At 37.8% G+C, this 144,179-nt stretch overlaps 8 protein-coding genes and 2 non-coding genes across 15 annotated transcripts in view; 7 read left to right on the forward strand and 3 right to left on the reverse strand.

The window, feature by feature from the left end:
• The first annotated feature begins 4,575 nt into the window (after positions 1 to 4,575).
• wnt4b (wingless-type MMTV integration site family, member 4b) lies at positions 4,576 to 19,605 on the forward strand. Its single transcript, XM_062063821.1, has 9 exons — positions 4,576 to 4,632; positions 5,876 to 6,170; positions 6,490 to 6,643; positions 12,365 to 12,449; positions 12,527 to 12,658; positions 18,160 to 18,302; positions 18,367 to 18,507; positions 18,573 to 18,735; positions 18,813 to 19,605. Exons 2-9 carry the CDS (start codon positions 6,082 to 6,084, stop codon positions 18,980 to 18,982), a joined length of 1,077 nt encoding a protein of 358 aa, XP_061919805.1. The 5' UTR covers positions 4,576 to 4,632; positions 5,876 to 6,081; the 3' UTR covers positions 18,983 to 19,605.
• A 1,015-nt stretch (positions 19,606 to 20,620) lies between these two features.
• On the reverse strand, positions 20,621 to 31,017 carry cdc42l (cell division cycle 42, like). The gene is made up of 6 exons (XM_062063824.1): positions 30,874 to 31,017; positions 25,134 to 25,238; positions 24,269 to 24,341; positions 24,080 to 24,189; positions 22,614 to 22,811; positions 20,621 to 21,706 (listed from the first exon to the last, which is right to left on the reverse strand). Exons 2-6 carry the CDS (start codon positions 25,236 to 25,238, stop codon positions 21,617 to 21,619), a joined length of 576 nt encoding a protein of 191 aa, XP_061919808.1. The 5' UTR covers positions 30,874 to 31,017; the 3' UTR covers positions 20,621 to 21,616.
• A 5,016-nt stretch (positions 31,018 to 36,033) lies between these two features.
• mlf2 (myeloid leukemia factor 2) lies at positions 36,034 to 45,449 on the forward strand. The gene is made up of 8 exons (XM_062063823.1): positions 36,034 to 36,386; positions 40,065 to 40,176; positions 40,262 to 40,297; positions 40,402 to 40,455; positions 42,299 to 42,427; positions 42,595 to 42,754; positions 42,827 to 43,051; positions 45,004 to 45,449. Exons 1-7 carry the CDS (start codon positions 36,343 to 36,345, stop codon positions 43,039 to 43,041), a joined length of 750 nt encoding a protein of 249 aa, XP_061919807.1. The 5' UTR covers positions 36,034 to 36,342; the 3' UTR covers positions 43,042 to 43,051; positions 45,004 to 45,449.
• A 7,385-nt stretch (positions 45,450 to 52,834) lies between these two features.
• On the forward strand, positions 52,835 to 62,932 carry LOC133660373 (gamma-enolase-like). Its single transcript, XM_062063820.1, has 13 exons — positions 52,835 to 52,966; positions 53,161 to 53,246; positions 55,943 to 56,038; positions 57,517 to 57,575; positions 57,652 to 57,721; positions 57,789 to 57,922; positions 58,709 to 58,931; positions 59,006 to 59,203; positions 59,499 to 59,575; positions 59,653 to 59,777; positions 59,864 to 59,972; positions 62,180 to 62,238; positions 62,600 to 62,932. The coding sequence occupies exons 2-13, from the start codon at positions 53,162 to 53,164 to the stop codon at positions 62,667 to 62,669; spliced, it is 1,305 nt and encodes a 434-aa protein (XP_061919804.1). The 5' UTR covers positions 52,835 to 52,966; position 53,161; the 3' UTR covers positions 62,670 to 62,932.
• A 6,870-nt stretch (positions 62,933 to 69,802) lies between these two features.
• Positions 69,803 to 84,647, forward strand: atn1 (atrophin 1). 4 transcript variants are annotated; one of them, XM_062063825.1, is made up of 10 exons: positions 69,803 to 70,153; positions 71,187 to 71,309; positions 74,818 to 74,919; positions 75,120 to 75,239; positions 75,393 to 78,076; positions 78,188 to 78,404; positions 78,636 to 80,130; positions 80,256 to 80,423; positions 80,530 to 80,710; positions 83,911 to 84,647. In XM_062063825.1, exons 2-10 carry the CDS (start codon positions 71,283 to 71,285, stop codon positions 83,942 to 83,944), a joined length of 5,028 nt encoding a protein of 1,675 aa, XP_061919809.1. In that variant the 5' UTR covers positions 69,803 to 70,153; positions 71,187 to 71,282; the 3' UTR covers positions 83,945 to 84,647. The 4 variants fall into 4 exon arrangements, 3 of the variants coding, with proteins under 3 accessions (XP_061919809.1, XP_061919810.1, XP_061919811.1); XM_062063826.1 differs by having other exon boundaries at positions 80,256 to 80,399; positions 83,911 to 84,646; XR_009827812.1 differs by lacking the exon at positions 83,911 to 84,647 and having other exon boundaries at positions 80,243 to 80,423; positions 80,530 to 80,678.
• Positions 84,648 to 94,346: 9,699 nt separating this feature from the next.
• On the reverse strand, positions 94,347 to 97,672 carry LOC133660378 (zinc finger and SCAN domain-containing protein 2-like). The gene is made up of 2 exons (XM_062063828.1): positions 97,385 to 97,672; positions 94,347 to 97,292 (listed from the first exon to the last, which is right to left on the reverse strand). The coding sequence occupies exons 1-2, from the start codon at positions 97,545 to 97,547 to the stop codon at positions 96,667 to 96,669; spliced, it is 789 nt and encodes a 262-aa protein (XP_061919812.1). The 5' UTR covers positions 97,548 to 97,672; the 3' UTR covers positions 94,347 to 96,666.
• Positions 97,673 to 101,812: 4,140 nt separating this feature from the next.
• Positions 101,813 to 112,207, reverse strand: tpi1b (triosephosphate isomerase 1b). Its single transcript, XM_062063829.1, has 7 exons — positions 111,989 to 112,207; positions 108,341 to 108,464; positions 105,975 to 106,059; positions 105,758 to 105,890; positions 102,594 to 102,679; positions 102,425 to 102,512; positions 101,813 to 102,347 (listed from the first exon to the last, which is right to left on the reverse strand). Exons 1-7 carry the CDS (start codon positions 112,095 to 112,097, stop codon positions 102,229 to 102,231), a joined length of 744 nt encoding a protein of 247 aa, XP_061919813.1. The 5' UTR covers positions 112,098 to 112,207; the 3' UTR covers positions 101,813 to 102,228.
• Positions 112,208 to 113,544: 1,337 nt separating this feature from the next.
• Positions 113,545 to 113,599, forward strand: LOC133660800 (U7 small nuclear RNA). Its single transcript, XR_009827900.1, has one exon. It is a non-coding gene; the product is annotated as a U7 small nuclear RNA (small nuclear RNA).
• Positions 113,600 to 117,057: 3,458 nt separating this feature from the next.
• LOC133660799 (U7 small nuclear RNA) lies at positions 117,058 to 117,112 on the forward strand. The gene has a single exon (XR_009827899.1). It is a non-coding gene; the product is annotated as a U7 small nuclear RNA (small nuclear RNA).
• Positions 117,113 to 123,699: 6,587 nt separating this feature from the next.
• The window catches only part of lpcat3 (lysophosphatidylcholine acyltransferase 3), a 36,511-nt gene continuing 16,031 nt past the window's right edge, over positions 123,700 to 144,179 (forward strand). Inside the window, exons 1-8 of one of the 3 annotated variants that reach the window (XM_062064349.1) lie at positions 123,700 to 123,958; positions 128,778 to 128,885; positions 137,173 to 137,279; positions 140,509 to 140,602; positions 140,800 to 140,837; positions 142,105 to 142,283; positions 142,355 to 142,463; positions 142,541 to 142,627. In XM_062064349.1, the coding sequence (XP_061920333.1) occupies positions 123,874 to 123,958; positions 128,778 to 128,885; positions 137,173 to 137,279; positions 140,509 to 140,602; positions 140,800 to 140,837; positions 142,105 to 142,283; positions 142,355 to 142,463; positions 142,541 to 142,627 (807 nt within the window). In that variant the 5' untranslated portion in view covers positions 123,700 to 123,873. The remainder of the gene's footprint in view (positions 123,959 to 128,777; positions 128,886 to 137,172; positions 137,280 to 140,508; positions 140,603 to 140,799; positions 140,838 to 142,104; positions 142,284 to 142,354; positions 142,464 to 142,540; positions 142,628 to 144,179) is intronic. The other 2 variants (XM_062064351.1, XM_062064350.1) reach the window with 2 other exon arrangements.

Consider the following 144,179-nt stretch of genomic DNA (forward strand, 5'->3'; position numbering starts at 1 on the left):
ATGCAGTTTTACATTTCTTTTCGTTTCACTAAATAAGCGTTTATCAGTTGCAACTAGGGATGTCCGATAATGGCTTTTTGCCGATATCCGATATGCCGATATTGTCCAACTCTTTGATTACCGATACCGATATCAACCGATACCGATATCAACCGATACCGATATCAACCGATATATACAGTCGTGGAATTAACACATTATTATGCCTAATTTGGACAACCAGGTATGGTGAAGATAAGGTACTTTTTAAAAAAAATGAATCAAATAAAATAAGATAAATAAATTAAAAACATTTTCTTGAATAAAAAAGAAAGTAAAACAATATAAAAACAGTTACATAGAAACTAGTAATTAATGAACATTTGTAAAATTAACTGTTAAAGGTTAGTACTATTAGTGGACCAGCAGTACGCACAATCATGTGTGCTTACGGACTGTATCCCTTGCAGACTGTATTGATATATATTGATATATAATGTAGGAACCAGAATGTTAATAACAGAAAGAAACAACCCTTTTGTGTGAATGAGTGTAAATGGGGGAGGGAGGTTTTTTGGGTTGGTGCACTAATTGTAAGTGTATCTTGTGTTTTTTATGTGGATTTAATAAAAAAAATAAAAAAATAAAATAAAATAAAAAAAACGATACTGATAATAAAAAACCAATACCGATAATTTACGATATTACATTTTAACGCATTTATCGGCCGATAATATCGGCAGACCGATATTATCGGACATCTCTAGTTGCAACCTTAAAAACAGTGCATTTTTAATAAGGAATTCCCAGCTCATTTATTAAATGAATGGAAATGTGTGCAAAACTGGAACATAAGTGCACTATAATAAAGGAGCTAGTCGGATCTCTCGGGGAGGTCAGCCAAATTTTACAACTGTTTGCGTTACTTTATTTACAATAAATAAATCGATTATTGACGTTTACGAATCAATTTTATAATCTTCAATGTCCGAATTGCGATGCATCGAAAAATCGATTATTTACCCCACTCCTAGTTTGTTGTGATACAACAGATGACTATAACAGTATTTTACTGTGAAACAACAGATGACTATAACAGTATTTTACTGTGAAACAACAGATGACTATAACAGTATTTTACTGTGAAACAACAGATGACTATAACAGTATTTTACTGTGAAACAACAGATGACTATAACAGTATTTTACTGTGAAACAACAGATGACTATAACAGTATTTTACTGTGAAACAACAGATGACTATAACAGTATTTTACTGTGAAACAACAGATGACTATAACAGTATTTTACTGTGAAACAACAGATGACTATAACAGTATTTTACTGTGAAACAACAGATGACTATAACAGTATTTTACTGTGAAACAACAGATGACTATAACAGTATTTTACTGTGAAACAACAGATGACTATAACAGTATTTTACTGTGAAACAACAGATGACTATAACAGTATTTTACTGTGAAACAACAGATGACTATAACAGTATTTTACTGTGAAACAACAGATGACTATAACAGTATTTTACTGTGAAACAACAGTCCATTGATGTGAAATGTCACAGTCTTTGTTGTAATATTACAGTAAATTTTGATTTGAGTTTTACTGTGAAATCCTAGTATTTTTTACAGTCTATTTTAACATTAGATTGGTTTTAGCATTTTTTTTACAAAATGTATCATTTCTTTGAATGTGACCCTCTGTGGGGGTCAAAAAAGGATCCACCTAATCTAACTGCCCACTATTATACGTTGTTTTCGGTTGCATTAAATCACAGGTGTCAAACTCAAGGCCCAGGGGCCAGATGTGGCCCGCCACTTCATTTTATTTGGCCCTCAAAAGCCTGGAAATAATATGTATCAATAAAGTACTGTACATTTTCTTACTAAATGTATTCTTTCTTTCTATTTTGGGAGGGAAAAAATATATGTACTCCATGTAGTCACAAGTTATGTTAACTTAAATCATCAAACATTCAAACCATTTTTTAAATAGAAATAAATACTAATAATAATGATTTCAAAGCAGGTTATCCATCAAATTGTGCAATGTAAAAGTAGCAATAGATTTCATGGTCAAATTGTGAAATTTACTGTGGTTTTTCCAGCATTTTTCTCTAAATGAAAAAAACAGTACTTTTTTTAAACTTTAATAAACTATGCTGCCGTTTTGGTATTTACAGTAATACACCGAAAAATCTACAGTTGTTGATTTGCAGTAAAAAACAAAAAAACAACTGGCAGCTCAGGTGCCAAAATTTTACTGTAAAATTGCAGGTTTTTTTTAATTTTCAGTAAAAAAACTAATATTACAGTAAAATTCAGGCAACTGTAACCAACTGTTTTTCCATTTACAGTAATATACACGAAATTTTAGAGTGAAATTATTGCAATTTACCGTATTTTTTTTTACATTTCAGTTTTTTTTAAAAATATACTAATGAAATGCATAACAAATTGTGTAATAATAGTATTCACTGTTAGAATCGGCCCTTTGGGGCCAAACATAACTGCGATGTGGCCCTCAGTGAAAACAACTTTGACACCTCTGCATTAAATAGACGACAGGATGGGCAACCTATAGCGTAAGGGAAAGTCCCGGAATGCAATTCTAAAAACAAATAAAGCTTTTTTAAAAGCCACAAAACAATAAACCCACAAATGCTCAAAAATTTACTCTTATAAATATTTGATTAGTGTTGTGTTTTTTCTGGAGCTGTCACAAAAAGTGAGTTAACGCAATAAATTAATCCCCCCAAAATATTGTATTAATCATGTATGTACGCAGATAAATCACGCAATTGATTTTGACCGTACACGTTACTTTACTATAACTGCGGATGGTTACCTGAAAAAGGGATTATCAGATCAAAGCATTATATACTGTATATATATATATATATATATATATATATATATATATATATATATATATATATATATATATATATATATATATATATATATATATATATATATATATATATATATATATATATTTTATTTTTTTAAATAAATATAAACATAAATGTAATGCATTCAAGTAACAACATCATTCATCTATGACCTTCTGACAATAACATTGCATTCTGTTTCCAAATATTGGGCTTGTTAGTCAATTATTTTAACTCTAGTAGGGAAGGGATTCAATGGGTGGAGTTTGCGTGACAGGAAGGGAGCGGGGGGTCCTTTAATCATTTTGCAAAGCAGTCTCCTGAAAATGATTGAAAGCGCCACTCTACATAGCAACTGACGCTGTGGTCAAAATTGGAATTTCCACAAAACATCATTTAAGATAATCAACACTTTACTGCCGTCTGGCGGCAAAAGTGGATATTTTGTCACGTTTCATGTGTCAGGTAAACTGCGACAGATGGGGCCATATGAATCCCCTTACGAGCCAGTAATAATCCGCGATTAATCCAAATTCAAAAGTGTGATTAATCAGAATTTTTTGTATTATTATTTGACAGCACTGTTAATTTTTCATCAATTAAATGTACACCTCATGCTCTGTTGGAACAGGTCTGTGTATCTGAACAGTTTGTTACAATATTCTTGGGCCAGTTTTCTTGCCGGAAAGTCAGTGCATTTTTATATTTGAGCTGTTTGAACAGAAACAAAAGAAGGCCCAATAAATTCACAGACTTGATATTTTAGATAAATATATTGATAACATAATTGCAGCGTTCTCCCTCAGCGTTGTGTCGCCTTACAGCCGTTTTCCTGCCGCCAGTGTTAAATGGCCGCCATGTCCCATATAGGGGGCTCCTTTCCCTCTCCCCTAGCTTCGTGATTTATTTGCCTCCGTTCCAATATTTGTCGGCAGTGTGTTTTCTTCCCCTTGTCTAAATGTCACCCCTTCTTCTAAGACAATATGGGCGTGGGAGAGAGGGAGAGTCAGAGGGCAAATGTGGGATGGAAATGGGGGGCCGGGTGGGCAGTAGACGACCAGCGGGGAGAAGAAGTAGGGAAACTCGTAAAAAGAGCAACAAAGTTTGGGAAAATTAAACATTAGGTAAGGTGCTTTGTCACACGCACGGGGATGTAGAAGTGCTGTGTCATTGTTTTGGGTGGGATTTCTGCAAGACCCTCCTTTTGCATGAGTAAGGGCAGGGTTTGCAATTGCGTCGACACACATGGAAGGCGTATAGTATACTGTACTGTACACTCATGCCAATCAAACACAATAGAAAAGAGTTGATGCCTGTTTTAGTGCAGCATTACATCCCAAGCCCCCTCTTTGCACCCCTTCGTCGCGCGTCCCTCCACACCCTGGATCACACCCGTCCTCGCTCCCACCCTCACCCTTGTCCACGTCTTTATAACCGCCATCAGTGACCATCCACACCGCCTTCAACCCTCCCTGCTTCAACCTGGAATTTCTTCTCTCCTTTAATGGAACTTGCTGACAAGTTGCTACATAAGTGACTCCCCATTCCATGCTTCTGGATGTTCAATCTGGTTTTTCAGCAGATCTTTGGTGGACTTAGTTTTTTAGTGTGGCCGCATGCGGGTGGTGGGAAAAGCATGCTTTGCAGTCAACTAACTGGTGGTTAATTCAGAAGAACTTGGATTAAATTTGAATTTGATCTGCAAATATTACACAGGATACCACAGGACTACAAAACTGGTAAGATACCAAACAAAGATTATTCCAAAAAAATTGCTCAGATTTAAAAAAACATATACAAAAATGTATTGCTACAATATGGACTAGTTTACAAATAATAAAGACATTTATTTATGGCAATAAACATGGAAATTGGATCCTGCTTTCAAATAAATATAATAGTTAACCTCATTTGACTCTTGACAGTTGGTGACTCGTGACCCATTTTGGGTCCCAAAACGTACTTGAAAATAAAAAAAAATTTTAACTGGAAAAATTATTGAAAAATACAAAACACTCATCTAAATTGAGTGATATATGGTGTTTAGCTTTCTTTGAAGTCCAGAGTTATTTGAAATAAAAAATGTAAAAATCAAAGAAAAATCAGGAATAATTATAAACTAATAAATATATATTTTTTAAATTGTTAACAATTAAATTTGTCCAGTATTATTTTATTAAACTCAACTACACTGAATCATATATGTTGTTTTTTGGGTACCTACCCTGCGTTTGGGAATCCCTGGTTTAATTATTTAAAAAATACATTTTAAAAAACAAGGTATTTTTAAAATATTTTTTTTAATAGAAACAATGCAAAAACATATTATTTCTAAATTTTTACTCAACAAACCCTGGTTTAAAAAATTATAAAAAAGGGAATAATTAATTATAATATATATATATATATATATATATATATATATATATATATATATATATATATATATATATATATATATATATATATATATATATATATATATATATATATATATATATATATATATATAAACTGCTAAAAACGTAAAGGGAACACTAAAATAACACATACTAGATCTGAATGAATGACATTTTCTTATTAATTACTTTGTTCTTTAAAAATATTGAATGTGCAGACAACAATATATATATATATATATTTTTTTTTACAATCAAAAGAATCCAGTTTTTTATTACAAATTGCGTAATAGTTCTTCCTGCGGTTGCGTCACTTACTCCACAGTCCAGTTTACTTGTTGATTGGATGAAGAATTTTGCCACTAATTTAGAAGTTAATAAACACAAAGTGCAGTACTTTTCAATATTTTGTTGTATGCAATCAGATATAGGCCAATGGGAGTGTAGCGGTTCGCACAGCTAACTTTCCTATAGCGACTGTAGGGTGTATTTAGTAAGCAATATTGAGTATTACAATAACAATGTACCTTAAGTCTTAAGTGGAAAAGACAATTGAGAAGAGTGTATCTCGTCTATTCTGCAGTGAATTTGTCCTGAGAGCAGATATGAGGGGATCAACCCCAGGTTCTGGTGCAGGAACATAGACCACCGTCGTCATCGTATCCTGAGAGGTGGACGAGCGTGAAGGACAGAGGAACAAAACTAAGCATCTCTACAGCGGAGACGGGCACCGTGCTGTCCAAAGACCCAGCCTGACGCACGGAGACGGAAAGACGGACGGACAGTCCGATGCCAACGGTCTCCACTGTCAATCTCACGGCACCACTCCTCCTCCTGTTGCTATGGGCAACCCACCCCACCATGGCAACCAACTGGCTGTAAGTGTAGAAGGGGAGGGAGGGAGTTTGTTTGTCATGCAATAACATTTAAAAGATGCTGACATGTCCCCCAAATGCCTTTCAGTGGCTCCCCTTCTTTTTCTTTGTCTCCACGCTGGTGACCTTTCCTTTTTCTTTCTCACTGCCGTCACTGGGACCTTCTCCGTCTTCTTTGCTCGCTTGTTTCCGTACCCCCTCTAAAAGTCTGACAACTTGTTACCTCCTCGTTCTTTATTGACGCACTCGCTTAATTATGCCCCCTTAAACTCCCGCCATGCGTCACTGAACTATATGAACCGCCCCCCTCTCTCCTCCGCAGATCCCTGGCGAGGCTGCCTCGCTCCAGGCCTGTGTCCGGTGCCGCCCCGTGCGCACGACTGAGGGGGCTAACCCCGGGGCAGGTCGGGGTGTGCAGGGCACGGGGGGAGGTCATGGAGTCTGTACGCAAGGCAGCCGAGATGGTCATAGAGGAGGTAGGAGTAGTTTACTACAATGTGCATGGACACTTCTCACTATGCAACTTAACAGTGTTTCTCAAATAGTGGGTCAGTACCCCCCCTGGAGGTTTGCAAGCAGCTTGGGAGTTTCTTTTTTGTGTCTACACACTAGTATTCGTCTTAGAACCATACACAAGCCTGCACAATCAACGTTCTAGCCAGTAAGTAGTAAGTACACATGCAGGAACACGTGTACAGCGCTAATGGGGGAGAAAAGATGGACGTGTTTGTGACAGGAATGAAAAGAAAATAGGAGTCAGCGGCATGTACAAAGAATGTCACTCACTTGCGTTGGACAAATAAAGATGATCGAGTTCTCAATAGTCATGTAATTCATAGTGGAAAATGTCTCTCCTCTAGTAGGGTCGTGTAAAAAACTAAATTTGAGAAGCACTGCTCTAACATAACATTTCCAGCATGAATTTATTACAAACAGGGAAAGTGTTTCTGTTTAAGTAAGCAAAGGAACCCCCTGCTGTCAGCATGCAGTTTAAGAAACTCTGATGGAACTTTAAAATAACAAAACATTGGAACACATTTGCATGAATAGGAAATATAATTATTTTTTTATCAGATTACACTCAATAAGGATGTGAATCTCTAAAGTCAGCGCACGATGCTGCTGCAGGCAAAAATATTATGATATATATACAATTATAATTATATATATATACATATACACACACACACACACATATATATATATACACACATTTATATACATACATTTATTTACATATACACACACACACACTTATACAAATATATATATATATACACATACATATATTCATATATATACATACATTCATATATATATATACACATACATATATGTATACATATAATTGTATGTATACATACAAATACATTTACTTACATATATATACACATACATATATACACTTACATATATACATACATATACAGTATACATACATACATACTGTATATACATACATATACAGTATATATACATATACAGTATATATACATACATATATTCATATACATGTATATATACATACATATACACATGTATATATATATATATACGTACATATACACATGTATATACACATGTGTATATATATATATATATATATATATATATATATATATATATATATATATACATATACACATGTATATATATATATATATATATATATATATATATATATATATATATATATATACACACATGTGTATATATATATATATATAAATACACATATACATATGTATATACTGTACATATATACACATATATACACATATACATATACTGTACATATATACACATATATACACATATACATATGTATATACATAAATACACATAAACATATACATGTATATACATACCTGTATATATACACATATACGTATACCTCACTAGGGACTGTACTTAGAGGGGGGGCTACCCACACATGCGATCCTCCCCAAGGTTTCTCATAGTCATTCACATCGACGTCCCTTGTGTGGGCTCTGTGCTGAGGATATCGTTGTGGCTTGTGCAGCCCTTTGAGACTTTTGTGATTTAGGGCTATATAAATAAACATTGATTGATTGATATATACACATATATATATATATTCGTACACATATATACATATATATATATTCATACACATATATACACACATACACTACCGTTCAAAAGTTTGGGGTCACATTGAAATGTCCTTATTTTTCAATGAAGATAACTTTAAACTAGTCTTAACTTTAAAGAAATACACTCTATACATTGCTAATGTAGTAAATGACTATTCTAGCTGCAAATGTCTGGTTTTTGGTGCAATATCTACATAGGTGTATAGAGGCCCATTTCCAGCAACTATCACTCCAGTGTTCTAATGGTACAATGTGTTTGCTCATTGGCTCAGAAGGCTAATTGATGATTAGAAAACCCTTGTGCAATCATGTTCACACATCTGAACACAGTTTAGCTCGTTACAGAAGCTGCAAAACTCACCTTCCTTTCAGCAGATTGAGTTTCTGGAGCATCACGTGTGTGGGGTCAATTAAACGCTCAAAATGGCCAGAAAAAGAGAACTTTCATCTGAAACTCGACAGTCTATTCTTGTTCTTAGAAATGAAGGCTATTCCACAAAATTGTTTGGGTGACCCCAAACTTTTGAACGGTAGTGTATATATGCATATACATACATATATACATATATATATGCATATACATATATATACATATACATGCATATACAGTATATAAATATATATATATGCATACATGTATACATATATATGCATATACATATACAATATATATATATATATATATATATATATATATATATATATATATATATATATATATACATACATATACATGCATATATATACATATACATATGTATATGCATATATATATACATATATACACATACAGTATATACACACACATATATATGCATATACACACACATACATGTATATGTATATACATATATATACATATACTGTACATATACACACATATATATGCATATACATACATATATACATATACATATATATACACATATGCATATATATACATATATATATATATATATATATATACACACGTGCTGTACATATGCATATATATACATATACATATGCATACATATACATACATATGCATACATATACATACATATATACTGTATACATACACATATATATATACATATATATGCATATACATATATACACACATATATGCATATACATATATACACACATATATATGCCTATATATACATACACACATATGTATATACATACAGTATATATACATATACATATGCATATATATACACATATACAGTATATGCATACATATGTATACATATATATATACACATATACATGCATATATACACACATATAAATGCATATATATACATATATATATATATACACATATGCATATATATACATATACACATATATATATATATATATATATATATATATATATATATATATATATATATATATATATATATATACACATGTGCTGTACATATGCATATATATACATATACATATGCATACATATACATACATATACAGTGGGGCAAAAAAGTATTTAGTCAGCCACCCATTGATTGTCAATGGGTGGCTGACTAAATACTTTTTTGCCCCACTGTACATAGATATATACTGTATACATACACATATATATATATATATATATATATATATATATATATATATATATATATATATATATATATATATATATATATATATATATATATATATATATATATATATATATATACATATATATGCATATATACACACATATATATGCCTATATATACATACACACATATATGTATATACATACAGTATATATACATATACATATGCATATATATACACATATACTGTACATGCATATATATATATACATATACAGTATATACATACATATGTATACATATATATATATACACACATATATATACATAATGTATATATATATATATACACATATACATATATTCACATATATACATATACATATAGACATATATATATATAAACTGCTACAAACATAAAGGGAACACTAAAATAACACATACTAGATCTGAATGAATGACATTTTCTTATTAATTACTTTGTTCTGTAAAAATATTGAATGTGCAGACAACAAAATCCCACAAAAAACATCAATAGAAATCAAATTCATTAAACCATGGTACAAAAAAGCCAAAAAACTATTTGACCTGAACTGTGCTGACGAGAATCCCAACATGCTGAGTCAAAGGTGAATTGAACAGTTCTTTGAATAAAAGCTGTACTCACAGAAATACATGAGCAGCAAGGATTAACAAAAAACTATTATGCAAAGAGAAAATCAAAGGAGGCACTGCGGAAAAAGTGGCTAATAAAAGAAAAGGATGACAGGGCTCGGGCAGAGATGCACGACATGCAAGCATAGAAGTACCAAAAGTTGATGGCACTGGGAATAAAAACTAGTCCAACAAAGCATACAGAGATGAGCAAACAAGTGGCGCGGCGTGGATTTTCCACAATGTAAAATCAGAGTGCCATCCGGCTGCCAGGGAGCAGATAATTAGGCAAAAGCAAATTGGGCTCAGCTGTAGCACATCTTACAACTCTGCCCACCAGAGGAAAACCGGAACTAGGTAAGAAACACAAGAAGAAGCAGTACATATAACAGGCTACTACAAAATGGGAACTTGAAGTACAAATGTCACCGCAGAATGTGACAGACATATAGTTTCCTTTAGCACATCGTCATACTACGCTCTGGCCTTTTTGCATGCTGCTGTATTTTGTAGTTCAAAGTGACGAGTCACACCTGTTGCCACTTGGCAATTAGTTTCTTAAAGGGAAATTGCACCTTTTTTTTTTTTTACCATAATTCAGTTCAGTTCAGTTTCAGTGTATTTTGAACATGCATACGATACAATGTAATGCATCACATATTTCCAGCCAAAAATGTTTCAGTGCGTTCTAACTTGGGAAAATCTTGCTATGCACTCTGTGAAATAATTAACAACAACAGAGAGCAATTACCACCAATGGCACTTTGTAGCACTGTTGCTAAACATTTCTAATAAGAACATAAAATAGTGACTTACATTGTCCACTCTCACTGGGATGGTTGTATCTTTCAGCACTTGTGCTTTACTTGAGCTGGCCGATTCAAAACAATCCTCACATATCAAGATAAAAAAAATTGCGTTACATTTGTTGAGAGCTCTATAGTATCAAGTTGGTAGCATGTGCATTTTCAAATTTGACCAATTTCTCGCCACAACCTTCCATTATACAGGTGAGCTGCAAGGTTTATAATCTGGCATTCACTTTTACAATCTTAAAGTCAATACAGCAGCAGCATAAAGCACCTCAACCTTCTTTGTTTTATTCAAATGTTATTAGCAACTCAAGCTAGGTAGTAGCGGATACTTGCTCGTGATCGGAGGAACTATGTGTCACAAAGTCAGAAAAGTAGTTCCTCTGTGTTTGCTCTTATAATAACAATGCAAATGGAGAGCTGCTGAGGGTTTTGTTTGTTTAGTTTTTTATATAGTAGTCGGAATACAGTAGATGAACCCCATTACCTGCATTGTCAGCCGCCTCGTACTTGCATTTTTTCACTATTTAGAATGCACAGAAATAAAATGTGTGTTTTGTCCCTTGAGTGAAGTTCCCCTTTAAGATCTACCTTTCTGTACGTTTGCTTTTTGATTGATTGATTGAAACTTTTAATAGTAGATTGCACAGTGAAGTACATATTCCGTACAATTGACCACTAAATGGTAACACCCGAATAAGTTTTTCAATTTGTTTAAGTCGGGGTATGATACAGATATATACTATCAAATATATACTAACATCATAATACAGTCATCAAACAAGATAATCATCAGAGTATATACATTGAATTATTTACATTATTTACAATCCGGGGTGTGGGATATGGAACAATATTCAATTGTTTATGCTGCTGCGTCAAGGCGAACTCGATCTTCCCCCTCCAATCCCTCTTGCGTAACGTGACCTACACATCAATACAGTAGCGAAGCATAAACACACAGATGCATAAACCAGCTGGAGCCACAACAGAAGGATGAAGGTTGCAGAGCCCCCGGTGCGGGTGTACCTAATAAAGTGTCTGGTGATTTAAATGACTATTAATGTCCACTTCAGTGTCAACACCAGTTCCGGAATCGCCGCTGGAACTGTTCCACCACCCCCCGTGGGATCAATGTATTCGGCAGAGTCATGTACCAAGGTGAGCTCTCACAGTAGAAAATGCTCAAATTTGGAATGTATTTCTTCTCATTGCTGTTTTTTTTTTGTTTTAAACAGGCACTCGCGAGGCAGCCTTTGTGCATGCTTTGTCCTCGGCGGCCGTGGCAGTGGCGGTGACCCGAGCATGCACACGCGGAGAGCTGGAGAGGTGTGGCTGTGACAGGAAGGTCAGGGGGGTCAGCCCCGAGGGTGAGCCTGGTTTCTATTACATGAAAATGCAGTAGGGGTAAAGTCTGCAGTGGCTATGACGTGCTGCCACTCAAACCCAGTCCAACTGTTTCCATACAAAATGTTAAGATTATTTGCAATAACTTCATAAGGTGAGTCGAATTAAAATCTTCTTTATTTTGGACCAGAAATTAAGAAATTCCATAGAAATGTTGGAGTCATAGGTGTTAAACCTAAGGCTCGGGGGCCAGATCTGATTCGTTGTCAAATGTTAAGGTGGTATTATTAAACAAGTGTCGGTGTCTAGCAGGACCGATAATCAACATTTCCGTATTCTTAGCGTTAAGATGCAAAAAGTTGCTGGACATCCATTGTGTAATTAGGCTAAGACTAAGTCTGACATACCAATACGTGTTTTGATACGTGCTAACTAAAGATGTCCGATAATATCGGACTGCCGATATTATCGGCCGATAAATGCTTTAAAATGTAATATCGGAAATTATCGGTATCGCTTTCAAAAAGTAAAATTCATGACTTTTTAAAACGCCGCTGTACGGAGTGGTACACGGACGTAAGGGAGAAGTACAGAGCGCAAATAAACCTTAAAGGCACTGCCTTTGCATGCCGGCCCAATCACAAAATACCTACGGCTTTTTACACACACAAGTGAATGCAAACCATACTTGGTCAACAGCCATACAGGTCACACTGAGAGTGGCCATATAAACAACTTTAACACTGTTATAAATATGCGCTACACTGTGAACCCACACCAAACAAGAATGACAAACACATTTCGGGAGAACATCCGCATCGTAACACAACAGAACAAATACCCAGAACCCATTGCAGCACTAACTCTTCCGGGACGCTACAATATACACCCCCACCTCAACCCCGCCCCTCAAATTTAGTAAAGAATTGCATTAAGTCATCAGCCGAGTGGGTGGAGCTACTGGGAGAAGTCCCTTGTTGGGTTAGCGATGCTACTGTATTGACCAAATATTTAGGATCGTTTTTATGGAGGCAGATTACATTAGAGTAGTAATTAGTTTTAGCTAAGGTAAGCGTGTGTTTATAAGTTATTAAACTATCACTGCATGCTTGATGAAAACTTCCAAGTTTGGTCGCACACAATTTGCGTTCTAGCTTTCTACATGATAGTTTAAGACAGGCCTGGGCAATTATTTTGACTAGGGAGGCCACATTTAGAGAAAAAAATGTGTCTGGGGGCCGGTATGTCTATTTTTAGGAACACTAATACAAAACCTCACAATAATGTCTGATTGAATGCTAAAAACGTTATGACAGACCGCCTTAAAAAACGTAATGGAATTACATTGTTCTATGAATGATAAAACACTGAATATTGACAAAATATGAATGTCACACCCCCTTTCAACCGACATATTTTACATTAAAGTGAAACGCAACAAAAATGCAACAAACAGTGAAATATGAATGCGAAGGGTACCAAATAAAACCACCTACAATCTGATATATCTGATATTTGCTGAATTTCCCCCAGGGATCAATAAAGCACTTTCTACTCTATTATATTCTATATATCACTAAGCTTTAGAACTTTGTTGTGAAAATCTCCTTCCGCGTCTGTGGAAACGCTTCCCGCCCACACTGCTTAGTGCCTCGTCTGAGCTGCTGTGACGTAGATTACCATAGTAACTAATTAGATGACCATAGTAACTAATTAGGTTACCATAGTAACTCATTAGATTACCATAGTAACTGGTATATCATCCATAAATGCAGACTACAACCATTGAAATACTTTGTATAGTTGAAGACTTACGGTCATTTGAAAACATCACTGCACATCATAATGGCAGCTACAGTTTCCATCTTAAAGATCTAAAAAAATTATTTGGGAATGTCCGGCGGGCCAGATTGAGAAGCATGTGGCCCCCGGGCCTTAATTTGCCCAGGTCTAGTTTAAGAGCTCTGGTTTCTTCTGTGAACCAGAGGGTATGCCTTTTTTAACTTTAGATGTGCTATACTATCAATGGTGTCATTGTTAAAGTTGTTAGTGAGGTTATCAATAGAGCCCACATCATTTGGGAATGGTGCCATTCCTGAGGGCAGTAGGCTAGCAAGAGTCATAGTTGTGGCAGCATTAATGTTATGGCTGCTAAAGCATTGGTTATTAGTAGCTTGATGATAATGAGTCAGAACTTCAAATTTTCTAAGCTAGTGATCGGACATTATTTTAGTGTACGGGAGTGACACACCGGACAAGGACTAGATCTGTTACCGTTGCAATGCGTGGGTTAATTTATTATTTGTGTAAGACCACAGCTACCAATATAGTCTGGAGCGCCACGCACGGAGGGTCTGACGAGGTATTCATATGGATATTAAAATCCCCCATTATAATTATATTATCTGCGTGCGTCATTAGTTCATCAACAAACTCTGAAAATTCACTGATAAAGTCCGAATAGGGCCCAGGGGGCCGATAGATGACAGCCAGATGGCGAGGTAGCGGTGTGACAGACCTCATCGTAAGCACCTCAGATGATTTATATTCATTACATAGGTTGGGGCTAAGGTTTTAATTGGATATTAGTGCAACCCCTCAACTTCTTTTAAGAGGACAGGCAATATGTGCATCCATATAGGTAGAAGGAGATGCCTCGTTAAGCGGAAAAAATTCATCTGTTTTAGCCAAGTTTGACCGAAAGCAATGACGTTAATATTGTTGTCTCTAATGACCTCATTAACTAATAGCGCTTTGGGAGACAATGATCTGATGTTTAAAAAGCCCATATTATAGGTAGTGGGCTGTTTTGAGGCATTTTTGTTAGTGGTATCTGTAGTACTGATATTAATAACGTTACGTCTATTTTGCGTAGTGCGCCTTGAATAATTTTGATCACATCTAGGAATTGATGATGGGGATCTTGAGATTTGCTTGGTGCTGCGATAGATTTAACACGTCATAATTTGCCACCTCAGTAGAATGCATGTCCACCTCTGACAGTCACTAGAGAAAAAACATGTGAGTTATGTATTATTCTATGAGAAATGCTATGCTCCCTGCTTGGCACTCAGCAACAAAGGGTTGGAGTTGGGGGTTAAATCACCAAAATGATTCCCGGGCGCGGCGCCGCTGCTGCCCACTGCTCCCCAAGGGGATAGGACAAATGCAGAGGACAAATTTCGCCACATCTAGTGTGTGTGTGACAATCATTGGTACTTTAATCTTAATCTTAATATATGAGAATTATATAATATATATATTGTATACATTATTTACAAATATAACTTCATAAAGTGCAGCAAAATAGGAAAAATCTTTTTTGTACCACCTTAAGAAATTAACTTATATGAAAACTTTTAGGTATTACATCAATATTACAGTAGTAAAAAAAATGATAGACACATTTATTATATACCGATAATTTCACAAGATGGTAAAAAATTTAAATGTTCCTGTTTGGTACCACCTAAATTGTTTGTTATTGGGGGGAAAAAAGTTTAAACCAATAACTTCATGAAGTGCTGCAAAATCAAAATCAAAATCTATCTTCTCCCAACTTAAAATATGTACTTTTATGCAAACATTTTAAGTGCAGTATTACACCAATATTACGGTGGTTCAAAAATGTACAGACACATTTGAATGATTTATACTACTAATTTCACAAGGTGGTGGAAAATAAAATTGTTTCTATTTTGTACCACCTAAAGAAATTAACTTGGATGGAAACACTTCCATCCAACACTTCATAATACATGGTGGTTCAAAATCAACATGTTCCTTGTACCACCTTAAAAAATTATGTTTGAGAAACACATTCAAATTACTTATTTTACACCAATAACTTCACAAGGTGGTGCAAAATAAAGTTTACCTTAATTTGCACCACATTGGTAAACGTAGTTTTGATGACAGCGCTTAAATTTTCCACTACAGAGTGACCTAGGGCCCACTCAAATTTGTAGTGAATTATTCATCTTATTTTTTATTTTAATCATATTCAATCTAACCTTACGGTTCAACAGGATACACCTTGTCAAATAATATGGAACCATGTGACAATCACAAAGATTATTAAGATTCAGGCCAATGTGATTACAAAAATAAATACTAATCAAATATACTGCAAAAGGGACAATTAATGGAAAAAAATTAACATACAATTTCGAAGTGCTAAATAAAATACATTCTAACTACATCAATGATAAATATTATTATTATTATTATATATATATATGAGCTCAACACAAGATCAACATTAACACGCTTTTAATGACAGTAAAAATATTGCCTGCAGTGTGTTGGGTGTCTCGTCAGATTTTGTAGGAATACAGAATTTGTATTTTTGCTGTCAGAGCACTTGCATTCTGGAGAGGAGCTACACTTACATGTTTAGATACCAGTTTCACACATTAATAACACAAAATGTGGATTGTTACGATCACGGTTTGCTTGTCAAAGATGTTTGGTATTGTAATCTTTGATATTTCTACCTGAATAAATGCTTCTGATATTCGGTACATTACATGTTGTACAAGTTAATGGTATTCATATTGCTCCATGACAATGTCTTAACCTTCTCTATTGATAAAGTGTTACATTTAGCCCGCTAAACATTCTGTAATTGAGGACTATCAACCAGAACATGTTCCATCCATCCTTTTTCTACCATGTGTCTCTCGGGGTCGTGATATGAAATACACTATATTTCAGCTTGCCAGACGTCCCCCCATATTCCTCAACTGATGTACTAGCATTTTTTTAGGTAGAAATATCAGATTACATTACGAAACATCTTTGACGAAACATGATCGTAAAGACAATTTCATTTTGTTGGTGTAGTCATACCGAATGTGACGCGTACCGCTGTTGTAAAGCCGGAAGTGTGTAATTGGTTTGAGGTGCGACATGTTTTGACAATGTGAAAGTCTCTGATAAAGAAGTGACTCTTGATTTCCTGCTTACCACGTGCCCTTTGCTGAGCTATGTATTCCATCTTACTAAACCAGCTACAGTAACAATTTAAATTTTAAGTCATCAATGCAGTAAACTGTAATGTAAACACAGAAGTGAAGTTCCACCCCACTGAATGCAAGGGCGCCAGACATTTGCTGCAGTGATGATGGCTCATGGCAATGATGAATGAAAATAGTCTTATCTTGTTAGAATGACTTCCAATGGCTTTGGACCGGGGCTTTCCATAATGTTCCATTTTCTTTGTCCATTAATGCACACAATTTTTCTCCCTTTTGTGGCTCAACAGTAACTGAAAAGGTTGTTGCGCTACCTTTTCCTATGGTATGAACCGAGTGTCAAACAGGATGCATGCACGTTAATTGCGCGTCAAAAAAAAAAAAAGAGTGCCGTTAAAATACATTTTAGTTAAAGCGTTATCGCGTTCACTTTGACAGCCCGATTTGAAAGCAATTGTCCATTTCTGACAAGTATTTTATAGTCTCACCAGGCGTTGTGCCGCATCAATTTGTGTGAATATTTTTCCTCTTGTCCGTCTATTGTGCAGGTTTCCAGTGGTCCGGCTGCAGTGACAATTTGTCCTATGGCGTCGCCTTCTCCCAAACTTTTGTGGATGAACCGGAACGAGCTAAGGGCCTGTCGGCCGGACGACCACTGATGAATCTCCACAACAACGAGGCTGGTCGAAAGGTTTGTGTTCACTTCCCCCCACTTTGACACTTCATTGATAACTGTCTTGTCTTTCTGTCTTTAGGCCATACTTCACAACATGCAGGTGGAGTGTAAGTGTCATGGCGTCTCCGGCTCCTGTGAGTTGAGGACCTGCTGGAAAGTCATGCCGCCATTCCGGCGTGTTGGCATCGTGCTCAAGGAGCGCTTCGACGGAGCCACGGAGGTAACAAGGATTTGTTTGACATCATAACCCAAAAAGCTTCAAGAAATGCATTTGATTTTTGTTAGGTCCGCCTGACTCGTATCGGATCTAGGACCGCCCTGCTGCCTCGTGACTCGCAGGTCAAACCCCCTGCTGCCAGAGACCTTGTCTACCTTGCACCATCCCCAGACTTCTGTCACCTTGACCCTGACAACGGTATCCCTGGTACAGCAGGCAGAAGATGCAATGGTTAGAGGATCTGAATCATGGAGATCTTAAATTCAAATCGCTGAAATCTCTTTTAACAATCCCTTCAACCCACCCAGGAACTTCCCGGCTAGCCCCGGACGGATGCGAGTTGGTTTGCTGCGGTCCGGGTTACAGAGCGGGCCGAGCCGAAGTGGTGCAGCGGTGCTCATGCAAGTTCTCCTGGTGCTGCTCGGTCCGCTGCCAGCAGTGCAAGAACACGGTCACTATTCACACATGCCGAGTTTAAAACCCCCTATTAAAACAAAGCTAACACTTTAGTAGAGATCCCAAACAAACACCAGACAGACACTCCTGAAAGACAGGATTTAAAGTCATTTTTGCAATGCACCAGTGAGGCTGGTCCAATTCTAACATACAAGTTGGCTCACAAGCCTAATGAAACACTAAAATTCATCAAATATTCATTATGTCTTCTTACATAAAAAATCAGTAACCGCTAAGACACGGGAGAAGGGGTAGGATTCTATAAGCTCTGCTTCTTCCCACTCCTTCTCAGACATGTTGAGTTGTGCAACCATGTGCTACATTTCAATGAAACTTTTTTTAAAGCATGTTTGAAGTCAACTAAACCATTACCAGTCATAACCCTGACAAACTGACAAGTGATGTGCATGCACTCAAGTATACTTATCACTCGCTCAAGCATCTAATCATCCTGAACAGACAAAGCTTTCAAAGCGCAACGTAAGAAGAACTAACAGCGGAAACTTTGCGGCACTATATATATTTGTATTTTATTTCATGCATGATAGTTGCATCTACTGTCCTGTTTATTGCCGTTTATTTATTGCACACCGGAGTCTTTTCTACATTCCAGCCCCTGGCGGACATGTTAAAAAACAAATAGCTTCTACTGACATCAGTGTCTGTCTTGTGTTTTGTATCAACAGTGCTTTTAGCTTTGACTGTCATCTAATAAATAAAATAGTTTTCACTAGAATGTGAGTACAAGTATTTTTTTCCTCTGAATTTCAACCTATAAGGAGACAGAATGGTGCGGTTTCATTGCTAAAGAACTAGCTTGGTTTAGTTTTCTACATTTAGGACACTTCCTTGTGGTCTACATAACATGTAATGGTGGAGCTTTGGTCCAAATGTTGCATTGATCTGGTTTTACAGACAATTTTCAAGCCACTTTTTTACTGTCAATTGAGAATGCGCCGGTCTTATTTGCATGCCAAGGCCCTCTTCCAGGCCAAGCCCCCTTCGACTATCTTCTCTCCGTCAGCCATGTTGTAGTTTTTATATTGAGTCTACAGAAAGACGTTAGATCCATACGCTACTTTGTATTAAATATATGGCAAAAGGGTAGGATTCCGAACCAGTCTTCCTCACAACAAGAGGATAGAGAAAAGGAAGGAACTTAGTGACAACATTTGAACTACAACTGTATAAAAATGGCGGACTTGCGGCGGGGTCTTCAGGTAATCGTCTACCATACAAAGATATCTGCTGACATAACTAAGACTAATATGTAACTAAAGTCTCAAAAATCCAAACAATTTGTTTAATGAATGTTTGGAAAATGGCAAGACTGTTCAATAAAAATATCCACAATGCCTCCATGGTTTGATTTTAAATATTCGGGACTTATGTGGATTCAAAAATACAGAAAAACATGTACCAACAGGTAAAAAAAAAAAATGTTTTAGCATATTAAGACCCCTTTAAACTTAAAAGTAAAACTGTCAGCCATTATTGTTAGGAAATATGTGAAGTAAATGTGGTTTGCCAGAAACATTTTCAATTTAATTTTTGCCCCAGCTTTTACCTGTCTGGCCAGGAATCAAACCCATGCCTATATGTACCATTACAGCACCAAGGATATGATGTAGTATTAATGTGGTCAACAAAAAAAGGTTGCTTATGTCTGAGTCAGTTAAACCATTTTTATTACAAATATTATGCGATTACAAACTCCCACAAATTTTTACTAGCAAAGGTTAACATCTCAATCGCTCAGGATTAAGATCTATGCAAAATATTACAGCTTGAGGTTTTTTTTATTATTGATTTTGTATTTTTTTTCTAAATCAATCACCCTGTTGGTTGTCTAGTGATGAAAGTTTCAAAATGAAATTATTGCTAAGAAAAAGGGTCCCAAAACAAAGTCACATAGGCAATACAATATACACAAAAGGAAAAATAAAATACAAATTCTTAAGTCACCCAGAAAAGGGAAAAAGGGTCAAATGTCCTCCCAACTAATCACTGCGCGCTGGAAGGAAGTAGCAGACTGCTAGGTTTGTTTGGAGTGTAGCAGATCTAATGTGCTTCCATCATTCAAATCCGTCATTAAAAATGCTAGGTTTGTTTGGAGTGTAGCAGATCTAATGTGCTTCCATCATTCAAATCCGTCATTAATAAAGCAGAGTACCACTTATCATTTATGTTGCCCCTTTAAATGTACTAACCAAAGTTCACTGAAAATCTCATTTGTTTTCTATTTCTTACCATTACAATGAGGAAAAGCCCCAGTAGGACACATGAAATCAAGCCCAGGAGGAAAAAAGCTATTTAATAAAAAAAATATCTTTAAAAGGGAGAGGGGATGGATTAAAGGAGGCAGGGAGGGGGTCCTGCCCCATTGGAATATTTGCGGAGAACACTGCACTTTCTAAAAGCTTTCAGTGACGAGGAGATGGGTGATGCTACCCGTGTTTACTGCACACTGACCTTTTTGCTTTCTCAGCTTCTTTCTTTCAACTCTTATTTTGAAGGCACGATCGCCACAGTCACGTTGTTTTAAGTCTCTTTGCACCTTCCCCTTGTCTTAATTGGCCACTGAACTCACTTGATATTTTGATTTTGCCCCCCCACGCATTTCTTATACCGTTTGGTTTTTAACTGTTGCCGTCGTCTATAGAAGAACACACTTCCTCTTGGGTTTGGTCTCGGGAGGCTCCAAAGCAGCCAAGATGGCCTCGTCGAATACGTTCTTCAGTCCTCGCTGGTCCAAAAGAAAAAAGGAAGCAAACGTCATGTACAGTACAGTCACTAACGCTGTTTCAAAATCAGAATGTGGCTTCTGTCTTTGAGAAATAGCACTAAAAATATACACAATATTATTTTTTGTGTCATGCCATACAATGTACAGACACCAAGTCAATTCAGTTTATGTCAGAGGTTTTGAAAACCGATATACTATATTATTATTCCATTAAATAAAAAGCATGCATCTACAAATGTGGATTTAGAAGAAATAACTACCGGGTAAACAAAGAACACAACATTTTGATCTTTTTGCTTTTCATCGTATATCAAAAATGGTACGGTATGCATTACATTTTATAACTTAAAATAAAACGTCTTTAAACTGTAAAACCATTTTATTATATTTTATATATATCATTAAGTTTTTTTAAATCTATGTAAAGCATCTTAGATCACTCAAAGTAAAATGCATTATCATTAATATAAAACAATTACTGCACAAGTAATTTTTAAATAACAATTCAGCATAGGTAATTGTCATGTAGGTGTTAAAATAAGTATTTTTAACAGTTAAGCCTAAAAACAATGCAAACTTTACCTTTCATGACTTAAAACTTTTGACAATAAGTTAGTATACTGAGCTCATTACTACATTTCTTACCAAGAAAAAGCAGAAAAACACTTAAATAACAAAATTGCAAACTATTGATTGAGAATTGAAAAAAATCCCCTTAAATTATGTCAAGCAGCTTTGGCTATGATAATAATGAAATTATATTCATACAGCGCTTTTTCACAACTATCTCAAAGCGCTTTACAATGAAAAGATTTGTGTAGTGTAAGTATGTCTCGCCACTTTTTCAATTGTCAATTTCGGGATATTTTTAGGTTTTATTCAAGTTGTATTATGTGACGCATCATACCTGCGTGAGGGCAGAGCACTCCACATATTTAACTGCCCTGAGCTCACGAGCCAGCTTCTCGGCGGTCTCGGGGTACAGGGGGCGCTGTTTATTCTTGGCCAGCTTCTCGATGGTGTTGCTGTCCTCCCGCAGGTCCACTTGAGTGCCCACCAACAGGAAAGGCGTACGTGGGCAGTGGTGAGAAATTTCAGGAACCCACTGAAGAGGGGGAAGAATACAAAGTATAAGAATAAAACTGATGTGTAAAACCTTTTTTAAACTTTGCGAAACTTAATGAATGGATGGACTAATGTCATTACTTTGCTACATGAACATTTAAACTACATTTAACATTAAAAAACATAGAAAGCAGGGGTATATGTGCTGATGGTGTCATATAGCCAGTAATCACACTGTTTTTAAATGATCCTACAAATGTTACTTGGGTCTATTTCAGCTACATCAAATTAGGGTTGCGCAATATAGACGATATAATTCAGGGGCGCCCAACCTTTTTTGCACGTGGGACCGTTTTAATGTAGGCATTACTTTCACGGACAGGCCTTCCACACGTGGCAGATATATACAACAAAATAAGTGGACGAAATATACAACTCACCATACAGCTGAATAAATGGGAACCGTGGCCTTTTTCCCTTGGCAAAAAAGCTCTCCGAAAACTTTTGTTATTTACTCATTTTTCCTAGTTTGTGGACTTATTTTTTGGCTAACGTTCTGATGCGTTATACGTGATACATCATCAGTGAAGACAAAAGCATTGATCCATCCATCCATCCATTTCCTACCGCTTGTCCCTTTTGGGGTCGCGGAGGGTGCTGGAGCCTATCTCAGCTGCATTCGGGCGGAAGGCGGGGTACACCCTGGACAAGTCGCCACCTCATCACAAGGCCAACACAGATAGACAGACAACATTCCCACTCACATTCACACTCTAGGGCCAATTTTAGTGTTGCCAATCAACCTATCCCCAGGTGCATGTCTTTGGAGGTGGGAGGAAGCCGGAGTACCCGGAGGGAACCCACGCAGTCATGGGGAGAACATGCAAACTCCACACAGATTGAACCCAGGACTACTCAGGACCTTCCTATTGTGCGGCACATGCACAGGGGTATATAGTAAAATTGGATATACTCACCATAAGTTCCAATTGATTTATATGGATTTCTATTCTAAAAGCTATGCACAAGTAGATTAAAAATAGTTTTGAGAAATTGGAAATGACAACTTTACCTCATACGTCAGAAGCTATATTAGGAGCCTTTATAATCCATTTAAAAATGGATGTAATGTAATTTATATGTAAAATAACATATTGTGATGTATATTGTTATTGCAAAAGGCTGCAATATTCATCCCAATTTAGATTTTAGGCCATATCGCCCATCCTTACATGAAATGAAAGGGGTTTTTGTTATATTTTCGACACAACATCTCACCTGCTTTGAGACAACTTCAGCAAAACTGACCTTCTCTTTGACGTTCTCAAACGAAGATGGGGAGACCACAGAGAAGCAAACAAGGAACACGTCTGTCTGTGGATAGCTGAGAGGACGCAGCCTGTCGTAGTCCTCCTGACCTAAAGGCGCAGGGGAAATTAGATTTTCTTATAAGCTTTTAGTGGCGGAATCAATACTTTGACTTAAAGTTCATTTTACCTGCTGTGTCAAAAAGGCCCAGTGTGTAGGGCTCGCCTCCGATCATCACTGTCACGGCATAGTTGTCAAAAACCTGTAGAAACATTTTGGTCAGTTAATTATGTGGTTAAATTCCCTTAACACCATTAATATACATAGGAACAGGCATAATAATCTGTTCATTGGTCATTCATTTGGCAAGTATGAAGGTAAAAGACGGCGCACTACTTGGCTACAACAAGCAGAAGCACGGTCAATTCAGTCTCAACTAGTTGGCCGTCTAAAAAAAATAAAAGAAAATGACATCAGCTTTTCCGACATTTTACATAACGAGCTGCATCACAAACGCTGCAATTGTACTCAGGGCCTCACCATGCATTGTCTCGGGCATGACAGACAACACTTCTCACCCTGTCATTCCCCTTCCCCTAGCGAGCCTCACCGGCCAGGGTGAGTTGACTCTGCTGCTCTGGTTATACCCGCTAACAGCCGACGCCATTTATTCGTCAACTCGCAAAAGGAACACTTAGAAATTAATTGACTTTTCTGTTGACTCGTCTTTATTACGTGCACCAATGTACTGTCATGTCAGCCAACATGCCATGTTTTTGACTTGATGAATTATTTTCAGTCTTTCTAATCATTTACATTAAAAAACGTAAGCACATGGCCCACGTATTACAATTCTAAGCAAGATGATCGTGACTCACATATTTTCTAGAATAGTGCAGCCCCAATGGCAACTTTTCTGTGAGGCATTATTCTGCTCAATATGAAACTGCTTTTGAAAAGGGAGTTCAGATCATTCCGACAGTCTCCAAAAAGGAAGTAATCACCGACCATCACAATTCACGATACATGATAAATATTATATTGCTGCTCTTACCGTAGGCACATATTCTGAGGGGAACTTGTTGGTTGTGTAGGAGATGAGTAAGCAGGTCTTTCCGACAGCGCCATCCCCTACAACTACACATTTTATAGTCTGCATCTGCAGAGACAAAGCAGAAAATGGAAAACATCAAAAACCAAAACATTTTCCGAAGTGTATGTGAGGTAATAAATGTATATTTTATTAGATTCCCACAGCTGCATTATCAGTGTTACTCTGTTTATATGCCTCTGTCATCTTATCAGGATCACATTGTGTTACGGCATTGTGACTTGGAGCATTTTGGGAATGATAACATTACATTAACTCACCCATGAACCGGCAGCCTGTTCAGCGGCAATTGGGCATTACTAAATTAAAAGATGTTTTGCTGCATACACACATCTAGACAATGTCACCACAGGCTGTTAATTTAAGTGGCATTTTAGGAATTCCGTAAAGCAAATTTATTTATAGAGCACAATTTGTACACAAGGTAAATCTATGTTGCAGATCCATGAAATACAAGGCAAATAAAATCCCACATAAAAATTAAATCATCATAAAAATAATCATGATGAATTAAAACCTAATAGTAGATTAAATGTATTTCAGACGTCATATATACATCTTAAAATAAGTGTTTTCAGCCTGGATTTGAACATTGTGAGAGTTGAATCCTGTGTCACATCTTCTGGAAGACTGTTGCAGATTTGGCTAATATGGTCATATTTCCTGATTCGAGTCAGGACTTGAGCAGCAGCGATCTGGATGTACTGCAGCTGCTTTACAGCCTGTTTAGAGAGCACAGTGAGATGCCATTACAGTATTCTAGCCTGACGGAGACAAAGGCATGGATTAGTTTGTCCAAGTCTGCTTCAGACAAAATTCATTTGATTGGGACGTGGTAAAAAGCTGCTGATATTGACTTAATTTGGCCGTTAAAAAGTTCAATTTAGAGCACTAACTCTGTTGTACGAGCGCCGTAGTCAAACTTCAATACATTCACATTATGTAAACAAAATCATGCAATGTAAGTGTCAAAATAAGCTCTAAACAGGAAGGGAGATTTGGTAAGATTTCCTGTTCTGTTGCATGTTTTCTTGAGTTTATTTTTAATAAATCATATACTGCAGTCGTTCTCTAACTTTTTATCAAAAGTAACACCTCAAAAATATATTTTGCTTCAAAAATAGCACCGCTTGTTTCATAGCAGAGGAAAATCTGATTTGAATTACAATTTCAGCAAAGCCTAATCCAATTTAATGTGTGTTTAAAACCTATTTCATGTATCCCTAATATCCTTTTATTTATATTCAAAAATGTATACGGTACTGTTTCTACATACCCTTATTATTTATTCAATGAAAACAGTGTCTCATATCACTGAATGGGTTATTATGTAAAACATTCTCTGTATTTATTTAGTCATTCCTTACGCATACACAATGTTGCAATTTGTCTTCCTAATGTTGTATGTAGAAATAAGGGCGTAATTTTTTAATTTTTACATCGATTTGATTCAAAATTTGTGGTTGCCGATATATTTTTTTATAGATCGACACCATCTAAAATTGCTGCGCTCTCTCAGGTTTATTAAGGTCGCCCGATCGTTAAAAAAAATGTTTTCAGAGTATGTCCTTTGAACTATCTTCAAAAATGTGAGGAAAAAACGTTCAAATTGACCTCTGCGACATCATCCTCTGGGGATCAATCGGTACACTCCTGTGTAGAAATGTACCAACTATTCTCTTTTGAAGATAAATATGATCAGTTTTGTTGTCAATATTACAATATATCTTAATGTTGTAATACATATTTTGGACATACAATTGCATCTTACTCAGTTGTCTCTAATAGTTTAGATCAGGGGTCACCAACGTGGTGCCCGCGGGCACCAGGTAGCCCGTAAGGACCACATGAGTAGCCCGCTGGCCTGTTCTAAAAATAGCTCAAATAGCAGCACTTACCAGTAAGCTGCCTCTATTTTTTAAATGTTATTTATTTACTAGCAAGCTGGTCTCGCTTTGCTCGACATTTTTAATTCTAAGAGAGACAAAACTCAAATAGAATTTGAAAATCCAAGAAAATATTTTAAAGACTTGGTCTTCACTAACTGACAAAGAAACAGATAACAGATTTGGTGTCCAGTTCAAAGTGTGACATGATTTATTTAAAAATTTGAGAGTGGACTTTTGTATTTTACATGTGTTATTATTTGTACAAACAAGGTGCAAAGTAATTCATGATTTGTTCAAAAATGTTAGTGGCTAGCTAGTTAAAATGGGATATTGCGATTTCACAAGACTGTCTTAGAAGTGATCATTTGAAAATGTTCAATTTGAAAAATGTGCACTTAGAGAAAATATAAAAATAAAGTGTTGCATATTGATATTTATCTGTTTCTATATATATTTATTGTGAGAAATCATTAAGATGATCAGTGTTTCCACAAAGATAAATATAATTAATTATTAATAATAACATAGAGTTAAAGGTAAATTGAGCAAATTGGCTATTTCTGGCAATTTATTTAAGTGTGTATCAAACTGGTAGCCCTTCGCATTAATCAGTACCCAAGAAGTAGCTCTTGGTTTCAAAAAGGTTGGTGACCCCTGGTTTAGATCTTGAACTACATGAGAAGTGCAACATTCTGTCAAAAGGCTTAGTGTAATACAGTGCAGGTATTAGAGGTGGGGGAAATAATCGATTTTTAGATGCATCGCAATTTGGTAATGGACGATTATAAAATCGATTAGTAAACGTCAATAATCGATAATCGATTTATTCATTGTAAATAAAGAAATGCAAACAGTTCTAAACTTTGGCTGACTGTAGCAAGGCTCTTTTATTATACGGCTCGTATGTTCCAGTTTTGTACACATTTCCATTCATTTAATAAATGTGGGAATTTGTTTAACTGTTTCTTATTACAAATGCACTTTTTTTTTTTAAGTTGCAAATGATAAATGCCTATTTAGTGAAACAAAAAGAAATGTAAAACTGCATCAATACACATAAATTAAAGATGCATCAATAATCGATTTTTTATCAAATCGTAGCTCCTGATTTATAATCAAATCGTGAAGTGCCCAAATATTCCCACCTCAAGCAGGTATCCATCACAATTACATCCACAATAATTAACACATGATGAATTAACACTTATCAAAAATAAGCCTTATAATGTTGCAAAGGTTACGTTTTTTTGCAGTTATTGTTGGTGGAAGTTCATTTTGAACATGTATACAGTTTCAATACGATACATCAGATATTTAAAATGTTCTTTACAACATGTCCAAAAACGAGTAGAAGAAGCAAAGCTTATTTAATAATACATATTTTCCACTTCATAGCAATTACTAACACAAATGTTCGCTTCCTGTTCTCATTTTGCAACACGATTAACATCAATGAACTCTAAATACAACAGTTATATTAATAAATAGTTGAGTCAGTTATGATTCACTTGATGAGATGAATATCTTGTTTTCAACTGTTAAGATACTTATGATAATTATTCTTCCTTGTACTTTGTAAACACTTGTCATTTGAACAGCCTCATAAAGTGAATCACATTAGTGTTTTGTCTGATTTATTTGCTTAATCCATTCCATAATTTAATTCCACACACTAAAGGTCTTAAGTGTTGTACGTGCATACAACTGTTTTAAGTTAGATGTTTTCCCTAAAGTTATATTTCTCTTTTTTTGTTGAGAATAATTGTAGTACATTCTTAAGTATCAGGTTATAAATTGCTTTGTGAATAATTTTAGCTGCTTAAAAATGCACCTAATCGTTAAATTTCAATATTTCGGGTTTAATTGATAAAGGGTTTGTTTGTATGTTCTCTATAGCCAACATTATGTATTATTGTAACTGTCCTTCCAATTGTCCTTTTGTAACACGATTATCATGTGAATTGTACTTTTGTAGTTTTTCCCCAATATTCTACACAATTACTCAGATATGGTAATACTAGCGAGCACTAAAGAATGTGTAGTGATTTTTGGTCTCGAACAGTGCTTCTCAAACTGTGGTACGCGTACCACAAAATATGTACGTACTGTATATGGAGTATCATTGTTGATGATGTTTTTTATTTGTGTGTAATGTTACAGTGGACAAAAATATTAAATATACTTGTTAAATATATCTGTTGCCAATCAACCTATCCCCTAAATTGGCCCTAGTGTGTGTGAATGTTGTCTGTCTATCTGTGTTGGCCCTGCGATGAGGTGGCGACTTGTCCAGGGTGTACTCCGCCTTCCGCCCGAATGCAGCTGATAGGCTCCAGCACCCCCCGCGACTCCGAGAAAGGAAAAGCGGTAGAAAATGGATGGATGGAAATATATCTGTGTTGGCCCTGCGATTACCGTATTTTTCGGAGTATAAGTCGCTCCGGAGTATAAGTCGCACCGGCCGAAAATGCATAATAAAGAAGGAAAAAAACATATATAAGTCGCATTTTTTGGGGAAATTTATTTGATAAAACCCAACACCAAGAATAGACATTTGAAAGGCAATTTAAAATAAATAAATAGTGAACAACAGGCTGAATAAGTGTACGTTATATGACGCATAAATAACTAACTGAGAATGTGCCTGGTATGTTAACGTAACATATTATGGTAAGAGTCATTCAAATAACTATAACATATAGAACATGCTTTATGTTTAACAAACAATCTGTCACTCCTAATCGCTAAATCCGATGAAATCTTATACATCTAGTCTCTTACGTGAATGAGCTAAATAATATTATTTGATATTTTACGGTAATATGTTAATAATTTCACATAAGTCGCTCCTGAGTATAAGTCGCACCCTATGAAAAAAACTGCGACTTATAGTCCGAAAAATACGGTAGATGGCGACTTGTCCAAGGTGTACACCGCCTTCCGCCCGAATGCAGCTGAGATAGGCTCCAGCGACAAGCGGTAGGAAATGGATGGATTGAAAAAGGTTTGCCTTATTTTTTTAAAAATACTTAGGCCTACTACGCTACAGTATTTTTATGTTGTCATTATTGTGGTACTTGGTCAAAAAGGTTTAAGAACCACTGGCCTCGAACATATTTTGCTTTAGTCATTAGATAAATATTTATTGGCAATGTATATATGTTGTATATTTTAAGTATGAGAATGTTATTGTGTTAGGAGCTTTTGCTTTTAATTTGAGATTCCATAGCTTCATGTTTGGGAAGCAGTGTTTACTGCAATAAGAGGATTTCGCCCGGACTGAGGCAGACTTGTTAATACATGTACGAGCACAAAAATATTGAAGACAGACGATCACTTCCGCACATACCAAAGATGCCTCAAAAAGAAACATATCGGTCCCCCAATACTTGCCCTAATATAGTATATACTTCCGCTTATATAAACATGTCATCAGGCCACAACAATACACTATACAAAAGTACGAAGTACATTTCAATATATTTTGATGTGTACCGGTACATAAAAAAACATTTTCCATAAATATAAATGTCGATAAAGAGACAAATGGTGAAATTTCAAATAAATGCATGATTAACCAGATTGATGCTAGCTCGCCCAGCCAACACTACACTACACACTACACTTCGCTGGGAAGGAAATGAGCCACCGTCCCTGAGGTTTCCTGGCAGCATTAACCAACTTTTCCTCTCATTGTAAGATGAGAATGGTAATTGAGATATCCTTCTCGCTTCTAGTCATTTGAATATTAAGAGAGTGTCATTTAAAAACAGCTTTTTTCAAACTCTACTCACCGTTTTTCTTCCGACAGGTTAGGCGTTGGTTACATCCGGGTTTGAGGGTCGACTGATTCTGTGAGCATGCGTAGAGCGGACGTGCCGCATTCTCGTCTGTAGATGGGAAACAGCGCCACGCACAGGAACCGGAAAAACTAGCAGCTACAACAATAAAATACAGGAAGTAATGTATATGTCTAATGGCAATGATAATTTAGCTCAGGGTTATTTGTTAAATCCTTTTGGGGGCATAATTCCTCAAATTACTCTGTAATACTTTCACCTTTTTACTTTAATAATTGGCTAACGCATAGTTAATCACTGTAATAAACCAAAAGTGAATGTTTACACTATGTGACAGGGATACCATGCTTTTATGGTACCAATTAGGGGTGTGGGAAAAAATTTATTCGAATTTCAATCGCGATTCTCACGTTGTACGATTCAGAATCGATTTTCATTTGTAAAAAATCGATTTTATTTATTTATTTATTTATTTATTTTTTATTTTTTATTTTTTTATTAATCAATCCAACAAAACAATACACAGCAATACCATAACAATGCAATCCAATTCTAAAACCAAACCCGACCCAGCAACACTCAGAACTGCAATAAACAGAGCAATTGAGAGGAGACACAAACTGACAAACACGACACAGAACAAACCAAAAGTAGTGAAACAAAAATGAATATCATCACAACAGTATCAATATTAGTTACAATTTAAACATAGCAGTGATTAAAAATTCCTCATTGACATTATCATTAGACATTTACAAAAAAAAAAAAAAAAAAGAACAATAGTGTCACTTGCATCGCATCTCATAAGCTTGACAACACACTGTGTCCAATATTTTCACAAAGATAAAATAAGTCATATTTTTGTTTCATTTAATAGTTAAAACAAATTTACATTATTGCAATCAGTTGATAAAACATTGTCCTTTACAATTACCGGTATAAAGGCTTTTTACAAAAATCTACTGCTCTGCTTACATGTCAGCAGACTGGGGTAGATCCTGCTGAAATCCTATGTATTGAATGAATAGAGAATCGCTTTGAATCGGGAAAAAAATTGGTTTTGAATCGAGAATCGTGTTGAATTGAAAAAAAATCGATTTTGAATCGAATCTTGACCCCAAGAATCGATATTGAATCGAATCGTGGGACACCTAAAGATTCACAGCCCTAGTATCAATACTATAGTCGATGATCCTCTAGGTCAGGGTTGCCCAACCTTTTTTCCCACCAGGGACCGGTTTAATGTATGCGTTATTTTCACGGACTGGCTTTCTACGTGTGGCAGATTAAAACAGCAACAAAAAAAAATCAAAAATGAGTCTTTGGCTACAATCTGGCACATTAACATTTTATATGTCCATTAATGTGCACTGTCCTATATAATATACATCTATTAACAAGCTTATAGGTGTTTTTAGTGGGACAGGCAAAAGTTAAGTCGGAGAAAATGCAGTACCGTATTTTTCGGAGTATAAGTCGCAGTTTTTTTCATAGTTTGGCCGGGGGTGCGATTTATACTCAGGAGTGACTTATGTGTGAAATTATTAACACATTACCGCAAAATATCAAATAATATTATTTAGCTCATTCACGTAAGAGATTAGACTAATAAAAGTTTCAAAAAACGTATAAGATTTCATCGGATTTAGCGATTATGAGTGACAGATTGTTTGGTAAACGTATAGCATGTTCTATAAGTTATAGTTATTTGAATGACTCTTACCATAATGTTACGTTATCATACCAGGCACGTTCTCAGTTGGTTATTTATGCGTCATATAACGTACACTTATTCAGCCTGTTTTTCACTATTCTTTATTTTAAATTGCCTTTCAAATGTCTATTCTTGGTGTTGGGTTTTATCAAATAAATTTCCCCCAAAAATGCGACTTATACTCCAGTGCGACTTATATATGTTTTTTTCCTTCTTTATTATGCATTTTCGGCCGGTGCGACGAATACTCTGGAGCGACTTATACTCCGAAAAATACGGTACTGTATAAATTAATTATTGTTTCTGTGCGGCCCGGGAGCAAATGCTACACGGACGTACCGGTCCCCGGACCAGTGGTTGGGGACCACTGCTCTATGTGACAGCAGTGCTCTGCTGTGGTTTAAAGACCTATTGCAAACATGCTCATGCATATTCCATAACAGGAGAACTCTTATCTGCTGCAAAAATGCTAGCTAAAGATTCTCTACAGGACAGGAGTGTTTTGCTGTTTTTAAGGGCCGCTCCTACGAAATTACTCATGCAAAAAAGTTTGTCAAAGATCTTCAATATGACAGAAACACATCGCTGTTTAGGAATCTGCTGCAAAAATGCTAGTCAAAGATTGTTGATATGACAGGAGTGCGCTACTGTTTTTAGAAATCTGGTGCAAAAACACTAGTCAAAGATCCTCTAAGCAACAGGAGCCTTTTGCTGTTTTAGCGCTTTACTGTGTTAGGAATCATCTGCAAAAATGCTAGTCAAATATATTCGATATGACAGGTTTCAATGTAATTTAGATATTGGGTTTCACTATGTAAAGTGCTTTGAGTCACTAGAGAAAAGCGCTATATAAATATAATTCAATTAATTTCACATTCACAGGATCACTCTGCTGTTTATAAGGACCTCCGGCAAAAAAACTTGCGCATAAATGCTCATAAAAGATCTTTGATATGACAAGTCTTCCGCTGTTTTTAGGACTCTGCTGCAAAAATGCTAGCCCAAGATCTTCAATATGTCAAGAGCATTTTTCTGTTTTAGGAATCTTCTGCAAAAATGCTAGTCAAAGATATTCGATATGACAGGATCACTCTGCTGTTTATATGACAAGTCTTCTGCTGTTTTTAGGAATCTGCTTCAAAAATTCTAGTCCAAGATTCATGCTATAACAGGAATGCTCTTCTTTTTTAGAAACCTGCTGCAAAATTGCTTCATATGACAGGAGCACTCTCCTGTTTTCCTCCTGTAAAACCGCACATGCAAAAATGCTATTTAAATGTCTTCAATTTGACAAGTTACCGCTGCTATTTTTAGGAATGTACTGCAAAAACATTAAAGATCTTTGATATGACAAGTCTTCTGCTGTTTTTAGGACTCTGCTGCAAAAATGCTAGCCCAAGATTGTCAATATGTCAAGAGCGTTTTGCTGTTTTAGTAATCTTCTGCAAAAATGCTAGTCAAAGATATTCGCTACGACAGGATCGCTCTGCTATTAATATGACAAGTCTTCTACTGTTTTTAGGAATCTGCTGCAAAAATGCTAGTCCAAGATTCATGCTATAACATGAATGCTCTACTTTTTTGCTGCATATGACAGGAGCACTCTACTGTTTTCCTCCTGTAAAACCGCACATGCAAAAATGTTATTTAAATGTCTTCAATTTGACAGGTTCCTGCTGCTATTTTTAGGAATGTACTGCAAAAAGATTAAAGATCTTTGATATGACAGGAGTTTTCTGCTTTGATTGATTGATTGAGACTTTTATTAGTAGATTGCACAGTACAGTACACATTCCGTACAATTGACCACTAAATGGTAACACCCGAATACGTTTTTCAACTTGTTTAAGCCCCCCTCTCAGTAAGCTGTGGAGTCCCCCAAGGCAGTATATTAGGGCCTTTGCTGTTCCTAATATACATAAACGACATATCATCAGCATGCGACTGTGAATTGTTCTTGTTTGCGGATGACTCAGCCCTGCTGGTATCCGGCAAGGACAAGTCACAGGTGGAGAAAATCCTCAGTGCTGAATTCTGTAGAACTTGCACCTGGCTCGCTGACAAAAAGCTATCCATACACTTGGGTAAAACACAATCCATCCTATTTGGGTCCCACATCAACCTTAAGAAAGTCAGTGACTGCACTATAAAAGTGGGCGACATTGTTATCACCAGGAAAGATGAGGTTACCTACCTAGGTTCCATTCTAGAGGTTAATCTTTCCTGTGATAAAATGGCAACCAAGGTAATCAAAAAGGTCAACCAACGAACGAGATTCCTCTATTGAATCTCCTCTCTGGTCAACAAAAGCACCATGAAGATTTTAGCGGGAACTCATCATATTCAACCCTTTTTCAATTACGCATGCGCCTCCTGGTACCCTAGCACATCCAAAACCCTCAGATCTAGACTCCAAACATCCCAGAACAAGCTAGTCAGATTACTTCTAGACCTCCACCCCAGATCACACCTCACTCCTACCCACTTCTCCAAAGTGGGCTGGCTCAGGGTGGAGGACAGAGTAAAACAACTTGCACTGAGCCTAGTCTATAAAATCTGCTACACCTCCCTGATACCGAAGTACATGTCAAACTACTTCCTTAACGTAAATGACCGCCATAACCACAACACCAGGGGGAGCTCCACTAACCACGTTAAACCCAGATTCCGATCCAACAAAGGTCTTAACTCATTCTCCTTCTATGCCACATCAATATGGAATGCACTCCCAACAGGTGTAAAAGAAAGGGCATCTCTATCCTCCTTCAAAAACCGCACTAAAAGAACATCTCCAAGCAACTTCAACCGTAAACTAACACACTTCCTTTCACATCCTACCTCCCCGGATTGTAAATAATCAAATGTAGATACTTATTCTTACTCTTATGCTCTCTGATCTCTATCTCTATGTCCACTACTTGCTGTACATATCCTACCAAGTCAGTCCTACACTGTTCCAATGTCCATTTCTCTGATCATGCAATTGTTGATGACTGACGTGTTGATATCAACCAAACCTACCCCCCCCCCCCGCCCCCTCCACACCCCGGATTGTAAATAATGTAAATATTTCAATGTACTCTGATGTTTATCTTGTGTGACGACTGTATTATGATGATAGTATATGTCTGTATCATGAATCAATGGATCAGTGGACTCCGACTTAAACAAGTTGAAAAACTTATTCGAGTGTTACCATTTAGTGGTCAATTGTACGGAATATGTACTTCACTGTGCAATCTACTAATAAAAGTTTCAATCAATCAATCAATCAATCAATTCATGGTAAATGATTCTAGGATTCGGCAAAAAAAAGTCGCGCCCAAGTTTTGAACTGAACTCGCAGGCCTGTTTATTTATTTATTCGGACCTGTTTATTTTGTATCTATTTATGGGCGGATTTAGCTCGTGTAATGACATTTCCTCAGCTTTTATTTTGATACTGTCCATACCGGAAGTAGCGGCAGTGGTCTACACAGGCGCGTTGTGAGCTAATTTGGCTTCTCCTTTGTCAAAAGCTGACTTCCGTTCTCATGTTTTGTTCGAGGTTGTGGAATTTGCCATCTTGTACAGTGAGAGCTCGTTTGTCGCTTTACTCAGCTGAAAGAGTTCTACGGCCATTGCGGTCGTGGGGGAAGGGAGTTTGAGTACAATCTCGCATCCAGTTCCGTTCGTGGCAAAGACGTCTATTTACCTTAGCTAGCTGGCTAGCTAACAACAGCAGCCAGCTGAGTTGAATCCCTCACAACATGTTTCGATTCCTGAATGACGTCGATGACGACCCCTTCATGATGTGAGTAAATACACCGCGTCGGCGCTTAGACATTTAGGCTTGTAGAAGACTGGTGAAAAGAGCTGCATTTCATGCACATTACGTGTGTTTGTCGGGGTGGTGGGAGGCTGTTAACTCGTCCCCCCCCCCGGCCAGTTGCGACGGCCTACTGTGTGCCACCATGTTGAACACATTCATTTGTAGGGAGAGCTCTTCATCACTTTAATTGCTCAAGGGGCGACTTGGTATTAATGTGAGCAATCGATGGAGGTTAAAAAGACTTGAAATCGGGAGTATTTTCTGCATGACAGCGTTGCACCGCATAGTTAAATGGGCACCTAAAATATGCAGGGAATGACACCTTGATGGAGGAGTTACGTTGTATGTGACTAACACACCTAATAACTCTACAAACTAAAACATCCAGGCCATATTATAGATGCACTAATCACATACAACGCTGAAGACATGTCCATGCTAGAAAATACTTAAGTTAGTTTTATTTCTTCACAATTACAGTCATTTCATGCCAGCAAATATTGAACAAAAAATATTTCACCTGAGTTTATTCGCCATTCGGGAAGGGAATTGATAAGATTTTTCTTGTTCCGATTCCACTTTTGATTCTGCTTAATGAGTCGGTTCCTCAACGGTTCTCTTATCGATTCTCATTTGGGGAAAATAGAGGAAAAAAGGTAATTTTTGTTCAATTTAGAGCAGGGGCTCATTTATATATATATATATATATATATATATATATATATATATATATATATATATATATCCATCCATTTTCTACCGCTTATTCCCTTCGGGGTCGCGGGGGGCGCTGGAGCCTATCTCAGCTACAATCGGGCGGAAGGCGGGGTACACCCTGGACAAGTCTCCATCTCATCACAGGGCCAACACAGACAGACAACACTCACATTCATATATATATATATATATATACATATATATATATATATATATATATATATATATATATATATATATATGCACATATATATATATATATGCACATATATATATATATATATGCACATATATATATATGCATATATATATATGTGCACATATATATATATGCATATATATATATATATATATATATATATATATGCATATATATATATATATATATATATATATATATATATATGCATATATATATATATATATATATATATATATATATATATATATATATATATATATATATATATATATATATGCATATATATATATATATATATATATATATATATATATATATATATATATATATATATATATATATATATATGCATATATATATATATATATATATATATATATATATATATATATATATATATATATACACTACCGTTCAAAAGTTTGGGGTCACATTGAAATGTCCTTATTTTTGAAGGAAAAGCACTGTACTTTTCAATGAAGATAACTTTAAACTAGTCTTAACTTTAAAGAAATACACTCTATACATTGCTAATGTGGTAAATGACTATTCTAGCTGCAAATGTCTGGTTTTTGGTGCAATATCTACATAAGTGTATAGAGGCCCATTTCCAGCAACTATCACTCCAGTGTTCTAATGGTACAATGTGTTTGCTCATTGGCTCAGAAGGCTAATTGATGATTTGAAAACCCTTGTGCAATCATGTTCACACATCTGAAAACAGTTTAGCTTGTTACTGAAGCTACAAAACTGACCTTCCTTTGAGCAGATTGAGTTTCTGGAGCATCACATTTGTGGGGTCAATTAAACGCTCAAAATGGCCAGAAAAAGAGAACTTTCATCTGAAACTCGACAGTCTATTCTTGTTCTTAGAAATGAAGGCTCAAACACAAAATTGTTTGGGTGACCCCAAACTTTTGAACGGTAATATATATATATATATATATATATATATATATATATATATATATATATATATATATATATATATATATATATATATATTTATTTTTTTTTTTCCTCGCACACTAATTGATTCGGGAGAATCGTTAAAAGGAACCGTGTGAGAAAATGGCAAGCGATTCCAAGGAATTTATACACTGGCAACCGGTTCTGAACAAGAACCGGCTTTCAATTCCCATCCTTGTTCGTCATCCTTTTTAATTTTTATATTTACATCTTTAACATTTGGTATTTTGAGGGATTAAAGTCCTGTGAATTGCTAGTTTTTATTCCTTCCACTAGTGCCACCAGTGGTCCTCGTATTACAGTTTGAGGATGTACTGTAAAACAACATTGGTAAAAACATATTAAATGGGATGCTCCTACGATAAACACAATGCATTTCTCAATCTTCTGTTTACTTTTAGCAGATACAAAGCCTACAGTGAGATCTCAAGAGGCACATATGTAGCATAGAAAAAAAAAATTTTTGTAAAGGAATATTCTTCTGTAGAATTTAACAAAATAAATCATGTGCAAATTACACAATAATGTAACATTTAGTAACATGTGACATTAACCTATTACATGAAAAGTAAGATGTCAAGCCTTTATTTGTTATAATTTTGATGATTATGGCTTATGGTTTATGGAAACCTTGACTTGAAAATCTCAGACAATGTAAGGTTTCAAAAACTAAGCCAAGATCATCAAAATGATAACAAATAAAGGCTTGACATGTCTCACTTTGCATGTAATTAGTCAATATAACACATTATTTTCACATTTGAAGTTAATTGACATGAATGACATGATTCACGATATTCTATTTTTTTAGTCTCACCTGTCTAATATGATGACTGAGAGAAAATGTGGTGGGAGGAAAATATGCAACTTTTCTCTGACTACAATTGAACATTCACCTACCGAAAATTAGTAGTGTCTACTGTAGCAAACATGCAAGCTTTTGACCACAAACTTAGTCGCTGCTGGGTGACATTCGTCTAATGGCAGACGTGAACTGGGGCGAGTACTGACCGCCTCGGAGCCAGTCAGAATGTGTTTCTCGTCATGCTGATATAAATGAGAAGGCATCCATTTCAATTGAACAAATAATAGCGCTAACATGATAGGCTGTGTTAGTTGGTACCTGTTGTATTCAGATGAATTGCTCGTGTTACTGCTGTTGGGATGAGAGAGAAGCGGTTCAAAAACGCAACTTTTATTCATAATTATTGCATGCTGTGTGTTTAAATGTTTCAGCATATTGCTCGTATGTCCCCTTGATGAAATAGCAGCCTTTTAATTATTACAAGTAGTGCTGTTGCAATCTGTTCTTGTAAAATGTTAGGGTTTGTTTCGTTAGGGCACCGCCATTTTGCGATCTGACGTCACTACGCACGTTGCGTAATGATTTCATCCCAACCCTGAAAAATGGTTCCAAGGAATTGATACAATGGTTCAGAACCGGTTTTTGATTCCCATCCCTATTTGTCATCATTTTGATTTTTATATTTGCATGTTTATTATTTAGTATCTTGAGAGATTAAAGTCCTGTGAATTGCTAGTTTTTATTACTTCCACTAGTGCCACCAGTGGTCCTCGTATTACAGTTTGAGGATGACTGTAATACAACATTGGTAAAAACATACAATGGAATGCTCCTACGATAAACACAATGAATTTCACGTTCTTCTCTGTACTTCTGGGTTGTACTTTTAGCAGCTACACCCAGTGGCTTCCTGAAGATATTATTCAATGTTGGTGACACCCTACCATTGTGGTTTTTGTGCCCCAAGGGATCCATTCGCAGCTCAAAGGCAGCAGATGAGGAGTATGTTTGGACCTTTTGCCATGGACCCTTTTGCACTTGCTCCACAGATACAGCCACACCGTGCACCACGGCGACAGGTAATGCACCTAAATAACAGCCCCTGGGTTTTTTCTGATTTCTTTATCCCGTCTTTGAACTTAATTTGGTCTGTGTTATTTTCAGGCTGGTGCACTGACCCCTTTTGGAATGATGGGAATGGTAAGCTATGCATCTAGAATTTTCTTTTATAAATCAAATTTTTTTTAGATGTTTTTCTGCTTGCAGTGCACAAGAAAGCTCACAGGGTTTCTAACTGTTTGCAGGGTGGTGGCTTCATGGACATGTTTGGCATGATGGGGGAAATGATGGGGAATGTGGTGAGTAATTCTTCCAACCACTTACCAAACTCATGGACCCAGGGGTTTACTGAGATACAGTACATTTAACTGCCCCAAATAGTTTGAAAATTATTTTAGAATAGGCTGTGGGCCAATAAAAAAAAACTCTTCTCAATAGGTTTTATTCACCTGACATCATGTCTGGCTTGTTAATAACTATGGGAGACTCTAAGTCACAGGTGTCAACTCAAGGCCCGTGGGCCAGATGTGGCCCGCAACATTTTATCTGGCCCACAAACACCTGGAAATGATGTGTCAAAGTACCTAATACTCTCTCACTAAATGTAATAGATTTTTTTTATTTTGACAGAAAAAATATATGCACTGCTTGAAATTGCATACCTTTTAAACTTTAATAGTATCCATTATTGAAACAAATGTTACAGTATATTACACTTTCCAAACATTTGTTGTCTAAATAAAAAAATACTTATGATTTTACAGCAAACTACCCATCAAATTAATAAAAATGACAATACATTTTACAGTGTTCTTTACGGCATATTACTGTCAATTTTTTAAAAAAACTACCATTTTTTTGCATTAAAATTGTGTTGATTTAACTGCCAGTTTTTGACTGTAAAGTCTACGGTTGTTGTTTTTAACGGTGTATTACCGGTACTGTAAATGGAAAGACGGTACATCTGTTTTTACGGTAGAAAAACTGGCAGCTAAGTTGCCAGAATAAAAACAGAACTTGTATTGTTTATCTATTAACAATGTAATGTTGTAAAAAAACAATGTAAATTTAATAGTAAAATTCTGGCAACTAAGCTGCCAGCTTTTTCCGTAAAAAACAAAAAACAAAACTGGTACTGTTTTTATATTTACTGTAAAATGTTGTCAAGAACACTATTTTACAGTAACATTTTGTAAATGTTAAGTTTTTACTGTAAAATCGACAGTCTACTTAAAAAATATATATATATAATTAATAATGAAATCCAGACGCAAATTCATACCTGCGCTGTTACAAGCGGCCCTCTGATGGCAGCCATATTGCGATGTGGCCCTCAATGAAAACGAGTTTGACATCCCTGCTTTAAGTGGTGGGCCAGCGAGCATCTGTTGTCATAGTGTTCTGGATGGCATTTTGCCGTTCTCCAAGAAAAATGTCCTATGCTTGCGTTGTTTTAGGCTGTACGAACCGTTCAAATCGCGAAAAGGATACACGTTTCTTTTGAGTTCCTCGAGAGGTGATCAGGAAGGGCAAAAGATGTCAAGATTTTACAAAAGATGACGAGAAGAGAGGCACACACTCCAGTCGAAGAAAGCAGAGTCGAACAACGCACAAATATGTAGTGATCACATCGTTAAAAGTTTGTTTGGTATACATTTAACGTAAATATTATCTTGATATTATTTGTATTGCTTAAAACACATTTTTCCTTCAAGTGTTTAATGAATCTAAAAGAGTGAAGCTTTTAACAAAGGCAGCAATCATAATTGAAACTTTTAGCACATGCACAACGTTGATATCTATAGTTATATTTTGATAAAGACAGGGAAAAACACGCATACTTGTTAACGGCACGTACAACAAAAACAAAGCAACAAACATGGCTGTAGACGTTAAGTTAAATCCTGAAATGCAACCTTACCCGAGCAAAAACGATGGAGGATTTATCTGGGAGAGTCTTGATACCAATTTCCTTGACCTAGCCACACACAAAGAAGTTGCAGACCTCCATGCTTCTTCAAGTTTTCATTTGTTTTGTCGTTTAGAATGATGCACAAGATAGTTCTTACATTCTAGCACTTCTTAACAAACATGACATGAGATGAAACCACCCTCTTACTAATTTGTGTTCTTCGCTTGCAGGACAGGATGTCCAGTTCGCCCAACTGTCAGACGTTCTCCTCTTCCACTGTGATATCCTACTCGTCATTAGATTCTGGGGCTCCTTCAGTGTACCAGCAAACTAGTGCAACAAGAACAGGCCCTGGAGGGGTGAGATTTGCGGTTAAATACCTACACAAGCTATTGATCTAATGACTCATGTTCTGAGAATCCCTTGTTGAGATAATGCTATACTATGCCATGCTACACCTGTCAAACAAATGATTGAAATTCATCCAAAATGACCCGTTTTGTAATCTGAGTGCGCTCCATTGCAGATCCGCGAGACGCACCAGTCGATGCGAGACAGCGATAGCGGCCTGGAGCGCCTCGCCATCGGCCACCACATTGGCGAGCGCGCGCATATCATGGAGCGCTCACGGAACCGCCGCACCGGAGACCGTGAAGACCGCCAGGACTTCATTAACCTGGAGGAGAGTGAGTCCGTTTTGTGATGGAGAAAAGCAGTTGAGCTAAATAATGCATGTTAATTAACGACTCTCTGAACAGGTGAGGCTGAAGCCTTTGACGTGGAGTGGAGGGGCCAGGCAGGACGGTACGCTCCACCAAATGCCCGGGGGATCGACTACGGCCGTGACCGACGGGCAGGGGGCCAACAGCTGGCTCTCACCGCCCCGCCAAGCTCCACAACCCCGCCGGGCCATCGGCACGAGTCCCCCCGACACCACCCGCCGCCCCAGCCCCGTCCACGCTACGACTGGTGAAAAGTAGTAGGTGTGTATGTCTTCACGTCGAGATAACATTTGTACAGTCATGGGGAAAAATAGGACTCACCCACCATAGCTTGTGATCTAAATACTTTGGAATACATGCTAGCATACATGAAATACAGATGTATCCTCAAGATTGTATTATTGTTAGACAAATGGTCAATGACTTACAGACAATTAATCCCGCCTGTGCCCCTGCAAGATGTTTTGCCTGATGGCGACCGTGTTTTTCAACACATCTTGCTGACAGTTCCACACGTGCTTGTAGATTCCTGAAAGGTGTGTACCAAATTTGGTGGCTAAACAGCCTAAACTTATAGCAGGTTTCTGGCAGGGTGCACTGAACTGTTTTAAGAAATTTCAAGTAAATTTGCCTCAAAGGGGGCCCTATTTATGTAAAACAAACTTTTCTTACCTAATTGTCCCTGTTTTTGTGTATTTGGGATCCCAATAAGTCCTGAAAATTAGAAATCAAACAATGGCGGCATTGCGGAGATATTTCTAAAACAATCTTGCCTTCTTTCAAACTTGCTCCAAATGAGCTGTTTGGAAGTTGAAACTTTAGTGACTTCTTTTCTCTTAGTTACGTCAGCGGATATCTCAGTATATGTTAGAGGTTTACCTGAAGGGCTTAGTGTGAGTCAGCCATTTTTATCCAGTTGTAGTCAATAAGTTCCTTATTTTTCTCTATCCTCTTGATGTGGATCAGATTGGCATCCTAAAATCCTCAATTGTTGCCAATTCTAATAAAAAGTATTGTATAGTTCAAACATATATCTTTCAGTAGCCTGTATATTGAAGTGCTAAAAAACTACAACATACCTGACAGGGAGGAGATACAGTTGAAGGGGGCTTGGCCTCAGCACATAAATAAGACCACCCACAATACGTCGCAACCTGTAGAGACAGTGAGAACGTGTCTTGACGATGGTCTGCAATATGAAATCTATGCAAAAATTTGACCAAAGCACCACCTTTACATGTTATGTAGACTACAAGGAAGTGTTTTAAATGTAAAAATAGTAATATGACCCCTTTTGATGGTGTCAAATATTGTGGTTTAATAGCAGCTACCAGGTTTTCACTCCGTGCTGTCGTAATATTTTTCACTTGACTAAAACATTTAATACATCCTGCATATATATGTTTTTCATAAATTCATGATTTAAATTGAGTGGCATATGTGCACATTTAAGTAATTTAGAAATGAGGTGTAAAACCTGAGCTGAAAAGTATATTTATTTCCTGTTTGTATCCAAAAATAATGTTTACAATTAGGAGAAAGGACAAACCATAAAAAATACCCATTGTTAAACTTAGTGAAGGAAAACATTTTAGCACAAAAACAGGAAGCAAGTAAAATACATAAAAATAAAAGCATTCTATATAATTAAATACAAATCCAAAGTATTACTTAAGAAAGGCTAGGGCTGCAACGATTAATCGATTACATCCATTAATTTGATTAGAAAAAAAGCCTCACTTTTTATTATGTTGCTTCAATTACTCGTTTAATGGGTGTACCTATTAAAATTGAGAAAATCCAGACCGCATTGAGTGCCCGGAAACTGTGAATACGCAGACATGGTTTCCGCATGACCGCTGCAATAGATTGCACATGGGAGTGGTGGTGAATGCGTGCCGTGATCTGTGCTGGTGAACCGTGAAGCTTTTTATTCTTTATTTTTATTATTGCACACATGTTAAAAGTGCAAGTCCAATGTTGATGATGTGCATTTATTAGAAAAAAATAATATAAAAAATATTGCTTCAACTATAAAGACACATTGAGGCTATAAACTGTTTTATCTAAATAATCGATATGTTACTAAAATAATTAAGAGCTGCAGCTCTAATGAAGGCTGATCCCGAGGTCTCTTATATTAATTCACACACCGTTTGATTTCAAAATGTCATAATTTCTATAACAAAATGTTGCTTTTTCTCTCCATGCAGGAGTCCCACCTGTAAAGATGAGCCTAAGGGGGTCGGAGGCGAGTGGAAGGAACACTCCACGGATGCTGTGAACCATGTTGGGGATCCTTCCATCTTCCTCACTAATGTTTGATTTGACCGGACTGTCGATACATAAACATACCCAACAAAGAAACAACCCTCTATACAAAAACACCCACCCACACACACATAAAACATAGATAGTCCTAGAGTTGATCCTCTGCGGCGCACTTACACACTTGTACAAACGCCCCCCTCGCTTTACTTAATTCTTTCCCCAAAAGTTTGATGTGTGTTGTTTTTGCCCACTAAAGTGCTCAAAGTATGCAGTGCATCTGCTGTACAGTCTGTTTTATGTTTTGTGGAGGCACACGTGTGTGTCTGTGAATTGAACTGTATACTGTTGACTAATGGAACAAGCTAGATTAAAGTTAATTGATAGATAACTACTTTGTTGTGTCTCTCACACAAAAGTCCTGCCAAAAAGCCACATCAAAGCCATAACAATTTTAACACATGGTGAGGAAGGTGAGCTTCGGGTGTTGCTGAATATTAGTGAGGGGTCAAATGATTCAGAAGCATTATGAAACCCAAGGAATGATACGGCGTCCCTCTGTGTCACTAAGGAAAAAACATGCGACCGATACATTTGACGAAAGCGCCCAACGGAAGCGCTTTTGATTGACAGCTCGTATACGAAGTTGGAGGAGCGGTGTTGCGTTTGACATCGATGGAATTGGAACTAAGAAAAAGGAAAAATTCTGAAGTGTGGCATCATTTTGATTAGGGATGTGAGTCGTACAACAACTCACGTTTGAGTCAGATCCTTGGGGTGACAATCAGGGCCATAAATAGGATTTGAAAATTACCAAGGTCAAAAATTGGTTGTCCAAGAGGAGCCTTGAAAGGCTGAAATCGTAGGTATCCCAGCACCAAGTGAATATTACCTTGACCAACACAATGAATTTCCAAAATAACAAGAGGAAAAAAACATTCTGGTCACTTTCTGTGACCAGAATGCCGTTTGTTTACAACTGAAGGGAATGCTTACGCAGGGATTCGGACTATTTTGGACTGGTATTTGTCGATCCACAGCGATTGTTCTGCCGCACAATACCTCAATGCTAACGAGGGGAATTTACACTTCACCGACTGTCGTTGGCTTTGACAGTTAGGAATGCATCAAAATAGTTGTTTTTTTCTCACTACAATCAGGCGAAACCATTCTTGCCCAGGCACACCCTCCTGGTTTTTGTAGTAAAAATATTTGGGGTTTTGGCATCAACCGTTTGACTTGATCTGACTAATCCAAGTCTATGAGCACGAACTGAAAAGCCTACTCGAATGAGCGGCGAAACGTCTTCCAAGACAAACCAAACAGTCCAGTTGCGAACGATTGAACGCCCTGAGATGACAATGACATGAATGAATGAGAATAACAAAAGCTTTAATTGAGGCATAACTATGTATCACTCATCTAACATATTTGATCATCAGCATGATTTTGTAACATTCCACTTTTTTTTTAATATGCAGAAGTTTAGCGTATTAAACAATTTTAACATCATTAAAACATGAATGTAAAAACTTAACCAACATTTTTACGTTGACAGATTCGAATCCAAGACTTTCTGCTTTGCTTTCTGCAAAAATACTATAGACCAGTGGTCCCCAACCTTTTTGTAGCTGCGGACCGGTTAACGCTTGAAAATGTGTCCCACGGACCGGTGTTTTTTTTTTTTTTTTTTACATAAATACAATCATGTGTGCTTACGGACTGTATCCCTGCAGACTGTATTGATCTATATTTATATATAATGTATATATTGTGTTTTTTATGTTGATTTAATTTTTTTTTTTCTTTTTTTTTAAATTCTTGTGCGGCCCGGTACCAATACCGGTCCGCGGCCTGGTGGTTGGGGACCACTGCTATAGACCAGCGCCACGGAGCTGACTGAAGTCCATCCATCAATTTTTACCGCTTGTCCCTTTTGGGGTGTCGGGGGGTGCTGGAGCCTATCTCAGCTGCATTCAGGTGGTAGGCGGCGTACACCCTGGACAAGTCGCCACCTCATCGCAGGGCCAACACAGATAAACAGACAACATTCACACTCACATTTAGACACTAGGGCCGATTTAGAGTAGTTCTACGGCAAAATCTGTCCTCATATTCTAAACTAACAGCATGACGTGACCAGGAAAACGTTTGGGGTAAAATATTATATGAAGCACCCTGTCATTCAATAATTTACAATTTAATGTGAGTTCATGCTAAATGCCCCTTCACTGATCGCAAGTTCATAGTTTAGGGTGAGGCGGGCTGATCTCTGTGAACAGAACCTGACTGACACGACAACTGTGATATACCGACATTTCAAATCAGATGATCTTTACAGTAATAATGGACTTCATTGGGTTCCGTTGTTGGAGTTGTAACGGGCTGTGCATGACCAAAGGTCATATATCGAGACAGGATGATCTACCCTCCGCATGATCTCTACATTAATTACATTTTGCAGTCAGTCATATCTTTTTGTCACTTAAAATAGGACATGACCTTGGTGTCCTCGATGGTAGTTACGGCCATGGTGATAATTACATTCTAACCGATTCTCACAAAATATTTGGTATTAAAATGATAAGAAAAAAAACCTACCTGCTGACCTATGACATATAAGCAACTTATTTTTTTTAAAACATTGAAAAAGTTGCAATGTTTTAAGACATGGAATACACTAGTGACTTTATGAATTTTCAATCAATGTTTTAAGTGTTCCTTGTAACCTTAAAAAAGCAGCGGATTGCACCACAGATTGGAAAACAAATACCGTTGTTTTACTCATTGTATATTAGACTAAAAAAAGACACTATCGTAAGAGCACATACACTCAAGAGTTCATTGTCATTTTAAATAATGCCATCCATCTTCTTCCGCTTATCCGAGGTCGGGTCGCGGGGGCAGCAGCCTAAGCAGGGAAGCCCGGACTTCCCTTTCCCCAGCCACTTTGTCCAGCTCCTCCCGGGGGATACCGAGGTGATCGCAGGCCAGTTGGAAGACATAGTCTCCCCAACGTGTCCCCTGTGGCCTCCTACTGGCAGGACGTGCCCTGGACACCTCATCTGGCTCTTCTCCATGTGAAGGATCAGCGGCTTTACTTTGAGCTCGCCCTGAATGACAGACCTTCTCACTATCTCTAAGGGAGAGCCCTGCCATCCAACGGAGGAACCTCATTTCAGCCGCCTGTACCCGAGATCTTGTCCTTTTGGTCATAACCAAAAGGCCATAGGTGAGGATAGGAATGAAGATCGACCGGTTAATTGAGAGCTTTGCCTTCCGGCTCATCTCCTTCACCTTTTAATTAATTATAGTAGTAATTATAATTACAGAAACAAACATCACCAAAAGCAACGTGCTGCAGAAATTCTCCATATTTATTTATTTTTAATCGATTTTTGAAAATGACTCGATTTGGAATCGGAATAGATAAATGTTGCGATTCGGAGGTGAATCAATTTTTTTTTAGCACCCTTAATTTTGATCTTACCGTGCCCAATAAGGTAATGTTGTTATTTTCTTGTTTATTATTTGCAGGTCAAATGTAGTCATCCATTTAAGTCAGTGCTGTTTGTACAAAATGCCACCAGAGGGTGGTACCATGGCAGTTTTTATAGGCTCTGTGAAAGGAGTTTCTAATACTTCCTAAAAATTGCATGGTCAAATTTGTCCCGCTACCTGCACAGAAAATGTCCTAAAACGGCTGTTACTATACATGTGGCAAGGGCTTCTAATACTCCATCTGAAGGTGGAAAATTGCCTGGTTGACTTTGCCCACCCCACTCATGACTTGCTGGTGCCTTTTATACAGAACATCAATTGATTGAACAAAGTTAGGCACACTTGTACAATCAATTTATCAGTGGTGTGCCGTCAGGGCCAGCAAGGTCTTCTCTGCTGGCCTAACATAACCAGAAATCATGATCATAATTAAGAGATAAAAGTAATTTTTAATGAACTTTCCATAAATATCTAAACGTATTCATATACTCTTCATGTCATATTATGCTGTTGTTTTTAGGTCAGAGTTTTTATCCAATCAGAATTCAGCTAGCTTATGTTGCCATGCTGTACGAAATCTGCCCGGGGCCTTCAGAATCAACAATGCGGGGGTCTGTGCACTGTAAGTGAACGGACACATACAGTTCATAGATAGTTGTGATAGCCAATCAGATCACGAGTTGAACGTGACATTTACCGTATTTTTCGGAGTATAAGTCGCACCGTCCGAAAATGCATAATAAAGAAGAAAAAACATATATAAGTCATACTGGAGTATAAGTCGCATTTTTGGGGGAAATTTATTTGATAAAACCCAACACTCAAAATAGACATTTGAAAGGCAATTTAAAATACAGAATAGCGAACAACAGGCTGAATAAGTGTACGTTATATGAGGCATAAATAACCAACTGAGAACGTGCCTGGTATGTTAACGTAACATATTATGGTAAGAGTCATTCAAATAACTATAACATATAGAACATGCTATACGTTTACCAAACATTCTGTCACTCCTAATCGCTAAATCCCATGAAATCTTATACGTCTAGTCTCTTACGTGAATGAGCTAAATAATATTATTTGATATTTTACGGTAATGGGTTAATAATTTCACACATAAGTCGCTCCTGAGTATAAGTCGCACCCCCGGCCAAACTATGAAAAAAACTGCGACTTATAGTCCGAAAAATACGGTACACGTCCTGTGATTGGATACTCACTTGAGAATCACAAGTGAGTATGTAATCATAAGTTGTGAGTTGCGAGAGAAGGAAGTGCTATCCAAATCAACAGAGCCGCACCAGAACCACACTTGGCTCGCAGATAAACCTGGGGCCGTACTTATCAAGCTTCTTAGAATTAGTCCTAAGAAGTCTGCTAAGAGTTGACTTAAGAGTAAATAAATACTTCGCTGAAAGCTGCACTTAAAAGTTAGTTATCAAGCGTCTTACTCACACTTTCAGCGAAGTGTAGGACTGAATCTTAAGTGTCACACTCAGAGCTGAATTACGACATTACTATGTGCCTTAAACGGAATTTTAGGTGACGTCATTTCTGTGTCCATAGAAATGACCAATCACGGAAGGGAATCCGTTGTCTAAGAATAAAGAAATATCTTGGAAATATTTAAGTGGACAATGGGAGTGTATATTTTGACAATAAACTACAAAATAATACAAAACAAACTAGTCCCCGCCGGCACTCACGCTACCGCTCCCTCTCTTCTATCGCCCACACACTCACTGACGTCACTCACCTCACGGCCACACACATACGCTACTGTCATAACATTTTCTTTCCAATTCATTAATTAGGCAACTAATTTGAAACTGGTGTGGGTGGCTCTATATATACTAGCCCACTGCAGACACATGCAGAAATCAACAAGGAATCGAAAAGTATTAAATCTGTGACAATATCCGCTCTGTCTAAACGATACCGTTTGATCAGCTGCTCGTCATCAAAAAAAAACAAAACATTGTTCCGTTCCCTGAACGTTCGCGCACGTCTCTCTCGCCTCAGTGCCATCCCCCTGCTGGCAACTCCTAACCACTTAAGACACCTCTGAAGGTCTCTTAAATATCGTGGAGAGTAGGAGTGATTCTTAGACTTAAGAACGTTGATAAAAAGCTTTTATTCTTAAGTTTGAGAGTAGGACTAAATTTCGCAAATTCTCAGGACTTAAGTGTAAAATGGCACTCTAAGAAGCTTGATAAGTACGGCCCCTGATATGTACTCGCTTTTTTAAACCCACGATGGCCGAAGAAGAGCGAAACGTTGAAGTCACCTGACCTTTGAGCTAGCTAACCTGTGCCAGCCGGTGAAACGGTTTGTCCGCCACTTCCAATCGAATCAACCCCTGGCTTCCGGCTTCCGATGGGTGCTGCAAGTTGCGAGTTCAAATATTTTTATTTCAAATATTTTCTCACGTTTAATATGTTTCTACAATTATTTTCATTTTGACAGTAACCACGTAAAGATATGTTTTAATTGCCGATGCGGGTTTTTGATTTTTAAATGCGTTGGAAAATAGTTGATTCAATGCCCAGTTGTGCGCAAGTGTGTTTCTGTATAGTATTTCTGCAACCGTGCTCATGTGGCAACATAAATTATGGTATTATGAGAGGTATTTCTTAAAGTCTGACTTTCTTTACATGTGTGGTTTCCACAAGCGTCTGTACATGTAGAAGAATGAGAAACACGGGCATGTCTGGATTACTCGCCTCCATTTTTCCAGTGGTTAGCTCCGGTTGTTATGAAGCTGGCTGTGGCGTGTTCTTTCTGACGTCACTTCCTGTATTTCTGACTTCACTTCCTCTCCGAACTCAGTTTGTAAACGATCAATGAGTCCATACAAAGTTAAGAGCCGGAGATTCAAGAAATACACGGCGCACTTACCAGTGTAAAAAATTATCCGAGGAGGGTTGCCTTAAACGATGGTTTAGTGTGGCTGACACGCATACTTGCCAACCTTGACACCTCCGAATTCGAGAGATGGGGGCGGGGGGAGGGGCGGGGTTGAGGTACAAGCAGCATATCCCTTCCCCTTCGAGCTTTTCTGGATGCAAGGGATTCTGGGTATTTGTTCTGTTGTGTTTATGTTGTGTTACGGTGCGGATGTTCTCCCGAAATGTGTTTGTCATTCTTGTTTGGTGTGGGTTCACAGTGTGGCGCATATTTGTAACAGTGTTAAAGTTGTTTATACGGACACCGTCAGTGGGACATGTATGGCTGTTGACCAAGTATGCCTTGCGTTATCAATAAATCAGTTAAAAGATCACGCAACGTGTCAGCATTACTTGACATCTTCGAGTAAAGACCTTTGTTAAACCCTTCCAACACTACATTATTATGTGAATGGGCCGATACGCTGTTTATATGGAGGGAAAAGCGGACGCCGGGACAGCATGCGGCTGTTAAGGGGTGAAGGTTTCAGGTGAGAGAGGACGTTTAAGACAGTGTCTATAAAGCACGCTCCCAATATTGTTGTCCGGGTGGAAATCGGGAGTTATTCGGGACAATGGTTGCCCCGGGAGATTTTCGGGAGGGGCACTGAAATTTGGGAGTCTCCCGGGAAAATCGGGAGCGTTGGCAAGTACGCTGACACGATGCTTGGGCAAAATAATTATTCGTTCAAGGGGTTATAGTGTAGACATGGCCTAAGCAGGACATCAATGAAGGCCTAGGTGTGAAATACATGGCCCGCCACTGCAATTTATCATATAAATTCTGTCTCTGTCCTGAGTGACACTGTCAGAGCACAATATATAGAAGAGGCCTCTTAACATTTTGCATATTAAGGTAGACAAAATATTCCAAAGTCCACTCAGACTTGACGAGGCAGTGCATACTAGGTGTACCTATTGTTGTGCCCTGTGATTATGCATACAGTGCTGCAATCTATAGGTCATGTGACATACACATGGATCCTTTGGACAGCCAATGAAAACCACTGACTCCCAATGACTCCCTCCAATAGGAGCCCTCCTTCTCTGGCACAGTCAACTATTTTTAAATGCACGTCTTCTCACCTGTCTCCTTTCATCGCTTCATCGTTAGATGTCGTCCGACCTAATGCATTTGCTGTAGTAGACGTAAGCTAATGTGCTGTTTGATGCAATAAACATATATATATATATACAGCAATAAATGGCAGTAGTGCATGTGAATGATGAACATGGCTGCATCCTGGCTCTCAACAAGCTCCCCTGCTATTCCACAGCATCTCCATCTTTGATCCTCCATCCCTCATCTTCTCGTGACTCATCAGCCCCTCCCCCTCTCCCTTCGTGCGTTATAGTACTCACCCTCCTCCCATCTCCTGTTTCCCCCTTGTCGCTTCTTCTTCCTCCTCATTCCCTCACATCCTCTCGTTTCCTCCGCCGGGCTCCAGACAGACCGCAGGTAAGAAGTCCTCATTCATTTCTTCTCGCTCCTCCATCTTCTCCGCATCATTGCTCGGAGGATGATTCAGCTCTCGACAGGAGATTCCTGCAGGAATGTGCTTGTGTGTTACTGCGGGACTCATATGTGAAATAATAAGGTGTGCATTTAGTGTAAAAGAAGAAAATGCCACCATGTTGTTGTTTATTTTACAGGATGTCCATAGTGAACATTGTTGCCAGGGAGATTCTGGACTCCAGGGGTAACCCAACAGTGGAAGTAGATCTTCATACCAATAAAGGTTAACAAAAAAAAAAAATGTTATGTGTTTGTGCAGCCATGTTTGTACATCTTTCTTCTAAACACTGCATAGACCAGAATAAAAAAAACACGTTTTAAATATGTATATATGCAAACCAACAGGTGGAGTCAAACGACTTTACTCTAAAGCAGGGGTGTCAAACGTACGGCCCGCGGGCTGTATCTGGCCCGCGAACAGATTTAATCCGGCCCGCGAGAGGAGTTAAGTATAACATGAGCTGCAATTTTTTTAATGGAAGAAACTGCTGTTCGAAATGTGTCCACTGAGTGTGGCAATAGAAATTAAAGTGTTACCCACATCACACATGACACTGTTTAGAGACAACGCGTCAGATGACTTTAAGCGCCCTCTGGATTGGCTGCCGTTACTCTAATCAGCGCAGGTGCAAGCATTCAGCTGATCCCGTTGTGACTGGCAGCAGACACAATACCTTCTTCCGTTGTAAATTATCCACTCGACGGATAAAATAACAAAACGGTAAGACGCAAAGATTAAAGTCAACATGACCATCATCGTTGTAGTTAGAGTTCCGTGCAGCACTCCCAATTGGTTGACGGTTTTTAGATTTGTTGATTGTTCTATTTATTTTATGCTTAAATCTACTATGTCAGTGTTTTTCAACCTTTTTTGAGACAAGGCACATTTTTTGCGTTGAAGAAATCCGTAGGCACACCACCAGCAGAAATCATTAAAAAAACGAAACGCAATTGACAGTAAAGAGTCGTTGTCGCAATTGTTGGATATGGCGTGGCGAAGTTGGTAGAGTGGCCGTGCCAGCAATTGGAGGGTTGCTGGTTACTGGGGTTCAATCCCCACCTTCTACCATCCTAGTCACGTCCGTTGTGTCCTTGGGCAAGACACTTCACCCTTGCTCCTGATGGCTGCTGGTTAGCGCCTTGCATGGCAGCTCCCGCCATCAGTGTGTGAATGTGTGTGTGAATGTGGAAATACTGTCAAAGCGCTTTGAGTACCTTGAAGGTAGAAAAGCGCTATACAAGTATAACCCATTTATCATTTATTTATCATATGACTTCAAAGCATGACCAAGCATGCATCAATATAGCTCTTGTCTCAAAGTAGGTGTACTGTCACATCACGCCGTGACTTATTTTGATTTTTTTGCTGTTTTCCTGCATGTACTGTTTTAGTTCTTGTCTCGCGCTCCTATTTTGGTGGCTTTTTCTCTTTTTTTCGGTATTTTCCTGAAGCAGTTTCATGTCTTCCTTTGAGCAATATTTCCTTCGTCTACTTTGTTTTAGCAATCAAGAATATTTCAGTTGTTTTTATCCTTCATTGTGGAGACATTATTGATTGTCATTTCGTGTTCAGATGTACATTGTGGATGCCGTCTTTGCTTCACAGTAAGTCTTTGCTGTCGTCCAGCATTCTGTTTTTGTTTACTTTGTCAGTTTTAGTTTCATTCTGCATAGCCTTCTCTAAGCTTCAATGCCTTTTCTTAGGGGCACTCACCTTTTGTTTATTTTTGGTTTAAGCATTAGATACCTTTTTACCTGCACACTGCCTCCCGCTGTTCCTGACATCTACAAAGCAATTAGCTACCTGCTGCCACCTACTGATATGGAAGAGTATTACACGGTTACTCTGCCGAGCTCTAGACAGCACAGACACTCAACAACAACACATCATTTGCAGACTATAATTACTGGTTTGCAAAAAATATTTTTAACCCAAATAGGTGAAATTAGATAATCTCCCACGGCACACCAGACTGTATCTCAAGGCACACTAGTGTGCCGTGGCACAGTGGTTGAAAAACACTGTACTATGTTATCATTGATTAAGAGTGTAGTTATGTTACCTATGGTGTCATTTTTTAATATATCATAATATTGTAACTATGATAAATGAATGTGTTGTGGCAGTTGTGGATGTCACCAATTCGGCCGTTAGGGGAAACAGTCTTTTTCAAACATGTTTTTAATGGTCAACTGCCAACATTAGACTGCTAAAAAGGAAGTGCTTGAAGTTTAATTGCTTTGTAAATATAATGAGGAAAAGACTAAGTTCATTGTGTTCTTCATGGTGTTTTTGAAACTGCACAATTTTTTTCCTCAGAATTTTCAACTAACTTGAAGTGTTTTGCCAAAAGGATTATTTGAAATGTGTACATTTTAAGAATGTGCTTGTTCCATTTTTGGCCAAAGTAAAACAAAGAAAACGTACTGAAGTCGTCTTTATTCTGAAGTTATTTTGCCATGATTTTATCAGTCCGGCCCACGTGGCAATAGATTTTTCTCCATGCGCCCCTTGAACTAAAATGAGTTTGACACCCCTGCTTTAAAGCGAATCAGAGCTTTTCTTCTTGTCACACACACACTAGCAACCTACACAGAACAGCCATGACACAGAATAAAAACAACAACACAGGAGTACTGATGCTAATTTTAAGATAAAAGAGCAGTCATCAAACATTGTTAACCAGTTCCAAAAATGGCTTGTCTTATATTTAGGTCAGTAATGCAAAATTGAGTCCCTGAAGATGAAGATTCTTAACCTAAAATGAATGTTAAATCTCCATATTTTAAGAGTCCCACATAAAACACATCATAATCATGGTTAATTAGAAATGCATCGAAGTGGTGCCTATAATCAAAAACCGTTCCCCTGTCCCAATGCCTTTGGAGCTAACTCACCATTTTTGTTTTCCGATCCAGGTTTGTTTCGGGCAGCAGTGCCGAGCGGAGCCTCTACCGGCATCTATGAGGCTCTGGAACTGCGAGATGGAGACAAGACTCGTTACAAGGGCAAAGGTCAGCAAGAGCTGCCACTCTCCTAATTAACCATTTGTTATTGTTTTGATTCTCAATATGCTACTTCATATTGGAAATGGTAACAGCGGAGGATACATGTGCATGTAGGAGCCAGTCTGTCCCATAACAAGATGATTGAGAAAAATAAAAAAACGTATTGACTACAATGGTGGGCTCGTGTAAAGCCCTTTGGGTAATATGGAGATATCCGCTGATGTCCCCAATTGGAAAAACGTCACAAAAGGGACACATTTCAAACGGCTCATTTGGAGAAAGTATGAAGGAAGGCAAGATTGTTTTGTAAATATCTCCGCTATGCCTCCATGTAAGAGAAGTTGGTTTTATATAATAGGTTCCCTTTAGCTCTTTTTAGGTCCAAAAATGATAATGCCTCAAAATTAGTGTTGCAACCTAGAAAAGCCTGCAATAACCCAATAACCCAAATATTCTACTTCCCACCTAATGTTTAAAAAAAAATTTTGAATTTTTTAAAAATTGTATTCCAATAGTTACAGTATTTATTAAAATAAAACATTTAGAATACCCAAAAAAAGTTGCAACTTATACAAGAATAATTCATCATATTACGAGAAAAATTTATGATTTTTAATAAGAATTAATTATATTTTTCAGGTATATTTTACAAGATTATTGTACAATTACAAAAAATAGTATGAGAAAAAAGTCAAATAATAACAAAAAGCTATTTGTTTTGTACAGGAATAATACATTATGAGAAAAAATATATAATTTTGTGTGAATAAAGTTCTAATAATATGACAAAAACGACTGAATACAGAAAAAAAAAGCATGAAAAATCAGAGTAAGTCATAACATTCTAAAAAATGTAATGAACTTATGAGAATTAATTATGATTTTTTAAATTCAAAGACAGAGTGGTAAATGTATTCCAATAATGTTGTAGTACTACAAAAAATATTATTCGAAAAAAGTCCAAATGTATACCAAAAAATGTAAAACATTTTTTCGAGAATAAAAAAGTTATAATTGTATAAGATTAAATATAAAAAGACAACAATTACAGAATAAAGGTTAAACAAAAAAAGTATTTCACATATATTTGTAATTTTTATTAAAATGTTCAAAAGTAAAAATTTTACGAGAGTAAAGTTGTAATACATATTAAACGGGGGAGAAAAGTCAAGATACTGCCAAAAATAAAACATTACACCTTTTATTGTAGGTTCTTATGAAAATTAAGTAAAACTATATGTGAAGATTTGATGTGGTCGGAGAGAAAATTATTGTATATATTGCATTTTTATTACACTTGTATAAGAGAGATCATTTTGGGACATATAGGTTAAAAAGCTTAACTTAATCTTTAAGGGGCTTTAACAAGTAAGAGCCAAAAAACTCTCTAGAGTTACAATAATCAAGTGAGACGCGGTATAAAAGATTCATCAAAAAATTGTCACTTTGGTCAAATAATATGTTGTTAATGTATGCTTGCTTAGGTGTAACCAAGGCGGTTGGTCACATTAATGACAGCATCGCACCTGCCCTCATCCAATCAGTGAGTAGGACTCCACACTCATGTTTATATTCACCTGGAGGTCAGCATGATTCTAGTGACATGTTGTGCTTCTCAGGGCGTCAGCGTGCTGGAGCAGGAAAAGCTGGACAACTTGATGATCGAAATGGACGGCACTGAAAACAAATGTACGTTCACTTTTTATAATTTTTTTTTAATCAATGGCTGCTGAGACCGTCTCTGGGCTTTCTCCAGCTAAGTATGGGGCCAACGCCATACTTGGAGTGTCACTGGCCGTATGCAAAGCAGGAGCAGCGGAGAAAGGTGTGCCCCTCTACCGTCACATTGCGGACCTGGCGGGAAACAGAGACCTTGTCCTTCCGGTTCCTGTGAGTACACCATTTGGTCTTAACAAAACACTGCTGCGTTTAAATAGTGATAATAATAATGATGATTTATTTAATCACAAATATACATCATATTACAATAAATATTGACTATTTAATTATAGTATTACAATATCATTTAAAAGGTGTATTTTTATTGCATGTTTTGATTGTGAATTTTTAATTAAATGCATTATTTATTAGTATATGTATTTATATATTATCAGTAATAAAATATTTATTGTTAACAATAGTTACTGTTGTTGTGGTTTTAAGTTATTGCCATTAACCACATTACTTCTGTAAATATAGCAAAAATGAAAAATATCAAATGAAAACAATAAAATGGAATGATACTAATGCATAATGATTATGGAATATCATACCCCATTCATATTATAGTATTGAACAAAATGTAAAAAAAATACCATTTGGATAATTGGGTAAAAATAATGTGGTACAATCCAATAAAAGCATAGGATTAGAAGTCTTTAAAAAAAAATTATGTATTTTTTTGTAAAAGTTTTTTTCAAATGTAAATTCAATTGTATGTGATTTAATTAAATGGTTTAATTTATTTTAATAAAAAATGACTTAAAATAGAATTATAGAATATTAATAACAAAATTAAAATAGGATTTTAGTTTAATACTTTAAAAGAAAGAAGTCAACTCAAACTTAACTTAATGAAACCAAACCAACCCATACAAAGTCCCGTACCGTACTGTACTGTATACTGTACCAGACAGGATGACCAGGTCAAATAAATGTGTCCTACCCTTCACTTAGGCTTTTAACGTGATCAACGGGGGCTCCCATGCTGGAAACAGACTGGCCATGCAAGAGTTCATGGTACTTCCTGTTGGGGCGGAGTCATTCCGTGAGGCCTTGCGTGTAGGGGCGGAGCTCTACCAGACTCTGAGGTGTGTCATCAAGGAGAAGTACGGCCAGGATGCTACAAATGTAGGGGACGAGGGAGGATTCGCTCCGAACATTCAGGAGAACAGTGAAGGTAAGAATGCAAAAAAAAAAAATAATTCAAAAAGAAATCTTGTGACATTACTTCCTGCTTGTGTGACCTCACAGCTCTGGAGCTGATCAAGACGGCCATAGAGAATGCGGGCTACACAGACAAAGTGGTGATTGGGATGGATGTGGCTGCCTCGGAGTTCTTCATTGAGGGGAAGTATGACCTTGACTTCAAGTCTGCGCCTAACGCCGCACGCAACATCAGCGGCGATGAGCTGGCCAGCATCTACCAAGGCTTTATCAACAACTACCCAGGTGTGTGTGTGTGTGTGTGTGTGTGTGTGTGTGTGTGTGTGTGTGTGTGTGTGTGTGTGTGTGTGGATGGCTTCTTCTGGTGCTCCCTAATCATGTCCTCTGTCACCTCTTAGACAAAAAGGAAGCGTGTTGCCTCTTCAGCTCTGACAATTAAACCACTTAAAGAGCTTTTAATTACAGTGCTTATTTGGCAGGCGAGGGTGTGTGCCTAGATAATAGCGCGCCACTTCTGTGTGCAACATGATTGCACTGCAGTGTAAGCGAGTGTTCCAGACCTCTTCCATCTTCCCTTCAGTTGTGTCCATTGAAGACCCCTTTGACCAAGATGACTGGCCTGCTTGGACTCAGTTTACATCCTCAGTGGGCATCCAGGTAACAAATTAAAATATTGTAAAAAAAAAACAAAAAAACAGAATTATTAGTCTTTAAGTGCTGGTTGCATCGTGCAGGTGGTTGGGGATGATCTAACGGTCACCAACCCACGTCGGATACAACGAGCCGTGGAGGAAAAGGCCTGCAACTGTCTTCTCCTTAAAGTCAACCAGATTGGTTCCATCACAGAGGCCATTAAGGCGTGAGTACATTTTGTATTTTGGCGTCATTTGCTCGTTTCAGACTATTTGTATGTGGTGTCATTCTTCTTTTTTTTCTGCCTGTCAGGTGTAAGCTGGCTCAGGAGAACGGCTGGGGAGTGATGGTGAGCCACCGCTCAGGTGAGACAGAGGACACCTTTATAGCCGACCTGGTGGTGGGACTCTGCACTGGACAGGTAAGAGACACTTATGACACTATACCAGGCCTGGGCAATTATTTTGACTCGGAGGGCCAAATTTAGAGAAAAAAATGTGTCTGGGAGTCGGTATATATGATTTTTAGGAACACTAATACAAAACCTCACAATAATGTCTGATTGAAAGCTAAAAACGTTATAACAGACCGCCTTAAAGAACAGAATGGAATTTTACATTTTTTTAACTGAATGAGACACCCAGAATGTACATGAAAATAAAGAATGTGGGATTTACAATATTAACTATGACCGATAAAACACTGAATATTGACAACATATGAATGTCACACTCTCTCCATCGACATATTTTACAATCAAGCAACCGCAACAAAAATGCAACAAACACAGCGTAATATGAACGCGAAGGATAAAAAAACAAAACACCTACAATCTGATATATCTGATATATCACTAAGCTATAGAACTTTGTTGTAAAAATCTCCTTCCGCGTCTGTCCCTGACACCCGAATTTCAGGTTGGCTGCTCTGGAAACACTCCGTGGAAAAGCTCCCCACCCACACTGCTTGGTGCCTCGTCTAAGCTGCTGTGACTTAGATTGTTACCGTAGTAACTAGTATATCACGCAAAAGTGCAGATTCCAACCATTGAAATACTTTGTATAGTTCAAGACTTACGGTCATTTGAAAACATCACTGCACATTATAATTACAGCTACAGTTTCCAGCTTAAAGATCTAAAAACAATTATTTGGGAATGTCCGGCGGGCCGGATTGAAAACCTCAACAGGCTGCATGCGGCCCCCGGGCCTTAATTTGCCCAGGTCTGCACTATACGATATTACACTTTTTTCATTCGTTTTTGTGAAATTATTACTTTTATTTTATATAATTCCAATATTTACTTCTTCTCGTAATATTATCATGAAATTTGTTTTATTTTTGGCAGTATCTTGACTTTTCTCCCCCGTGTTATATGTATTACAACTTTACTCTCATAAAATGTTAACATTTTAATAAAAATGACAAATGTATCCGAAGTTAAATGCTTTTTTTTTTTTTTAGCTTTATTCTGTAGTTGTCTTTTTATCTTTAATCTTACACAATTATAACTTTTTTATTCTCGTTAAAAAAAAATTACTTTTTGGTATACATTTGGACTTTTTTCTAATATTTTTCTTGTAAAACTACAACTTTATTGGAACACATTTACAACTCTGTCATGTAATTTTACAAGAATTTAAAAAATCACAATTAATTTTCATAAGTTCATTACTTTTTTTAGAATGTTATGATTTACTCAGATTTGTATGCATTTTTTTTGCTGAATTCTGTCAATTTTGTCATATTATTAGAACTTTATTCACATAAAATTATATATTTTTTCTCATAATGTATTATTGCTGTACAAAAAAAAAGCTCTTGGATATTATTGACTTTTTTCTCATAATATTTTTTGTAATTGTACAATAATCTTGTAAAATATACACAAAAAATATAATTAATACTCATTAAAAATAATTTATTTTTCTCGTAATATGATGACTTATTCTTGTATAAGTTGAAACTTTCTTTGGGTATTCTAAATGTTTACTTTTAATAAATATTGTAACTATTGTAATACAATTCGAATTTTTCTGTTGTTATATTATAACTTTATCTTCATAAAATCGCAACATTTCATCATCAAAACAGTATAATTAATTCTCATAAAATCATTACTTTTTTCTCATAGTATAACGACTTATTCTTGTGAAAAGTTGTAACTTTCTTGCTGTATTCTGACTTTTTTGATAATACATTACTTTAACTTTAGTCGCCATAAAATTATGACATTTTCTTATTTAAAAAAACATGATTCTCATAAAATCATTACTTTTTACTTGTAATATTACAACATATGCTAATAAAATTGTGACCTCTTCTCATTAAAACATTACCATTTGTTATAATAATTATAAAGAATATAATAAAACAATATTTTTTTGTAATATTTCAGCTTATTCTTGTGAACAATACTGCAGTTGCAGTTTTGTGACTTTTTTCTTATATTATTATTTAACTTTACATTGGAATAAGATTAAAACTTTTTCATATAATATGGTATTACGACTTTATTCTCAAAAAATGCCATTTATATTCTGAACAGTCCAGTTGCGATCGATTGAATGCCCTGAGAATACCAGCTATATCATGTTTTGATATTGGATATTTTTTCTTCTTTCTCAGATTAAAACTGGAGCTCCTTGTCGCTCGGAACGTTTGGCTAAATACAATCAGCTCATGAGGTGTGTATCTTTATGTACCAGTCTAAAATGCTAAGCACTAATGTATATAATATATATATATATATATATATATATATATATATATATATATATATATATATATATATATATATATATATATATATATATATATATATATATATATATATATATGTATATGTATATATCATGTATGTATATGTATATATCATGTATGTATATATATATATGTATATGTATGTATATATATATATATATATGTATATATATATATATATATATATATATATATATATATATATATATATATATATATATATATATATATATATACACACTTCTTTATCTTCATTCTTTTTACCTTTCATCATCAATTTGTCAGGATTGAGGAAGAGTTGGGTGACCAGGCTCGCTTTGCTGGACACAACTTCCGTAACCCCAGTGCACTTTGAACTCCAGTAGTGACAATAAAAGGGGAATATATGTAACAGCAATCATTGTGTAAAATGCAAAACAAATATTGTGTTGCTACAGGCTTTACTGACTTGTTGTTGTTAGTGTCTCCCTGCACTGATCTCCCATCTCTACTTTTTGTCAACTGTGGATGTCTTCTACTCTTGATTGTGCTTTACCAACTTCTCAGACTTTCCTGTACTGTGAACACCAAGCATCTTTAAACATTATTGTGTGTGTCATTGTGGCAAATAAATATATAAACTCATCTGTCTCCATTTTTATTAGCCCAGACAAGTCAACAATATTCGGTAACAATTAAGGGTACTGGGTAATTGCTCTACCACCAAGTGGAAAAGTTAGTAAATTACACAACTCGCTACCATTGACAAAACATATACAGTAAAGTGGTCAGAATGTAAATTACATGGGGAAAAAGTATTCTGATGAAATGGTGCTTTTTTGTTATATTATTTATATATATTTGTCTTAAATTAGTACAATATCAAGTTAAAATTAATATTTATTCCTGTGTCATAGTTATTTTCCACTTGTAATATTAATATGTATTCGAGCTAAATTTCATCAAATAAATTATGGATTTTTTTTTTTTACAAGTTAAATTAAAGTAAGTAAAATTAAGGCTTTTGTTCTCTTTAAAATATATGGGGTTTTTTTATATCATGACTTTACTGGCAACAAATAAACAGTTGTTCTTGTATAATTGTGATTTAAAAGAATCAGAACTACCGGTATATCTTTATTCTTATAGAATTACACTTTCAATAAAAGTACGGTACACTTGTAATAAAACAAATCTGCAATTGTAAAATTTGACTTTTTTCCTTATACTGTTACACCTTTTAAATGTCTTATTACTTAAACTTCATTATTTTAATTGCATCTTTAATTATCAGACTTTATTGTATTTTTTATTTGGTCTTTGTACTCAATCAAGAAAATGAACATTATTATTTCTTGATGAAAGCAGGATTTTTTGACAAAAGTACAGGAAAATAATGTAAGACTTAGACTTCCTTTTATTGTCATTCAAATTTGAACTTTACAGTACAAATAAGAACAACATTTTGTTGCATTAGCTCGTTGTAGTGCAGGATAAAAGAGCAATAATGTGCTGATATAAATAAATAGATTACTGTTCAGATAAACATATTGAACTTTTTCATATGCATCCACGTTTATGGATGTATGTCATATTGTCTTTATATTCCAGCGACCTAATCTGTTTTTTTTTTTGGGGGGGGGAATTGAGGTAAATGACTTTGCATAATGATAACTTTAGTCTTGCAACATTAATTTACTAATTTTCCCTACAAAATTTGACATTTATTCTGATGAAATATTGCCTTTTTTCTTATGTTACCAACGCATTCCTTTTTAAATTTGGATTTTATTTTTGTGAGTGTTTTTTCCTCACTTGTAACATTAGAAATGTATTCTGGCAAAATGATGGCAAATGTGTGCTTGGTATTTTTATGTATTTTATGTATTTTTATCTATTTATCTATATTTTTATGTGTTATTGTGAATTTGCACTAAATTAGTTTTGCTTACAATTTCGTTGTACAATGTACAATGACAATAAAGATATATTCTATTCTATTCTATACTAAATGTATTGTGAAACTATGCTTTAAAAAAATATTTTTACGAATTTCTTTAAATGAAAACTTTTTTCTTTTTATATCATGACCTTACTCTTGCAAAAGTACCATTTTGGTATTGTAAAATTCTATCTTTATTGTTATTGAATTATGTGTTTAATAAAATTACCCTCGTGAGTAATTACCTGCTTTAATTCATATTCTGCTACTTCGATTAATCTTTAAACGAGTGTAACCAATACAAATGGATCAAATTCGTACTGCATGGAGTGCCTGGAACCTTAAATACACGGACCTAGAAGTGGTCAACTTTGACATCCAACTTATAACCGGAGTTGGCGAGAAAGAAACGAAACGATGCTCGTTTGCACCAACTTTTTTTTTAACCCTTCACAAGGATTATGATTAATTTTTCATCCAAACAGGAAAATATGAAAATTCCATCAGTCGGAATCCCGGTGAGAGCAGACATTATACAGTAAGTGTTGTTTTTTTTATTATGTTCATAGATCGTATTTCTTGTTAAGCCCTTAGCAATACTGCTCATAGTGTTTCACTAAAGCTGCATCTGTTTAGCACACAGCTTGTAAAACTTGTAGCTCATTCTCTTTAAATATAAGCTCAAATGTAAGGTTCTGGATCATAATTTGATACACCTAAAATGATCAAAATACGTAAATATTACATATTATTATGAATGCGCCTGTTAGTACATGACATACATACTTACAGCGTCTATATAGCAAACGTTGATGGAGGTGTTTAGATTTTTTTTTAGAGTGCTGTATATGGCGGAATAGAGCGACTCCCATTGACTAAATTGTTAGCTGACTTTTGCTTTACGTTTATTTACAATTCAGAATGCATGAAAAAAGAAACAGGTGTTCTGGTCTTACATAGGGATTGTGAGTGATAGGCAAAATTCCAAAGAAGAGTTCCTCTATACTATTTTCCCTAAAATAAGCAATTGAGGCTAAAAAAAGTGCTTTAGTCCATTAATCGAACAAACTAATCCGACAGATTACTCTATTACTAAATTATCGATAGCTGCAGCCCTACTTGATAATATGGCATTTTAAAGTAAACACATTTCTTTTTTTAAGCATGCAAGTACCTGGCTTTTGAACTCTCCTTTGAAGAATTGAATGTGAATGAGTCTGCGGTAGTGATCCCGACCTTTTTCCTGTGTTTCATTGTCAACGTTATTGTTATTAGAATGTGTTGTGTATGTCAACCTGCCTGGGGACTGCAGACGGAAATTAGCCTGTGGTTTAGCCAAATCTGACATGTGACTGAAAATATGACTTTAAAAATATGACTTTATTTCATTTTGGTCTTATCACGTGACCGTAAAATGAACATTATTATTTTTGTATTTTATTGATTTTTTCTTGATTGTCACACATTTTCACACAATACAGTAAATATAGTTCGGGGGTCAGCAATCCAAGGCTCTCAAGCCACATGCGGCTCTTTAGTGCCGCCTTAGTAGCTCCCTGGAGCATTTTTGAAAAAGGATCGAAAATGGAAAAAGAATTGGGGAAAATATAGATTTTTTTTTAGTATGTTTTTTGTTTGAGGACAAACATGACACAAACCTTCCTAATTGTTAGAAAGCCCACTGTTTAATATGTTTGTGTGTATGCTTCACTGATGAGAGTATTTGGTGAACATAATTTTGTCCTACAAATTTCGGCGGTTCTTGAACTCACCATAGTGTGGACTGTGACGCAACAGTTTATTTACATGTAAAATCTTCCACTCCTTTGTCTCATTTTGTCCACCAAAAGTTTCATGCTGTGCGTGAATGCACAAAGGCGCGCTTTGTTGATGTTACTGACTTGTTGGAGTGCTAATCAGGCATATTTGGTCAGTGCATGACTGCAAGCTAATCGATGCTAACATGCTATTTAGGCTAGCTGTATGTACATATTGCATTATTATGCCTCATTTGTAGGTATATTTGAGCCCATTTAATATCCTTTACTACTTTTATTCTCTTTGTATATCATTTAGTTTTGCATGTCTGCACGGTGGTACAGGGGTTAGTGCGTGTGCCTCACAATACAAAGGTCCTGGGTTCAATCCTGTTCTCCCCGTGACTGCGTGGGTTCCCTCCGGGTACCCCGGCTTCCTCCCACCACCAAAGACATGCACCTGGGGATAGGTTGATTGGCATCACTAAATTGGCCCTAGTGTGTGAATGTTGTCTGCCTGTCTGTGTTGGCACTGCGATGAGGTGGCGACTTGTCTAGGGTGTACCCCGCCTTCTGCCCGAATGCAGCTGAGATAGGCTCCAGAACCCCCCGCCACACCGAAAGGGACAAGCGGTAGAAAATGGAGGGATGGATGTCTCATGACACATCATCTGTATGTAATATTGGCTGCATTTCAGATAGTTGTTTGTGTTTGCCATGTTGTTCCAGACCACAGCAAACATTACTTAGCTTGCCAAAGATTGTAATAAATCTATTAAAAGAAGACAACCTGCCATTTCCTTTAACTTGGACACACACATCTATACCTTTGGCCATTAAAAGCCAGTCATTTCCAGGAGTTGTCTCACCTTCTGAGTAGCCTCTGATTTACTAATGGTTTCTAATGTTGTAAAAATGTGTAGAATAAATAACATTTTAACATTTCTGTGTCAACAAAGATTTGCTTTAACCTGCGACACATTTTGATAGTAGGCTATCCATCCATCCATCCATTTTCTACCGCTTGTCCTTTTCGGGGTCGCGGGGCGTCGTTGGAGCCTATCTCAGCTGCATTCGGGCGGAAGGCGGGCTACACCCTGGACAAGTCGCTACCTCATCACAGGGCCAACACAGACAGACAGACAACATTCACACTCACATTCACACACTAAAAGAGGAGAAATATAATCTTAGACAAAAATGTAATTTAAAACATTTGTATGAACGAACAACACTTAAGACCTTCAGTATATCAGTATGTGGAGTTAATTAGGGGTTCGGCAGAGGTCAAGACACACCCGACTCATCGTGTAAACAAAAACTTCTCCCTATCGGCGTATTACAGATACGGCAACAGCAGAAGTCAGACTGATTTGCAGGTGTGTAGTTTGTTGGGAGTTGATGCACTGTGTTGGTTTTGTTCTTTGAACAAGGTGATGTTCATGCACGGTTCATTTTGTGCACCAGTAAAAAAACATGGTAACACTTTAGTATGGGGAACATATTCACCATTAATTAGTTGCTTATTAACATGCAAATTAGTAACATATTGGCTCTTAACTAGTCATTATTAAGTACTTATTAATGCCTTATTCGGCATAGCCTTATTATAACCCTAACCCTCTAACCCTAACCCTATAACTCTAAATTAAGTCTTTGTTACTTAGAATATGTTCCCTTAGTGTCCAAAAAACTCTAAATTAAGTCTTTGTTACTTAGAATATGTTCCCCATACTAAAGTACTATTTATAATGTATATCAACGAAATATGTGAAGTATCAACACTGCTGAAATTCATCCTCTTTGCTGACGATACAACCATTACATGTGCAGGTGACAACATGAAGCAACTTCTGGCCTCTGTAGCTGAGGAGATGATAAAGTTAAAAACTTGGTTTAATACCAACAAATTGTCTCTGAATTTAAAGAAGACCAAAATCATGCTCTTTAGCAATCGCAAAAGTAATATACCCATCAGGATTGTTGTTGATGATACACCAATAGAATATGTTCAACAAAATTCATTCTTAGGAGTGGTAATAGATGAAAATATATCATGGAAGCCTCATATAAGTTACCTGAGGACAAAAGTTGCTAAATGTGTCATTTATTGAACACCAATGCTCTGCTGTTATTGTATCATTCATTTATTATGTCGTATTTAAACTATTGTGTTGAAGTCTGGGGAAATTGTTATAAATCCCATCTATAGCCTTTAGTCACTCTGCAGAAAAAGGCCATTAGGATTGTGTCTAATGTTCACTACAGACATCATTCAAATCCACTATTCATGGAGTTAAAGCAACTTAAACTGCACGATGTGATCAATTTTAAAACTGCTCAAATTATGTTTAGGGCATCCCGAAACTCTCTACCATCCAATATACAGAACCTATTCCAGGATAGAGATGCTCACCATAGTTACAGTCTAAGAGGAAACAACAAATTATATTTACCTAAATTTAGAACAACTTTAAAATCAATGTGCATTTCAGTGCGTGGAGTCACTCTGTGGAACAACTTAGGGGACGAGTTAAAAACATGTTCTAACATGATTCGAATTAAAAGACTGTTTAAAAAGAAGTACTGAAGAAGTACGAGGAGGAAAGAGAGTGATGCCCTCAGCACAGAGCGATGAGAGAGAGGTGTATGGTCAGGGAGTGTGTGCGTGTGTGTGTGTGTGTGTGTGTGTGTGTGTGTGTGTGTGTGTGTGTGTGTGTGTGTGTGTGTGTGTGTGTGTGTGTGTGTGTGTGTGTGTGTGTGTGTGTGTGTGTGTGTGTGTGTGTGTGTGTGTGTGTGTGTGTGTGTGTGTGTGTGTGTGTTGTCTTGTCTCATAGTAACAGTGGTACTATTGTATTGTTAGTGTACAGGAGCTTTTCTTGTTTTTGTTTGTATAGTATTGTTCTTGTATTATATTGTTTATGTTAAATGTGGAATGAGTGAGAGGGGTTGGGATATTATAAGCATCTGCTTCATCCAACCCCTTTTCAAGCTTTGCATAAATGTCTGCCAAAATGTTAAAACAAAAAAAAGTGTGTTGTTGTACTGTGCAGATTTGAAATAAATACTTCAATAAAAAAAAAAACATATAACTTTGTCTTAAATTTGAAAAAAAAAAGTTTTTATTTTTCACTAAAGAAGGGTTCGGTACTTCGGTGAATGCATATGAAACTGGTGGGGTTCGGTACCTCCACTGGTTTAGTTGCATCTCAATGGACTGTGCAGTTGGGAAAGGCGTCCTTTTGCAGTTACACGTTATGACCAGCAGGGAGTGCCCGAGTACTCCCAATGTGCTCTGATAGGTATTGGCTGAGGCTGTGTGTTGCTTGGAGAGGCTTCTGCGTGACGACGACTGACGGTTGAAAAAAAAAAAAAAAAAAAAAAAAAAACGTTTGTAGAGCTGCGCAGGCGCATTTGTGGCAGTCTCCGGCTCGGTTGTTATGGTTACCACACAATAGGAGACGGGACAGGGGGCTGCGTGAAGGGTGAGAGAGTGAGAGAGAGAGGGAGGAGGAAGAGGTCTGCAGAGCCGCTTGGCTGGACACAAGCTCAGACAGACAGCTGCAGGACAGACATGGAATTCATCTTTTAAAATAACTTATTGCATTAAAAAACTGTTGTGATGACGCCCGTGTGCATCTTTGCAACGTGCATGACAAATATAATTCAGTGTACTGTAAAGGTGACTCCAGAGGGACCCTCCCTCCCTCTTCAGAGTTTTGGCCCCCTCCTCCTCCTCCTCCTGACGCCCCCCCCTACCCCCTCCTTTCCTTATGCAAATCACGCCCTCCTCCTTTTCGTCCCATCCTTCTCTCCACCGCGAAAATTGTGCTTCTCGCAGAGGAAAAAGGCTGCCGGGGAGAGGCTTGTATATTTAAAATAATAATAATAATAATAAAAGTCGTCTTGGAGGAGGAGTGGGGTACACGATAGGAGGAGGGGAAGGTAGAGGAAAAAGCAAAAAAAAAAAAAAAAAAAAAAAAAGGGGGTGGAGTAAGAAGCCAGGGCACATACGCATCAATTTGTACAGTTCAGTTTTTTCCACGCTGCTGCTGTTGGGTGTTTTTTTTTATACAACATGAGGCGGCGCGTTTGGAGAGAAAGCGAACAAATGGAAGGCAAAAGGAGAATAGAAGGAGAAGGCATCGCTGGATATTAAAGGTAAGCAGTATGGGAAGGGGGGGGGGGGGACGACGGTCAGCAGGATAATGTATGCTGTGTGTTTTGGAATCTACCCCCCCACCCCCCTCACCCCCCACCCAGCACCACGACCACCACACACACCCCTCCATTGTACCTTATTGTCATCCCGGTGCTGCGTTCAGGCTCCATGATGACTTACGGTGGAGACTGCATGGCCACATTCCTGCAAAAAAACACAAAAAAAAACAAAGCCGGTGTGAGATCATTCCGCCATTCTCTATCCTATTCTATCCAACCATGCATATACATCACATTGGCACCGCAGTGCTCAATCCCTGCATGGAAGTGCAGCCAGTAGCTGCCACCTGTATGTGCCGTATGCGTCCTGCATCCCTATTATTACTATTGTGAGTGTAGGCCCATAAACACATGTGCTCTATTTTTTTCTATTATGCATGTCACTGCAGCATACACACTAATAATTAATACATAGTCATGTGAAGCGGTGCAGCTGGGGAGGGGGTCACCTTTGTGTACAGTACAGTATTTACATCCTTATTTATCATACTTTTTACACCTAATTGATCTTTTGTTTAAATAAGCATGTGATCCTGCCATAACCAGGTCATATGGGTTAACCACAAGTGTCTCGAGGGGTGTGTGTGTGTGTGTGTGTGTGACTCCATATTCCCAGTCTGCCTGTTCTACTGCATGCACGCCTAATATCAAGTTTTTGGTATAAGCACAGGCCAAACCACCGCTGTGTGTGTGTGTGTGTGTGTGTGAGTGTTTTGAGCCAGCAGTGGTGTTGATCCAAAGACAGAAAGAGCAAGAGGCATGCTGGGAATTTTAAACGCTGAACAGAGGCTTTCTGCAGTTGTAAATTACACGTTTTCACAATGGCGCAAATTCTTCATCTCCGCACATGGTCGATCCTATTTTGCACATCGTTTATTTCTGCATCCCTATATGTGCGAGTGAGATTTTATGTCTACTTGGGGAAAAAAATAGGGGCCCAAATAATGCCTTCTTTGTTTATGATTCTTTACAGGTTCTAGGTCGAGTGAGTAAGCAACAGCAGAAGCATCTCATTTGAGTCCATACACTGCCTGGTGTTTTGCAAAATGGACGTTATAAAGAAGAAATCATGAAAACACGGACACAAAAAGAATCGGTACGAACGAAACACGTGGCCATGTTTGTTTTACTGACTTCTTCCATCCTCCACCATTGCTACAAATCTGTGGTTCTCAAACATTTTACTGCGAATACCAACTCATACATTTTTTTTGGGCTTTGCAAGTTTTTGGGTGAGCTGGAGCCTCAGCTGACCCTAGTAAAAAGGTGGGACTTCGCCCTGGAAATGGTCACCTGTCAATCACAACGCACATATAGAGACAAACGACTATTCACACTCACATTCACAACGTTGCTGGGTGTGGACTGAACCAACAAAGTGTGTGACTGAAGACTGTCATGTATAAATATACATAGTTCATGTTAATTTTCCTAATATAATTATATTTTTACTTTAAAAAAAATCTTTGATATTCCTGCATACCACTAGATGGAACCCGCGTACCATCAGTGGTACTCATGCCACAGTTTGAGAGTCAATGCTCGAGCCCAGTGGTTCTCAGACTATTTTCACCAAGCACCACCTCAGAAAGCACTTGGCTCTCCAAATACTACCATAATGACCAACATTAAAACACTTAGCGTAGTTGGCCTAAGTATTCATTAGAAACGAGGCAGAGGTTTTATTTACCAAGTATATCTAATATTTTGGACACTGTGACTTTACACCCAGTTTGAACAGTAACATTGAATATAGAAATATAAAACACTGTACTTAAATAGTGAATCAAATATTTGGCGTACCACTTGATGGAGCCCCTGTAGCACTGGTGGTACACATAGCACAGTTTGAGAATCCTGCTCTAGCCTCTTTGGCACAAAAATCCCTTAAAACGCTGATGCATCAGAGTCGTAACAGAAGATCTGGCATTTTTCCACCTGTTCCTTTTATACAGACCACATTCAAGACGGATGGGTGCACTTTCACACAGCAAATTAGACAATTAGATGTCAGCGCTGCCCTCTGGTGTGATGTATATTTACTCGCTTTCAACACAACAGGGCAGGATAAGTGAGTGCCAGGTGGTAAACTTTACACCCAGTTCTGGCATTGTAAAATACCCTTACACACAGATGGGTATTTTTACTCTGATGATCATCCATCCATCCATCCATTTTCTACAGAAACTTGAAAATTGCCAGGTGGACCTTGAGTGGGAGGCAGGCCTCCCCTTAGTGCAGGGATATTCGACTAAAATGTTTGGGGGCCACGTTTCCAGAAATCTAAGGACTTCTCCCTTCACTATTAGTCTTATTTTTAATATTCCGGGGAACCACAGTAGACATTTGATTTTGGTCAATGTATTTTGTCAGAGTTACAGAGCAATCTGCTGTTTTTAAGGACCTTCTGCAAAAAAGCTGGTCAAATATCATCTCAATTACTTTTTTTGGTTCTGTTGCAAAAATGTGAGTCTCTCACAAGTTTTTTTTAACTAAACTCAATGGGCCACCAGTTGAATAGCCCAAATGATGAAAAAGAGAGGACCTAAAATGGAACCTTAAGGAACACAACTAGTATAACTAAAGAAGTTGAACAGATAAATACTGACTGCATCTAAAGTAAACAAGCTACAGCAACACCTTAGTTACATAAATCACACACTGAAGAAAATAAATTGTAACAGCCACCAGCTTAATAGCCCTGCCACAAGGGGTCCCAGAAAAACCTCACAGGAGGCGTAGAAACCTGAAGAAAATAAAGAAAAAATCGTAAGCTAACTTCAGTTATGTTTAAGGCAATATATTTCAGTTCGTAGAGTGAATGACTTAATAGTTATTGGTTTTGGCTCCAGAAAATCAGTGTTGTATTACAAACCCCGTTTCCATATGAGTTGGGAAATTGTGTTAGATGTAAATATAAACGGAATACAATGATTTGCAAATCCTTTTCAACTCATATACAATTGAATGCACTACAAAGAGAAGATATTTGATGTTCAAACTCATAAACTTTATTTTATTTTTGCAAATAATAATTAACTTAGAATTTCATGGCTGTAACATGTGCCAAAGTAGTTAGGAAAGGACATGTTCACCACTGTGTTACATATAGCCTTTCCTTTTAACAACACTCAGTAAACGTTTGGGAACTGAGGAGACACATTTTTTAAGCTTCTCAGGTGGAATTCTTTCCCATTCTTGCTTGATGTACAGCTTAAGTTGTTCAACAGTCCGGGGGTCTCCGTTGTTTTGATATTTTAGGCTTCATAATGCGCCACACATTTTCAATGGGAGACAGGTTTGGACTACAGGCAGGCCAGTCTAGTACCCGCACTCTTTTACTATGAAGCCACGTTGATGTAACACATGGCTTGGCATTGTCTTGCTGAAATGAGCAGGGGCGTCCATGGTAACGTTGCTTGGATGGCAACATACAGTATGTTGCTCCAAAACCTGTATGTACCTTTCAGCAGTAATGGCGCCTTCACAAATGTCTAAGTTACCCATGTCTAGGGCACTAATACATGCCCATACTATCACAGATGCTGGCTTTTCAACTTTGCGCCTATAACAATCCGGATGGTTCTTTTCCTCTTTGGTCCGGAAGACACGACGTCCACAGTTTCCAAAAACAATTTGAAATGTGGACTCGTCAGACCACAGAATACTTTTTCACTTTGTATCAGTTCATCTTAGATGAGCTCAGGCCCAGCAAAGCCGACTGCGTTTCTGGGTGTTGTTAATAAACGGTTTTCGCCTTGCATAGGAGAGTTTTAACTTGCACTTACAGATGTAGCGACCAACTGTAGTTACTGACAGTGGGTTTCTGAAGTGTTCCTGAGCCCATGTGGGGATATCCTTTACACACTGATGTCGCTTGTTGATGCAGTACAGCCTGAGGGATCGAAGGTCACGGGCTTAGCTGCTTACGTGCAGTGATTTCTCCAGATTCTCTGACCCCTTTGATGATATTACGGACCGTAGATGGTAAAATTCATAAATTCCTTGCAATAGCTGGTTGAGAAAGGTTTTTCTTAAACTGTTCAACAATTTGCTCACGCATTTGTTGACAAAGTGGTGACCCTCGTCCTATCCTTGTTTGTGAATGACTGAGCATTTCATGGAATCTACTTTTATACCCAATCATGACACCCACCTGTTCCCAATTTGCCTGTTCACCTGTAGGATGTTCCACATAAGTGTTTGATGAGCATTCCCCAACTTTATCAGTATTTATTGCCACCTTTCCCAACTTCTTTGTCACGTGTTGCTGGCATCAAATTCTAAAGTTAATGATTATTTGCAACAACAAAAAATCTTTATCAGTTTGAACATCAAATATGTTGTCTTTGTAGCATATTCAACTGAATATGGGTTGAAAATGATTTGCAAATCATTGTATTCCGTTTATATTTACATCTAATACAATTCCCCAACTCATATGGAAACGGGGTTTGTATATTCACTGTAAGGAGAGCTTCACAGTGCCACGCACAAAGCCCCCTGGTCCAATGCTTTAACGTCTCACTTTGAACAACATGCTACCATCTCCTGTTTTGAAATTTTGTGCTAAATCTTGTTCTTTTGCATTTTGGGCCATGCAGATGCCCATGCGCAGTGGGCGGCGGCGGGGGGCGAGTGAGGAGAGGAGGGGTAGACGCCCGCACCCCAGTCCCACTCGACCTGAACGCAATGAGAGACAAACGGTTAGAGCCTGTCCACTCTTTATATATAATATATATATATATATACAGTGACTGATGATATGCAATCATCTTAATAGCATAGATGTCTGTGATAACACATGTACCTGGCATAAAAGTGAGTCCTTGATTTGTCTGAAAACAGATACTATGTATCTAAAGTAATGCATGTCTGAAGAATTAAAAGTATTGTGTCACTTTAGCCAAGAGGTGGCGGTGAGGAACTGGCTGGGAATTGCTTCAGTCGCAGATCACAAGGGCATGATTCATCCGAGAGCGAGGGGGAGGAACTTGTGTCTCCGGCAAAAAGACAGAAAGTTCAGGTTTGTGTTGAATTTCATCGGCCTGTTATATAAAGCTGTAGAAAAATTTATCCAAATGGCTTGTGTGTCTGACCTATAAGAAGTTATTTCTGCTGTGCTCTGGTAATACAGCCTTGATTTTTACTTCATCCACAAATGATCTTTTCTCATCAGGATTCGGCCGCCAACAAGAACCCTCCAACATCAACACACTCCACTGACAGCTTGGCTCCATCCACAGTCCCGCCTCCAACCTCGGCAGCCAGCCAATCCCGTGAGAGTGACAATGAAGATGGCCAATCACAGGGTAGCAGGAGTTCAGTTGTAGGCAGCCTGGCAAATAGCAGCAGCAGCCTTAGCAGTGGGCGGGACATCGACCAGGACAATCGTTCCTCATCCCCGAGTCTCTCCGCTTCCCCTCTGGGTAGCCTCGACTCTGACTCCGAGGGCCCTGAATCACCAAAGCATAGAGAGAGGGAACGGGAGAAAAGCAAAGATGGAGGAGCAGGAAGCGTGTCTTTAGAGGACAGAAGGACACGGAGAGTGGAGGATCCCTGTGGAGAGGGACAAAACATGGATGCGGATGCACAAATTGAGGACTGTGCTCTAAAGCCTATCCATCCTTGCCCCTCCTCAGGTCCCAACCCCTCGCTCCGTGGAGCTGGGGATTCTTCAAATGACAGCTCTGGTGGGAGGAAGTCTTATTTCTCCATGGACTCCAAACTCATGTGTAAAGTTGAGTATGGTGGACCTACTGGCACTGATGCTGTGCCAAGTGGCAATAGAATAAATTCCAAAGCCAACACACAATGTGTGACAAAGACATCTGCTGCCGGTGGAGATTTTTCCCATAACAGCCCCGGCATTCCCCACTCCTTGCCCCCACCTCTTCCTCCTCCACCTGCTCTTAAACCACTGGAGCTCGGGGGACAAAACCTTCCCACTGAGGTCAAAATAGAAAAGGCCGATAAGCACCTGGACAAAGCTCAGTCCACTCCTCCTACCCTGTTGCCGACTGGGCCGCAGCCTCAATCACAACCCCAGACTCAAACCACCGCCCACCCCCATCATTACAGCTCCCCAAGCTGGCAGGGTGGCACAGCAACCGGTTGCCAGGGGAGTTGGGGCTACACCCGTTACCCTGGCAACCATCACTCACACCAGCATCAGCCCCCGGTGCAGCAGCAGCAACTTCCCTCTGTGTACAACCCTCCTTCCTCTCGACACTCCACATCTCACGCTTCTTATCTCCCCCACCCGCATCCTCACCCCCACAGGGAGTACATTCCCAGGTATGCTGGAGGAGGAGTGGATAGAGACAGGGGTGCTGTGGGAGACAGGGAGAGGGGGGCAAGGGGTGAGCTCAACAGGGAGTTCTCTGCTCCCATTGTTAACAACAGCAACACAAATAGTGGGGCTAATAGTACTAGCGGGATGAGTGGCCTTCAAGGCAGGGAGTTTGCCGGTTTGTCTGTAGGTCAGAACCGGGAGTCTCAAAGCTCTGGAAGAGATGGACCTTCTAATATAGGTGCTGTGAGAAGAGATTTTGTTCCAGCTTTCAAAGAAAGAGAGCAAGATAGGGAACGTGATGCAGGAAGAGAGTTTCCTGTGCCAAACCAAAACCAGAGTAGAGACTTTTCCCCCAATGGAGCTGTAGGGGGGCATCCAAGAGACAAAGACAGAGGCAGGTGGGGTGAGTTTGGAGGCCAAACAAGAGAAGGAAACTGTAACCCAAACAACAATGCCATCTCACAAGGAAACCATCCCAGTACAGCTAGTGGACTACCTGTTAACCCCATGCTTAGCCGAGATCCACCGACATCTCCCCAAAACAACAGTGGCCACCCACCTCATTCTTCCCTGCCCCCACACTCACATCCCACAAACTCCTCCAATCGGGATTTTCCACCTTCCATGGACAAGACACAAACACCTTCCACTGGACCTGACTCCTTTCACAGAGAGTATCCTTCCACTGGTGGGAAAGATTTCAATGCAGGCGCACTTCCCTCCACAGGAACTAATCGAGATTATCTCAGCCCACCTGGCGTCACTTCTAATCTAGGAAGAGAATTTTCAGGGCCTGGTGGAATCCAAAATGCTCACCCATCTCACCCCCATTACCAGTCTGGACTTAGAGATAGAGAAAGGGACTCAAACCTGCGAGAGTCAGCCCTGTACCAAAGCCGTGGTGGTCCAAATCAACCTCCTGCCCCATCTCCAGCCTCTTCTACCAGTCATGGACACCCTCCAAATGCCCCCTATCCATCTCAAACTTCCCATACTCAGCAACCCCCACCAGGTATGGCACCTAATGTACGTCCCCCACTTTACCAGTCATCTGCTCAGACTCCTCCAACACATCTATCCCCACTACCCAGCCCCTCCACTAATCAGATAGGTGGTTTCTCGTCGTTCCCCCCTGGACCCACCTCTGCACCCAACATGCCCCTTCCTGGACCAGGCATGCCATCACCTGGATGCCGGCCCTCCCCTTTACATGCCACCTTGAACAGCCACTCAAGCTTCAGTGAAACATACCACGCAAATGGGAGTGGTGGCAATAACCTGGCTAACAGCAATAGCAACAGTGGCACACCCACAAACAGCAATACAAACTCCCAATCACCTCATAATGTCTCTAAGGGCCCACCACCGCTTACTAATAACAACATTACTACCCCGACACTTCCCTGTGGAGATGGCCATTCAGATTCAGGCCTGTCCCAACCGCCTGTAATTAAGCAGGAACCACCAGAAGACAGGGAAGAAAGTAACAGTCCACCAACTGTGTTGAGAAGTCCGTCTCCTGAGCCTAAACCTGTAGACATTCCCATCCATGCTAGCCAATCAGCAAGGTAATTATTTTCTTATTTGTATTTAGGTATCAATTAAAATAGGAATCAAAATGATTGTGGTACTGAGTCCTTATGGTTGAAATAATGATGCACTGTGTCACTTGTCTCTAGGTTTCACAAAGTCCTTGACCGTGGTAGCTGCAACTCCTGCGCCCGCTGCGATGTCCTATTTGTTCCGTTGGACGGTTCTAAATTGTGGAAGAAGAGGAATGAGGTGATAGAAAGAGCTCGGAGGGAGGTTGAGCAACGGGCCAGAGATTTAAGAGAAAAAGAGAGAGAACGGGAAAGGGAGCGAGAGCGTGAGAGGGAACTGGATCGCCATCTACAGGTAAGCTTGTGGAAAAAAAGGCTAGTAAACTGTTTTAAATAGTGTCAAATGAATGAATGGTAAAGAGCATGTATATATATATATATATATATATATATATATATATATATATATATATATATATATATATATATATATATATATATATATATATATATATATATATATATATAACATGATCACACCATGGAAGAACTAATGTTTATTTATTCTTCTTATGTTGTTTTGTAGCAACAGAAAGATGCCAGTGCAGCTGCAGGGGCTCGTCATGGTTCTTCCCTCTTCTTCCCCTCCTCGTCCTCTATGATCCTTGACCCTTCATCGTCCTCCTGTCCGGGCAACCCGGTCTCCCATCCACCACCTCACGCTCAGCATCACCACTCTCACCCGCATGCTCACCTTCCTCCAGGCCACCACCTCCATCACAGCCTCTCTCATGCTATCCCACACTCACTTCTCCTGCCGTCTATGGCTGGGGCATCAGCAGTGGTTGGGGGCCATCAAGGAGCTTTGGGAATAGGTATTGGTGGTCCATACCTTGGTCCTGATACCCCAGCTCTAAGAACCCTGAGCGAGTATGCTCGTCCCCATGCTATGTCTCCACTTGGGGCAGCAAGTCGGGCTCAAGCACACCACCCTCAAATGCACCATGGTCATCCTCATGTCCATCCATCATTCTTTCTACCCCAATTTCAGAATCATCATGCATTAGCTCACCCACATCACCTACCTGCTGATGCTGCAACAGCTGCAGCCATCTTGGGCTTTCTGTATGGCGGCAGCCTTGAAGGGGGTCATGGTGTTGGTGGTCACCCTGGGGTCGGGGGAGGCCCAGTGCCTGGAGGAATGGGGGGTTCAGGGTTAGGAGGAGTTGGCTTTCCTCATGCGGTTGCTGCTCACCGTGAGCGCATGAAGCCAGGATTTGAATTCAAAAGTGATGAACGGGTCTATCCACCAGTCTCCATGGCTGATCCTGCAGCTCTAGCCCTGGCTCACACCCATTCCCATGCCAGTGCCCATGCACATACCCACTCCTTGCTCCTTGGTGGAGGGGGACCGAATGAGGTGTCACTCTATTGCACTCCTCCCCCACCTCCTGCCGGCCCCCTACATCTCCAGAACCCGACTGTGCCCCCAATAGCTAGACCCCCAAACCCTCCTGCCCCTCAGTCCCTGTCCAATCCCCCTCCTTCATCACTTCTACCTCCATCGCACCCTCCATCCGCGCCACCGCCCGCTGCCCCACCTCCCGCTGCCCCACCCCCAGCAGGCCCGGCTGCCCCTCCGTCGGCTCCTCCTCTCCCTCCTCCTGCTCTACCTGCGACACCCACCTCTAACGCCACTTCAGTTCATCACCCAGTACCCCATTCTTCTTTCCCTAGTTCCCTGCCATCTCATCTACCACCAACCACTTCATCTGAGACCTACCCAACCCCCGCTCGCTCACCCACCTCTTTTGAGCGAGACAGGAGTGGAGAGAGAGAGCGGGAGAGAGAACGAGACAGAGCGGCACCGCCGGCCTTTGGGGACAGGGAACGTGAGAGAGAGAGGGAGAGGGAAAGAGAAAGGGGAGGAAGTGCAGGAGGAGGCACCTCAAACGGAGGAGGAACAGGTGGAGGAAGTGGGGGAGAGAACACAGGTCGTGTCCAGATGCTAAATGTGACGCCCCACCATCACCAGCACTCCCACATCCACTCGCACCTTCATTTGCACCAACAAGACACAGGTACCCACTGCTACTAACTATGCTACCTACCCTGATGTAGGTCTTTATTACCTTCTAGATATTTGCTGCTTCTTTGGCTCTTATTAAATATCTCCTATATTTCCTATTACATCATTGGCATCTAGCGGCGGGCGGGGTTCACCCCCTGATGGACCCGCTGGCGTCGGGGTCTCCTTTGACGCGTCTCCCTTACCCCGGAGCGACAATAGGCAACCCCATCCTGGCTCACCCCCTCACTGACAGCGAGGTGCTTCGCCAACAGCTGTTCGGTGAGGAGAAGGCTCCTCGTCCATGTACTCGCTCACTTTTTTTCTATCAAATGAGTCCTCAAAGTTCACAGAGATCACTTTTAGCAGTGGTATTGATGATTTTTTTCCTCCTCCGGGAAACTTCTCCTAGGTGCTCCTTTCCGTGACCTGCCCCAACAGTCCTCCCTCACTGGTCCCATGTCGGCAGCCCACCAGCTCCAGGCCATGCAGCAGGCCCAGAGCGCGGAGCTGCAGATCCAGAGACTGGCCCTGGAACAACAGTGGATACATCACCATCACCACCACTCTCTCACCCAGGACGAGTACTACAGGTGCGTTTTTTTTATGTACACAAACACAAATCCTGAATATCATTTTCCATTAGTCATGAAATAACTGAAACCATTAAATGATCAGTAGAGCACAGACTGATACCATTTACTCACATAGTAGGTTCCAAATAGGACACCTCCCATTGAATCCTGAGGTCATGTCCCCAATACAAGCAGACTGCGTTGGCAAAAAGGGAAAGTATATCCTTTGATTTGTAACAAAGGCTACTGCAAAGTAACTATGTGTAGCTGACTTCATTTTTTTTTTCATTTATTTATTTATTTCAGGCAATGACATAAAGAAGTACAAGTTGACAAAACATAATAATATAAATTAATATAGTGCATTATTGTCCAGTTTTGCCTGAAAGGGAGTGGGAAGAAGATTACTTATTTAATCCCACCCCCAGTTCTCCATTCAGTGATTATTCACATGAGTTTCACTCTTACTTTGTTCAAGGATTATAATACAGATGTTGTATCATAGTGGCATTACCACAGGTAACAATAATTATCACACTGTAACAATAATTTGTATCAACAATGTAGGAATCATGAATACACCAACAATGGTAATAGACATCATAGCAATAATGGTAATAGACAGACAACATAGCAATAATGGTAAGGAAACATTGAGCACATGTTAACACTTTGAGACAGAGTATAGCAGCAGGTCAAATTAAAGACCCTCTCTATATTTGAACCAGACCCCATGTTTGTATAATAGTTTAAATCGATTAATAGTTTGGCATTGCTTGGGTTGTAAGTCCAGTTTGTTCCATAGTTTTACTCCGCATACAGACACACAAAAACGTTTACGAGTGGTTTGAGCTCTCGGCAATAAGAAATATCCATGATTAACTCAATTCTCTTGGCCTTAAACCAGGGGTCGGCAATCCAAAATGTTGAAAGAGCCATATTGGACCAAAACTAAAAATAAAAAATCTGTCTGGAGCCGCAAAAAATTAAAAGTCTTATATATGTGTTATAATGAAGGCAACACATGATGTAAGTGTCTATATTAGCCTACTATCAAAGCCTGACGCTAATCTTTGATGACAGAAATGTTGTATTTTAAATGTTTTTCCTACACATTTTTGCAACATTGGAGATCATTAGTAAAATGGAGGCTTCTTACAGGATGAGATAACTTCTGGAATATACTGGCTCAGAATGGCCAAAGGTATAGTAGATGTGTGTGTCCAAGTTTAAGGAAACGGCAGGTTGTCTTCTTCTAATTGATTTATTAAAATATTTGCAAGCTGGGTGCTGTGGTCTGGAACAACATGGCACATAAACAACTATCAGAAATGCTGCCAATATTACATACAGATAATATGTCATGAGACATGCCAATATAAATTGACTATACAGAGGACATAAGTAAAGGAAATTAAATGAGCTCAAATATACCGACAAACTAGGCATAATGATGCAATATGTGAATACAGCTAGCCTAAATAGCATGTTAGCATCAATTAGCTTGCAGTCATGGATTGACAAAATATGCCTGATAAGCACTCCAGCAAATCAGTAAAATCAACAAAGCTCACCTTTGTAAATTCACGCACAGCATAAAACGTTTGGTGGACAAAATGAGACAAAGAAGGAGTGGCATAAAACCCGTCTTTCTGTGGCAGCATCGGAGAAAGTTGTACATGTAAACAAACTACCATGAGTTCAAGGATCGCTGAAATTAGTAGGACAAAACGGTGCTTGCCAAATACTCTCATCAGTGAATAATGTTTAATATAAACAGGATTTCTAACAATTAGGAAGGTTTGTGTCATGTTTTTTCTCCTACAGAAAAATATATTAAAACAAACAAAAAAATGTTTTCTTCATCTATGTCCATTTTCACACATCTCTGAAAGAGTTCCAGGGAGCCACTAAAAAGCCACATTCGGCTCTCAAGCCGCGGGTTGCTGAACCCAGCCTTAAAGGTTAGCTTCCTTGCTAGTACGAAAGATATCTGGAATAAGTTCATCTCTTAGTCGTTTCCCTTTGATGTTACTGTGCTCAGTATACTACGTTTGCTGGCTATTTATTGGAAGGGTAGTTTAATGAAGCTTTAAGGTAAATGTTGCACAATTGGAATGTACTGGAAATTCCACATGACTAACAAACTTGGATAAACACAAAACATGTTCAATGTTCTTGAGTGCCCAAAAAGGCACCTACAATATAAAAACAATGTAGGTGCTGGGAGGAAACGTCACATCATGCTTTTAGTCGGCACCTTTCTATTGATCAGGGGTGTCAAACGTACGGCCCGCGGGCCTAACAGGTTTTATCCGGCCCGTGAGATGATTTTGGTAAGTATAAAAATTAGCTGAAATTTTGGAATGAAATAAACTGCTCTTCTAAATATGTCCACTGGATGTCGCAATAGCAGTTCTTTGTATCACCTGCTGCAGGAGTGCGCATGACTTCAGAGGGGGCGGGGCTATGTGCCCGGTTAAGATAGAGGACTGGGGACACATTATCTGGGCGCACATAAATATGCAGAAATAACATGTATCCCCTTCTAACTTCATGTGTGAGTCATGATATGAGTCCAAATTCACAGGTTTTGATGTAGATGATGCTACATATGTATGTACAAAATAAACCACATCAGTTAGTTAGTTAGTACATCAGTTGAGGAGAATTAGTACATTACATTAATAACATGCTGTAATTTGATTTTGATATTACTATTTATTACATCTTCTGATAGATACAATTTTACACCAATGAGAGCATTTTAAAACTCTGCCAGACTCACACCTATTTGACTGATGAACATTATCACATCATTTATCCATAAATTATAAATCACGGCAAATTAAGATAGACTACTATGAACAGCAACATGTAAGTGTTAAAAAAACATTATAATTTGTATGTTTTCAGATTGTGCTTGTTTTATTTTTAAACAAAGAACCGAGGATGTCGTCGTGGCTTGTGCAGCCCTTTGAGACACTTGTGATTTAGGGCTATTTAAATAAACATTGATTGATTGATTGATTGATTGACAATCTGAAGTTGTCTTCATTTTTAAGTTGTCATGACATGATTTTACCAGTCCGCCCCACTTGGGAATATATTTTCCTCTATGTGGCCCATGAGCTAAAATGAGTTTGACACCCCTGGTATTCATCATAGCATAACTGATTGACTAACTCTGTTAACAACTTTTCTCCTTTCACCTTTAGTCACCTGAAGAAAGAAAGTGACAAGACCCTGTGAGGGAGCGGCACAAGAAAGGGAACAAAACATGGGAGAATGTGTGCAAACTTTAAATAAAAAAGAAAATAAAAGCACTAATAATAAAAACTATGAAGGGACAAAGACTGTACGGGGAATTTATACTCCGTCCCTGTGAACTGCACCAAGTTGAAGTTCCAGACTCTTTTTTTCCCCCAGCATTGTGTTCTTAAACTTCAGTCCTGTTTTTTGTATTGTGCTCTGTACAGTATATGAATTAGAAGGGAATAAGGGGGGAATAGTGTGAAGGACAATATGTGTAAAATACTTGACGCCAGACAGAATGAGTCTTTTTATGTCATCGCATGTAGCTAGAGGAGCTTACCGGTGGAACTTTTTTGGTTCTTCATTTTAGTAACTACGCCCTCATTTGTACCTGAGGATTCTATATGCATGAGACCAGCCTTTTAGTGTTTTGTTTACAGCAGTATTATTGTTATTATTATTATTAATGTGGTCGGTTTGTCTATAATAATTATATATATATATATATACATATATATATATATAAGTACATATTATTTGTATTATTTTTTTACATTTTCATGGTACGACTGTCACTTTTCATTTGGAATTGACCTTGTGAAACAAGATGAAAGCAAAAAAAAACAACATGGGAATAAATTATCTTTTTTTTGCTATGTTTTCACGTGCAGTCATTTACCTTGAGTCTGTGGGTCCCGTCTTTGTTTTATACAAGTCACTCTTGCACAAAGCATATCAAATTCCTCACGCGCCTCCCCCTTCCCCCTTTTTCAGACTCCCTCCGCTAGTCTCCCCCCTCCCTGTCTTTTGGCGAGTGTGGCTAATAGGAGACACATGGGATGAGTGCGAGACATGGGAGTTGAGTTGCTCTATTGAACAGCAGCCGCCCTGTAGAACTGGCATTCCATAGTGAACTGTAAAAATGAAAAAAAAAAAGGGAGGGGGGGGGGGCGCGATGATGAAGGAACTGCAAAATTGGGATTTACACACAGAACCCTCCTTTAGACCGACACGGATCACTGAACGAGGCCTTCGGAGACTGCAGAATAAACAACAATCGTATTATGTTTGTTATGATAACGTACTGTATGTATTCTGGCAATTAGTACATTTCTAAACTACGGTAAGTTTCCCTTTTACATTAATGTGCTGGATTAGTTTAGCTCTACCGTAACGTAACCAACTGCTGTCAAAATATAGCCTTATTTACGCTATGTGCCTAAAAGTCACTCCACACCAGGCGTCAAAAGAGCAAATTGGGCCCGTTTCCACCAAATTAAAACCCACCGAAGCCACAAAACATATTTAATCACTATATTGAAGTGAATGCTACATATACAGTTTCCTTTAACTCATTTTAAATCAGAGGCCACATGGAGAAAAATCTACTCCCATGTGGGCCGGACTGGTAAAATCACGGCACGATAACTTAAAAATAAAGACAACTTCAGATTATTTTCTTTGTTTAAAAATAGAACAAGCCCATTCTGAAATTGTACAAATCATAATGATGTTGTTTTTTTACACTTACATGTTGCCGGTAATAGTATTATATCTTTATTTGTAGTTATTTATAGTTTCTGAATAAATAATGTGATAATGTTCATCAGTCAACTCATTGGTGTTAATTTTCAATCTATCAAGATTAAAAAAAATATATCAAAATCAAATTACAGTCTGTTATTTATGTACTTTGATCATTTTCCTCAACTGATGTACTAACATCATGTGGTTTGTTTTGTACATATGTAGCATCATCTACAAATTTACAAAGAATTGCTATTGCGACATCCAGTGGACACATTTAGAACAGCGGTTTCTTTCATTCAAAAATTTCAGGTTAATTTTTATACTTAGCAAACTCATCCCGCGGGCCATATAAAACCTGTTCGCTTGCCTGATCCGGCCTTCGGGCCATACGTTTGACCCTCCTGCTTTAACGTATTGTCACGTTACGTTCCTGTCTTGTTCTTTTTGTTATATTCTTATTTTGTAATTGGTTTAATTTCTATTTATCCCCTATAGTTTTCCTAGGTAACGATCCACACCTCTCGTCACCTGACAATTAGTCAAGATTCAACTTTGACAGATTTTTGTTTTTATGATGTGTTGTCACCGGTGTTAGCCAAATAACTTTGAAAAATAAATAAATTATAGTTATTACATGGATTGAATATGCTTGTGTGGCTGTATCTCTCCTTTACTTTACGAGTCATAGAAAAACACAAAATAAACACAACAGTTAAACCGCACACAAAAACAAGACAGTTACTTGTACATTCAAAAGACAAAATAGAACAAGACAAGAAATGCAATGTAATTTACGAAATCCCGTGAAAATCATACATGGGAGAAACAGGGAGGACATTCAACACAAGGAAGAAAGAACATCAGAAAGAATGCGAAAAAGAGACAACTGGAAGGTTTACAAGAAGCCTAAAACAAAAATCCGAACAGGAAATCTTAAAATCAGCCATATCAGATCATTGCAAAATAAATAACCACATCATGGACCGGGACAACGGCAAAATCATCGGCACAGAAAGTAACAAATGCAAACGATGGATTAAGGAGGCGATCAAACTAAGGAAGCGGCTCAAGGAAACCATCAATCGGGATGAGGAAGCATACCTGGGACTCCCCCCTCCATTAACCATCATGCAGCGGGGGCTGGGGAGCCAACCAGGTAGACTTGACAGGTCTGTCTGGTTGGCCACGCCTATAAGAACAGCTGAAAGGCAACTATTCAGTGGTCAGGTGACCCTTCTGAAGAAGACTGCAGATGACAGTCGAAACATGTACCTGACAATATACCGACCACTGTACCAATATACCGATTACTGATTACAAAAAAATCTGAAAAAGTACATGAATAAGAAGAAGACATAATTAACCTTTTTGAGCATCTCTCCTTATTTTACAAACAGGGTATTGTGGGAATACATGATTGTCACTTCATCAAATTGTTGTTAATTATTCCCCTGTAGTAGTTAAAGTTGTGTGTCTTAGTGACGCCCTTATTATGTTACAGCATAATGCCTAACACTGGTTGTCACACAGCTCCTTTACTTCCACGTTTCTTCTTTACTAAGGTATTTCCATGGTTCTGTACTTTAGCTCTATTCCATCTTCATCTTGTTTATGCTGCGGCGTTAAGGCGAGCTAAGTTGTCCGCCTCCAAACCCTCTTGTGTAGCGTAACATACGCCGAAAGGACAAGTCTTAACTTTGCGTAGCAGCGACACGGCAAAGGCTGTAATTGGTTGGCTTTTAGTACTTGTCCTGTGTTCAATCAATCAATCAATCAATTGTTACTTATATAGCCCTAAATCACGAGTGTCTCAAAGGGCTGCACAAGCCACAACGTGATTCAATCAAGAGGCAAACTGCCTGCCCACTTTTGCAAAAATGCCTTGCATTTAGTTTTGTAACAACACCAGTTCCAATACCACTCACTTCCTCTTTAGCTGCCATTGTTTAATAACAACAAAGGAAGCTAACAAGCTAAATCATGACAAGTTAAGGGTCATGACTTCTCACCAGAAAACAATGCCCGTAGAATTTAATGGGAGAACTTTGAAAGACTCATGACCGTGCCTCAAGGGACTGTGTAGCGACTACAGTACACAGAAGCATAAACTAGCTGGGGCCACAACAGAGGAATAAAAGAGCCGCATGCGGCTCCAGAGGCACAGGTTGCAGGCCCCTGCTCCAAACCAATAAAAACAATGTATTGTTATCACCAAAACATTTTTGCGTTAGGAAGAAAATATGCCTGAGGGCTATTCAACATGCAAAATGAAAAAAAAAAGACACCAGACCGGCACATTAGCTCAAAACGTGGGAAAAACTAACATTTTTGCAGCAAATGAATTATAATAAAAACACTACAGCGCTCCTGTTGTATAGAGGAACTTGGACCAGTGTAAACACATTGGTAGAGCCAGCATCAGTGCCGACCCTCCCTTTTCTCAGCTCTGTACAGAAATCCCGCTATAGGTGGCATATGATTGTTCATTATGAATGACAGGCGCTTGATTTGAAATGTTATTGCAAACCTATTCCTAGCACCTTCCTGCTCCGTCACTGTTAAGAATGTAGTAGCAAATTTCCCAATCCAAAGTAGCTGCCTCCAATGGCGCGTGGCGTCAATGTCCTAGTTTAGAGGGCAGGATATACTAGGTTCGATCCACAGTGGAAATTTTGGCAGAAATGTTTGCTAATGTATGTTTTGATTATGCATTAATGAGAATGTATTCAATTCAAATTTGAGTCTGATGCTTAGAGCCCCAATTCAGTCAGAGTCCACTGCAGTGGACACTTGTATTTTGTATAACAGGCTATTTTTTTCTGAAATGTGTTTTGATTGATTGAAACTTTTATTAGTAGATTGCACAGTACAGTACATATTCCGTACAATTGACCACTAAATGGTAACCCCCGAATAAGTTTTTCAACTTGTTTAAGTCGGGGTCCACGTTAATCAATTAATGGTACAAATATATACTATGAGCATAATACAGTCATCACACAAGTTAATCATCAGAGTATATACATTGAATTATTTACATTATTTACAATCCGGGGGGTGGGATTCGGGGGGGGGGCGTGGAGGTTAGGTTTGGTTGATGTCAGCATACTTCAGTCATCAACAATAATATCATCTGAGAAATGGACATTGTAACAGTGTAGGTCTCACTTCGTAGGATATGTACAGCGAGCGGTGAACATAGTGAACTCAGAAAGCATAACAACAAGTATATACATTTTATTATTTACATTTGATTATTTACAATCCCGGGAGGTGGGAGGTGGTGGGAGGAGGGTGTTAGGCTAGGGTTGAAGCTGCCTGGAGGTGTTCTTTTAGTGCGGTTTTGAAGGAGGATAGAGATGCACTTTCTTTTACACCTGTTGGGAGTGCATTCCATATGGATGTGGCATAGAAGGAGAATGAGTTAAGACCTTTGTTAGATCGGAATCTGGGTTTGACGTGGTTTGTGGAGCTCCCCCTGGTGTTGTGGTTATGGCGGTCATTTATGTTCTGTAAGTAACTAGACAAGAACTAGACGAAAAAAATGTCCACTGCAAAGAATGCTAGTTCTTAAAAATAATAGTGAAGGGGAACGCATTGCATTGTCGGTCTTACTGGAGTCTGAAATGCTTATTTACATGGCTGAATGCAAGACTCTGCGCTTAAGTTGTTTTAATTTTTTTTAAGTTTAAAACATTGCGCAAATGTGCGGCATCATTAACTGCCACAATCGTGGTCATGATCGCTTCAGGAATAAAAAAGGATTTGGTGAGAGTTTTCTCATTTCCCGCGTGAAAGCAAATAAAAATGCGGCGAGTCGCCCGTACAGCAGCAGTGAGACGATCAAACATGACTTTTAACGCCATCCCCAGGTAAATGTTGGGTGTGTTCACGGCATTTTCAGACTGGTAAGTTTGAATCAAAGCATTTATTATTCACTTACAAACGTAGCATATAGACAAGTTTGGCGTTAATGGTGGCGGCTTACTCAAATCTCAATTGGATGTGCTCATATGGATCAATTGCACCAATGTAAACTTCTTTTTTCAAGGTAGCGAGTCTTTGGAATATGGTACAGTTTGTCGTAGGTTTGTAAACAAAACCTACGTCCAGCAAAAATGGCTAAGCGGCCCCCACAATGCATTGTGAAATCACATGCCCTTTCGAACCCTATAGTTTTACCTAAAACAACTTGGTTGAATAGTCCTAATACTTCATGCTTTTAGTCCACATCTTTGCACTGACGGTTGTAGCACGTAAAACTATTGACCGATTCTGTTAACAAGTTTTCTCCTTTTAACTTTTTTCAGTCGCCCGAAGAAAGAAAATGGCAAGACTCTGTGATCTTAATTTATGCTGCCCCTTTTGTCCTCTATGGTTAAGTCCTACAAAAGTCAATTAAGTTTTACTGTAAAGATATATTAATATGACATACAGTATAAGGCATTGAGTTCATACTCGGTAAGGAGGGAGTGTGTCAGGAAAAGTCACCTTGAATAATTGTGTCAACGTAATGCACAGGAATATTCTGGCAGGACGAATCTGATTGTCCACCACTGATGACATCACATCTGCCTGTGATATTCTTAGCACTTCATCAGTCCTTTGTGAGGAAGGCTAAGGACACGTGAAAGGAGAGGATAAAAGATAAGAACACGTGGATTCCTGTTGTTGTAAAGCATACAGTACAATATTGTCGAAAATAATTAGGTCATGACATTTTTTATAGTATTAAATCAAAGTTAATAAGCCATTTATATTATTACCATTTTTTTATTATTACCATTTTCTCATTAGGATAAATTATTTGAAAGTAATGAAATTATATAAAATAAATAAAATGTACAATATTTAATTAAATAAAACTAAGACAAGTTAGTACAGAATATAGCAAGAAATAGAAACTAAGGGATGATGTGAAAGTGGAGAAAAATATTAAATAAAAAAACTGTTTTTAATTGTTATTCAATTATAATTTCAATAAAAAATAAAAATAGATAAAATAAATGAAAATAATTGAAAATTACAATAAAAAATATAGAAAATTTTGTAAATAAAATGCTACATAACTAACAATTTTAACCAATTACAGTAACTTTAATTTTACAAACGTTTTACATTAAATAATCATTTGCACCCAAGCCATTTATATTATTACCATTTTTGCTGTTTTCTCATTAGGAGAAATTATTTGAAAGTAATGAAATGATATAAAATAAATAAATTATACAATATGTGATTGAATATAACTAAGTAAACTTAGTACAGAATATAGCAAGAAATTTCAACTACAGGATGCTGTGAAAGTGGAGGAAAATATTAAGGAAAAAACTGTTTAACAAATGAAAAAAAATACAACATTTTAAATAAAACTGATTTTGTGATTCAATTATAATTTCAATAAAAATTAAAATAGATAAAATAAATGAAAATACTTAAAAATTACAATAAAATATATAGAAAATAATATATAAAATACTACATAATTAACCATTTTAACCAATTACTGTAACTTTTATGTTACTAATTTTTTAATTTTTTACATTAAATAATAATTTGCACCCAACGCCTCATGCAAGGCACCTAAAATATTACACGCGCGTCTCAGTATAATGCAGAGGAGTTCTATAAGTTACATTAAAAAACACATTGTTGCATTATTAATACATCTTTGACTGAGCTTTTTTGTGTTGCAGGTCTACCTAATTATAACAATCTGATCGATGATATATGAAAAATGCAAACATCTGCATTTTCTGGTTCATTTCTCATATCAAATGTGCCATACATGTGATGAGTCGGTTCCTTAACCGTCCCACAGACTGTGTTGACATGCTTGGTGTGACACGAAGAACACTTTGCTGTATCCTTGAGCTGATGCAACAGCTCCACAGTCATGCCTCTCCTCCCAGTGGAGCTGTCAAACTCAATAAAGGTCACCCCGTGGCCAACAACAACTTTACTGCACATAGCTAGCCACACCGTGCACACACATTGTTGCCCATATGACCTAAAAAGAAGTCTCCACGCTGGCTGTCAGTAGTGCACAAGGGACAGTCAGAGTATAGTCAATGAATACAAGTGCATCTCATGTATCTTCAGCAGCATCCCCATCACTTGCAACTCACAGAGCAGCCAAGTGTGTTTTTACAAGTCCCATCTCAAGTTAATCTCTCTGCACTTCAGCCACGCTGAAGATGATCCGCTGAGGAACTCCTTGAAGCATCATTGAACATCTTCAAGTCGTTATCTACAACAGCAGAAGGAGCACCACAGTGAGGGCTCTCTGCCTTGAGGAGTTTGCCGGGAGGTTTGATAGCAGAACGGCCCTAAACCCGCATCTGCAAAATGATGCCTGACTAAGGTGATTGGAGGGATGAATGAAAAAATATATATATAAAAAAATAAAATACAAAAATATATTACAACTAAAGACATTTTAAAAAGACAAAAACAATCAAATACATAAATAATAAAAAAGTAAAAAGGAAATAAATATAAAAATGTATAAACATTTAATAAATAAATAATACATACCAATTAAAAACAAATAAAAAATAAATTAAAAAATACAAAAAATATATAATTATTGACCAAAAGCGGGATTAAATGAGGTAAAGAAAAGTCAAAGAAAAGAAAAAGGGTTTACGGACACAACATATACACTACCGTTCAAAAGTTTGGGGTCCCATTGAAATGTCCTTATTTTTGAAGGAAAAGCACTGTACTTTTCAATGAAGATAACTTTAAACTAGTCTTAACTTTAAAGATATACACTCTATACATTGCTAATGTGGTAAATGACTATTCTAGCTGCAAATGTCTGGTTTTTGGTGCAATATCTACATAGGTGTATAGAGGCCCATTTCCAGCAACTATCACTCCAGTGTTCTAATGGTACAATGTGTTTGCTCATTGGCTCAGAAGGCTAATTGATGATTAGAAAACCCTTGTGCAATCATGTTCACACATCTGAAAACAGTTTAGCTCGTTACAGAAGCTACAAAACTGACCTTCCTTTGAGCAGATTGAGTTTCTGGAGCATCACATTTGTGGGGTCAATTAAACGCTCAAAATGGCCAGAAAAAGAGAATTTTCATCTGAAACTCGACAGTCTTTTTTTGTTCTTAGAAATGAAGGCTATTCCACAAAATTGTTTGGGTGACCCCAAACTTTTGAACGGTAGTGTATATATACCGGTACTGTATACAGTATTTTTTTAAACACTGTTGTAAACACTCACATTATTTATGTACACTACCTTTAAAGGGGACCTATTTCCTTTTTTCTAAATGGTAAGTGTTGTTACAATATTACATAATACGTAATGATGTAATTACTTACTTACATAACGCATGCACGCGCATTAGCTTTGGGTGTTGTTAGGTAATAATAGCAATTTGGATAGTTAGTGTTCGCTGTCAATTAATGCATATTCTATCATAACAACAACCTGACGGCAAATTGTTCGTTGCTTCTCTTGGACTGCCCTGTGCGTACGTGTTGACGAGCCTGAGTGAGTGACCGCGGTAAACAACAATCATTTTATTCGGGCCCGTAAACATTTTTACAACACAAACTTTGTAGTTATGAAAAATATAGACAATTGTCAAACAAACGTGGTCTGTTAAACCATTAATGGTGACATAAGAACATAAGCTAGCCAGTGGTGTTCTTGTTTATTTTTTTGCGTTGAATTATTTTACTGTTGGGAAGTTGCAAACAGCACCTTTAAGGTCAATAAATTAAACCCTTTATTCTCAAACTGTGGTACACAGGCTCTATCTAATGATAAGCAAAAGAATCACTTGATTAAAGTACAGTGTTTTATTTTCCTATATTCAAACACAGTGTTACTGTTCAAACTATGTGTAATGTTACAGTTTTAAATATACTTGTTAAATAAAACCTCTGCCTTGTTTTTGATGAGTACTTAGACCTACTAAACTACTGTATTTTAATGTTGGCCATGATAATTGGTACTTGGAGAGCCAAGTGTTTTCTGAGGTGGTACTTCTTGAAAAAAGATTGAGACCCACTGAACTAAACTAAAGTAAAAAAATATTGGCAGTTTGGACACTTGTGCGCAAAAAAAGGTAATAAAACAAGTAAAGCAAACTAATGCAAAGCAAAGCGAACCATTAACTTTTTATAAGTGACACTAAAAGCCAATAAACTAAAGTAAATTAAAATAATGATGATGGACAATAGACAAGATACAATTAAAGTAAAATAATATTATAGGTGCCATGAAAAAACAATAAACCACACAAAACTAAGAAATAATAATGACATTTTCTATCCAATTGTGTCCAAACTTGGTGAGCATATAGTAGCTATAACCGGCAGATTAAAGAGATCAGTTGCTGTTACCTTAAAACAGAGGTGTCAAACGTAAGAACAGCGGGCCGGATCAGGCCCGCGAACAAGTTTTATCCGGCCTGCGGGAAGAGTTTGCTAAGTATATAAAAGTCTAAATTTTGTAATGAAAGAAACTGCTGTTCTAAATGTGTCCAGTAGATGTCGCAATAACAATTCTTAGTATCTATGTAGATTATGCTACATATGTAAAAAAAAAAAAAAAAAAAATCAACCACATGATGTTAGTGCATCAGTCGAGGAAAATTAGCAAAATACATAAATAACATCCTGTAATTTGATTTTTATATAATTTTTTTATCTTGATAGATTGAAAAGTAACACCAATGAGTTGACGAATGAACAGTATCACATCATTTATTCAGAAAGTATAAATAATGACAAATAAAGGTAGAATACTATTATCCGCAACATGTAAGTGTAAAAAACAACAACAACATTATGATTTGTACATTTTCAGAATGTGCTTGTTCTAGTTTTTAACAAAGAAAACAATCTGAAGTTGTTTTTATTTTTAAGTTATCTTGCCGTGATTTTACCAGTCCGGCCCACTGGGGAGTAGCTTAGGGCCCTAAACTCTGGAACACTCTGCCCCTCCATGTTTGAACTGCTCCCACAGTGGAGTGTTTTAAGTCTCGTCTTAAGACCCACTTTTATTATTTGGCTTTTAACACTACGCGAGTTGTGTGGTCCTCTGTGGTTTTAAAAATGTTGATTTCTATTTATTGTTTTAATTGGTTTTACCTTTTAAAATAGTTTTTAATCATATTTATTTTTATATTGTTTTTATATTTATTTATTTTTTTGTTTTTTATTCAGTCATTGGTGGAGCTAAGGATAATATTTGAATATTGCTTTTAATATTGTTGTGCAGCACTTTGGAAACATTTCTGTTGTTAAATATGGTATACAAATAAAGTGGATTGGATTGGATTAGATTTTTCTCCGTGTGGCCCCCGATCTAAAATGAGTTTGACACCCCTGCCTTAAAAGGAGATTGACTAAGGTCAAAGTTGACTAATAATAACGGTCAAAAATCCCTTTAAAACAAACTCCACTTACAATTTATGAGGGATTTTAATAAATGTAATGATGTACTGCATTAAATGCAATTAGCTACCACATGAAGAATGAATATATTCATGTCAGCCAGAGGGAGCCTATAGCTTTAGTGTTATTTCTACGACTCATACTTAAGTGTTTAGGCCTAACAAGAAAGTAAAACTACAGCTGTTTCATATCTTACCAAAAACAAACCATTAAGGGGTCACCTTACCTCACTTCTATTTTTAACCATTTGATTCTAAGGAGTCGGCGATCCAGGAAGTGAAGCTCATATTGATTTATTCCTTCTTTCAGTAAATACTGCGGATTGTCAACGACGTGCCGCTGCTGCCACCTACCGGATTGTGCTGAAATTGCCATCAACGCAAAAGCAAAAATTAAAAAAACAAACTTAATCATAACTTGGTTTTAATCTCGATACAAATGTAAACAACCGCAATGAGTATATAATTACAACTTTTATTGCACACCTTTTATCCCTTCAAAAATGTACATATTTTGACTGGAAACTTTCAAAACAAATTGTTTGCACTTGTTGATATAGCAATTTATGGCATATTCTTCTTAAAAGCGTAAGCTATTACTGGGGAACAATACACACTCTTTTTTTAAATAAATGCCACTTTTTTATTTTAATCATTAAATTTGACTTTACAAATATTATGTTTTCTCTGATGATGCAATTGTTGATGACTGAAGTACTGTTATCAACCAAACCCTCCTCATCCCACCCCCCGGAATGTAAATAATGTAAATAATTCAATGTATATACTCTGATGATTAACTTGTGTGGTGACTGTATTATGATGATATTTGTACCACGAATTGATTACGTGGACCCCGACTTAAACAGGTTAAAAAAATTATGCAGGTGTTACCATTTAATGGTCAATTGTACGGAATATGTACTGAAATGTGCAATCTACTAATAAAAGTTTCAATCAATCAGGGCAGCACAGTGGAATAGTGGTCAGAACATCAGCATGACATGTTTGTATTGTATACAGTTGTGTAGAGCAGTGATTCTCAAACCATGTTATGCCAAATAATCACTTGATTAAAGTAGTTTGATTTTCCTATATTCAAATACAGTGTTACTGTTAAAACTGTGTGTAATGTTAACAGCCAAAAATATGAAATCCATCCATCCATCCATTTTCTACCGCTTGTCCCTTTCGGGGTCGCGGGGGGTGCTGGAGCCTATCTCAGCTGCATTCGGGCGGAAGGCGGGGTACACCCTGGACAAGTCGCCACCTCATCACAGGGCCAACACAGATAGACAGAGAACATTCACATATACTTCTTAAATTAAATTAAATTGTGACTCCTTATGTCTACTACTCTACTGTATTTTAATGTTGGTCATTATGGTGGTACTTGGAGAGTCAAGTTTTTTTCTGAGGTTGTACTTGTTTAAAAATTTAAGAACCACTGGTATGGATGGATGCATGAATTATCATCACAATGCTTAGGCCACACAGTAGGCAAGGGGTTAGCACGCCAGCCTCACAGTTTAAATCGCCATTGGAACATTTGTGTGTGACGTTTGCACGTTCTAACCCTGTCTTTCACCCCAAATGTCAGCTGGGGGAAGGCCCCACCTTACAGATCAACCCAATGGGGCCAAGCAATATCAAAAATGGATGCATTGTTCTTTTTACTACTGACACGTAGGTCCACGAACCCCTACTTAAACCCCCAAATGTGTACACATGTAAACTGATGATAAATGAATAAATGTGAGGTCATTCAGGGGCGTTATGTCTCTTGTGCGCAATTCTCACATGCCTGCCAAGAGACTCCATCCATTTAAAGGCTTTACTGCAGTAAATGCACACGTAGTGTTTGCCCTCGGTGTGTATGGTCTGGTGTCTGTTGAGGGCACTGGTGGTGACGAAGCTCTTCCTGCATATGTCACACCTGTAGGGCCTCTCGCCCGTGTGCGTCCTGATGTGAGCGGCCAGGTGGGAGCAGTTGGCAAAGCGCTTCTCGCAAACGCTGCAGCCGTAGGGCTTCTCCTTGCCCTCCTCCCCCATGCTGTTGTGGTACAAATAGAAGGGCAGAGCCGGGAGGTCCTGCAAACTGTTCTTCACACCGGAGGCGGTGGACATGAAGTCTTTAATGTCCGACTCCAAATCCTCCAGCTGCTCCTCTGAGCCGTGGCCCAGCCAGAACTCCTTGTGGTTCCTCTGGGGCTCCGTCTTCACCCGAGCAGGCTCATTAAAATGCTCCAAACTGCTGCTACTGGCTTCCTCCTCACTGTGTGGGGCCTCCATGTCTGCTGCTGCTGCTGCTTCATCCTGCTGCTGAGGTGGAGGAGGAGGCTGGTGGTGATGGGTGTGCTCCTGCAGCTCTACTCCAATGCATGGATCTAAATTGAAGGATGCGATTATATATATATATATATATATATATATGCATAGATAACACCCATAGATGTTGTCATATTTCATTACCACCAACCTGTCTTGATGAGCTTGAGCTGCATCCTAAGGCGGCCTATCTCCAGGTCCTTCATACGGCATATTTCCTCTTTGTACTCGTCTATTGTCTTTTCGACGGCCCCGAATATCTCCTCCGCCACCGCTGCCAGTTTCTCGTTGAGAAAAGCTTTAAAAGATATCATGGTGGTCACCCGGAGTGGTGAATTTTAAAAAAGCCCCGAATTTGCGCCTTGAAGCCGTATTTTTACAAGACTCCGGACGTCACGCTCCGCTTGTAAATACGGAAATGAGCTCGATTGAGTAACTAAGTGGAGTAAGTGTAGTTCCTATTTGTGTGCTGTCACCTGGTGGTGTGGGGGTATTACTACACCCCAAATTTGACAAGTCCAATCAAAACAAATGGTTATGGCTATGGTATGAGTTTATTTCGAACATGCATACAATTATTATTAGAGATCTGCCGATATTATCGGCCGATAAATGCTTTAAAATGTAATATCGGACATTATCGGTATCGTTTTTTTATTATCGCTATCGTTTTTTTAATTTTTTTTATTTTTTTATTTTTTTATTAAATCAACATAAAAACACAAGATACACTTACAATTAGTGCACCAACCCAAAAAACCTCCCTCCCCCATTTACACTCATTCACACTCATTCACACAAAAGGGTTGTTTTTTTCTGTTATTAATTTTCTGGTTCCTACAATATATATCAATATATAACAATACAGTCTGCAAGGGATACAGTCCGTAAGCACACATGATTGTGCGTGCTGCTGGTCCACTAATAGTACTAACCTTTAACAGTTAATTTTACTAATTTTCATTAATTAATAGTTTCTATGTAACTGGTTTTATATTGTTTTACTTTCTTTTTTTATTCAAGAAAATGTTTTTAATTTATTTATCTTATTTTATTTTATTAATTTAAAAAAAAAAAGGACCTTATCTTCACCATACCTGGTTGTCCAAATTAGGCATAATAATGTGTTAATTCCACGACTGTATATATCAGTATCGGTTGATATCGGTATCGGTAATTAAAGAGTTGGACAATATCGGAATATCGGATATCGGCAAAAAGCCATTACCGGACATCCCTAATTATTATTATTATATTGAATTATTAAATGATATTAGTTAGTTAGTTTATTATTTCTTCGGTCGATGGTCAACAAAATAAACAAACAGTTTTACATAAACAAACAGCTGTACATTCATAAATTGAAAATGTTGCAGACCGAAAGGGTTTAGGCCAGGCCTGGGCAATTATTCTGACTCGGGGGGCCACATTTAGAGAAAAAGATGTGTCTGGGGGCCGGTATATCTATTTTTAGGAACACTAATACAAAACCTCACAATAATGTCTGATTGAATGCTAAAAAAAGTTATGACAGACCGCCTAAAAAAACGTAATGGAATTTTACTTTTTTCTATGAACGATAAAACACTGAATATTGACAAAATATGAACGTCACACCCATTTTCGATCGACATATTTAACAAACAGTGAAATATAATAATAATAATAATAATAATAATACCTGGGATTTATATAGCGCTTTTCTAAGTACCCAACGTCGCTTTACATGTTAAAAACCCATCATTCATTCACACCTGGTGGTGGTAAACTACTTTAAATATGAACGCGAAGGGTACAAAATAAACCCACCGACAATCTGATACATCTGATATATCACTTCTCTGTTGCGGGTCCCAAACTCTGGAACGATCTCCCTCTCCATGTGAGACAGGCCCCTTCTTTGGCTATTTTTAAGACCCTTCTTAAAACCCATTTTTATTCACTGGCTTTTAACCCAGCATGAGACTTTAAACTGTTTTTAGCTTTTTAACTGTTTTTAACTTTTTTAACCGTTTTTTATCCAACAAACTGTTCTTAGGGTAATTTGCATTTGCTTTTTCAATGTGTATTTTTATTTCTGTTTTAAATGTTATTTTTAGTCTGACCTTTGCCTCTATTTCTTTGTGGTGTACAGCCCGTTGTTCTTCAACTGTGCTTGGTTTTAAAGGGCTTTATAAATAAAGTTGGTATGGTATGGTATGGTATCACTAAGATTTAGAACTTTGTTGTGAAAATATCCTTCCGCGTCTGTGGAAACGCTTGCCGCCCACACTGCTTGGCGCCTCGTCTGTGCTGCTGTGACGTAGATTACCATAGTAACTAATTAGATGACCATAGTAACTAATTAGATTACCATTGTAACTAATTAGATTACCATAGTAACTAGTATATCATCCCAAAGCGCAGATTCCAACCATTGAAATACTTTGTATAGTTGAAGACTTACGGTCATTAGAAAACATCACTGCACATCATAATGGCAGCTACAGGTTCCATCTTAAAGATCTAAAATAATTATTTGGGAATGTACAGCGGGCCAGATTGAAAAGCTCAACGGGCCGCATGTGGCCCACGGGCCTTAATTTGCCCAGGTCTGGTTTAGGCTGAAGTTGAACACTTATTGCGTCTAACCCTATAAACAATGTCAAATACAAGATGAGCTTCCAAAAATTATGAAATTTCCTTTTCACAACATATTATAAATACACATTGTACACAACATAATCACTGTTCAATTATATACACAGTAAAGGCATGTGAAATATCCTTGTACACATGTTAAACCTTTGTACCAATTATGTACTATATACATTATACTTCCATTATTATTTATATCCCAATTTAGTTTTTAATTAACATTGATCGTAGTATTAACCACTGCGTTGATTCAAGAGTGATATATTTTTATATGTATATATCACGATTATTAATTATGATATAATTTGTATTGCTTTTTAAAAACAAGAAATTCCAGGGTTTGGACCTTGTAGGATGTGGATTTTACCCATAATTGCCAAATCAAAAGTTGTTGGTATTGGGGAAAACAATTTGAATTTTTACCCATAAAACTGAATGGAATTCGAATATAATTCTACTGAAAATACACATGTGCTTTAAAGTTGCAAACGTAATATTCAGTTTAGTTTATCTTGAACATCCTTAGAACATTTACAATGAGTAAGATACTGATTTCACTGTGCAAAATTAAAAAGATGTGTTTATAATTTGTGGGCCATATCGGATATGTTTTTAAATGACTAAATAAAATACTATAACCATAGCAAAAACAATATTTTTTTAAATGTATTTGTATTTAATAAATTATTCCCGTTTTCTTATTACTGCAGCTATCAATTATTTTAGACACTTGTGATTTAGGGCTATATAAATAAACATTGATTGATTGATTGATAGTAACCGGGTAATCCATTGATTATTTTGTTCGATAAATCACATTTTATAACATCAATGTGGATTTTACAGAAAATAGTAATAAAAAATGTTTCTGCTTGTCATAATCATTCTTTTCTACTAAATGCACATCATTGAAATTGCATCTTAATACTTGTGTATTAATCAGATGTGCTGTTTTGCAGCGGCTGTGCAGAAACTATGTCCATGTATTTAAAGTTCCGGCCACTCTCTGATCCCAATTTGATCATTAGTTATGTAATTAAACGATAAATAAAGCAACAGCATGTAAATCAAACTTTTTCCTCATCGAATAAAGCATTGCAGCTCTTTTTTATGTAGACTAGCGGTTTTTGATTATCAAAATTATTGATTACATTTCTTCATTGTCTATGTACATGTTTTTATTTCTGATTGTGCTGTAGTATTATTGCATAACTCAAATTATCCTCATACTACATAACTTGAATACTATAATACCATAAAGATTGTTACTTTATGCCATTTTCCTTGCCAGTGTGTCATGTGCATTTGTATTTTACAATTCCATAAAAAAAATGCTGTATATTTATTTTTTTCCCCATCAGGGAATCAAATTGTTCTGTTTTTTTTTTGTAGTTGTTTTTCCTGACATTGCCTTAATGCAATGGTTCTCAAACTTGTCATCAAGTACACATTTAGAAAAAAATGGTTCTCCAAGTACCACCATAATGACCAACAGTAAATTACAGTAGCATAATAGGCCTAAGTATTCATTAAAAACCAAAGCTGAGGTTTTATTTAACAAGAATATTTAAAATTTGCCACTGGAGCATGATATGCAGTTTGAAAAGTAACACTGAATATAGGTAAATAAAACTTTAATCAAGTGTTTTTTTGGCATACCACAAGACAGTTTGAGAATCATTGCCCTTTAGCATTTCACTCCCAATTTTTAGGTTGCGTAAACACGGAACGTCTACTCGTATTGTGGTTCTACGATGGGAAAGTGTTCTATTCCTGCATATATAAAGTAGAGTAGAGAGATTCAGCTCCTGTATTATTGTCTTAATAGCTGCTCACCACTGAAATATGACCTGCTCAATGCAGCCCAGAGAACACTACAGTGCACATTAGTCTGTGTCCTACGCAACCACATTAAATGGAGAAAAACAAGACACTGAATACAGTCGCTAAACGGTTGTTTATTATTTTTTTTGTTACAGCTTCCTCTTCCTCAAACATCCATGGCCATGACACAAGATGAATAGGTTTGTAATGAACATGCCACGCCCAGTCTTGGCCAAGGCGCCAATGACAGCATAGCTACAGGGGTAGGTAAAAGCCACAGAGCACCATAGACGCACACAGAAGACGCAGGTATCAATAAAAGGCAAATAAATGTGATCGACACATAGCCATGATGTCACACAGCAGCCTTTTCAAGTAAAAGGGCATTACAGTTGGTGTTTAGTGCACGTGCCAAACCGCTTCCTCACAAATGAATGAAATACAAAGAGGGAATGACGGCATTACACACTTTGAGTTAAGCGAAAAGAAGGGAGAACTATGTGCTGAAAGTTAATGGACTATCGACCAGGGTTTTTACATCTTGGCGTTGATAATCTCCACAAACTCCGGCTTGAGTGAGGCTCCGCCCACAAGGAAACCGTCCACATCCTTCTGGGAGCCGAGTTCTTTGCAGGTGCCACCGGTCACAGAACCTGGACGAAAACACGTAATAATGCAACACACTCATAGACGGGTTGTGCTATTATTTTTCATTTTAAACCAAACATACCGCCGTAGATGATCCTCACAGAGTTGGCGACAGCTTCAGACACGTTGGTCTTGAGCCACGTCCTCAGCTTCTCGTGGACCTCCTGAGCCTGGAAGATTGCAACACAGAAGACGGTGGGCCATTGTAGGGGTCACGGAGGGCGACAACATTGGCGGTTGTCTGTGTTTACCTGCTGGGGGGAGGCGGTCTTGCCAGTGCCGATGGCCCACACGGGCTCGTAGGCAAGCACCACCTTGCTCCAGTCCTTTACGTTATCTGGAGAGAGAAAAAAGAGATAAGACTCCCAACCATCAGAATTTGCACACTGAAGAATGTAATGGTTGAGTTATTTAATGTTTGTCTCTCTACATTGCAGCAATAGGCAGTTTCTGCAATAACAAGTGTGTGCTCCAAAAAGAATGAGGCAGAAGTGAACAGCCTGCATAGTCAAAAGTCATTCACAGGACACTGCAACACAAAAATCTCCTGCTGCATTCCAGAAAACTGGGAAATTTCTAACCGCCAACTTAAAAAAAGTGTCCTTTAATGCGTATCGGTCCTAATCACATTCATATACTGTATATATACAGTACAGGCCAAACATTTGGACACATCTTCTCCTCATTCAATTAGTTTTCTTTTTTTCCCAAGACTATTTACATTGTAGATTGTCACTGAAGGCATCAAAACTATGAATGAACACGTGTGGAGTTATGTACTTAACAAAAAAAGGTGAAATAACCGAAAACATGTTTTATATTCTAGTTTCTTCAAAATAGCCACCCTTTGCTCTGATTACTGTTTTGCACACTCTTGGCATTCTCTCGATGAGCTTCAAGAGGTAGTCACCTGAATTGGTTTTCACTTCCCAGGTGTGCTTGAAGCTCATGGAGAGAATGCCAAGAGTGTGCAAAGCAGTAATCAGAGCAAAGGGTGGCTATTTTGAAGAAACTACAATATAAAACATGTTATTTCACCTTTTTTTTGTTAAGTACATAACTCCACATGTGTTCATTCATAGTTTTGATGCCTTCTGTAATAATGTACAATGTAAATAGTCATGAAAATAAAGAAAACGCTTTGAATAAGGAGAAGGTGTGTCCAAACTTTACACACACGCACGCACGAATTGAATTTAATTGAATTGAATTGTGAAACTGTTGTGCGTCAGTGCTTCCCACAAGGCTGCAATCAATCTTTGGCAGTGGTTTAGTTAATTGGCCATGACGCACACAAGAGCATAACATGTTTTCTTGTTAGTTTCCAATAAAACCAGAAAAGTTGCAAGTCACTTTTTTTATTTTTATTTTTTAAATGGCTCAGCATATACACTAAATCAGTGGTTCTTAACCTGGGTTCGATCGAACCCTAGGGGTTCAGTGGGTCTGCTTCAGGGGTTCGGCAGAGCGACTGATAGTGTAAATAAAAACTTCTTCCTATCGGCGTATTATGGATCCCCCTAAAGAATGTTCACCTCTAATTTTCCATCTGATTTGCAGGTGTGTAATTTGTTGTGAGTTCATTCACTGTGTTGGTTTTGTTCTTCGAACAAGGTGATGTTCATGCATGTTCATTTTGTGTAAAAAAAACATAACTTTGTCCTGAATTTGAAAAAAACAAAAACAATTTTATTTTTCACTAAAGAAGGGTTCGGTGGATGCACATATGAAACTGGTGGGGTTCGGTACCTCCAAAAAGGTTAAGAACCACCGCACTAAATATTGTGTCAAAGTCACTCAGTTTGCAACACCAATCCTGCTTTGTTTTCTTATTCTCTGGCAGACCAGGACCTAAAGTTAGCATACGGTAGATGGTATCCTGATTGATGACAATAAAGCGCTCTACTCTATTCTAACAAGCTACAGTCACAGACAGTCCCATTATGATGGGTTTATGGGCGAAGGCAAACCGGTAGCGCCAATTGTATTGTGGCAGTCCATCAGAAATAAATGTACGAATGGGAAACTTATTTATTGATTATACAGATCGCCATTGATCACAAATGTTGCATTTAAATCCTCTTTGTATGACATTATTTGGTACAAAATTGAACTAAACAGTCAAAATACATTACGTTTGGTGTTGGCATTGATCTAATATTCGGTATAATTGATTATCATGTACCTAGTGCAAAACGACACTTACCAAAGCTATGTTTTTTTATGATAATTCTTTGAGGTTTGAAATTTTCATATTTACTAGCAGCATTTTGAAAACATTGTGACCCTGTGCAGTGTTTCCCATAAACTGCCAAGATACCTGTGGTGGTGGGGGCGTGGCTATGGGCGTGGTCACCATGACATCGAGTGATTTGCGTAATTTACTACAATGATTTGATTTTCTCTAAAAAGGCTCAAAAAATGTATACTTACTAATTAATAATAACAGTTTTGTTTTAAACGTCCATCCATCCATTTTACAATATAATTACAACACTTTATGTACATATTTATATACAGATTTGAACAATAAGTTATTCACTGAAATACATTTATTAATTGTGGTTCTTACAAAAAATATATCTTATAAAATATAAAAGCTAAAATGTCTCAAAGCTCTGCCCCTTTAATTAGTGCATACTAAATAATTTAACTTTAGCCTACTACTACAACCATATTATTTACCAGCAACATAAAGTGAAACAGAGGCATAGGTGTCCTGCCACAGTCAGTAACAAATAAACAGAAAACAGTAGTGGTGGTAGATAGACACAGAGCTTCATCAAACATCTGATCCACTGAACAAAGAGCTCCAAAAATCTTGAACTTTAGACTGCCATCAGTTTTACTCCCTACACTTAACCATGCGTTTCCTACTGCCTGCAGACTTTGCACCCTTTGTTATATACACATGTTGTGTTTCTAATATAAATACATGTAATAAAGTCAAATACAAATAAGGCAACAAGAGAAGTATCCTACACTTCTCTTTTGTAAAGTAAATCTGAACAGCCGATATGGGCATCTACATCAACTATATGATTTGCCTGAGAAGCTGGAGAGGACAAAAAAAAAATAATTGTTTTATTTTATTCTATTTTATTTGGGGCGGACGTAATTCTTTCGTGGCGGGCCGCCACAAATAAATGAATGTGTGGGAAAAACTGCTGTGTACAGCTAGTTAGTGCAAAAATCACAGTCAGTAAACAAAGAATAAACTTGATTTACTAACAGATTAGGTTATGTTCATGAAATATGACCATTTTTGACAAGAAAAAAATAGTAAATACATTCCTTTTTTATCCATATTTGCACCAAAATTCATCAACATAGGGCCAGCTCTCCACATTTGTGTAGGGATCAAAATGCAAACCCTCATGCTTGGTTGAGATAAAAAAATAAAAAATAAATCTACCTGCGATGACCTTGGTCTGCGCAAAGACGACCTTCTCGGTGATGCCGCCCTCCCTCTCGTCCAACTTCTCGCCGATGCAGGCGATCACACCGAGGCCGCTCTCCAGAGCGTGGGCCGTCTTCTGACCGATGAGCTGATGAACCGAGCAAAAAAAAGTGTAGCACGTCCACCACCAGTCACATCACTTTTGGCGTTTTTATAGAGCATACAGACTCACCTCATCGCTCTCTCCAAAGACGTGACGCCTCTCAGAGTGTCCCAGGATCACCCAGTGGATGCCACAGTCCTTGATCATCGCAGGGCTGAAGACACAAAAGTGCGAGAGTTACTTACAATTAGGGCTGTACGATACACCCGTGCTAACAAAGTACAGCAGTACTAGTGATTTATAAGAGGTACTATATTGCGAGTCAACACACGCACAGAGCACTTACAAGCGGCAACAGTGTGGAGACAGAAGAGAGAATGGACGTATTTTGGCTTCAAGTTGAGCGATAAAGTGAAGTTAAACACTGAAGCGCCACTCTGCAAGCAGTGCTTTAAAACATAGCTAGTGAGCAGCCAAAGTCTGTTTACAGTTGTAGTGGTTGCCCTCTAGTGGGTTCTGCGGACCACCACACACTGCCACGAGAGCCTGGATTTCAGGGTACCACACTGTTTTATTTTCATAAGTCGTGCTAGGCTTTTGCATTCCAGCAAATTGTCTTTTTTCTCAGTCTCTCTCTCTCTGGCTCCCACTCCAACTCTGTGTCTCGTCCCGGCTGCTGCTAATAAAGGCGACAGGTGATTAGATAACAAGGCCCACCTGGGCCATCTACTCACCTGTCGCTGTCTTCGAGGCCGGTCCTTGCACACCCGTTCCGCGGCAGGCCCGCAGGCTACACCCCCCTCCACAACAGTGTTTTAGCTATTTCTAAAAGACTAACCCTGGATTTCCACGGAATCCGTAACGGCAACGCCTCACCAAGGTAGTGCGCCGCCATCCACAGTCCGGCAATCCCCACCGCCGTTCGTCGTGCATCAAAATAACGCAGACTTTTACGAGATCTCGCGAATCTGCGCATAATCACGTGATAAGAGAAGTTGTAATAAAGCGAACCACAAAAAGTTTATTTTGTCTTTCCAGAGGAGCAGAAGCAAATAAACTTGGTCCTGCCATTAATAACAGGTGCTGAACGAAACATTTATTTTTTGCAGCAAGCAACAATACCATCATCCCTGTTTCACAAAACCACTCCCCTGCTTTCCCGGTCCCCGTATCATATCAGCTGATTTTTGACACAGGCCCCCCACATAGATGCCCGGGATATGCCTTTACAGTATTATTTAACTTTAGACCTCCAGAATCAGAATGTCCTCATCCATTTGTGTCAGCAAGATGAAATGGAGTCTGAAAACCTTTGAAAAGTTCACTTCATGTCCGTTGCCGCCCATTAGGATGCTTCAAAGTGTAATATATGCATTACGTTGAAGACAGAGTATTTATTTTGAAAGTAAACTAGAAATTTTATTTTGTATTTGTACATAACTTCTTGTCCAACATTATCAAATTTTAGCTAAACTGACTGGAATGATTGTGGCGTCCGGCAAAAATAAAAGCTCTGCGTATCTTTAGCGCTGGAATGCGAAACGTCAACGGCATTCTGGTGACATTCCGCAGGCGGTGTAAACGGACAGAAAAAATTAAGAGTCCGCAGCTGTTTTGCATCCATTGGAAATCCAAGGTAATACTCGCCTTCATGGCGACAAATAACGGTTCTTACAAGTATCATCCCTGCAGGACGAGGAATAGCTAAACATGCTTCACTACACACCGTAGGAGGATATAATAGTTAACCGCTAACAGCAAGAATGTTAACAAATGGGTGGATCAATACAAATATCAACTGTAACTATAACAAATACAAGAGCCGTACGTAATCGATAGTAAAAATGTATCAATGTATTCGTTGTAGTATCACAAAATATATATATATTTTTTTTGTTATCATATATAAACTCAGGAAATACGTCCGTGGACACAGGAGGACTTTAGGTATGACCAATGTATGACCCTGTGACTACTTGGTATTGGATCTATATCAGAATCTGTAGTATCACCAAAACTTATGTAAAGTATCAAACAACAGAAGAATAAGTGCTATAACAGAATAAGTAAATAGAACATGTTAAAAACAGACCGTAACCAGATATTAACAGTAAAGGAACAAGTAGATTAATAATCCATCCATCCAATTTCTACAGCCTGCCCCAGCTTGTCCCTCATAATTGTGATGACATAATACAATGGGAAAAGACACAATAGGTTACTTCTTACTGCTGTTTGCTTTCTTACTACTAAAATACAAGTTGTCTAATATGTTCACTTTGTTATTTAATGCCAAAACTGTTCTTTCACTACAATAAGAAACATATGTTTATTGTATCATAAGATGTTCTGTTAAAATGAAGCCAATAATGATTTTTTTGTGGTTTCCTTTAGTTAGAAAGGTATCGAAATACATTTTGGTACCGGTACCAACATATTGGTATCGGGACAACACAATTTACAATCAACACAGCCAGTTGAGCTATGACACATACCTGATCTCCCCAGTGAAGGCTCCCTTAGCGACTTTGTAGCAGTTCTGAGCAGCCACGCCAAACTTGTGGTCCAGTTTGGACCTGGCAAAGTCCAAATAGATGGCTGGGGCGCCGCACACCACCTCTGTTAAGAAGAAAGACCATTTCTGGCCGTTTAAGCATCCAGCTTCTTTATATACAGTACTTTCCTGTGTGTTTTATACAAAACCAGTGAAGTTGGCACGTTGTGTAAATCGTAAAAAAAAACACAATACAATACCGATTTGCAAATCCTTTTCAACCTATATTCAATTGAATAGACTACAAAGACAAGACATTTAATGAACTGAGCAACTTACTTTTTTTTTGCAAATAATCATTAACTTAGAATTGAATGGCAACACATTGCAAAAAAGTTGTCACAGGGGCATTTTTACTACTGTGTTACATGGCCTTTCCTTTTAACAACACTCATTAAACGTTTGGGAACTGAGGAGAGCAATTTTTGAAGCTTTTCCAGTGGAATTCTTTCCCTTTCTTGCTTGATGTACAGCTTAAGTTGTTCAACAGTCCGGGGTTTACGTTGTCGTTGTCCGTTTGCATAGTAGAGTTTTAACTTGCACTTACAGATGTAGCGACCAACTGTAGTTACTGACAGTGGTTTTCTGAAGTGTTCCTGAGCCCATGTGGTGATATCCTTTACACACAGATGTTTTTTTTAATGCAGTACCGCCTGAGGGATCGAAGATCACGGACATTCAATGTTGGTTTTCGGCCTGGCCGCTTACGTGCGCTTACAATTTCTCCAGATTCTCTGAACTTTTTGATATGGTGAAATCCCTAAATTCCTTCCATAGCTGGTTGAGAAATGTTGTTCTTAAACAATTTGCTCAAGCATTTGTTCACAAAGTGGTGACCCTCACCCATCCTTGTTCGTGAATGACTGAGCATTTCATGGAAGCTGCTTTTATATCCAATCATGGAACCCACCTGTTCCAGATCAGCCTGTTCACCTGTGGGATGTTCCAAATAAGTGTTTGATGAGCATTCCTCAACTTTCTCAGTCTTTTTTGCCACTTGTGCCAGCTTCTTTGAAACATGTTGCAGGCATCACATACCAAATGAGCTAATATTTGCAGAAAACAACAAAGTTTACCAGTTCGAACTGAGTATTTTGTCTTTGCAGTCTATTCAATTGAATATAGGTTGAAAAGGATTTGCAAATCATTGTATTCTGTTTTTATTTACACAACGTGCCAACTTCACCGGTTTTGGGTTTTGTAAATTGTTCAGAGGGGAGGGGGAAAACGCCTTCTCCTACAAACATTTGATCATTGAGTTCCATATTAAGTGCCAGAATGAATCTAACTTTAAACTGTATAGCCTTTTGAGACCCCTGATCCATGAAAGTTCCTACAAAAAACCTACCTATTTTATTAAGCAACATTACACCACAATCACCTTGCATGCCTCCGTACACACACGGTCACCATTTGTGGTGCAACCGTACACACTTCCAATCTCAATCCAGTGTTTCCAAATAGGCAAACACTTGGCTTTTCTCTAGAAAGGCAGTAAGCAGCAAAGTGTGTTGAGGGCAGAAAGAGTACAGTGAGACAGTCTGGCATTCAAATTGTAACCGTAGCCCTGGGTCGGCTATATTAAAACTGCTATTGATGCTTTGGTAAAAGGTCATTTCCCCTGCATAAAGTTCAACATTACAAAGGTCAGCTATGTTCGCATACTGCAGAGGTCATGGCTCCCTAATGGTAAAGGCCTAGTCAACCTAGACCATTTGTACTTGAGTGTGTTTCCCCCTCACTCTACTGCATTAATGCTCTACCCTGTTAGCTTGTGCCATCACTTCTAATATGCATTAGACGGCACATCTTTATAACTGCCACCAATCTAGTGGTGGTATTCGGCTTGATCAGGTGTCAAAGTCGTTTTCACCGAGGGCCACATCGCAGTTATGTTAGGCCCCAGAGGGCCGCTTCTAACAGTGAATACTATTATTACACACTATTATTTTTTATGCATTTTATTAGTAGATTTTTTTTAAACTAAACTGTAAAAAAAATATGTTAAGTTGCAATAATTTTACCTCAAAATTTAGTGTATATTACTGTAAATGGAAAAAAAGTACTGCTGTTTTTTTGGTAAAAAAAAGGCAGCTCAGTTGCCAGAATTTTGCTGTAAAATGTACATTTGTTTTTATACTGTAAATTACAAAAAAACTGCAATTTTACAGTAAAATTTTGGCACCTGAGCTGCCAGTTTGTTTGATTTTACAGCAAATCAACAGTTTATTACAGTAAAAAAAAAGTACTTTTTTTTTCCATTTAGAGAAAAATGCTGTAAAAACCACAGTAAAATTCCTAATTTTACCATGAAATCTATTGCTACTTTTACATTACACAATTTGATGGATAATTTGCTTTGAAATCATTATTAGTATTTCATTTTATTGTAAAAATGGTTTCAATGTTTGATAATATATTTTTGCATAATTAGACAATATTTAAGTTGACATAATTTGCGATTACATGGAGTACATCTATTTTTTTTTCTCCCAAAATAGAAGAAACAATACATTTAGTAAGAAAAGTTACAGTACTTTATTGATGCATATAATTTCCAGGCTTTCGAGGGCCAAATAAAATGACGAGGCGGGGCACATCTGGCCACCGGGCCTTGTGTTTGACACCTGTGGGCTAGAATTCCACATTTAAATGACTATTTCTCCCAAATTCAATGAATTTTAATTGAGGTTGCAAACATGAAACTAAATTGAAATCCCAAATTGATCATTTTGGTGTATTTCATTATCATGTTTCACAGTATAACACGTTTTATAGAGAGGAAAAATACTACCAAGAGCCTTACGTACAGTCCACTTTTGATTCCTTTCTTATATTCATACAAAGTGGTTGTTCATTATTTCAAATTAATTCTAAAATTCGGTATGGTTTACAAGCCTGGTGCTCTGGTCCACCTCTTCCAGTCGTACCAAGGGAGAGAAAGTGTGATCACTAATCAGTGTGCTGACCCTGGCCTGACCAAACGTGCCCTTTTTTTTAGATATAAAGGGTGCCAAAGTAAGGTACAAATGGCCTAAACACCCTGAACACATGGAAGGGGCAAGGTCCAAGGGTAGTGGGAAGATGGCAGATCAGACCCCTGTCTAAATGCAACTCACAACATAGTTGCATAATTTGCAGGAGTGTAAAAATATGGCATTGTAAAAATCACTGTGGAAGCACAACCATAGTGGTGGCTTTTTCCAGTCTGCAGCAGAAAGAGGTCGCTGCCAACTGTTGCCTTCAAGCGCCATGTCAAAAATCAGACAAGAGAGCACCTCACGCCATAATGTAGTTAAATCGGTGATTTTTCGTTGTGTATGTATGCTTTAACAAGTAGTCAGGCTGGTTCAACAGAACAAAAGTATCACAAATAATATCCCCACTAGTTTCTATCTCTAGTAGAAGGCAATACAAAGTGCTGAACACACCAGATCAGTGGACTACGTGCCGCCCTGAACGCGCACACCCTCCATTGACGGGAGATGACACAAGATCCCGTTTTTGCCTTCCACATTTACACGCGTGACTCCACTAACACGGTGTAACATCCCAGTGTCGTTTTATTATTGCTCTAATTAACACATACCGACATTTGGGTCCACCTTGGCGGCGTTCAAGGTGTGAATGAGGTCGCCGAGACTCTTCTTGTCGCCGTTCAGCTTCCAGTTACCTCCGACGAAGAATTTCCTGCTCATTTTGGCGTTATGTTGGGTTAGCTGCGGATTTAAGGAGAAACCACCAGTCCGCCTGGGTCTTGCTACTGTTTAGTGGGAGAAGAGCAAATGTGAAGGAAGAGTTCGGCCTATTTATAATGACGGGAAAGTTAACCCCTCCTCTGGCACTGCTTCATTGGTTTTAGTGGAGGACCGCCCGTAAAGCGCCTCCATGTTTGAGGAAGGGGGAGAGCACAAGCAGAATGTCATGAGGCGTTCAGGTACAATGAGTAAAAGGAGACACTTTCATCGAGAATGCCGCATTCATGTGGTCAGTTTATGCTGATATCAATATCATTTTTTCCCTGTGTTTTATTCAGAAATACTCAAAATTAGATAAAATACGTTTTACTTATTTGCCAAATAAATTGCTACAGACACAGATACACAGAAAACGCTTGAATATTGAAAAGTGTTGCAATTTACAAAATGGAATAATGAGGAAGAAAGTTAAGTAGTGACGTCACGCCTTTTGATTGGCTACAAAACCTATGAACCTCCCCACCCCCCTTTCAAGACTAATCTGAATAATAACAGTGTTGTTTTTAGAAAACTAACCTACCATTAATTGTATTCAAAACGCAGTTATTTATGTATACTGGTAGTTTGTGTTAGTCTTAGTAGTTTGTGGAATTGTAATGGTTTTAAAGAAACTCGGTTATTGACACCGTGACCAAAGTGTGTAGACCTACTGTCATAAAAAACATCGCCATGATGGAGAGGGGTTTTAATTCGCTAATAACAAAAAAATCAGATAGTGATTGAATAAGGGTGTCGACACTAAATTTTGTAGGCTGACTTGTCATAGGAGTATTTACGCAAATCTGACAAATAATTTATAACATGCGGACTGTCTCTACGATAAGGAATGAAATCTAAAATTGAATAATCGCATATGCGCACATAGTCCATGTGAAAAACTGCAACACGTAATGAATGGACGCACATGCGCACTGCAGGTGGGTGAAGAACTGTACCTCGTCGGCCCTGCCCATACATGGAAGATGGTACAATACAGACAGTTATAGTCATTTACCTTTTACACAGATAATGAATGTACATTGTAAATTGTAAAATTCCTACATCTGACCTGTGTTCGGTAAGAAAATGGATAAATAATGAAGAAAAAGGCCAAGGAGTGACGTCACGTCATTTGATTGGCTACCATGCCTATGAACCTGCCCCTTCTCTAAGCCTATTGGTGGATTTTGAGCTTGGGTCTGAATATTTATGTTTGTGGTTATAACTGTGACGTTTTTTTTAGACTAACCCACTTTAGACGTATTCACAATGCTGTTGTAAGTGTATCTTAGTAGTGTGTGTCTTTTTGCGGAAATTTGATGCTTTCAAAGAAACTCGGTTATTGACACCGTGACCAAAATGTATAGGCCTGACGTCTAAGAAAAGAACCGATGCTGTACTAGGGCAGGAAACTTGACTCTTTAGATATTTGTCTAGTAGGTTTCTCTTAAAGAGAAGCCCTCTCTGATATGTTCAAAGCAAAATCAATGAGTGATCGACTGTTAAGAGGAAGTGTATTCTGTCTATAATTAAATGGAGTCACGCAACCGGTCCGCATACGATAACTTACATATAATGATCGTGTTATGTCTCTACTGACATTGTTTATTGCGTGGGTAAAAGAACACATTATTATATCTTAATTACTTCATGAATCTTGTTTAAATATATCCAAGCTGATTTACCAATGAGAGAAAATAGTGTGATGTCATATCATACATAACCAAACCTCATACATTTAATTACTTTCCAGTGTGCTCCTGTTAATTACATACATCATCTGGAATTACGAATGTACTCAAAGTATTGACCTATGGGCCTAAATAACTGGTATCGGCGGTATTGACATTGCAGTATCGATTCGCACAACATGATCATTTACCTGTCTAGGCCAGTGTTTTTCAACCACTGTGCCGCGGTGTCGTGAGATACAGTCTGGTGTGCCGTGGGAGACTATCTAATTTCACCTATTTGGGTTAAAAATATTTTTTGCAAATCAGTAATTATAGTCTGCAAATGATGTGTTGTTGTTGAGTGTCAGTGCTGTCTGGAGCTCGGCAGAGTAACCGTGTAATACTTTTCCATATCAGTAGGTGGCAGCCGGTAGCTCATTGTTTTGTAGATGTCGGAAACAGCGGGAGGCAGCGTGCAGGTAAAAAGGTGTCTAATGCTTAAACCAAAAGTAAACACAAGGTGAGTGCCCCTAAGAAAAGGCATTGAAGCCTAGGGAGGGCTATGCAGAACGAAACTAAAACTGAACTGGCTACAAAGTAAACAAAAACAGAATGCTGGACGACAGCAAAGACTTACTCTGGAGCAAAGACGGCGTCCACAATGTACATTTGAAACTGACATGACAATCAACAATGTTCCCACAAAGAAGGATGAAAACAACTGAACTATTCTTGATTGCTAAAACAAAGTAGATGCGGGAAATATCGCTCAAAGGAAGACATGAAACTGCTACAGGAAAATACCAAAAAAAGACACAAAGCCACCAAAATAGGAGCGCAAGACAAGAACTAAAACACTACACAAAGGAAAACAGCAAAAAAAACTCAAAATAAGTCACGGCGTGATGTGACAGGTGGTGACAGTACACCTACTTTGAGACAAGAGCTATATTGATGCATGCTTGGTTATGGTTTAAAGTCATATCCAACAATTGCGACAACGACTTTTTACTATCAACTGAGTTTAGTTTTTTAAAGATTTCTGCTGGTGGTGTGCCTCCGCATTTTTTCAACGAAAAAGCCTTGGCTCAAAAAAGGTTGAAAAACACTGGTCTAGGCCATAAACAAGTACTTCTTTGATGTAATGAATTGGGAGTGCTATTGTATTATATCAAGAAATTCGGATGAATTCTTACTTACTTCTTCTTACTTATATATATCAGGCATATTACACGCTCGCTAATAAATCATGTAGTGCGTTTCAAACCAATTTTCGAAAGTGAAGTCTAAATTAATTCTATAGCCAATGTAGTGCTTGCGTTTCGCCACATGGTGGCAACCTTGTTCCATTTGACTCTGATTTGACTGCGTTTTTTGCTGTAGAGAAAAATACCGTTAATTACATTTTTCCTAATGACGTATTTCTTAAAGGACATATTATTTACCATTATATTGCACTATTTCCAAGTGAAATGTAGAGTGAACGTGTGAAAAAATGACGACAACTTTTAGGTAATGCAATCATTAATATTCATACATAAAAAGCTTGAATATTAAAAATTGTTGCAATTTATAGTATTCGGTAACAAAATGGAATAACGAAGACGAAAGTTAATTAGTGACGTCACGCCTTTTGATTGGCTACGACGCCTATGAAACCATCCCTTCTTCAAGTCTAATCTGAATATAACAGTGTTATTTTTTGAAAACCAGCTTACCTTAAATGATAAATGGGTTATACTTGTATAGCGCTTTTCTACCTTCAAGGTACTCAAAGCGCTTTGACACTATTTCCACATTTACCCATTCACACACACATTCACACACTGATGGCGGGAGCTGCCATGCAAGGCGCTAACCAGCAGCCATCAGAGGCAAAGGGTGAAGTGTCTTGCCCAAGGACACAACGGACGTGACTAGGAAGGTAGAAGGTGAGAATTGAACCCCAGTAACCAGCAACACTCCGATTGCTGGCGCAGCCACTCTACCAACTTCGCCACGCCGTCCCTAAATGTATTCACAATGCAGTTATTTATGTATACTAGTAGTTTGTGTTAGTCTTAGTAGTTTGTGGAATTTTAATGATTTCAAAGAATCTCAGTTATTGACACCTTGACCAAAGTGTGTAGGTCTAGTGTCATCGAATAACCGTCGTCGTGACTTCATAGTAGGTCCTTGTTGCCACATTTAAATTACAGGTTGATGGGGTAAATCCACATGTTATGTTTAATCGACATGAGGTTATGTCAACAGATTCTGCTTAGATCAGGGGCCGCTTAGAGGAATATCAATTCCCAAGGGATCCGTATGGTACATTTATGGCACGCTAATTTGAAGACAAAGACATTTCAAGGTTGTTGTCATTAAAATAGAACAAGTTCATTATGAAAACGTACAAAAAATTCCTCTGGACTTTAAGTTTGTTGAAAATTATGAGGAAAGTGGTGCAACTTCAAAAACACAATGTGTTTAGACTTCATCTCAGTGTATCTACAATACCAGGATTATTTTTTAAATCACAGTCTTTCTGGGATTGAATCCAGTGCTAATGCAACAAACCGTAAGAAACGGAGGTAAAAAAAACTATTCAAAAGGGTTAAATTCACTTTTCTTGTGTTTGACAGAGACATTTTGGGGCAACAAGAGTGCCAAATGAAGATGTGTTCGAAGCAGGAGACATAAAACGACAGGTTTTAAGTGTCATGTGGGTCGAGGAGGAGGAGCCACAGTCACCCTTTACTGTGTACCTCTTGCTTGGCCCCGGTATACACCGTTTGCTTGCCTACCAGAATTTCTATTGTGACATCAAGTGGACACATTTAGAACAGCAGTTTCTTTCGTTTAAAAAAAAAAAAAAAAGCAGCTGATTTTTGTACTTGGCAAACTAATCACACGGGCCGGAAACAACCTGTACGCGGGCCTGTACATCTGACCTGTGTTCGGTAAGAGAATGGATAAATAATGAAGAAAAAGGCCAAGGAGTGACGTCACGTCATTTGATTGGCTACCATGTCTATGAAACTGCCCTTTCTTTAAGCCTATTGGTGGATTTTGGGTTTGGTTATAACTATGTCGTTTTTAAGACCAACCCACCTCAGACGTATTCACAAGGCTGTTAAATGTGTATATTAGTAGTGTGTGTCTTTTTGCGGAAATTTTACGCTTTCAGAGAAACTCGGTTATTGACACCGTGACCAAAATGTATTGGCCCGACGTGTAAGAGAACAATCGATCCTGTGGCAGGGTAGGAAACTTGACTCTTTAGATATTTGTCTAGTAGGTTTCTCTTAAAGAGAAGCCCACCCCAAAATGTGAAATATAAGTCCCATAGTCTACCTCTGCACTGGCTTCTTGGTGATCTGGTACTTAGTGATGGGATCGGCAGTTCTTTTGACTGTACTGAATCACTAGAATCAGTTCCTTAAAATGGTTCGTTCAAAAAATTCGTTCATCGAATCATAAAAACAAGAAACATAAAAACTAAATGTACTGTAGCAAAGAAAATGTAAACTTAAATATGCAAACAAAAAGAAAATAAATACCTTCAAAATAAAACAAATAAATTAAGAGCCAGAAATGCCAACATAAAAACTAAATGTTTTGTAGCCTACGTTTAAAAATATAACAAAGAAAATATCAACGTAAATGTGCAAACAAAAAGAAAATAAATAGGCTACCTTAAATAAAACAAAACAAATATTAAACCAAGTGCCAGAAATGCCAACATTAACGCGGTGAACGAAACGTTCGCTCAGTCCCTCCGCCCGCCCTCTCATTGGCTGCGTCGTTCACCGACGTCGAGGGTTCAGTGAGTCACAGAATGCGCCAGATCCACTCATACCGGCATGGTCGCGGCGGAGCTCAACTGAACTGAGAACGGAACGAATCAGTTCATGAAGTGATTCGGTTCAGTACGTTCACTCAAAAGATTCGTTCTTTCGAACGAATCGTTCGCGAACGACACAACACTACTGGTACTCATTCTGAAAGAATCAGAACACTACTAAGAAAAGAAGTGCACAGACAAGGTCAAAGAGGTGAAGAGAAGCATAAAAGCAGTCAAAAGGAAATGGATGGAGAACAACACTAGTAAAGTTGTAGATGCTGCAAGAAAACAATATATGAAGACATTATACAGACTCACAAAAATACTGCGCAACGAAAAACCCAGACAGAGCTCAGCAGTGCTGGACAAAAATGGGAACCTCATCAGTGGAAGGGAGGCAATAAAGTCGAGATGGACAGAACATTTTAAGGAGGTCTTGAATAGAGAAGAACCAGAAAACCCAATCACTCAAGAGGACAAATGCGAATTCAACGACAGAATAGAAGGTATCATAATAACCGAACCCACACCCGGGGAAGTCAAAAAGGCAATACAAAGGCGACAGAACTGAAAAGCACCGGGTATCGTCAACATCACAGCTGAATTGTTAAAAGCGGATATAGATTTCTCAACAAAGAAAGTACACCAACTGTTGGGAAAAATATTGAAACATGAGAAAATCCCAACAAACTGGAAGAAATGGCTCATCATCAAACTAGCAAAGAAAGGGAATCTCAAAGAATGCAAGAACACGAGAGGCATCACACTACTCTCCGTAGTAGGAAAGATAGTTGGAAGAGCCATTGTAGATCGCATGAAAAAAGCAATCGACTGCAGGCTAAGAAAGGAGCAATCAGGGTACAGAACGGGCAGAGGAACAACTGAGCAAGTCTTCATACGGCGAAACATAATTGAACAGTTTAACGAGTGGCAAGCAACACTATTCATGAACTTCGTAGATTTCGAAAAGGCTTTCGACTCCGTCCACCACGAAAGCCTGTGGATGATTATGAAGAAATATGGAATTCCAGAGAAGATTGTGAGAATGGTGAAAATATTTTACAAACACTTCTAGTGCGCAGTAGAAGACCAAGGAGAAACATGCGAGTGGTTCAACATTTGTAACTGAGCTACTGTGTGGAGCAATTTCCCTTATGGATCATTAAAGTTTGTCTAAGTCTAAGTCTACACCAGTGTCAAACAGGGATGTAATATGTCCGAAATCCTATTCTTAATCGTGATGGATTGGATATGGGAAGAACAGTTAAAGAGGGAGAGAATGGAATTTGCTGGAAGCTAACATCAAAACTCGACGACCTGGACTTTGCAGATGACGTATAGCATGGGTGTTAAACTCTGGCCCGTGTGCCAAATTTGACCCGCCATGTAATTTCACTTGGCCCTTGAGGCGATATCAAATTAACACTAGAGCTTGTCCCCCGATTATATTTCACCACTAATTCTTATACTTGCCAACCCTCACCGGAAACAAATGATCACATCCACTTTTAATCCATTTTTAATCCAGTCCAACGAGCGCTGGCCCAGTCACATTATATGTGCGGCTTCTGCACGCACAGACAAGTGAATGCAACGCATACTTCATCAACAGCGATACAGGTTACACTGATGGTACCCATATAAATAACTTTAACACTGTAAGAAATATGCGCCACACTGTGAACCCACACCAAACAAGAATGACAAACACATTTCGGGAGAACATCTGCACCGTAACACAACATAAACGCAACAGAACAAATACCCAGAATCCCATGCAGCCCTAACTCTTCCGGGCTGCAATATAGCATTACTGTCCTCCACAAAACAGCACATGGAGAGTAGAACAACAACAAAGGACTTTTGACAAGAACAAGAAAGTTTGATCATATTACACCTATACTGGCTCACCTGTTCTGGCTTCCTGTGCACTTAAGATGCGACTTTAAGGTTTTACTACTTACGTATAAAATCCTATCCTATCTTGCTGATTGGATTGTACCATATGTCCCGGCAAGAAATCTGCGTTCAAAGAACTTCGGCTTATTAGTGATTACCAGAGCCCAAAAAAAGTCTGCGGGCTATAGAGCGTTTTCTATTTGGGCTCCAGTTAGAGATGCTACCTCAGTAGAAGCATTTACGTCCCATCTTAAAACTCATTGTATACTCTAGCCTTTAAATAGACCCCCCTTTTAGACCAGCTGATCTGCCGTCTCTTTTCTGCTTTGCCCCCCTCTCCTTCGTGGAGAGGACGCGCTAGCTGTTCAAAGTCAGGACCCATGGACCACTCATCTGTGCATCAGTTGGGGACGTCTCTGCGCTGCTGACCTGTCTCCACCCAAGATGATCTCCTGCTGGCCCCACTATGGACTGGACTCTCACACTATTAACTATATCCACTCGACGTCCATTGCACCGGTAGCCCGGCGGTGGGGGTGAGGGAGTGGGGGTGCGGGTCCCCACATCTGCGGTCGCCTCTAAAGTTTCTCATTATAGCCCATAGGGTTGAGTTTTTCCTTGCCCTGATGTGGGATCTGAGCCGATGATGTCATTGTGGGTTGTGCAGCCCTTTGAGGCACTCGTGATTTAGGGCTATATAAATAAACTTTGATTGATTGACTTTGAACATGGATGGACGAAGAAGCCGGCCAGTGCAGGATCAATACACAAAAGACTAAAACAATGAGGATCAATGCAAGAAACCAGGAAAAAATCCAAACCAATAGACAAGATGTCGAAGAGGTAGACCAGTTCCCCTACTTGGGAGCCACAGTTTGTAAAGAGGGAGGCGGCACGAAGGACCTGAAGAATAGACTGTCGAAAGAGACATCAGACTTGGAAAGACCTGGAGCTCCAAAAGCATCACAAGAAGAACAAAACTAAAACTGTACAAGACACTAGTGGTACCAGTATTGCTATACGGGTGTGAAACCTGTAAAACTAACAGAGGAGATAACAGGGCGGTTGACATATTCCATAACAAATGCCTACGAAGAATTCTCAGAATCTGCTGGAAAGATCACATCAGTACTGAAGAACCCTTGGAAAGAGCGAATATGAAGCCACTCAGTGAGGATGTAAAGTTACGAAGATGGAAGATGATTGGATACATACTACGGCAGGACCATAGCAACAATTGCAGCATAGCCATGACCTGGGCACCAGAGGGGAAAAGAAGAAAGGGAAGACCAAAGACCACCTGGAGGCGTACCGTTGAGAAAGAAAGGAAAGAGGGAAGATGGAACTCATGGTTGGAGGCAAGGACTGCAGGACCCAATCGTGAGAAGTGGAGAAGCTCTGTGAGGGCCTTATGTGCCACAAAGCACGAAGTGGATAGGAAACAGGTAACATTGTTTATTTATGGTATCAAAATAGATTCATATAATTCAACAGCGTCAGTTCGACAAGTTGGAACTCAAAGAATTTAACACTGTTGGCAATTCCCTCGATGTGACCGGAAAATTATATAAAGGTAGTATAATTCGATTACTGACATAGCTCATTGCGTGACTAATACTAAACAACGTTTTTTTATTTATTATTATTTGGGTTTTATTTGACTAAATCTTGGCTGATTTGCCAATGAGAGGAAATAGTGTAATGTCATATCATACATAACCAGATCTCATACATTTAGTTACTTCCCAGACCTTAAAATTCGAACTTCCCTACTAAATTTTAAAACTGCCATAAAATCATGGCTCAGCTCAACCTCTACCTGATCTGAACCAAAATTGATCCCCAGCAACTTTCCGAAGCATCAAACAGGTTTAGATGTGGTTATAGTGTATATATATTTTCTCATTCTGTTTTGCTCACTCTTGGAGTCAACATGTGCATAGTCTTGTACATAGTGTCATGTACAGTACATAGTGTATATACCCCCACCCCCTTTTTTTGTATATATTGTTTTTCAAATCACCTGACATGCATACTGTGTATATGTACATAATTTATCCATTTTTTAACGTATTGTTTTATATACATGTTACAGGTTATATATCTTTTATTATTGAATGTATCAAATGTGATGAATATTTAATGGCCCACGATGGAAACCAGCCTTTTGGCTTTTTGTGCCATCCATTTGCCTTTTTAAAGCATTGCATGGATTAAATTCTTTAAGATGTCAATACACTTCTCAATCAATCAATTAATCAATCAATCAATCAATCAATCAATCAAAGTGTGCTCCTGTTAATTACATACATAATCTTAAATTACCAATGTACTCAAAGTATCGACCTATAAGAGGGCCTAAATATCTGGTATCAGCGTTATTGATATTGCGGTATCGATTTGCACAACATTCAATCAATCGATCAATCAATCAATCAAAGTTTACTTAAAAAATTTAAATAAAAATGTAATGCCTCTTTTCTATTTGCAGCCTTCTGAGGTAAATATCAAAATAAACTTTTTCCACAGGCTAATAATAAATTTGAAAATAAAATAACAATAATGAATAAATCAAACATTCAAGCCTTGAAGTAGCAAGAGAAAGTGTATGAATAAAATGTTAATTATTGCTCAGTTTGCTAAACTGATTTGCTTTAACACTGAATATGGAACAAGCAACGCTTATATAACTTAATAGGGCAAAATCAGCTTTCAAAAAACAAACGAAAAAACATCAATGGTATATTAAATAAAATTTAAATAAAAAATTGAATGCCTCTTTTTTATTTGCAGCCTTCTATGGTAAATATCAACATTAACTTTTTCCACAGGCTAATAAATTTGAAAATGAAATAACAATGAATAAATCAACCATTCAGGCCTTTTTACTGCTCAGTTTGACACACACCGATCTAATCTGATGTGCCCAAGCCAGATACCTGCCATCTTCTCGAGGATGGTAGTTCATTAATGTCGGGGCTCAGGTGGGCGGGGTTTGGTGGTAGCGGGAGGTGTATATTGTAGCGTCCCGGAAGAGTTAGTGCTGCAAGGGGTTCTGGGTATTTGTTCTGTTGTGTTTATGTTGTGTTACGGTGCGGATGTTCTCCCGAAATATGTTTGTCATTCTTGTTTGGTGTGGGTTCACAGTGTGGTGCATATTTGTAACAGTGTTAAAGTTGTTTATACGGCGACCCTCAGTGTGACATGTATGGCTGTTGATCAAGAATGCATTGCATTCACTTATGTGTGTGTGTAGAAGCCGCATATATCATGTGACAGGGGCCGGCACGCTGTTTGTATGGAGGAAAAGCAGACATGACGACAGATTGTAGAGGGCGCTAAAGGCAGTGCATTTGAGGCACTGCCTGAATATTGTGGAAATTGTGAGAAATTCGGGAGAATGGTTGCCCCGGGAGACTTTCGAAAGAGGCGCTGAAAATCGGGAGGGTTGGCAAGTATGAGTATTAGCGGTGAATGCTGTGTTACAGCGGCACCGCCGCTGTATAATACCGGCGGGCCAGCTCTAATGTTAATTTGATATTGCCTCAAGGGCCAAATGAAATTACACGGCGGGCCAAATTTGGCCCGCGGGCCAGAGTTTGACACCCATGGAATAGAGAATCGTTTTGAATCGGGGAAAAAAAAATCGTTTTTCAATTGAGAATCGTGTTGAATCGGGAAAAAAATAACGATTTTGAATCGAATCGTGACCCCAAGAATCGATATTGAATCGAATCGTGGGACACCCAAAGATTCGCAGCCCTATTAAAAACCACTGCTCTAAATTAATTCTATAGCCAATGTAGTGTTTGCATTTCGCCACATGGTGGCAACCTTGTTCCCTTTGACTCACGCGGCTCTGAATTGACTGCGTTTTTTTGTTTTTTTTGCTGTAGGAAAGAATACCGTTTAAATTTTCCCGATGACCTATTTCTTAATAAAATATTATTCACCATGATATTGCATCACTGCCAAGTAAAATGTCAAGTGAACGTGTGGGGGGGGGAAACGACGAGAACTTTTAGGTAATGAAATCATGAATATTCATGAAACGCGCAACGTGATTGGCTGGCGACTCCGGACCTGTGGTCTCTCCTCCAATCAGCTCGGGGTTTGTTAACGAGCAGGTCATCTGACGCAGTAGCGACTCGCACGCTGACAAGACGCGGCGAAAGGAGGGGAGGAGAGGTAAGGGGAGGGGGGGCCGAACCACGGAGCTGTTCCCACGCAACGTCGCCTATTTATTTTGTGTGAGCGTGTGTGGATGTGAGCGGAAAGCGACGCCTCGAAGTAGAGTTCGGTGAAGCGTCGCGTAGAGACGTTTCCGCCCACAGTGAAGATGGCGGCTCCCTGGATGGAGAAGCTATCGCAGACTTTGGGTTCTCCCGAGCCTGCTGTTCGGCTTATATTTTCTATATTAATCGGTAAGTTTCACTTCCAGGCGGTGAATTGGCATTCTCTCTCACTAACATATACTTTAGTTGTTCTCGTTTGAGTGCGGATATGTTTGTTTTGATGTGGCGGTACCATGTCTACTATATATGACTCAATCCACTGCAGCCGTGGTGTTTATTTACTTGCCACTTGCTCTATTTACCCCAAAAACATTTGTAAAAAAAAAAAAGTGTGCTAACCCTGCTGGAGATTACATGAACGTGTTTGTCCTTTGGAGCAAAGGCAACTTTCAAGCAACCGCATGGAGCTACTTTTAGTGGGTTATTTCACCCCAATTTCCACCCTAATTTAGGGGACATATTCTTTTTTTAGGCAGTGAAACATGTCATCATGTAGTCTGTGCGTCATCATCATACACGTACATTTAGGAAGTTGCATGCTATCTAAAATACTTATAGTGTTAACATAAACACATGGTTAACACTAAGCAGTGTCAATGTCAGTGTGTATGTTGTAAATGTGTAAAAAAAAGGGGGGAAAGTGTATGCCTGCACAACAGTAAAAAGTTTTAGTGTGGCAAAATGTGGAGTAAAAGTTTGAGCAGAGAGCTCAAGCAGCATGTTAATTATTATAAACCGGGTTAAGGAATAGAATAATATAGTTGTTTTGTACATCGTTTAGTCAGACATGGACCAGGGCTGGGAATAAATTGTGTCTTCTTACTAATTTTCAGGCATAATAGGAGAAATATAATCTTAGAGAAAAATGTCATTTAAAACATTTGTACGCACATACAACACTTAAGTACACCTCCAGTATATCAGTATGTGGAATTAAATTAGGGAATGGATTAAGCAAATAAATCAAACAATGTACCGTATTTTTCGGACTATTAGTCGCAGTTTTTTTCATAGTTTGGCCGGGGGTGCGACTTATACTCAGGAGCGACTTATGTCTGAAATTATTAACACGTTACCGTAAAATATCAAATAATATTATTTAGCTCATTCACGTAAGAGACTAGACGTATAAGATTTCATGGGATTTAGCGATTAGGAGTGACAGATTGTTTGGTAAACGTATAGCATGTTCTATATGTTATAGTTATTTGAATGACTCTTACCATAATATGTTACGTTAACATACCAGGCACGTTCTCAGTTGGTTATTTATGCGTCATATAACGTACACTTATTCAGGCTGTTGTTCACTATTCTTTATTTATTTTAAATTGCCTTTCAAATGTCTATTCCGTCAGTCTACCCCAGGGCAGCTGTGGCTACGAAAGTAGCTTACCACCACCAGGTGTGAATGAATGATGGGTTTTTAACATGTAAAGCGACTTTGGGTACTTAGATAAGCGCTATATAAATCCCAGGTATTATTATTATTATTCTTGGTGTTGGGTTTTATCAAATACATTTCCCCAAAAATGCGACTTATACTCAAGTGCGATTTATATATGTTTTTTTCCTTCTTTATTATGCATTTTCGGCCGGTGCGACTTATGCTCCGGAGAGACTTATACTCCGAAAAATACGGTACTAATATGATCCACTGCAAGAAACTCTTCAAACTTACTGTTTACAAAGTACAAAGAAGAAGAACCATGATAAAAACAATTCTGAGTTTATCTCATCCATCCATTCATTTTCAAGATAATCTGACTCATCTCACCGTATGAAATATAACTTACCTCACCAATTATTATTTATTTTTATTGGTATTACTTATGAAGTCAATTGTGAATAAATTGAGAACAGGAAGTGAACAAAAGTTTTAGCAACTGCTATGTAAAGGAAAAGGGGTAGGATTAAATAAACTCTGCTTCTTCCTACTCCTTTTTGAACATGTTGAATAGAGGAACTGTAAATTGTGACGTATAATGTTGTATGCATGCATGTTCCAAATAAACTCAAACTTAACTAAACTCATAATGTATTGAACAAGTGGAACTACATTTAGTTATGACATTTTGCTAAACACGAAAATGGATGGATGGATGTCCAAAATAATCCATGACTATGAAAGAGTGTCATTATTAATAGCGTGAACTTTGCCCTGACACATGTTAGCGCCTGTTCGTTTCTTAAGCGTGTGTTGTTCCCTGTCCTTGTGTTGCTCAATGGGTCTTGCATAACAATTGTGGTCAGTACACTGTTTAGCCTGTTTAAACTGCTGTAATCAAGGTTTTATCAGCATGTAGAGATATGTTCTGTGTTAAGTTAGTAGCATTATTGTGTTGCTTCCTCATAGCTTAAGCCAACTCAAATATAAAAAAATAAACATCTTATAGACTGTGGCCATGATACTTGTGGTTCAGTATTCTTGGTCAACTACACTGCTTAGCCCGTTTAAACAGCTGTAATCAAGGTTTTATCAGCATGTCGAGAGATATGTTCTGTGGAAAGTTAGTAGCATTATTGTGGCGCTGCCTCATAGCTTAAGCCAACTGTAGCCAAATCATATAAACCAAATATTAAAAAAATACACATCTTATAGACTGTGGTCATACTTGTGGTTCAATATTCTTGATAAAAAAAAAAAAAGACTTTGGTTAGCGTTCGTTAGCGTTAGTTCACATTTGTATTTTGGTCATGGGGCCAAAGGCTGCGCTGTAAAGATATTAATGCATAAAGTGAGGACTTGATTGGGCAGCGTTTGAGAAATGTTATGTGACATGTTACTCAAAATGTTATCTGCTGGGTTAAATACTTAGATTATTTATTTATTCTGTTACACAGCGAATCCTGTTTAAGTCCAACCACTCATTAAGTCTTGGTAAACCGTGTTGTTGTTATTAGTAAAAAGTGCCAGCATTAGTCATTGTGCTTTTGTCAACATAAAGTTTTAGACCCAAAATGGTCATATAAATTAAAAAAAATGGTCAGTTAATGTCGACACGCAGTACAGGCCAAAAGTTTGGACACACTTTCTCATTTCAATGCATTTTCTTTATTTTCAAGACTGTTTACATTGTAGATTGTCACTGAAGGCATCAAAACTATGACACCTGTTAAAGTGAAAACCATTTCGGGTGACTACGTCTTGAAGCTCATCGAGAGAATGCCAAGAGTGTGCAAAGCAGTAATCAGAGCAAATTGTGGCTATTTTGAAGAAACTAGAATATAAGACATGTTTTCAGTAATTTCACCTTTTTTTGTTAAGTACATAACTCCACATGTGTTCATTCATAGTTTTGATGCCTTCAGTGGCAATCTACAATGTAAATAGTCATGAAAATAAAGAAAACGCACTGAATGAGAAGGTGTGTCCAAACTTTTGGCCTGTACTGTATGTTGCATTATTGTTAACTTCATCATTATTGCTTAGATGTTTTTCCAAAAGCAGATTTGTGGTTATATCCAAATCAGTGAAAACACGTTGGGCCGAAGAGGCAACAGTAAAGCTTGGATGTCCGACCATCGGTCCTTCCTTCTTTCGTGGTAGACTTCTCCACTGTTCTTTCATCCCCTCTGCCCCAATTAATTGTTGACTTTTCCATTTTCAAGGCTCTAGCAGTTTGTTTGTTGTTTTTTTTTAACAAAATGCACCCTTTTAAATGTTGCACAAATGAAGGAAATCCATGGCAAAAGATTTTTTATTACTGAGTATATCAACTAGAGATGGGAATCTTTTGGCACCTCACGATTTGATTTGATTTGGATTCTTCGGGTGACGATTTGGTTCATAATCGATTTTCAATTTAACACAATTCTCGTAATATATATATACCTTTTGGTAAATTAATGTTTTAATAATTTTACGATTGTTTGAAGCATGATTATTAATTTGTGTAAGTATCTTGTTGTTGTCGCAGTTTGGTCTTGAACACTATCCACCTCCTCCACATGTTCTCGAATTCCGGTCCCTGTAGCTGCAGGCCGTGTCAGGATTGCGTGAAATAAATTTCCTCAACAGTCTGAACCCATCAGTCTTGTGTAGGCCTGTCCTCCTAGCCTCAATTCCTTGGTATTGTTTTTTTACATGCTGTCAGCAGTATCTTTATGTATGTTTTTCCCAAGTACATGGTTGCAGGTGACATACAGGAATCTCCTATCCAGGAATCGTCGACAAAACATTGTGTATAATTGTCCAAAATTGCATTTTTTAAATTATATTTCCCACCAAAAATATGTGGATGCCCCACATCCATTTGTCCACACCCTCTCCAACATGATATGTTTTTGATCTTCTTTCCTTTGAATGTATTCCTTATTATTTATCACTCCGTTCTTTTCAGTGGAAGTGTTCATCCTGATCTCGTTCATATAGTAGTACCTAAGTTGTAGATATCTGAAAAAATCCAGTTTATCCTGACGTTTCTCTTAAATTTTTGAAATCCTCCAGTTGCCCTACCCTCTCCAACATACAAAATACCTTGACTTCAGTGGTATACAGTCGTAGCCAAGAATGTGAAACAGTGATAATAATTGGCATAATCATTTATTTTGTTGTCTAGGTTTTCTGCTTGGGGTTCCACATTATTGGTTTTAATCAAGAATTTTGATTTCGGTGCATCCCAAACAAACTTCGCTAGGAGCAAACTCAGTGTAGGTCCTTTTAACAGAAGCAAACATGATGAATGTGAACACACCTTCAGTATGATGCAATTCTACAAATAGCCCCATTAATTGATAATGGTAATGACTTAAAGAGGTGTTATTAGACTAAATCGTTATTAAAACAGCTCATTCAAAAGTCCGCAAATCACTTTAGTTTATTTTACCTTTTTGAGGTGCCATGTTCCCATGATTTATCATTCCAATTTGTGTTTGCAGCATGTGTTTTCACTACATTAACGCCATAACTCCACTCAGCTGATATTTCTCTACTTCTCTCCTGCAGGGTATCCCTTCGCTCTTTTTTACAGGCATTTCTTGTTCTACCAGCCAGCCACCATTATCCACCTGTTCCATGCCTTATCCGGACTGGCTCTAGCAACATTCAACTTTGGTGAGATGAACGGGGCGGGCGAGCGAGGTTGTTTTACCTATGTGTGTGTGTGTGTATGTGTGTATGTGTGCGTGCGTGCGTGCCGGCCGCTAAATTTAGAAATCCATCAGAAACTCAAGTGTTTATTGCTGTTAGTTATCAAAAGCCTTTTTTGACACTGAGATCCTGAAAAATCCGTAAGACTTATAAAAAAGAATTTGGTACATGCCAGCGTCTAGTGTGACGTATAAAATACTTTGTCGGACAGTGACGATTGCATACATCCCAACAGGGGCGGGACTGTCAAGAGTGAAACTTCACATTAGGGTTGAGCTATATAGGCGATATGCAATATAAATTATATAAATTCCACAGAAGATAAGACTTTTACTATTATGGGTATAGCATGATAATGCATGTTGATGACACATTCTAGTCCCGGAAAATTGACAACGACAAGCAAACAAACGCGTTCTCAACACAATGATTCTCGCTATCAGCTTAAGTCTTCCAAGGTGCAAAGACACTTCTTCTGAGTCAGCAGTCCTCGACTCCATGGCGGCAAACAATGTTTCCTACAAGTTTTATCACAGGAGGACGAGAAATAGCTCAAATTGCTACACTACACACCATAGGAGCATATGCTAACCGCAAGCTGTAGCGCTTTAACGTAAACAAATGTGGGCGCTCCGATACAAATATTGACAGTAACGATACCAAGTTTATTATCAGTATAATATAGTTTATACTACAGTGATTAGATCATCATTTTTTATTATCAAAAAATATTTTGTCACTTTTATTATTGTTTACAAACTCAGGACATAAGTCCCTGATCACAGGAGGTTGACATAAATGTGAGTAAAATGCTGTTGTTGTGAGGAGAAGGAACATTTTGGGAAAATACTGTGTCCGGGACCGTTCTTTCAAATCCAAAACACATCCCAAACTAACCAATGTCTAGACGGCTACTTAAAAAACTGACTAAACTACAAAGCTAAAACTAGCAAGAACAATCCATACACCTACAACACATCTAATCTGCTTGTGTTGTTGTGGACGACATCATTGATGTAAGATCAACGTACAAACTTGAGAGGCTTTCTCTTTTTAGAAAAAAAAAATATATATATTTTTCTAACAGTCCAGAGTCGTCAAGCTCAAAACAAAAGCACAATCCCCTTTTCACAGTAACAACGGTATGCATAACATCCGGTCTGACTGTACAAACAAAACAAAGGTTTAAAACAAGTACCTTACACAAGCATAATGTACTGAAAACACTTGTTGATAAATTTATAAAAGTATTATGTTTTGACTTAAAATATTAATAGAAATTGTTCAAAGATGTATTGCACCAATAAATGTGAGGATTTTTCATTTGATTATCAAACATTTGTTGGTTCAGATTAGGACATGTTGATGTGAGTTTGATTGTTTTTAAAACATTTTATTCATACACAAAAAGCACACATTCTATGGTGGTAAAACAAGTGTAAAAAAAACGGTGTTCAAAAACATTACAATGGATAATATTGCTTTTATTGTTTCAATGTATTGTTGTTACAATTAGTCTTATTATTATTGTTTATTTGTTACTAATGTTGTGTGGTTGTTTTAAATTGTATTCAAAGTTGATTTTTAAATGCTTATGTTTTTCAAATTAATGAATAATCGATTTATTAATCGTAATTTCAATATCAATCAAAATAATTGTGATTATTATTTTTGCCATAATCGTCCATCCCTACAAAATAATAAAACTGGAAATGACACATTATGTTATCGCATATGTCAGCAGCTAAATTAGGATCTTTTGTAACCCGTTTTGAAATGGTTCTATTGTCATTTACGTACCAGTAACAGGGTTTCTCCTTGATTGCCACTATATACTCCACTATATCCTCTCCAAGGTTTCTCATTGTATCCCATTGGGTTGAGTTTATTTCTTGCCCTGATGTGGGGTCGAGCCGAGGATGTCGTTGGGGCTTGTGCAGCCCTTTGAGACACTCGTGATTTAGGGCTATATAAATAAACTTTGATTGATTGACACATACGTTGCGGTGGGGGGCGTAGTCAATATGACATCATCATATGACATGATAATTTTGATTTGCAATGATGTATACATTTTCTATAAAAATGCTAATCAAATGTTTTATGTATATTTAAAAACACAAGTGTTTTTAGTTATCAATAATACCCTTATTAATATTTAAAAAAAAAAAAAATCTTATATCATCAGAATCACAATCAGCTTTAACACAAATAATCTGACCTGTTAGACTGTGCTCTCTTTGTTCAATGCAATTTCAATTGTTGTTTATTGTAAAAGGTAACATAGGCTGTACTTTAATGTTGCAATTTAATTTGGCAAATCTGTAAACAGTCCTTTGAGTTAGATTTGGAAAAAATGTAACTGGGTGTTTTGTTGTTATTCTTCACAATGAAGTCACTCTAAAAGTAACCACGTTGTTGTCGCTAGTAATGTCAAAATATTTAGGGTAGGTTACACTTGAACAAGAAATGCATTATTTAACTTAATGTACTTTTCTCTTCAACTTTCTCTCTTTACTTTTGCCGGGTGTCAACTCGTTTAGGTGCACGACCAGTTGCTGAGGCGCTTCTGATAGGCGATTTAATGCACATATTTTTTTCTCAAAATAAAGCAAATTTGAGCTGTTTTTCAAACTAATTATAGTAAAGACTATATACTGTATATCCATTCAGACAATACGTCACTTAAATGTGTTTCCATGTTTTCATGGGGAAAAAAAGACAGAAAAAACGTATTTTGAATGTGTGGCGACAGTAATTTTGTCGTGGCGTTGCAACACGATCGTTTACATGTAGGGGAAACCCTGAGTAATATATCATGATATACCTGTATGTCGTCATCGCAGGAGGCTGCAATATATAGCTATAATAAATATAGATTTTATCCGATATTGCCCAACCCTATTTTACACCCTTGTCATGCCTTCACTTCCATAGGTGTTGTTCTTGTGTTGAAAGCAATTGTCACTTGGTTCTGTGTCAAATACACAGGAGAACAAATACAGAATTGGCTTATATACAACAGCTACGATGTGCCCATTTTGTCAGATCTCTAGTATTGTCCAATATTGTCTCAAACTACAAAGAGGCTTTAACAGGCAGTGTAAGTACAAATTACAGATAATTCAAAACAAGTTTTGCTTTATTTTAGATGAATAACTCAACAAAAGTAACTCTTATTTCCCTCATGGAAATAACGTGCCAGCTGTTCTTTTGTTTGAAAAAAAAATACCCCAGTTTGTTGTTAGATATCACACATACTTGTTTACATTCAAAGCTGCAGCATTTTAACAATTTTTAAATTACCAAGTTTCCATCCATCCATTTTCTACCGCTTGTCAAATTTTAATAAATAAAATTACACATTTGATATTTTATCATTTTCTCGAGCTCCAAACAGTGCCAAAACTTACAGTGTTCTAAAGGCAAGGTACAATGTGACTGCTTTCATGACCTCTCCATTGAGCCCCTTTCTTATCATAAGCAGTGCCTCGGGTAAATGATTCCACCACTGTAAGAATTAATCAATGAAATGGATTTGTATCGCCCAGGGCTGGGCTGACTATTTGTGAGTTCGACTTTAGAGGTTCCACTGTATCTTTACTAGCTTTGATTTCCACAAGCGTCTCTTATTCCAACTTGAAATTGACACACTGTTTACATGCTACACTAGCACAGCAGCACAACAAGCATGAGCTCAGTGGTTTGCAAGTTGAGCAAGGTCACATGACACGCTCATAAACCGAGGCTGTGTCTGTTGAATGCCACCCGAGTCAGGGACACTGTTGGTTTTGTTTCATAAACATGCCACAGCCTTGAGACTGCGGTGAAACCTGGTGACTGTGAGGGATAAAGTTTGTGATTGACGTCATTTACATGGTCTTCAAAGCGTTTAAAGTTGTTTATAGTGATTCAAAATAAGTGAATTTCAATTTAGGATTTGAGGTTATTAGGCCCAAAGGTCATGTGTCTCCCATGTTTAGGTGTCAGCGATTGGTAGTTTCTCACTTTGTGTGAACTGTACAGTCATCCTCTACAGTGAGTTTTCACCTGTTTGTGTTCCTTCAAAAATATTAAACTTCCTGTTTTAAGTAAATGTCAGAGGTCCCATATTATTATATTGCTCAAAATTTAGCCTGGTGGAATTTAGTGTGTGTGAAAGTTGTCGATCTGTGTTGGCCCTGCGATGAGGTGGCGACTTGTCCAGGGTGTACCCCGCCTTTCGCCCGAATGCAGCTGGCATAGGCTCCTGCACCCCCCGTGATCCCGAGAGTGATGGATTAATGTGAGTATGAATATTGTCTATCTGTGTTGGCCCTGCGATGAGGTGGTAACTTGTCCAGAGTGTACCCCGCCTTCTGCCTGAATGCAGCTGGGATAGGCTCCAGCACCCCAGCGACCCCGAGAGGGACAAACGGTAGAAAATGCATGGGTGGATGGATTTAGTAAAAGTCTTTCTAGTATGCCCTACTGGTAACATGCTGTTTTGTGTGCCTGTTGCTTTAATGCTAATGAGCTGTGTTAGTCCAGTGTGTTTCTCAAAAGCACTGTTGTGTACCTTTTTTAAAGTCACACTATAACTCTCTCTGCCTTTGTCCAACGTAGTGGAAGCCATATATCACAAACAACAATGTAACAATAAGAAGTGGAGTTGAGGACACAAATGTTAGCAAGTTAGCAACACTAGCATAGCTATGTGAGCTACAGTGCTAATGTTGCACTCACATTTAAACAGCCACATCATGCTAGATTATCCTATTCAAAATTCCCTAAAAAAAACAAAATTGTCAAACTTAAAGCTCCCATATCTGTAGCTGATTGATGGATGGTTGGCAGATTTCCATGATTTATTTTAAGATGTGTAGATAAGCCTGACTTAACGTATTTTTTTTTTTTTACTAATACTCTTATTTTCACGGGGTGAGCTATATGGTGGTATGTCCATGAGGATGTAGGTTTTTCCTTCATGACGTTATGAAAACACTGAACTCATTAAGCCTTTCAAAAACATCTTAAAAATGGAGCAAACAACTGCGGGGGATGATAAAGTCTAGAGTCTAGTACTCATGAATGGATTCTAAGGACACATTACTGTTCATAAAAAGTTACTTTCGCATAAAGAGAACCTTTTTAAGAGAGGCTTAGAAACAATTTTGTCAAATATAATTTAAGTCGAGAGAAGCTTTCACTGACTTACAACAGATAAATGACTTCCTGCTGAGTGTGTGAAGCGATATGAGTTATCCAATTTCACCTTTTATAATTGCCTCCGCACTTTTGTTAGCTCATGTTTTTTAATTAAAGGGCTGAATAGAATATTTGACAACGAGACGTCCTTCACGTCGCAAGAAACTGCTTAATACACGGATATGTAAATGTGCACATACACTAGACAGAACTTAACCCTGACTTGTGTCTCTTCCATGGATTTTTAAATCTTATCCTCTCTTTTGAGAATATCTCAGGGCCCATGAGAGATTATTTGTTCCCCTTTTTGCATGTGATATTTGGGTTTAACATTTCCGCGGGCTGATACTGTGTTGCGGGTTGGTCCTCCTAACGATGTCTTACCACCTGAGGCCTGTATGTGTGCGCGCACGCGTCTTATTTGCATGCAAAGCGAGGTTTGGTCGACTGTGTGTTTGAAAGTTTTTCCTCAAATGTACCAGTAGTTATTTAAGGACACGTTCCTCGGGCTGTGTACAGTATTCCGTCTATGGACTCACAAGGTCTCGAGTGAAGCAAACCAAAGCAAAAGAGCATTTTTTCCCAGTAGAACTTTCGCTCCCTTCCGAGGAAACACATGATGGTCTCTAAATGCATTGTTGTTTTTTATTTTCATGCGCATGAGTCATCAGCTTATCTAGACTAATTTCCTCCTTCAAAAGAATGCAAACTCAATACAGCAGAGCTGACACAAAATAGTGTGATGATTAAATGTGTACGTCACCTATTAGTTGAATTAGTACGGTTAAAATGTATTTTCTAATAACTTATTTGTGCAAATAACAGTGGAACCTCTAAAGCAGGGGTGTCAAACTCATTTTAGATCAGGGGCCACACGGAGAAAAATCTACTCCCAAGTGGTAAAGTCACGGCACGATAACTTAAACTTCAGATTGTTTTCTTTGTTTAACAATAGAACAAGCACATTCTGAAAATGTACAAATCATATTTTTTGTTGGGTTGTGTTTACACTTACATGTTGCGGTTAATAGAATTCTACCTTTATTTGTCGTTATTTATACTTTCTGAATACATTATGTGATAATGTTCATCAGTCAACTCATTGGTGTTAATTTTCAATCTATCAAGATAGAAAAATAATATCAAAATCAATTACAGGATATTATTTATGTAGATTGCTCATTTTTCTCGACTGGTGCACTAACATCAAGTGGTTTATTTGTTTTTTTACATATGTTGCATAAGATACAAGGAATTGCTATTGTGACATCTAGTGGACACATTTAGAACAGCAGTTTCTTTCATTCAAAAGTTTCGGCTCATTTTTAAACTTAGCAAACTCATCCCGCGGGCCGGATAAAACCTGTTCGCGGGCCTGAAGTTTGACACCCCTGCTCTAAAGTCAACCACAAAGAACTTCCAATTTGTTCTTATTTCATATTATGATAGAACTAACCCATTACATTGTCAAACTGTTGGCATTTCAAGACCTTTAAACAATATTAATATTTTAACTCTACTGTCATACAAGTGTGACTATAATCAGTGTTAATATTGATGTGTAAAAAAATAAATCAAAAAGAAGTTTAATATATTCGGTTTCCCTCTCTTTGGCATCAATTTCATATTATTATAAAAAATAATCTGTTAGAGGGTAAAACTGTTTGCATCACAAGGATTTATAAACTGTACAGGTAAGGTTTCAAATAACATTTACACATGTATAACTGTTATACAAGTGTAAATGTAAATTAAGAAGTTACAAGTAAACACATTGTTTTTGTTCTATGGTTACCATAACTTTTTACCTCATAGGCCTCAATTTCATATTATTTCATATTCAGTTACAGTCAGACTCAAGAACGGTCGCTATCATAAAACCTTTAATTGTGAAAGTTAAGTTAAAGTTAAAGTGCCAATGATTGTCACACACACTAGGTGTGGCAAAATTATTCTCTGCATTTGACCCATCACCCCTGATCACCCCCTGAAAAGTGAGGGGAGCAGGGAGCAGCAGCGGTGGCCGCGCCCGGGAATCATTTTGGTGATTTAACCCCCAATTCCAACCCTTGATGCTGAGTGCCAAGCAGGGAGGTAATGGATCCCATTTTCATAGTCTTAGGTATGACTCGGCCGGGGTTTGAACTCACAACCTACCGATCTCAGGGCGGACACAACCACTAGGCCACTGTGATGTTTTCAGTCAAATTTTTGTGAACATTCCTACCTGTTTAACATAAGTTAACCTCTCTTATCGTAGAGATGTGCTAAAGAAAACATTTAGTTTCTTGTTCTATAGTTATCATCACTTTTGTACCTTTTTGACATCAATTGTTTCCCTCTGTGGCATCCATTTCATATTATTATAGTAATAATATGTAACAGAGCCAAACTTTGGCCGTTTTTATAGGTATAAGTACTAACATAACATTTAAAATTCCTAACTTTCATACAAGCAAGTAAAACAACTGTCAGTAATGTGTAAAAAAAAAAAAGGTTACATTTCCTGTGTTATCGCACACACATAAAAGCAAAATACACCTAAAGTAGTTAGTTTTAGAGGCTCACTGAACTGAATCACTTTTTTATTTTCTAATTTAGATTGATTTGAATACTTTAAAGGTTCTATTAAATTCCCATTAAAGGTGTGGAATGTTTGAATTTGTGTTTTATTTTTTTAGCATGTATGTCAATAATGCTCTGCAGCGCTCTATATTTTGGGATCACTTCACTTCCTGAAAGGATGAATTGACTTTTTTCACTGGCCTTAACATTGATTTTCTCTTTTATTATTGTGTTATTCTGTTGTTGCCGCACTTTGGATCACACAGCAGGTCTGTTGCTCCGTACTCCTCTTTCTGTGAGACATCCATCATGCTGGTATTGACATTGTGTGTCCTATACGTTAGCATGGATAACTCCTGTCAATTTGAGACATCCATCTTGCTGGCATTAACATTGTGTGTTCTATACGTTAGCATGGTTAACTCCTGTCAATTATCATCAGAAACGGTATAGCGTTTCATCCAGCAGTTCAAACTTCGCTCCTCTCTTTGTCCAACAGGTCCCCAGATTTATCACTCGGCGGTATGTATCCTCGTCCAGTTCCTGATGCTGAGGCTCATGGGAAGGACGGTCACAGCCGTTTTGAGCAGCTTCAGCTTTCAAATGGTGAGACGTCCTCCTATGACTTTCTCTTTGTCTAACACCACGGTAGCTTCCTTCTTTCCTGCATCTGTTGGCCTTGTCATTGCATGTGCGAGTGTTGCCTGGCCAAAACAGAAGTTATCATATGAATTTAACCAAGTACAAATATTAGCCTTACTGCAGTGATTTATTGTTTTCAGTATTTTTAGAAGCTATGTCCAGGGACACTTGAACAGTTAATTTATTACATTTGTCCAATGGTAAAACTCTTATATTCTATGAAATCCCAGTATACAGTGAAACATTTCAAGAATGTATTTCTTAATTTCTCTGATATGTTCCATCCATCCATTTTCTACCGCTTATCCCACTCGGAGTCGCGGGGGTGCTGGAGCATAACCCAGCTGCTCTGATATGTTTTATCTAGTAAAAATAATTTTGTGTCTCATGGAATGTGAATTAAAAAAAAAACCTCAATGTTTTCGACTACTGGTTTGCGTTCTAATTAGCAAATAGGCCGGAAAAAAAACACCATAAGCCTTTAATGGATCCATTTGTTTAAATTGAAGCCCTAAAATCAAATAACTTTTGAACGATATGTTAATTAAATGAGAATAATGCGCTTGTATGCAGACAGTGAGTGCATCATTAAGTAGCTAGAAGAGCAGCAATGCTTGGTTATACCCTGTTGATGATACAAAACGAGTCCAAGAAGTCAAACGGATGCATTTATCTGGAAAAAGTCATTTTATACATCATCAAAATGCAGTGTCATTTATACTAAAGCTTGGTTTACACTTTTGCGTCTCACGTACCTTCCCGCACCTCCCAAAAATCCTAGCTTTGCATCGGTGGCGACACGTACTGTGGAGCTGTGATTGGTCAGCTTTTGGGTCCCTGAGCACAGGGGAAAAGATGTTGTGCTTGAAATCATTGTATAGAATAAAGCAACAGTGATTAAACATTTGCAAACCAATTTTTTATGTGTACTTTACTGCTTGGTGCGCTCTAAAAATAATTACTGAATTTTTCATTTTTCAGCTTATTGTGTTGTTGCGTCAAGAAGAAGTCACAAAGTACGACACGCATTTTAACTTTTATTGCCAATTTTGTGCTAACAGATTTAATTCCAATTAGAAGATGGTCAGTAAAACATATCTGCACAAGTTTGACGAAAGAACCACCATTACATGTTATTTAGACCAGTTATTTAGACGAGGAAGTGTATAAATGTAGAAAAAAATATTATACTATGACACATTTTAAAGTAAAAACTGTTGTAAGCAATTCTTCTGAAACTTATTTTGTTAGTGCAGTCAATCTATTATTGTGAAGGCTGGAAGTGTGCTGCTGTTCTTAGACTGCTATGTTTTTGCGTGGAAACAACTAAATGCTGTGAAGAAATACAAAAGTGTGCCACTCGAGTTACGGCTGCTGTCCTGTCAGTACATTGATATTGCATCATTGGTGTCGTCCAAAATGACACAAGCCGTTGTGTTGCGGGTGTATGGTTTGTCCTGGCTAGCAATAGCTTTGTAGTTTGTTCGCACACTTAGCTGGTGTTTCAAATGGTAGTTTGGTTCGGTGGGGGGCGGGTGAGTGTTTCTGGGATGAATGAGCAAGTGAATGATCAGAACTATGCATACATGCTCCAAACTGATTAGTAACACACAAAAAAAGACATGATTTGAGCAACACATGCTGTCCGAACCGTGTCAGGATTTTTTTCATAAACTGTTCCATCTCTACAGCACTGTATTATTGAAGACAAAGCATATTATTAGTGGTCTAATTTGCATCAATAATTGTAATTTATTTTTCCATTTTGGCAGGTTTTTTTGTAGATTTTTTTTGTTTACGGTAATTGTATTATTCAATTGTGTCCTATTAAAATAAAAGGTGTGTGCCGCAAATGTCCCCCTCGCTGCACCCCGGATCTACCTCAAACTCTTCAGACGTTATCTAACCCATTGTTTTAAAACAGTGCAGCAAATGTATTGACTTAACTGCCTGATGATTTGTGCACACTCAGTTACAACACATGGAAGCTATTAAAACTGTATTTTGTAACGATTATATTTAAAGTTGTTTCTAACTAGTATAAGTCCACACATAGTTAAGTGTTTTTTTCTACTTTTTCTACATCCATACACATCAGCATTCAACACACAATTGTTAGTTCTCAATCGCAATTCAGTCACGATGAAGCCTAGAAAAAGAACTGCTTTATTGCCGCCTCAATATAATGTATAATAATATAATTTACACTTCTACTTGCTTATGGTAGGTTTCAAATTGCTTGTGTGTGTTGCTGCACCATAACTAGAACATGAATGATTTCTATTATAAATCCGTTTTTTTAAATAAATACATGAATAAACAAAAATGCTGTTTCTTACAACTGCGTAAACACTGAAAACAAACATTTTAAAAAGCCTATTTTGGATTATTTTAAAAAGTTTAGTTTTTAAGGACATGAAACACAGTTTGCTTGTAGATGAAAGGCCAAATAGCAAATATTTGATGTTTTCAAGTACATAAAACACAGTTTTCTTGTAAATGAATGGCCAAATAGAAAAGATTTGCAGTCTTTCACACCTAACTCATCCAAGGATGCCTTTTACGGACTTGGCTTTGTGCGCAGGTAACAGAAAAGAGCCTCCTCTAAATTGATAGGATGAAGAATTACAATGAATTGATGGAATCCGTGTCAAACTACCGGTACTTGATTGTTTTTCTATAAAAAGGTATGTCTCAATATTAATGTCTGTGTAGACAATCATTTTCTTCCTAACTGTTTCTGAGATGCTGTTAATGTTAATGATTCACCAGTCTTAGCTAGAGTGTGGAACCTTTTTCTTATCAGGACCATTTCTGGTGTGACTTTTAAAAATCATTATTATGCATAGTAAGCATTTGTGAGTAAATGTTTTAGAGGTGTGTGGGTTTGTGTGTGTGTGTGTATATATGTATATGTGTATATATATATATATGTATGTATACATACAGTATATATATGTATATGTATATATATGTGTGTATATATATATATGTATGTATGTATGTATGTATATATATATGCACACACACACACACGTGTGTGTATAAATTGTAAGTCCTATCAAATGCTCTCACGTTGCCCATCCTTTTTCAACAGCCTCCAGATATATTAGCTTTGACTGTTTTTTTTAAATACACATCATGTATGCAAACTTTTTTTTAAATTATATATTTCTTTGTCCTTTCCCTGCAGTTATACCTGTTGGCAGGCTATTACTACACAGCGACGGAAGAGTATGACATTAAGTGGACGATGCCTCACTGTGTGCTCACGCTCAAACTTATCGGTAAACTCCTTTTGCGAAAAGCTGCACGCTCTTTGGCTCTTGTTTTACAGCTACCATCTATCCATCTGCCTATGATGCTTTTTTCATGCCCGTTAACCGCTTGTGCACGCTGTCCTGCTTAATTTGATGTCACGATTTCATTCATTAGTCACCCTAACATAGTTTTCTTATGCCCGTTTTGCGTTCTCTGATTTCAGGTTTGGCATTTGATTACTATGACGGCGGGAAAGAACCAGTGAGTTGGTTGATGTCGTTGCTTTCTTTTGTGTTCTTTCTTCTCCACATACACTCACCGGCCGTTACATTAAGCACACTCGAAAAAATTGGTATGAAGTGTTTGTTTTGTGGGGTTTTTTAAAGGTTCCCATTTCATGCAATTTTTCAACAGCTTGAAATAAGTCCTTATAAGAGGTGTGTTGGCCAAAATCTAACCTGTCCACATGAACACGGATATTTTTAAAAACAATCTCTGTTTAAAAGAAACACTTGTATCAATTTGGAATCCTGCAAAGCAGCCACAGCTGCCTTGGTGACATTATAACGCCTCTGTTCATCATTATTGTAATTAGATGTACAATGACAAGTAGATTATCTTTAAAATTAAAATTAGCACAAACTTATGTGGAGCCCAATGTGTTTATATATATATATATATATATATATATATATATATATATATATATATATATATATATATATATATATATATATATATATATATATATATATATATATATATATATAAATAAATAAATATAAATATAAATAAGTCACAGTGTCTGCCGCTGCCCATAAATGAATGAAACACTTGTAAGTCAATGTCTTCATGTTCTGTTGTTAAAGTCATCTTAAAACATTAGGTTGCACACTTCTTATGAACCAAACTCAGTTTTACTTATCCTAGCACAAGCCAGAGTTTTTGAAACTCTTCACTCTGTCCAGAGTTTTTAAAAGTCATGTGCATGTGGACAAGAGGCCAAAACACATTAGAAAGTATGCGTTTTTAAAGTACCTGAAAGTGCTTTCATTAAGTCCTACTAAGAACCCGCCAGTTTTGTGTGCGTGTTGCTTTAATGTTAATGAGCTGCGTTGATGATATTGTTGCTCGCGGTAAAGTGAGCTGTTCCTAATATCTTGGTTAGCTTATTTCATTGACTACATGACATTTGCGAATGACTACAAAGAGAGCATATACATTAAAACAGAATTATAAAGTTACAGCTTTTGCATTGAATCATATTACAGTATAAGCAGGTGTACCTCATTATGTGTCCGGTAAGCGTAGTTCACTGAAACGACATTTCTCTCTATTAGTTGTACAGTAGTTTGTTTTGTTATTAGATATTGATTTATTCTTTAAATAACATGAATATTCATCATGTAGCTGACAATTGCAATGAAGGCCACTCCCATGGAAGCATATTCAGATTGTGCGCAGTGTTGCCATATGTTTGTATGCACTTGTGAAAAATATGGCTTCCCTTCTAATCCTAAATCGTCAGGAGGAGCTGACTTCACAGCAGAAAAGCGCAGCCCTGTCGTCCACGCTCTCGCTGCTGGAGGTGTGCGGCTTCTCTTACTTCTACGGGGGCTTCCTGGTGGGCCCCCAGTTCACGCTGCGCAGCTACCAAAGGCTGGTGGCTGGGGAGCTCAGCGACTGCCCTGGAAAGCCTCCAAACAGGTACCCAGAATTTTGTTCATGTTTCATATATCTGATATATCCTATCAAATCTTCATGTGTTTCTGTTCCAGCCTTGTACCAGCGCTGAAGAGGTTTTCTCTAGGTTTTCTCTTCCTGGCTATCTTTGCAATATTCAGCCCTCATTACCAGGAGAGCTACTACCTGACAGATGAATACGATGTGAGTATGCGCATGTGCTCACCTTTGTGCATTCACAAAGTTTCCTGCACGTCTAAACTTTTCTGCTTCCTCCGCAGGCTCAGCCATTCTGGTATCGCTGCGTCTTCATTCTGATTTGGGCTAAAATCATATTGTATAAATACGTCTGCTGCTGGCTAATAGCCGTAAGTGTTTTTCAGACATTTCTAATTGTTTTAATACATATTGGAAACATTTTGTTTGGTACAACCCAAATAGCTGAATTAAAGTTGTACTGTGTGCCAAGTATCTATATTAATGTAACATTATGTTTATTATTGTGCACATCGCAATGCAACATACTAAATACTGTTGGTTTGAAAAGGAGTAAAATACAAGCGCTGCAAACACACAACATTAATATCAAAATTTGGAGATTTTTGCTGTTCACTGGACAGTGACAATTTAGTGTTAAATGATTTCCTTTCTGACAGTGTCAATAAAATGTATGCATTAATGTGGTTTGTTACTTTTTAATTAGTAGAATTATGCAAAAAAAATAATTTTCTTCTTGCAAAATGTAATAAATATGAATAAAGGATATTTTGAATGTGTAATAATGTATTACATTATCTATCAATTAAACAGACACGTGATTACAAAATGTAAAATGCCATTAAATTAACAAAAATTAAATTAAATAACCACATATACATACATTTAAATGTTGGTAAATAATTAAAAATGCCTTGAAATATAAAATATAAAAATGTATCATGAAATAATGAATAATCAAAGAAAAAATGTCTGAAATGTATTACTAGATCATTTTTTATGTATAAAAAGGTCATTAAATAAATAAAGGGTAAATAGTTTATTGCAATTATTTAAGAATATACTTCTATATATTTAATTGAATGGGTTAATTTATAAAATTATTTAACAGTCAAATTCCTTATTTAATATTTGCATTATACATTTATTTGGCGTTATATTTATTTAATCTTAGCACACAAAAAACCTACAGAGTGAAGAGGAGAGGTGACATCAGCACTTAAGCAAGAACTCCATAAAAGTTGGGTGCAAGTCCTGATAAAAATGATGTGAAATGGATAGAGGAAAAAAATGTTTTCCTAATGTTGCCGCAGAATGAAAATGGAAAACCGGTCCTCTTACTTTCTGTGAACTAGGAAGTAGCTTGCCAACATATGAAAACAAACTAGATACTCTTCTCAGGCAGCGACGTTCGAATACATTGTCATTGAAAGGCTTCATTGAGCATACCAGCTGTTTTAATGTCTTAAAATAGTCTTCAGCAATTGAAATACTTGATAACCTCCACACATCTGTCTACATCCAGTCAGTAAGACTGTAAATTCGTTTTTAAGGCACACCTTAATTAGCAACTAGCTTGGCAGGTTTTTCATGGATAAATGACACTTGGCAAGGCAACTTTATTTGTATAGCGCTTTTCATACACAAGGCAGACTCAAAGTGCTTCACAGACAACAAAGTGAAATGAAAGAAAATAAAAGCAAAATTAAAATGCAGACAATAAAAATAAAAACAGTGCAGACGTTAAAAGTTAAAAGATTAAAAGATTTAGCTGAAAGCTAAGGTGAACATAAAAGTCTTCAGTCTAGTTTTAAAAGTAGTCAGAGTTGGGGAAAGTCTGACATCTTCAGGAAGTTTATTCCAGCTATTTGTTGCATAGTGACTGAATGATGCTCTCCCTTGATTTGAGTTTACTCTTGGAAC

Source organism: Entelurus aequoreus, linkage group LG11 (assembly GCF_033978785.1).
Source record: "Entelurus aequoreus isolate RoL-2023_Sb linkage group LG11, RoL_Eaeq_v1.1, whole genome shotgun sequence".
In the NCBI taxonomy this organism is placed as follows: Eukaryota; Metazoa; Chordata; class Actinopteri; order Syngnathiformes; family Syngnathidae; genus Entelurus; species Entelurus aequoreus.

Coding starts and splice junctions, on each gene's coding strand:
- tpi1b (XM_062063829.1), bottom strand. CDS start 112,097: ATGAGCAGGAAATTCTTCGTCGGAGGTAACTGGAAGCTGAACGGCGAC. Junction 106,060..108,340: donor GCCTTCACTGGGGAGATCAG/GTATGTGTCATA, acceptor TTGTGTCTTCAG/CCCTGCGATGATCAAGGACT. Junction 102,680..105,757: donor GCAGACCAAGGTCATCGCAG/GTAGATTTATTT, acceptor TTCTCTCTCCAG/ATAACGTAAAGGACTGGAGC.
- mlf2 (XM_062063823.1), top strand. CDS start 36,343: ATGTTTCGATTCCTGAATGACGTCGATGACGACCCCTTCATGAT. Junction 40,298..40,401: donor CTTTTGGAATGATGGGAATG/GTAAGCTATGCA, acceptor AACTGTTTGCAG/GGTGGTGGCTTCATGGACAT. Junction 40,456..42,298: donor GGGAAATGATGGGGAATGTG/GTGAGTAATTCT, acceptor CTTCGCTTGCAG/GACAGGATGTCCAGTTCGCC.
- atn1 (XM_062063825.1), top strand. CDS start 71,283: ATGAAAACACGGACACAAAAAGAATCG. Junction 71,310..74,817: donor CACGGACACAAAAAGAATCG/GTACGAACGAAA, acceptor TGGGCCATGCAG/ATGCCCATGCGCAGTGGGCG. Junction 80,711..83,910: donor ACCCAGGACGAGTACTACAG/GTGCGTTTTTTT, acceptor TTTCACCTTTAG/TCACCTGAAGAAAGAAAGTG.
- LOC133660373 (XM_062063820.1), top strand. CDS start 53,162: ATGTCCATAGTGAACATTGTTGCCAGGGAGATTCTGGACTCCAGGGGT. Junction 57,923..58,708: donor ACCTTGTCCTTCCGGTTCCT/GTGAGTACACCA, acceptor CCCTTCACTTAG/GCTTTTAACGTGATCAACGG. Junction 59,204..59,498: donor CTTTATCAACAACTACCCAG/GTGTGTGTGTGT, acceptor TCTTCCCTTCAG/TTGTGTCCATTGAAGACCCC.
- wnt4b (XM_062063821.1), top strand. CDS start 6,082: ATGCCAACGGTCTCCACTGTCAATCTCACGGCACCACTCCTCCTCCTG. Junction 12,659..18,159: donor CAGGGGGGTCAGCCCCGAGG/GTGAGCCTGGTT, acceptor TCTATTGTGCAG/GTTTCCAGTGGTCCGGCTGC. Junction 18,508..18,572: donor GCTTCGACGGAGCCACGGAG/GTAACAAGGATT, acceptor GATTTTTGTTAG/GTCCGCCTGACTCGTATCGG.
- cdc42l (XM_062063824.1), bottom strand. CDS start 25,238: ATGCAGACTATAAAATGTGTAGTTGTAGGGGATGGCGCTGTCGGAAAG. Junction 24,342..25,133: donor CCTCAGAATATGTGCCTACG/GTAAGAGCAGCA, acceptor ATGTTTCTACAG/GTTTTTGACAACTATGCCGT. Junction 24,190..24,268: donor GGGCCTTTTTGACACAGCAG/GTAAAATGAACT, acceptor CTGCGCCTTTAG/GTCAGGAGGACTACGACAGG.
- LOC133660378 (XM_062063828.1), bottom strand. CDS start 97,547: ATGATATCTTTTAAAGCTTTTCTCAACGAGAAACTGGCAGCGGTGGCG. Junction 97,293..97,384: donor GCTCAAGCTCATCAAGACAG/GTTGGTGGTAAT, acceptor CCTTCAATTTAG/ATCCATGCATTGGAGTAGAG.